This window comes from Dysidea avara, chromosome 8 (assembly GCF_963678975.1).
Source record: "Dysidea avara chromosome 8, odDysAvar1.4, whole genome shotgun sequence".
NCBI lineage: Eukaryota > Metazoa > Porifera > Demospongiae > Dictyoceratida > Dysideidae > Dysidea > Dysidea avara.
The window spans coordinates 5,952,264-6,080,581 of NC_089279.1; the positions used below are offsets into that span (position 1 = coordinate 5,952,264).

General features: G+C 38.0%; 17 protein-coding genes and 3 long non-coding RNA genes across 25 annotated transcripts; 9 read left to right on the plus strand and 11 right to left on the minus strand.

The window, feature by feature from the left end:
• The first annotated feature begins 2,738 nt into the window (after positions 1–2,738).
• Positions 2,739–8,812, plus strand: LOC136262860 (myosin ID heavy chain-like). Its single transcript, XM_066057286.1, has 6 exons — positions 2,739–3,014; positions 3,845–3,928; positions 4,704–4,854; positions 5,541–5,624; positions 5,684–5,742; positions 8,657–8,812. The coding sequence occupies exons 1-6, from the start codon at positions 2,804–2,806 to the stop codon at positions 8,695–8,697; spliced, it is 630 nt and encodes a 209-aa protein (XP_065913358.1). The 5' UTR covers positions 2,739–2,803; the 3' UTR covers positions 8,698–8,812.
• On the minus strand, positions 8,695–16,005 carry LOC136262841 (guanine nucleotide-binding protein G(o) subunit alpha-like). Its single transcript, XM_066057254.1, has 8 exons — positions 15,766–16,005; positions 15,316–15,358; positions 14,946–15,087; positions 14,659–14,819; positions 14,307–14,435; positions 13,993–14,122; positions 9,134–9,287; positions 8,695–9,083 (listed from the first exon to the last, which is right to left on the minus strand). Exons 1-8 carry the CDS (start codon positions 15,881–15,883, stop codon positions 8,893–8,895), a joined length of 1,068 nt encoding a protein of 355 aa, XP_065913326.1. The 5' UTR covers positions 15,884–16,005; the 3' UTR covers positions 8,695–8,892.
• LOC136262851 (deubiquitinase OTUD6B-like) lies at positions 15,978–21,877 on the plus strand. Its single transcript, XM_066057277.1, has 9 exons — positions 15,978–16,156; positions 16,205–16,338; positions 17,279–17,389; positions 17,550–17,707; positions 19,291–19,339; positions 19,396–19,504; positions 21,485–21,546; positions 21,611–21,720; positions 21,776–21,877. Exons 1-9 carry the CDS (start codon positions 16,048–16,050, stop codon positions 21,837–21,839), a joined length of 906 nt encoding a protein of 301 aa, XP_065913349.1. The 5' UTR covers positions 15,978–16,047; the 3' UTR covers positions 21,840–21,877.
• Positions 21,878–21,890: 13 nt separating this feature from the next.
• Positions 21,891–25,115, plus strand: LOC136262861 (ras-related protein Rab-22A-like). The gene is made up of 7 exons (XM_066057287.1): positions 21,891–22,020; positions 22,073–22,152; positions 22,199–22,280; positions 22,334–22,405; positions 22,462–22,572; positions 24,686–24,791; positions 24,847–25,115. The coding sequence occupies exons 1-7, from the start codon at positions 21,973–21,975 to the stop codon at positions 24,957–24,959; spliced, it is 612 nt and encodes a 203-aa protein (XP_065913359.1). The 5' UTR covers positions 21,891–21,972; the 3' UTR covers positions 24,960–25,115.
• Positions 25,008–28,517, minus strand: LOC136262862 (ras-related protein Rab-22A-like). Its single transcript, XM_066057288.1, has 7 exons — positions 28,409–28,517; positions 28,282–28,361; positions 28,148–28,229; positions 27,967–28,038; positions 27,805–27,915; positions 27,653–27,758; positions 25,008–25,218 (listed from the first exon to the last, which is right to left on the minus strand). Exons 1-7 carry the CDS (start codon positions 28,442–28,444, stop codon positions 25,112–25,114), a joined length of 594 nt encoding a protein of 197 aa, XP_065913360.1. The 5' UTR covers positions 28,445–28,517; the 3' UTR covers positions 25,008–25,111.
• On the plus strand, positions 28,505–32,064 carry LOC136262852 (mitochondrial amidoxime reducing component 2-like). The gene is made up of 2 exons (XM_066057278.1): positions 28,505–29,278; positions 31,731–32,064. The coding sequence occupies exons 1-2, from the start codon at positions 28,595–28,597 to the stop codon at positions 31,923–31,925; spliced, it is 879 nt and encodes a 292-aa protein (XP_065913350.1). The 5' UTR covers positions 28,505–28,594; the 3' UTR covers positions 31,926–32,064.
• Positions 32,065–37,037: 4,973 nt separating this feature from the next.
• Positions 37,038–40,849, plus strand: LOC136262867 (uncharacterized). Of its 2 annotated transcripts, XR_010704354.1 has the most exons (4): positions 37,038–37,269; positions 38,699–38,993; positions 40,251–40,398; positions 40,445–40,849. XR_010704354.1 is itself a non-coding variant. In XM_066057292.1 (3 exons), the coding sequence occupies exons 1-3, from the start codon at positions 37,134–37,136 to the stop codon at positions 40,686–40,688; spliced, it is 528 nt and encodes a 175-aa protein (XP_065913364.1). In that variant the 5' UTR covers positions 37,038–37,133; the 3' UTR covers positions 40,689–40,849. The 2 variants fall into 2 exon arrangements, 1 of the variants encoding a protein (XP_065913364.1); XM_066057292.1 differs by lacking the exon at positions 38,699–38,993.
• Positions 40,850–45,069: 4,220 nt separating this feature from the next.
• On the plus strand, positions 45,070–60,708 carry LOC136262868 (uncharacterized). The gene is made up of 3 exons (XM_066057294.1): positions 45,070–45,264; positions 60,105–60,243; positions 60,293–60,708. The coding sequence occupies exons 1-3, from the start codon at positions 45,123–45,125 to the stop codon at positions 60,519–60,521; spliced, it is 510 nt and encodes a 169-aa protein (XP_065913366.1). The 5' UTR covers positions 45,070–45,122; the 3' UTR covers positions 60,522–60,708.
• LOC136262883 (uncharacterized) lies at positions 55,011–57,377 on the minus strand. Of its 2 annotated transcripts, XR_010704371.1 has the most exons (6): positions 56,844–57,375; positions 56,610–56,795; positions 56,087–56,554; positions 55,845–56,027; positions 55,701–55,790; positions 55,011–55,302 (listed from the first exon to the last, which is right to left on the minus strand). It is a non-coding gene; the product is annotated as an uncharacterized lncRNA (long non-coding RNA). The 2 variants fall into 2 exon arrangements; XR_010704370.1 differs by having other exon boundaries at positions 56,087–56,795; positions 56,844–57,377.
• A 193-nt stretch (positions 60,709–60,901) lies between the features above and the next one.
• LOC136262869 (uncharacterized) lies at positions 60,902–77,865 on the plus strand. Of its 2 annotated transcripts, XM_066057296.1 has the most exons (6): positions 60,902–61,120; positions 70,105–70,240; positions 70,290–70,534; positions 76,731–76,792; positions 77,033–77,168; positions 77,498–77,865. In XM_066057296.1, the coding sequence occupies exons 1-3, from the start codon at positions 60,991–60,993 to the stop codon at positions 70,513–70,515; spliced, it is 492 nt and encodes a 163-aa protein (XP_065913368.1). In that variant the 5' UTR covers positions 60,902–60,990; the 3' UTR covers positions 70,516–70,534; positions 76,731–76,792; positions 77,033–77,168; positions 77,498–77,865. The 2 variants fall into 2 exon arrangements, with proteins under 2 accessions (XP_065913368.1, XP_065913367.1); XM_066057295.1 differs by lacking the exons at positions 60,902–61,120; positions 70,105–70,240; positions 70,290–70,534; positions 76,731–76,792 and adding an exon at positions 74,549–74,754.
• Positions 61,543–64,918, minus strand: LOC136262816 (uncharacterized). Of its 2 annotated transcripts, XM_066057227.1 has the most exons (16): positions 64,508–64,918; positions 64,336–64,449; positions 64,114–64,281; positions 63,891–64,061; positions 63,609–63,725; positions 63,410–63,554; positions 63,239–63,366; positions 62,961–63,173; positions 62,791–62,913; positions 62,609–62,734; positions 62,492–62,560; positions 62,354–62,439; positions 62,115–62,247; positions 61,952–62,060; positions 61,824–61,900; positions 61,543–61,763 (listed from the first exon to the last, which is right to left on the minus strand). In XM_066057227.1, the coding sequence occupies exons 1-15, from the start codon at positions 64,916–64,918 to the stop codon at positions 61,866–61,868; spliced, it is 2,148 nt and encodes a 715-aa protein (XP_065913299.1). In that variant the 3' UTR covers positions 61,543–61,763; positions 61,824–61,865. The 2 variants fall into 2 exon arrangements, 1 of the variants encoding a protein (XP_065913299.1); XR_010704343.1 differs by lacking the exons at positions 61,543–61,763; positions 61,824–61,900 and having other exon boundaries at positions 62,361–62,439.
• A 709-nt stretch (positions 77,866–78,574) lies between the features above and the next one.
• Positions 78,575–79,543, minus strand: LOC136262870 (uncharacterized). Its single transcript, XM_066057297.1, has 3 exons — positions 79,315–79,543; positions 79,035–79,170; positions 78,575–78,928 (listed from the first exon to the last, which is right to left on the minus strand). Exons 1-3 carry the CDS (start codon positions 79,448–79,450, stop codon positions 78,700–78,702), a joined length of 501 nt encoding a protein of 166 aa, XP_065913369.1. The 5' UTR covers positions 79,451–79,543; the 3' UTR covers positions 78,575–78,699.
• Positions 79,544–83,045: 3,502 nt separating this feature from the next.
• LOC136262880 (uncharacterized) lies at positions 83,046–83,960 on the minus strand. Its single transcript, XR_010704361.1, has 3 exons — positions 83,701–83,960; positions 83,489–83,627; positions 83,046–83,428 (listed from the first exon to the last, which is right to left on the minus strand). It is a non-coding gene; the product is annotated as an uncharacterized lncRNA (long non-coding RNA).
• A 1,899-nt stretch (positions 83,961–85,859) lies between these two features.
• LOC136262873 (uncharacterized) lies at positions 85,860–86,582 on the minus strand. Its single transcript, XM_066057299.1, has 3 exons — positions 86,424–86,582; positions 86,229–86,364; positions 85,860–86,164 (listed from the first exon to the last, which is right to left on the minus strand). Exons 1-3 carry the CDS (start codon positions 86,545–86,547, stop codon positions 85,939–85,941), a joined length of 486 nt encoding a protein of 161 aa, XP_065913371.1. The 5' UTR covers positions 86,548–86,582; the 3' UTR covers positions 85,860–85,938.
• Positions 86,583–86,688: 106 nt separating this feature from the next.
• Positions 86,689–87,628, plus strand: LOC136262878 (uncharacterized). 2 transcript variants are annotated; one of them, XR_010704357.1, is made up of 4 exons: positions 86,689–86,816; positions 86,864–87,040; positions 87,101–87,236; positions 87,289–87,628. It is a non-coding gene; the product is annotated as an uncharacterized lncRNA (long non-coding RNA). The 2 variants fall into 2 exon arrangements; XR_010704356.1 differs by having other exon boundaries at positions 86,730–87,040.
• A 648-nt stretch (positions 87,629–88,276) lies between these two features.
• On the minus strand, positions 88,277–89,047 carry LOC136262872 (uncharacterized). Its single transcript, XM_066057298.1, has 3 exons — positions 88,873–89,047; positions 88,667–88,802; positions 88,277–88,610 (listed from the first exon to the last, which is right to left on the minus strand). The coding sequence occupies exons 1-3, from the start codon at positions 89,003–89,005 to the stop codon at positions 88,385–88,387; spliced, it is 495 nt and encodes a 164-aa protein (XP_065913370.1). The 5' UTR covers positions 89,006–89,047; the 3' UTR covers positions 88,277–88,384.
• A 73-nt stretch (positions 89,048–89,120) lies between these two features.
• On the minus strand, positions 89,121–104,528 carry LOC136262810 (uncharacterized). Its single transcript, XM_066057216.1, has 10 exons — positions 104,395–104,528; positions 103,014–103,112; positions 92,949–93,010; positions 92,787–92,831; positions 90,929–92,690; positions 90,331–90,423; positions 90,211–90,278; positions 90,086–90,148; positions 89,499–89,564; positions 89,121–89,442 (listed from the first exon to the last, which is right to left on the minus strand). The coding sequence occupies exons 1-10, from the start codon at positions 104,399–104,401 to the stop codon at positions 89,284–89,286; spliced, it is 2,424 nt and encodes an 807-aa protein (XP_065913288.1). The 5' UTR covers positions 104,402–104,528; the 3' UTR covers positions 89,121–89,283.
• LOC136262830 (uncharacterized) lies at positions 104,508–107,331 on the plus strand. Its single transcript, XM_066057242.1, has 13 exons — positions 104,508–104,635; positions 104,701–105,162; positions 105,225–105,273; positions 105,339–105,404; positions 105,465–105,516; positions 105,588–105,610; positions 105,851–106,006; positions 106,351–106,485; positions 106,534–106,602; positions 106,650–106,673; positions 106,732–106,869; positions 106,919–107,155; positions 107,211–107,331. Exons 2-13 carry the CDS (start codon positions 104,732–104,734, stop codon positions 107,265–107,267), a joined length of 1,437 nt encoding a protein of 478 aa, XP_065913314.1. The 5' UTR covers positions 104,508–104,635; positions 104,701–104,731; the 3' UTR covers positions 107,268–107,331.
• Positions 107,332–107,953: 622 nt separating this feature from the next.
• On the minus strand, positions 107,954–109,280 carry LOC136262835 (xaa-Arg dipeptidase-like). Its single transcript, XM_066057246.1, has one exon. It carries the CDS (start codon positions 109,253–109,255, stop codon positions 108,071–108,073), a length of 1,185 nt encoding a protein of 394 aa, XP_065913318.1. The 5' UTR covers positions 109,256–109,280; the 3' UTR covers positions 107,954–108,070.
• Positions 109,281–111,502: 2,222 nt separating this feature from the next.
• Positions 111,503–112,718, minus strand: LOC136262834 (xaa-Arg dipeptidase-like). The gene has a single exon (XM_066057245.1). It carries the CDS (start codon positions 112,703–112,705, stop codon positions 111,512–111,514), a length of 1,194 nt encoding a protein of 397 aa, XP_065913317.1. The 5' UTR covers positions 112,706–112,718; the 3' UTR covers positions 111,503–111,511.
• Between the last annotated feature and the right edge of the window lie 15,600 nt (positions 112,719–128,318).

Sequence of the window (128,318 nt, forward strand, 5' to 3'; positions counted from 1 at the left end):
GCTGATTTCCATATAGTTACAGCCTAAATATTTACTGATTTCAAGATTTTGAAAAAAAAACAGCAAAAAAAATTTATTTAGATCAGCATAACTACAATTGCTTGCAAACTGCAAAATTTTGTCACCATTAAAAATACTACCCCTTGAAATATTTAGGGTATACAGTATTAGGACCAACAGCACCAGCTAGGGGTAGTCTATTAGCTACATCAGGTCATAAGGTGTTTATTTATAAAAAGATTCCCTGCTTGTAGGCTACTGAGTTGCTCAGACTACCCAGTTGGGGGTTTTTCATGGTAGCTACATTTACCAATGGATTTTCCTTGTGTAAATTATATGAAAACTTTTCATGTGCCATTAGACCCTCTCAGATGGAATCTGACAAATTTCAGCATGAGTTCATCACAATTTTTTATTCGACTGTTGTATTAGAGATGACTACTCTATTAGGATATCTCAATATTTGATACTTATGGTAAGCTTGCTAACAAAGTGACTATTGTCGAACTAAATACATGCCATCCAGGGAATTTTGATCCTCTGAAATTTTAGTTTAGTCATTACAAAACTCAATGAGCTCATTCACAAGAATCATATCTTCCAAGTTATAGCCTTAATTTAATAGCTGTACCACAATTATACAAGCTAGCTGCAGGGACGGATCCAGACTTTTGAAAAGAGGGGAGGGTCCAAAATGAAACGATACTATATACTAGCTATAGAGACACTTGTAATTAAATGTACAAAGCACATTAACATGCAAAGCATACCAACCTAGGGAGTCTGGGGGCATGCCCCAAGAAATATTAGACCCTCTGAGATGGAATCTGAGAGTGATTTCAGCATGGGTTGATTTGACTGTTGTATTAGATGTGACTGCTCTATTAGGGTATCTCGACATTTGATACTTACGGTAAGCTCTTGACTAACAAAGATGATATTGTCCAACAAAATACATGTCACCTAGGGAATTTGATATTAGACTCTGAAATTACCATAAATGTGTGGCTGACCTCAGCAGCCTGAATATTTTCCTGACCATAGATAATAGACACCACTACCTGGATTGGAAGTACACGTATAGCGCCCATACAAAACTACGTGACTATCGTGTTTCACGCCTGAAGTTTTGAAACACTCTTTTTCACTCGAAGATTCTGTTTTACTGTCTGGATACAGCTCGGTTGCTTCAACTAGTAAGTTCAGTAGATTGTTTCTTGGGTGGTGATTAGCCTACTACTGGTATAGGCACTTTCCATATAAAAGTATTTGCACATGTTTGTGAAAACGGCAGGGTGAACAAGTCTAGTTTAAGGCTGATGCTTATTACTAGCCTTACATGTGCTGGTATGTGTTTTATGGTATATTCGCTCCAGTTTATACTCAAGTTCACAAATCCTGCCCCTCGTGTCAACCTTTTGTACTTGTCAAACTTCTAGCTAATACACATCAGTACACCCACTATGAATAGGCCAAACCTTATTTTCCATAGTGGTAGGTTTACTACTCACCAGTAAGGAAAACATGTTCTTATAAAACCTACTCCTGGTACTGTGTACAGTATAAGGTGTGCAAAGCACGGATAGATTAGGTGGCGCTTAGAAACTTCCAATCCAGTATGGGATGTCTATTATCTATGGCCTGACAGTGCTATATATTTGATGACTAGAGTATCTCAATTTTGATGTTTATACAGTGTACAATTTGGTGATGGGCCAGGGTTTCTAGCTACCCTCCTGCTGAACTATTTTACACAGCCTGTACAGCAGTTCTGCACAGTACTACACACCTATGTGCACTCAAATATAATGGTAGTAACCAGACGACTGCAGTTCCCTTGAAAATGCTGACAAACTCTGAAGGTTTGAACATTTAACAGATTTTGGTGTGCAGCTGTATAGAAAACAATCAAAGGAAAGTTATTGTTTGAGCTATTTACAGCTAAGTCACAAATAGAAAGATAAAACATCACTGGATGAGATTTTCATGACATATACAGCACAATTGACATGTGTACTAAAAATTCTCAAGGGGGTCAAGAGCCCCACTTTATTCCCCCCCCTAAATCCGCCACTGATGTTCAATGTTTCATTGGTGCAAAATTTTCTATTAACTAAAAGTAAAATTTTACCACATTAACCTGCAGGTAAATAATGGCATAATGGCCAAACCCTCCTACCCTTGTCCGACTTTTAATCCAACAAGGACCAGAAACAGAAATACCACTTGGAATGGCTTGACGAAATCTTTGGTTGTGGTGGGGTTTTACTACATCGCAAGTTATTCTGTAAGGGATTCAGCTACAAACAATTAATCTGATAGACAATTCAGCAACAGGCAAGTCATCCTGTAGAGAGTTCACTTGGATACGCTTAGATAAGATAAACAAACCCTGGGTGTATGAATACCCATGAAAACTTTAGCTACTTCTTCAGCATGGGATTGAACACAAATTCCATACTTCATTTGGATTTTATTACTGAGCAAGACAGACATAAGTTAAGGCTGATACAGCTCGAGTGGGGGTGCAACTGGACAACTTCAAGTATTAATTACAAACATACATACAGTCCAGCCGTCAGTCATACATGGTAGTATTTTTCCATGGAGGCTGCCGCCCCTCTTCCTGCTGGAAATACCCTGCTACTCTCGCTGGCCTACTACGACAGTACGAGCTTGCTGGAGCTTCGTTTCGGTTCTAACAATTTCAAGCGCTTACAAATAATTCTAGAAATACATTTTAAATACGAAATACCCCGTCCAAGTTCGGGAGAAGATGTGAATTTTCACTTTCTGAAGCACAATGGCAGGGTTGTTGAGAGCGGTGTCGTCAGAAGACTATGATGATGATGATCAACGAAAGGGACAACTGCAGCGACAACGATCGGTCAATTGTCCTCCTCCCATCTCTGATCGAAAGCTACGGCGCAACTCCAGTTGCGAGAAACTGTTGGTAGGCGATAGTTTGAATGTTTCCAGAAGCGAAAAAGTCACTAGAATGATGACAAGAAACGGTGAGTGCCTAGTTATAGAATATTTTAATCCATGGAAATTGAGCAAATAAACAGCCAATGCCTATTCAAGTTGAATTTGTCATGCACTGTCTATTGGGGGTGTAAAGGACCTATGCTATTGGTGGATTAGTTTAATTTCACGTGCACTGAGACAACCGGGATTGTCCTGCAAACTACAATAACTGAAACTCGACATAATTTTGCATACAGAGCACTAATTTTCTTTTATGGTATCACAGGAAAAGGCCACACAACTGGGAGGCTATTGTTATGGGTTACCTATTGTGCTCCCAACTGATACAGTATAATGTTTGGGTGTGGTCTTACAATGTAACTTGTTTGTGTACTTACCATTATGTACCTACACTGATAAATTTCATGCACATTTAACATGTAACTGTTAGAAGCCAACGAATAGAAACCGAAATACCGCAAAAATGTAAGACTGCGTAGTACCTCATCAGTTTTCTGTAGTGACTTCGTATATTGCATACAAAATCTTTGAAACAGTAATCAATATATATATACCATGACGTTGTTTTGTAATGGTATCAAGGATACAGAGTTTCTCTTACAAGTTCTGATACAGGACGGACATCATTGGCCTTAAATTTATGGGACCACCAATGTAGCAGTGAGTTTAACAATGCTAGTGGCTACAGTTTGTCTCTTTTTCTCTCATCTATTTTGCATGAAATAGAATAATTTCTGAGAGTCGACAGTGTTGCCTTGGCTACCCATAATGAATTACCTAACATCTCTTGACCCTTTGTGATGTCAAAATTGTATAATTGATGATGTAACAATGATGGCAAAACATCTCATTACAGGAGAGAGTAGAGTCCTGTTCTCAGACAATCTTGTCAAAGTCAACCATCGTTATAAGCCACAGGATCGATGTCTTATCATCACCGGTATGTTATAACCAAGAGAATATTATTTTGATGGTGTTCGTACCTAATAATTGTGGTTATCAATTTATTGGTCAGCCATTCCTAAGGTTGATGTATAAGCAGCTGTTAGGTGGCTAAAATGTATTGCAGGCAATTTATATCACTTGTGTTTGTTTTGTTTGTCACTGTTGGATAATTCCAGTGATCACTATGAAAAAAACATGAAAGTTACGATTGGTATTTTTCATGGATAGCTTAGTCACAACGAAATACCCGTGATGTGCATGGAATAATGTACTGGCTCTTAAGTTAGTAAGTCTTTATGGGTTTGCATGAATGAACAATCCATGAAAATCATATGGTGACAAATACTTGGTAAACACATGTATATATTATTTCATAGGTTTTCCACACGTTTTGGATGGATTTGGCCTCCATCGGTTGTTCATTCATGAAAACTTCCTCATTCATTACCGCACACCAGGGGAGGTTGGAAAGTTGCTATAAGCACTACCTAAAATTGATTACGTCACGATCAATTACAGCTGAATGGTCATAATATACAGCTAGCTAATGGTTTGCTTACAAGGGGCTCGTTCCATAGATTTAAAAAAAAAATCAAAACCACTTTTGTTGGAAATAAATCCATGCTATTACCATGAATTACTCATGAAAACCCATGAATGTACCCATGAAAGTTGCAAGTGTTATTTTCATGGATAGCTTAGTTACAATGAAATACCCATGATGTGCATGAAATAATGTACCCTACATTACCTGTTTTGTCTCTCCTTAGAGGGTAGCTTGTACAACCTTGACCCCCTGACGATGAAATGCAAGAGGAGGATAGTCATTACTAATGTGACCCACGTCAGTGTCAGTCAACTAGCTGACAATTTCTTTGTAGTACATGTTCCAGCGGAGTATGATTACCTGTATGTGAGTAGGTGAGGTTTGTATTGTGGGTTTGGGTTATGTCATGGCTGTGTGGAAATAATAGTCAGCTATTTGCATTTTTTACAACCAATTTCATGGCCTAACTTTACTGTATTCTGGTAGGAAAATTTTCAATCGAGAATCTAATAGAGAAGTCACATTCATAGTAAATGTGCTTAACAACAGCACAATCAAAAATGCTATCTCAGAGCTTCTAAATTTTTCATGATGGAGAATAGCATTGTGTGTCACTTTAGCCCGCCCTACCACCCCTGCAATCTATACCTTGAATAGTGCATACATGTGGGCTGCGCCCTCAAATCGTTCAGTAAGAAGTACACAAGTTCTGAATTAGGGTCATTGGCTTGCTTAAGGTATATATATATATATATCAAAATCAAATGTCTCATGCCATGTCTGACACATTATTTATGACCAATTGAAGATTATGGACCTTCCCAAACTTGTAATGGAGCTAAATTGCACATGTCAGCTACCTTTACTGTCACCGCTATGGCTGAAATTCTATCTCTTGAGAAAAATCCACTTTTCTTTTTAAATTGTTTTCTGATAGGTTTTGGCTTGACATGTATACATGCTATACTCCTTATGGGAAGGGGGTGGGGGGGGGGCCTTTAGAATATAATGATGATCCACCACACAAAACATGGTGTAATACATGTTTTTGTTTTTGTAGAAGAAAGACAGAAATAATATCACATCTTAGAGACGCTTACTATGGCACAACAAAGATACAACTGGAAGTAGCTGTACAAAACGTGTGAGTACTGGCTAGGGGATTACCCTGTATCATTAGCTCACATTATTTCTTGCACACAGTGTGGACTATCAGGTTGACAAAGAGAATATTCGTCGGTTAGAGTTTATCAAAGGAGATGGTGAGCATCTGTGTAATGCATTACATGGTGTGGAGGTCAGCTACACACAGTATGCAGTATGGTAGTACTGTATAGTAGGGATCACGTTCAAGTCAAAAGTATCACCCTAAAACCAGCCCAATTTTACCTTCATGGCTAAAAATGTCTTCAGAGCAACCCTAAACCCTCCCAACAAGGTTTTACGAAATTTAAAAAAAAAAACTTATGTATTTTATCTGAATTTTCGCTAACTGACTGACTGACTGACTGACTGACTGACTGACTGACTGACTGACTGACTGACTGACTGACTGACTGACTGACTGACTGACTGACTGACTGACTGACTGACTGACTGACTGACTGACTGACTGACTGACTGACTGACTGACTGACTGACTGACTGATGCCTCCAGCCAAGCATAAATTCACAATGGCTACAAGCTTGATTTATTCACTGTTAGATGTCAGAGATGTGCCTTTTCACCAACCGCAGCAGATACTGTGTGTGCATGCATCGTGGACATACGTGCTCCTTTGTGTTCTATTTCTTTCTCCACTACCGCATAGTTGTTGATACGCAATAGCATTAAGTCGTGATGGCTTCAGTGCTATCACCGTAATTTCTGTAGTGGCTAGACTGATTGCAGAGTTGTTTCGCATACTGTTGTTCATATGTAACAAGTAACATACTTGGAAATGAAGCGGAACGGTCACATCAGTTTCCATTAATTAATAATATAGTCAGTTTAGTTACATTTTTCCATAGTAGCTGGATTGGTTGTAAAGACACTACTCGAACTCATCTTCATTAAAACGAAGCAGAATGGCTCTTTGTGTTCAGTGATTAATTATCAGTGCTCAATAATTTTATAATGGGTCGGTTGCCATTCCTTGATGTGGTATGTGATGGTTCACCAGAAATGAATTATGTGATTAAAAAATAAATGAAAAGCAATAGACATTTAATTCCTACTTCAGTCATACACATATACCTGTGTCAAGAGTTCATAATATCTCTATATGTGACCGGATTTCATATAACAAGGCTTCCACACACACAAAATCAAACTTACGATTTTACCAGAAATGGATTGCTGGTCTAATACACTATCATATTTCACACTGTACTTCCTTCAGCACTGGCAAGTCTGGTTTCTGTAGCAGCTTTCTTCCGACCCTGTCAAAGCCACGAGTGGGAGATTGGCGGCTTTGTGATGATGGTGTGTAGTGAGCTGGGACTTCACAGAGAGCTCGCCAATAGTGTTCTCAGTCAATTTGGAGTAATTTGAGAGCCATGGAGGGCCATGGAGAGCCCAAACTTGGCCTCTGGATTCCAATCGTCTTCTTACTTCATTTTATACCCGTATATTAAGACCACCGTCCACCCCCACCCTCTCACCCTATTACTACCACCTGTGATATTATTACCCGCTCGAAAAAAGCTGCCCAAAACAGGGCAAATGTTGGGTATCAGAAATGTATACACCGACTCAGTGATAGCTAGTGAACAGATGAACAATTGGTGCAAATTTTGTTTGCACAGCTGTAGGCACTGGGAAGTTATTACACAATGATTCCTTAAAATCGCCATATCTCCTAACAAAGCTTTGTGCGTCGAAGCCTTGTTTTGTCAAATTCAGTCACATATGAACTCTCTTGCCTGTGTATGACTGAAGTAGGGATTAAATGTTCACTAGTATAGGCTGCTGGTGTAGATGACCTCCCTTGTTTCATTGCTTTTATTTCTATGGTGATCCCTATTCAAAAGTAAACTCTCTTCACACTTATTAGTTTATACATAGTGGTTAGCTATTAAAGAGTTTGATCAGTATAAAAAAATGATTTTGATTATCTGCTTTTCTTATACTGTAGGTTGAGTTGCTGGGTAAAATTTTAATGGATTAGTTAAAGTGGCCAACCAAATTTGGATCCTCATATTTAGGTGCTGACATTGTGCAAACTGCCTGGAATTGATACTAAAACGTGAAAATTTTCTCACATTTATACAAAATGTGTATGGCTTGTGAAGACTTTGGACGTCTCAGAGAAATAAAGTAGAACAGGGGTGTAACTAATCACTGGCCTACTGGAATGACATATTTTTGGTTTTCACACATTCTGAGGTTGGTTTTATTGAAGCAAAAACTGACTTCAAGTGATTTCACTTCTATTTATTATGTTCTTCTACAGTACATATACCTATACTCCTTATCAGTATGCTGCAGGGAATGTGCTAGTCATGGCTAGCCAACGATAAAGTCTTGGAGATAGTAGCAAGCTTGTACAATGCTAATAAATTTGGTCACATATTATAGTATACCAACCAGCACATGTAAGAACTAATCATGATAGCAGAATAACCCTACAGCTGTGCAATGAGTTTGTATGTTACATGTAGGAACGAATTTAGCTACAATAGATTGTCCTAGGAAGGATAGGTCGTGTCCCAGGGGTCTGAGCTATGTAGTTCAAGGATGCATTGTATCATTGGTAGCACAAATGTAGAATAATTTTGGTTAGCTATTGCTATATATTACAATCTCCAAAACACAATACTGAGAAGTGTATAAATGCTGTAGAGCATAACAAGTAGTGAGAAGTCAGTTTTTGCTTACTCCACTCCTCACACTCATCATTTAGTAGCAGACTGCAAGTTTTCTGAAGGCCCTTGGCTAGCAAGACTCAATAAAACCAACCTCAGAATGTGTAAAAACCAAAAATGTCAGTCCAGTGATTAGTTACACCCGTACAGCAGTAAAACTGTCAATTATCAAAGCCAATTTGTCAATCAAGAATTTCAAGTAGAGTGGTAGATCTATCACTATTTAGGGAAGCCCCTGAGCACAATTATAATTTAATTGTGTATAGGTTGAACTTTTCTTTTAAGGTCAATGTTTAATGTGTATGTAATGAACACACCCCTTTTTTACAGGTGGAGTATATACTAAGATTTATGCCAAGAAATGCAAATGACATTACATATAATATTATATAATGTATAAAAACAAATAGTTTTGTACATACAAAATGTTGTACATTGTACGTACGTATAATATATTTGAATATATTGCTCTTTTTATTATTCAGAGTGTGCGTTGACTTGATGCCTAAGTTTTAGCACGATGAAAAGTTACAAAGATGTATAACAAATAAGGGGCAGGGGTGATACTACCATAGACTAATGCCTTGTAAGTGTTCTGCGATTATAATGTCTGTTACGGCATCAAAAACAAATTGTATATTGTCTGTGTCCGTTGCACAAGTGACATGAGTGTACACCATTTTTCTACTTGTATTCTGGTTCAATGAGACAAATTTGTCTCTGATGAAGTTTGTTGTATCTTGAAAAGTATTGGGTCCTGTGAAATGGTGAGCATTATTTAGAGTACACAATGAGCTATACGTTTACCTGTGTAGTCAGGGAAACAAACTGTGATGGGGTTTTCCCTTAGTTTCTCCTCAAAGAGATCCTTCTTGTTTAAAAACAGTATTACAGAGGTGTGGAGGAACCATCTGTTGTTTAAAATGGAGCCAAACAGTCTCAATGCTTCTTCCATCCGATTCTACACAAAGAAATTGCATAATAGAGTGTACCAGCATTTAAATACATTACACAAAGGTTAGTGTTAAAAGTTCAACTCCCTGCAGCTGCTATACTGCAGTTCTCACTGGCCCCTTAAGTCACTGATCAAGTTGTCACCTGGTCGGGAGTGTTATACAGCCCTTAACCATGGTAACTAATGCAAATCAAAGAGTTCCTGCCCATCACTTAGGTGTAAATACATACATACACACAGACACATTTACGTACAGTGTAGCTATGTTGACACAATAGTTCTACTAAGCTTAATTGACTAATGACAACTATCGTAACTTAATTCTGATGTGCTTCATTTTTAAACACCAGAACAGTTAACTACTCAGTAAACTATTAAACAATCACATTTACAGAGTTTTCCCAGCAAAGCTGCAGATAAACCACATTGCTATGGTGATATCTCACACCATTGTTAATATCAGAAAGAACAGGAAACCACACAAGGAAGTTATCTCACCATTCAGCTAGCTATTATTTCATCATCAGCTGTTGTTTATAGTAGGGACTAATCACAAGCTACCAAATTGTGATCAACAGAAGCACTGACAATTGGAAATATGAGAACACACAAACATGGCATCGGGGTGGCCAGGCAACTGAGAAACATAATATTATTACAAAGGTTTGCAGTAGAAATTTTAAACCAAGATAAAATTATTTTAAAGGGTACAAAACACATGGATTGTCTTGTGTAAAGTGTTTACTATTTTCGAACTACATACGTATGTAGATGGACTACTGTCTTCGAAGGGTACATGTACATTAACAGATGAGATGCAGATTCTAAAGGCATGTCCACACGACAAAAATAATGCGAATTGAATCCGCATTGATTCGAATTATTTGCGTCCACATGGAATGCGCATTAGGGTGATTCGAATTGATAGTGGAATACACGAATCCACCTCCACAGGTGGTTTGAATACGAATTGGCTGCGAATCGGGATTAGCTACGTCATAATAATGCAGCACGTGAGGGCTTGACACGTTTGCGCGTGACCTTTGTAAACAACACAGGATAGAAATACAGAAGCGCTCAGTGTGATAAAAGTGCGGGGACGTATGGAAGCAGTGTTTCATCATCGTATCTAGCCCTTAGAGTTTGAAAGAACAACGGTCCCATACCCATCACGCACCATCAGCAGTTTTTCGTATTCTATTCGCAGAAATCCTTCCGGTACGTTATAAACAAAAGTATAAGCGTTACTACGAGCTATTCCTTTCAGTCTATCGTTAAACTCACTGTTCTCTTGGTTGGCGCAAATGAGTGTTTTCTCAACCGTTTAATTATCCGTTTATCACACTAGTAAATTCAATAATGCGCATTACGCGATAGTGCGTGTGGACACGTTCAATTCGGATTCAATACGCATAGCCTAAATTCGTTTTGCATCCTGTTCCTAATTCGAATTCATGTGGACATGCCTTAAGCTAGCAAGGCTAGCAAACTACTTTGCTACTTATGTACGTAGTTATATTTCAAAGGCACTTTTTCATATTCAAACTGCTACAGAGGAAATTACAGTAAATAGTTTTACTAAATTTCACATTAGCAAAATTACCACAGAAGCCATCACTTTCAGGGACATTTGGATACCATGTACCAATCTGTGTCCTGATTTTTTATTGTACTAAGGGATACTTGTGTCTGGATTATGAAGGTGTCCTCTAGTGTCCACATACAGCCCAAAAATCACCATAGCACACACTTAACTACGCATAACATATTTGATCTATTACTGGTCAATAGTGTTTGGTCTGCTCATAAACTACCAATGAATAAACACTAATAAGGGGTCACCATGGATACAAGACAATTCACAATGTCATATCAAGTGAAGGCTTTCCTACTCACATTTCATATTGACTATTTCACAGTCTACATATACTAGCCAACATGGACAGCAGTAAGACATATCAAATGTCTCATGAATGAGCAAAGGGAGTTTTAGGTCATCGAGAAAACATCAGACAGTAATGTTTGTACAACTTGAGGTGTTACATATTTTTTCAGATGGCTAAACTTCAAACTTCTCGATTTTTAACTGCTTGTTGTTTTTCTAAGAGAGAAACTTTTACAAAAATTTTATGGGTATATATACCACTCAAATGCAACATTGTCTTGCGAGAGTGCAAGCAATTAAAAACTTGTTAATTAAAAGGCATGGAACCTGTTTTGCTGCTCGTGAGTATTCATCCCGTGTTACCGTAGTTACCAAATAATTGGTGGGAGGAAACTTTGGATTTGGACAAGAAATACAAATTTCTTGTTATTTAAAACTGTTGGGAAAGAACTGGTAGATTGAAGTTTTTGCTTATTCCTATATAATACAACAGATGGTCCAATTCATTTTATAAATTCTATACAATTCATCACAGAAATAATGTACCAAATTTTAGGTATTCACAAAATAAAACTTCTATTCACCTAATTCTCAACAAATTTTAGCTACGTATATTGCAATATTTAGAAAAGCCGTAAAATCTAATTAACATAAAACTAAAGCTACAACACATCATTAAAGTGCTTGTTATGATAAAATCTAGATCACAAGTGGCTTCTTCTTATTTCGTTTCCCAACATGTCTTAGAGACCAGCCCAGCATTAAGTTAATATTAAATATTCGTTCTTAAACTTTAGCCTACACGGCATACTTTCCTTGGCTCAGTGCTCAATGGTACCTCATGCATAAAGATTGCTTGGATAATCACAATCGAATCAATTTCATAAATATGAACAAATTTATCAAATAAATTTACAAATTGATCAATTAAATCCACTGACTGTGAAATCAATCGATTGTAAAATTGATGGAACAGTGTGATACAATTTGTGTATATCAAAACATGCTGTATGGTGGCACCCCTCTATAATGGTCATTAACAGACACCTTGGGACCAGAGGTTGTCCTCTTTCAGAGGTAAAACCTTTTGGGACAAATCTTCATCCTTACTACAGAAGCTTTTCTGCCCAAGTCCTAAACACATGCTTCACTGTGCTTAAGAAATGTCAGTGACATATGCTAGCTACTATACATAAGTTAGGAGATGTGCAAATGGAATAGTTGCAGTACAAATTCAAACATATATTCTATGTATAATCACACACCATTTTATTAGTACACCATGTATAACATAATCAGGTCACTGTATAATAAGGCTGTCTGTCTGTTTGTCTATCTTAATCAGCTAACTTATTCTGTCATTTATGTACAAAAGTGTCCTGCCTTATGTAGCTAAGTAAATAATTTGGTTTAAAAAATCTCTGACCCACAAGATTCGATTATAACAGGTGTCACTGCTACTAAGGTTCTTATATGGCACAGAGTTTAAATACTTGACAAGTACACAATGTCATGATCTAAACAAGATTTTTTTCCAATACATCTATGGCAGGGCTAAGAGTGCAAAAATTATATGGTGAATAAATTTTTCATAAGACAATCTGCCCTAGCAACCACAAAATATCATTAAGTAACTAGGCATCAATGCATGTCACTGGTTTTCAAAACCATACAAGCAATACGACATTATAAAACACAAAAATCTGACATCAAACATATAACACTTTAAATCTTTTGTAAAACACACTGTGTATGGGATGAAAAACCATCAATTAAGTTATCATAATTTCAACAAGTAGTGGTACAGCAACAATATACTGAACAATGTGTCATGTTGACCACAGGCATTCAAACTGGCCTCTAACCAATAGAAAATACAATAACAAGCAAATCATTTGGTTGGCTATGGATTTGTAACAGTTCTTCTGCGGTAGTTAATCTTCCTTTACAATTTTATTGAAAATAGTTAACGTAGTCAGACATAATTAAGGTGGGTAATTGTGGGAGAGAAAGAACATAACACACGAGTGGGCAAGACTAATACAACACGAGACGGACTTTATAATTATATAGTGCTGTAATATTCGTGAGACCACAGCTTTGTTTGCTTTGAGTAATTTACAACCAAGTAAACAATACTTGTTGTCTTGTTCAGTCGTGGTCTATAAATACAAGTATGCAATCTGATTTTAGTCATGGAACAAATTAATTTTCATGACTTTTCAATGTCTTGAACATGATTTTCCTTACTACTGTATGGAAAATGAAGCACACTGTGGCACTTTGACTCTCATCTCAAACAGAATACATACTTCATGCTACAGCAATAGAGGGCAAAACTGAATGAATAAAGTGACCAGCTAACAATATAATATTATCACTCATGACTGCAGATCTAAAAACTGATACAGAAGTTTCACCTCCAACCCATGCATGATTTTTATGTAACAAATAAAATGTATTTATGGTGAACCCACAGGTATTGGGTTAATCGAGTTTAAGGCTTCCAGCAAACACTAATGTTGATGACATAGTGATTCTCACTGACAGGATGTAGAAGACATGTACAAGCAACCAACCAACCACACACATGTGAAGGGGTTCTTTTACCAACTTATAAATGGATTTCTGTAGAAACAGCAATACAGGAAAGCTTTCAGAAGTGGAATCATAAAATACCTTCAGTCCACGATTCCATTTGTATTAGTGTACACACATTTAGACCCCCAAAATCAAGACACCTCACTAATAAGCATCATAGTCCAACAATATCAGAAACACAAAATAGCAGAGCTCCATTCTACTTTATACAAACACTTAACGTACCACTACTAAATCTTCCCTCAAGCCTAGGTCGTACGCTGACAATGCCACAAAGAACAAAATGGCTGTGACATCTTCAAAACAATGTATCCATTTTTTTCTTTCTGATCTCTGACCGCCAACATCAATACACCTACAAAAGACATTCACCATAATAATGCATTGCACATATGATGCAGCCATTTGATGGTTGAAATAACTGAATTAACTGAATTAAAACCAACCTAGAGTACCAAAACAAATCCTTATAACAAAGAACACTTATATATTTAGTGTCAAAGTAAACTAATACTAGACGCCACTGATGAGGAACTTACTGAACATCAAGTCCCTTGAACTGAAACTTTGTTTCTTGGATACCCGTGGATTTTACTCTCGTCCGAAGGATGTCCTGTTCTGTTGGAACGTACCTGCGTTGTCCAATTCTATCTAAACTATCTAAATAACTGTAAGAAAAGGAAACAATTTTAATAACAATGCAGTCGTGAGTGTTATACTATAATGAAGGGAAAATGATTCCCCAAAGGAAATTTTGAATGAAAAATGTGATAATTTTTAATATGGCAATTATAGGAGGGAATGTATGTTTCAAAAAGTATTGTCAGCCTATTTCTGACTATTTGGGACAATAAGGACTATTACAATTCTAATTATTTCACTTTTACTTACTATTTAGCTGAATCATTTAGTTGATATTCTCGTGATAAACAAAATGACTGTTGGACACCTCGGTCAATCCACAGTCTCTTCAATGATCCCAGTAGTTCTGGAGAGAATGGTTCAATGTCTTTTCTCTCTTTAATAATGCGGAACAGTATTGCAGCATCATCCTGTTGGATTAAATGTTATAATATAATTAAGCACTTCGTTTATGCATACACACACCACAGACATGTAAACTACACATGCACACACACACGCGCATGTGTACACGCACACATACACACACAACGCACCCTCCTATTATCATCACCAAATAGGATATTAAGTGTATCCATTCCTTTGATGATAGCAGCCATCGATTGAATTGTGTTGCTATAGACAACCGGCCGGAACTGCTTACACTCATCTCTAGTAAACCCATTCTCATGTATAATCCTGTAAAACAACAGCCACAGTAAACAAGTGGGACTGGCTGCAGGTGCAGTCAACTATAATAACCATGAGATAGGAGGGTCTAGTGACAATGGCTCTTATATGATGACATAAGTAATTAATAGTATGAGTAATTAATTACTAAAATAACCAGTGTCCAAAGTGGGCAGCCAGACATGTAAACACCCCCACATTTTACAATACATACACATGTTGAAGACATTGTCTTACTTCATTTGCTTCACAAATGTGCTCTTTCCTGATTCACCAGCTCCTGCAGAGGATGGATAAAATAACGCTAGACACAAATACATAACCGCCACTACAACGCCTACACAACGACACTAACAATAATTACGAAGCAGTCAATGACACTAACAATAATTACGAAGCAGTCAATGTATGTTGCTCCCTGTAAACAGCTTAATATTACAGAAGCCAGAAAAATTCGCTCACAAAAAAAATATGCTACCGTATTATCTATTTCCTAGACATTTCGCCTCTAAGGCAAACTTGTCTCACCTTAAATGAACACGTTGATAAGTGAAAACTATGTTGCAATGATGTGTTAAATGAATATTCATCAAGCAAACTATTTATATTTCATATGACGTTTATAGACTCAATAAATGTATCGGCGTTTATAGACTCAATAAATGTATCGGTGTAGTCATAACTTACCTAATAGAAGTAATTTCACTTCGTTCGCTCTTCTCCGCGAATCATTTCTCAGCGTGCGATCGATTTCTTTGCTGCGCGAAACAGCATCTTTTTCCGCCTGGCTTACAGTACAGCCCATGACAAGTTAATGATTAATACGACGAGCCAGTTCGCTTTAATTCATAAAAGCCACAAATAGACATTAATAAAAATAGGCGGGGTGGGTTGTTAAATCATCAAACGGGACCGGATGTTTCATTGATAAGGCGCGTTATGTGGAATATTAAAACAGGAAGTTAGTGTATGGCTGGAGCGAGCAGCGAGGAAGATACGAAAGAAATATCAGACGATGATGGAGACGAAGAAGGACAGCTAAAGAGTAGACATATACAAGAGATCAAAGAATTACGAGGTTGGTCTCATTCTTCATATCACGTGATCACCATTCAGTATTAATTAGCAAGAATTCAGGCGCTTAAGAAGAGTGTGCCTAAAGGGGACAAGAAAAAGAAGAAAGATGTGACAGCACAAATTGCACAACTGGAACAGGAAATTAAAGAGAGACATGAATCAGAATTAGATGAATATAACAAGGTAATTTATTAGTACCCAGGAATTACATTATGAACACTTATTAACATCTGTCTGAATAGTCTGTTAGATAACTTCTATTCAGACAAGTTGTATTTGCTCAACACCAATGCAGTTAAAGGACTCCTAATCAGGAAGCCTCCATAAAGAGGTCAATAGATTTTAGTCCCAACAAGCTTGGCTGCAGGAAAACTTTTGCAAATGTTCCCAAACTGCTTCTATGGAAAATGTCCCCAATTACATAAAAGACCAATAATTGAGCTTACTTTTGTTTGACATTTGTATATTATAGCAGGTGTTAACTACAGATGTCATATGCTTTGTGTTTGATAATTGTGATGTCATCATAGCATATGCTGATGAAGTGAACTGTTGAGTGTTCTATGATGTAATTACTAGATACCAAATTCATTTCAAAGGAAAATTTATTTGTGACTCAAATTAAGCAACACGATCATTGAGTAACAATACTACAGCCTCAGCATTCCTCATATTACCAACACATTTGGGAGCTGCCTTTTCTCTGGCAAGGTTGAATGTCACATTCGGTAAGGACCTGGTTTGGCGAGAAGCAGTGGCTACACTAGTAGATAGGTAGATATGGGCTTGTACAGCTGGCCGATTTGTGTTGATTTTAGCCTTTAAGGAGTCCTATAAATTTTGACTCTAGCATTCAACTGTTGCCTGTTACGAGGCAATACTAGACTAATTGTACACTTTAATAAATTGCAAAAATTTCATGCACACACTCCATACTACTTGAATTCTTTAAAACCATTTGTCTTGGGGTTGCATGCTGATGTGCTTGAAATTATTTCATTTTAGTGACAGTATCAATTTTTACTGTGGTGACTGAGGTTAACTGATTGATTGAAATCATAAGTGTTAATAGTTACTGGTATTTACTAATTGTTAGGTAGTTATTGTACTTGTATGGCTATAGAAATGCTCCACTGACCATCATCCAACCAGTGATGGTGATGGTGGTCATCAGCTACAGCAGGAAGAAGCCTCTATGGCTGCTAAAGTTTCCAGCAAGTCACAACGCAAGAAGGTTTGTTGGTTGTTATATATTACTGTATAATGTCATAAGTAGGACCACCTTTTTGGGCCTTTATAATGAAGAGGCCATATTAAAGAGGTCATGAAAATACAACTTAATTACCATATTTGGGATCTACTGGACTACACATATCCAGTTTTTGTTTGTGTAGGATAAGAGAGAGAAGAAGAGACGGGACTTTGAAGAGAAGATCTCCAGGGAGCCAGTTTCCAATGAGCCAAGTGCTGCTAGTATAGAGAGAGAACAGCTTCTGACTCAACTAAAACTTGTCGGACTACAGATTAAAGAAATCAATCCAGACGGACACTGGTTAGTTAGAACACAATGGAACTTGTTGTTATGGACACCATGAGACCAACCAAGGTGTCCTAATTTTCCAGAAATACTTTGTACTTCTATAGGTATCCATGATATTTTGAGGGTCAGTTCAACAGGTTTCACTGAAACTGCAATTCTATATTAGGAAGTTGTATGCTAATGCTATTTTTATGGTTTTACGTGTTGCCATATGTCCCAGGCACAAAATATGTGGTCTGAAATGACCACTGCTTGTAATATAAGAAGTCTTTGTGTGTAGATCATTAGCATTACATGAGTGTTGTTTCAACATAGTTGTCAGCTGTTCAAAAGATGACTGTGAAATCCTCCGATCACCTTTTCAGACTAATTTAGAGCTTATATACACCTAAAGATAGCTGTATACTGCCCACATAAAGAGAATACATTAAACTGAAACACAAAGACATTTCAATTTGTAGCAAAATTTGTAAGGTTAGTTCTGCCACTGTGCCATTTAAAATTGTTGTAATCCGGCTAATCCCATGCAAAGTTCAAAACCACCAAGTATATTATTGTATGAGCTCAACGAGTCTTATAAAACTGTACTTGTAGAGGGAAACTATTATTACAGTTGAAGGCACATACAGTACGTACCTACCTGCATACCTGCATAATCTAGACAGTTAGGTACCAAAGTATCCCTAAACTGACCAGGGAAATGAGGTTCTAATATGCAAAATCATTGTGCAACCGAAGTGTTCTTTATGTGCCCATAACTACTTGTAGTCTCTCCCTATACCACGAGACTAAGCTACCATTTGCCTACCGTATACGACCGAATTATTAGAATCACAATATACAGGCTCGCCCCTTATTGTTGGCTAGTGATTGCTATCACATACCCTGTTGCATTTCTGTATACAGGGGTAAGGAGTGTTCACTTAAGGCCCTTAGCTACAAGATCAACTATAGCATGTGGCAGTCCAGTAGTCTAGTCCACTGAATAGTGACACCCGAAATCAGGACATCTTAATCGTGATACTATTTGTTGGATCCAAGGTGTCAAATGTACACAATACTTGAGGACGCCTAGACACTTGTTCAGGGTTCCAAGGTGTCCCTTGACCTACAGTACTGTAGATAATGGCCACTATGGGTTGGTCCCAGTGTGCCCATATTATGTAGACTTCATGTATACGTTATCATAAGCCAGAGGAGATGGTTACATGTCATTACCCCATGATGTATTGGCGGGAAACATAGTGCCTTATAGTGATACTGATATTTGGTAGGAATCACGTATGTGTGGGTACTAAGTTGGGATACCAAATACTGGTATTGATACTGAGGTGCTGGGGTTGAACCTTTCTTTGATATTGCAAAATTTTCTATGATGGATGACCTACCTATTCTTTTCCTATGTCTCCCCTACACAATATATAGTGAAACTTCGGACAAAAACATGGCCTGATATATTGAGGTTGTGAAGTATACCTTAGCTATGTTTGGGACCTGCTAGACATGGCCACTGTAATGAGGTAATCTTGTTAATGAAGTGGCCGCTTTGAGAGGTGTATTTGTTTATTGCTGACTGGACTTGTTATCCTCCACAGCATGTTTGCTGCTGTTAGTGACCAACTTCTGCAGAGGGATGGGATAAAAGTTAGTGGGAGTGGCTTTGTAGGGGGTGTGGCTGGTGTTAACTTGCAGTCCTGCAGGTGGAGGTGGAGTTACTGAGGTCACAATGTGCAGACTATATCAAACAACACCACATGGAGTTGATGCCATTCCTGCTTGATCTGGAGACGGGTGATACCCTTAGTGATGGTGAGCACCATTTAGGGTTGTTATATATAATGGATAACAAGTTTAGGCAGCAACTACTGTATACATACAAATTTTCAATGTACTTATTTTTCACAGATCAAGTTTTATTTTTGACATTTTTCACTGAGAAAGTATAGAGCTAACCCTGATAATTGCTTATTTTTGAGGATGAAAATTTTGTGGACAGCCAAGTTACTGCAAAATCCACAAAAAAAAACCACATCTCTCAAAAGATTTTATGTACAAATTTTTACTGAATTAGCAAAAAAAATTATTTGTAGAGTGTAGCTACTGTTTAAACGAGTATCATTATTACATTATTTGTAATAGTGGTGTATGATATAGGATATTTTCTAGTGTTGTTTTAGTTCTAAGGAACTAGAACTAAATCTAGTTTTAGTACAGCAATTTAATTCTAGTTCTAGTACACTAGAACTAAACTAAAATTGTGGTCTATTTTAGTTCTAAAACTAAAACTAAACTAAAATTCTTTCAAGTTTTGGTTCAAAAACTAGAACTAAACCAAAACCTTTAAAACTTTTAGTTCAAGAACTAGAGCTAACTAAAAGGTTTCTCAAGCAATCCTACATAAAAGGGTGTTGTACACTATAACTACTTAACACTTTTCTTTGAAGATGGTGATGCCTGAAAATGCCTGCAAATGCCTGCAAATGCTAACATAAACATTGTCAGAGGAGGTTGGACATGCACACATGAGTGCATACATTTTGTATTGAAAGTTTAACCAAGCGTCCATGAAAGTTTTCACAAATACCATTCGAGAGTGCACTTCAAGTTTAGTCTATTCAGCTGGTCAACCCCATTCAACCCCACTACTCCAGGCACGTAAATTTCTCTTGAAATCTACAGGATCATGTGTGTAAGCATTCGCTGGGTGGAATCCATGTATAATACTATAGGAACGCCTTATGTACGTGTATTTAAACACAATGATTGTCGAAGAAAGCAATGTGCATGCTAACAAAGCCTCTCAGAGTATTGAAAAAGAAGAGCGGACGCCGTTAGTTTGGCCTTACAGAGAATTGAAAAGAGAATTAGAAACTCACACACCCGCCTTGCAATAAGAATTTGCTGTTCATCTTAAGAAGCACAAGGTAACATGATGTGGATATTGCTAAACATTTCTTCTATCACTTACTCCTTGTCATATATAAGAATTACGCAATTAACAGAAATAAATTTCAGAAGTGCTTGTATCGTGTCCAACCTCCTCTGAAACATTGCTATTCAGCATTAATTCTGCCTATTTAGGTTATTTAAGCTCAGTTCTATTAGAGCATTTGTTCATTTGTGCACAATGGTAAGTGGAAATAGTGCTGAACATCAAAACACCAAATCTAAAGTTTCTGTAAGTTTAGGGGGTGCTACCAAGGTTAGTATATGTGAAGATATCTAACACTAAAACTAACACTAACTAAAATGAAACTAATACTAACTAAATTACAGAAATATGGGGTACCAGAACTAATACTAACTAAAACTTTAGTGGAATTGGGGCACTAGAACTAAAACTAACTAAAACTATGACAGAATTGGAGTACTAGAACTAAAACTAACTAAAACTATGACAGAATTGGAGTACTAGAACTAGAACTAAACTAAAATGAATTTGCTGTACTAAAACAACACTAATATTTTCCTATCACAATTATTGCACACAACATATCATGGTATGATATATATCACAATATACAACTCATCACTCAGCTAGTGTATTTACACTGATGACACTTACTAGAAGTACAATACAACATGGTTCATCACCAGCATACAACATTGCAAGCTCTTTTATCAAAAAGTACAGTGTACAATGACATCATGGGGTACATTTTTCTCTAGTATCTGTACCTAGGCTTATATCACGATTATATCATGATAATGATATTAAAAAGTTATCATGATATTTTGATATATCACATATCGCACATCACTAATTTGAAATTCCCTTTTTTTTTCCAGACAAATTAGTGAAATATTTGTCAGACTTAAGGGACACTGCATTGTGGGGAGGACAGCTGGAGGTGAGCCAAGCCCCACCCACTTTAGGTACTGCAGATCACATGCTTCCTCTTTTCTCCATACCAGCTCAGAGCACTATCACACATACACCAAACTCAACTACACATCTACCAAGCTGACTGCCCAATACTCACTATAGGAGAAGAATACAAGCATACCAAGCCTCTTTATCTCGTGTAAGTTAACCTGAATGTTATTGTATGTAGTCACATGTCTTCTCTGTCTCCATAGCTACCACAAACACTTATATGGTTTAGGAGAGCATTACAATTCAGCTGTACCAATTACCACTTAAAACACCTTATTATTTCTAATAGAATTTTATATCTTCAATTCTTCAACTAAACAAATAAGCGCATTAAAATGTAATTAGTAAGCGCGGTAAAATACAATTTCATATATGGTGCTACTGCGGCAGCGATAAATTGATGACAAGCCAGTCACAATACCAGGAGGCTAAAATATGCCTTCTAGGGGTGAGATATAATTCGGTGTTGGTTAGATGTAAACTTCGTGACGCTTCGTTAGGACATGGGCGTGGGCAAGAGCAGCCTAGTAGGGAGATTTGTACACGATAAATTTGACACTTCACTCACAACTACACTAGGGTAAGCTAGCTATTGTTACAACCACATAATGTTAATGCCATTTTAGCGCCTCATTCATGTCCAAAACTGTATCAATTAACGACAAGACGTACCGTTTTCAAATATGGGACACAGCGGGTCAAGAAAGAGTAAGAAATATTGTTAAAGTGTCCATGCAATTCACTGTTACTATACCATACAGTATCGTTCATTATTACCAATGTACTATCGCAATGCAGCTGCTGCTATTGTAGTTTATGACATCACCAATCAGGTGAGACACGTGAGGTTTATACGCCACACCCACTATTCCAGCCACTCTCCTCACAGGCAACTTTCAACGTACTAAGAGACTGGATACGAGAACTGCAGAAACTTGGACCTCCTAATATAGTGCTGGCCATTGCTGGAAACAAATCTGATTTAACTGAAAACCGAGAGGTAATAAGTGTTGTGTTGTACAAAGAAACTTTGACAAATTTGATCAGAATCAGTTCACTGTTAAAGCTCGTGACGTTATGGCAGCAAATTTGATTCTTCTAAACAACTTCTGACGAAATAAATTGTAGATATACATTACATTCGAAGCTTTTTGAGTGGTTAGTAAGCACCTTTAAGGTTGAATATTTAGAGCTATGATTTCTTGATTTTTGTCAACATTTCACGGACTTGTCAAGTTTTCTTTCTGTCCTAGTATGCCTACCAAGAAGACAAAGCTATACTGTAGCCGCATTATAACATGACCTGCTTGCTGGTGATCACAAACCTTAGCACATCTCTTATATATAATAAATGTACAATTTTTGAGTAGCAAATAATGCATTTCAGTTACGTACAGTAGGCATATCTCAATATTTTTTGCAAGTAAAATCTGAGCATTTTTGTATCCTTGAAATACTCTTGTGGAAATTTAATAATCAGCATAAATCTGTATCAAATACATTGTGATGTAAGAGGAGCACTAGACTTAAATGTTTATAGTACGTGGAACCAGACAAATTAAATATGGCACCTTGGACACCTCGCCACTTCCAACATGGTCCCCAAACGTGTAAATGTGGTCCATTTGACTGTACAACTAAACATCATCCAAGCCTATATTTGGCCATACTCTCTGTTTAATTTAGTTCAGTCATGCAATACAACACATTCTTTTAATGTGTGTGATTTAACAGGCCATTAAATGATAAATGGTTAATGTATTGGCTCAATTAACCACATGTCAGCTTCACAGAAAATATTTTAAAGACCCTAACCTGAGCCATACTTCTACCCCTCTATGAATTTGGTAATCACTGACATCTGTTTTGATGTCTATGTCATCATGTGATCTTAGTTGAGCTGTTGGGGATTCCCTTGGGGGGTTAAATTTCTCCCTTTAATAGGAAATCCCATTGTGAGAAGTTCCATCCTGCCTCTTGCGCTCAAACTATTCAACTCCAATACCTTCGTCAGCAAGCATTAGTATTTCTAGATCAATTCCAAGTCTTTCACCCATTCTAGCTTCCTATACTATGTTCACGTTGAGCTGAATCCTGAAAAACAGCTAAAAATTAAAAGTGAATGTTTTCTCAACAGAGTTAACATTTCAGCTAACCAGATGATTATTGGTAACAGCAAAGGTGTCAACAACAGACATGTAGGGTTTGGCTCCATTAAAAGTTCAGGAAAGGACTGTAATGGACACTGTACTTGTATGGCTTCCCCATAGGAAATGTACTTTGAAACTTTTAATTGGCCGTAAATATTATGTCAAACGTTTGAACAAAAATATTTCAAAATATTTTTTGCGGGTCAAGCTGTACTACAAATGAGCCAAATTTCACACAATAGCATTACCATATGACAGGAAATTTGACAAATCCACACTTCTTTAGTATTGATGAATTAAATATTGACAAAAATATTCAAGAAAGTGTTAGATCTAAACATGTACTTTTAGGGGCACTTATGGACGTACAGGGGTATGATGAATTAAAATTTACATAAATGTTTTGTCAAATTCATCAACTTTTTCTTTCATCAAATTTCCTGTCTCACACTAGTGAATAGCCATACATGCTCATGTGATAAAATCATCACCTTCACATCATTGTTAGGAGGAACACATACTCTCTTGGTTAAACCTCCCAATTGTTATTTTATTACACATTTATTATTGTGACTACAGAGTATACTAAAGGTGGAGTATATGATTTTTTTCTTGAAGACAACTTGTATTTGCATCCAGCAACCTTTTGTACACCATGAAATTTGCCCAATTTGTACATACATGTGCAGTATTGAAGCCATCACCAGTGTGAGCTGTGTTGTAATAGTTGTTAAAGTAGTCAAGTTTGTTGTCCCAGCCAACCAATGATGTGTGTGACACATGTTAGTGATGTTTCACTATACTTCCTGTTTGTGTGTGGTCTATTTTGTAGTGTGTATGAGTGTGTGTGTGTAGTACTGTGTATGCATCGGTTACTATAAGTATACATATGTTGTGTAATGCACGTGTAGTGTATTGGTTTTGTGTGTACAAATATCACTCAACTTCATGTTCACTGTACAGATCTCTACAGAGGAGGGAAAAGGTTTTGCCGAAGAAATCGGAGCAGTATTCTCAGAAACAAGTGCTCTAACTGCTACTAATGTAGCAGAACTGTTTGTAGAAATTGGTAAGCTTTGTAAATCTTGTTCTATCATACAGTAAGACATCTCCCTATTTGTTAGGAAAAAGACTTCCCACAGAAGCACCTCCAACTCTCAGAACGAGCCAAGCATCACACACAGTTACATTAAATAAAACATCTAAGGGTGGACACAGTTGCTGCTCACAAAACTAATCTTCAGGTTATTGTTTATGATAGATGTATCGAGTATGTAAGTAGCTATCAATAGAACCCTAACTTTTTTTGTAAAATAATCTGTTAAAAAATTTTGTGATATAATTCTATTATGTCTTCTGTACATGTTAAAAACAAAGACAATCTTTTCATCAACATGGACATGGTTTCTTTTCTTGCGTTGTTTCAGTATAAGTGTTTAGTTTTACAGTATTTGTTTTGGCGATGCTTTGGATGATGTCTAATGGTAACTTGCGACCTGCAACAATAAATATTTAATAGAAATCACATCCATCACTTCAGTGGGTTAGCTTTTGGTCCCAGTGAGTTTAAGTCTATCAATTATTTTGAACCCAGCATTTAAACATGGGATCTATTCTGCTCCCTGGTACGTATATGTGACTGGCTGAGCAAAAACCGGCACATTCCTCGATTTCCATTTTATTGTTTCTCTGTTATCTATAGTGACAAAGGAGTGACAGACTGACAGCCACAGTTTAAACCTTTTATGATGAATAGTCTTGGAGTTATGTTATAGTTAAAGCACTGCTACATGTGTGTATGGAAAATAAAGCACGGGGGTGTGTGTCTGGAGGCTAATACAGCATCAGGCGAAGCCAAGTGCTGTGTTTTTCATACACACAAGCATCGGCGGTGCTTTAACTGTTATATTATACTTCCTGGTCATCTGGCTTGGAGCGATTTTCTCTAGTACTCAAACCACTGCGACTTTCGGTGATCAGGATATCAGTAAGTGTTTAAATAATCTATTTCTAGTCGTAGAACGAGCTAATAGGATTAGTTTGGCTAGTTGTAGCGATTTACAGTGTGTTGTTTTATGTAACATTCCTTAAATAAATTCTCCACATAACTGTACTGTATTTGCCAAATTAGCTGCATAACTGTACTGTACGACTGATACAGTACAGTTATGCAGTTGATTAGTACTGTATGGATAATATGATACGCGGCATCGCTTTGATCCTCCCACGCAAAGTACAATATAGTGCTAGATAGTCAGACCAGCAATCAATTTGATTTGTACAACAAAATAAAATAAATCACTGGTGCTCATTTTATTGATCATAACTTACGATTGAAACAAGCTACAAAGATGGGACTTGGCTTGATCTGTTCACCATTGATCAAGGTATAGTGCTTTCCCTGTACTTCTCTGTGTGGGCAAAGAAGAAGGCCACTCCAGAAAAGAAACAACTATGGTAAACTTTATTTCTACTGTATCATGAGTAAGCATCCATAACTCACTAGCATTTTGTTGTACCAACACGAAGCAAAGATTTTCTTATTCCCCATGAATAGGCAAATCTAATGGTGTATAAGATTTGTTGATTAGAGCTTTGTTTCAGTGCATACCAAAGGCATTAAAACGTGTGTAAATTTTATGTAGCGCACATATTTGTGACCGAATTTTGGAAAACCGTCGATATACGCACAACAGTACTTTTGTAATAAAACGCATTTAAAAACTATGGGTAAAAAACACAAGCTCTAGAAAAAAAAATTACGCAAGTTTTTATCGCCTCGCTGGTGGGCGAATTAAGCCGCCAATCGATAAATCCTGAGCATCATCGTGTTCGCCTGTCCATGGGGAGTACAAACATCTTTATTTTATCTCCATACACGAAAAGATTCCAAAGTTACAGACGTTTGTTTACGTTGCAGTGACGAAAGAATTTACCGACGATCGTTTTTCAGTGAATTTGCCTTCCTTGTTGGACAAAGAAGCATGCCTGGGGAAAAAACTATACCTTGCTGGATGCATAAATTCATGGCGAACGCAATGAGCCAAGCTTCAATTCCATACGTCGTTGTATCAGTAAGTTATGATGGTTTATGTAAGCGCCTGTAGATTCTTTTCTCGATAGCTTCTGTACATATCAAATTATTTGCTCGTCCGGCTGTATTTCCAATGCTGCTTAACTTAGGAAGCTGAAATTTGGCTAGTCCATTCCTCTGTCCCTGTAGAAAACAAAGAACAAATAAAATGCATTTTGAAAATTGTGCGGATATCGACGGTTTTCTAAAATTAGGTCACATTTTTAGTTTTTAACCCAGATACATTTTCATGACAAAATAAAAGTTTGCAAAATTGGCTGGTTTTTGCTCAGCGGGTCACACATATTTCAGTGTGTACAGCAGGCATTGGTGGAAATGGTCAAAGTGGTGGCGAGAGTGTTTATAACTTAAAGGTAGAAATCTTTATGAAATACAAACGATTAGACTTGCACAAAACTCCAGTTATGTAAGCCTTCATTTTTAGCACCTCAGTGCTTAAACAGAACTGGGTGTGTATTCTGTAGGTACAATGGGACACAAAGTACCCAGTGAAGCTGGCTTTAATAATGGATAAAATCAGTACATAAAATAAACAAGTTATATAAACTTTCCTTCCTTTGATAACATGCAGTACATTATGACACCTGAAATATGGACACCACTCTTATAAAGACACTTCACTATGGTTCCATAAATACAATAGCTATACCACAAAAGTATATCAAGAAGTAAAACAATGGTTATGTAGCAATAGCAAAACCTGAAACTAAAAGTTTCTATTCAATATATGGTAAGCACTGCACACAAAAGCATCACCTCTACATATTATCTTTAACTTACAACGTGGCGGTGTAGACACCTTTACAGTTCATCACATGTACACAAATGTTACTAACCTAATTGTGTGAACAGTTCACTGATGTTTGTGCCACTTAATGCAGATGTCTCTAAGAATATCGCATCAACTTTATCAGCAAAATCTTGTCCTTCTTGAAAGGAGACCTGACAAGAGACGTAATTTTTGAAGGTGTTATGGCATCTACTGTACCTCCCGTTCTTTTTCTTTGTCACATTTAGTGCCTGTTATTGCCATAGTGAGATTATCAGGACCCAGTTTATGTAGCTCATCAATCCATGATTGCATTGATCTAAATGTTCTCTAATTAATTAGCACCATACACCTGTTTCATGTTACTATCACCACGGTTACCTCGTCCGTTATGTCGTAAGCAACTATTACAGCTGCAGCTCCTCTGTAGTACATAGGGGCCAGACCACGATACTGGAACAAATTGTGGTAATCAAACACATATATTTATTATTATATATTTATTGTTAATCAGCAGGACCCTCCAGGGGTATAATGCTGATATAGACACTCCCAGACACACCTTTTCCTGTCCTGCTGTGTCCCAAATGTGAAATAACAAGTTTCTGTCGCCAATTGTGACTCTCTTAGACATAAACGCCGCTCTAGATATAAAGTACGTTAATATGACATTCCCAATGATTCGTGTTGGCTTACCCAACGGTGGGAATTGATCTCTCGTCGAATTTCTCAGTGACGAAGCGATGCACAAGGCATGTCTTGCCAACGCCAGCTTCCTGTTACATTAGGACACGTCTAGTGGTAACGCAGATAAGCCACTCACCCCTAGCACGCATAGCTTTATTTCTACTAGTGCCATCCGCGAAGAAAATTTGAAAAGTGAGGTGCAAATTTCATTTTTGAGTAAATATATTTTAAAGATTTACAAGTACCTTAATTAATTCACGAAATCACTTGAAACTGGAAAGACTCGTTTTCATCCTACTTATTTTGTACTGGCTGTGCTAGGATGAAAGTTGTCTCTCTAAATGTATTTCCGGTAAAATCTTGTCAGGCTGTAAATCCAGAGGAGATTACAATTGACGAATACGGAGTGGTAGGAGACAGACGGTTCATGCTGATAGATGGAGGCAGTCGGTTCATCAGTCAGAGAAGGTGTCCAAAATTGGCCACAATCACCGCCAAATTTATTGACGAGAGTGGAACCCAGCTATTGCATTTGTCCAGTCCTGGAATGAAAGATTACAAACATCTACCTATCTATTCCAATGTCAGAGTGAATGCGGGGCTTTGGGAGGGCACAGTAGGCGTGGTTGACCAGGGTGATGACGTAGCTAAATGGTTCGCCACTTTGTTGGGCCCAGGATATGAACACGTGAGATTAACCTGCGCTGCTGAAAAGCAAGATGGTTACAAAAATCAAGTTCAAGAACGTTATCTTCCTGAGGCTTTGAAGGGAAAGCTTCCCTCCATTAGTGTTGGGTTAACTGATGGTGCTCCAGTGTCGCTAGCCTCTGTTGAGTCACTGGCTGATTTGAACAGTCGGCTACAACCAGTTACTGGAGGTTGTGTGGGTTTGAATAGATTCCGTATGAACATTGAAATATCTGGTTGTAGTAAACCATTTGAAGAAGATGATTGGCTGGTGGTTAAGATTGGCAGTATACCATTTTTGCTTTATCGAGACTCAGAGGTATGTAACTGTTCTAGTAAAACGATTCTCTGTACTGTATGCAAATTGCAAAATTTGGGTATTTTAGTGCATTCATTGAAAATAAGTAAACTTTTGTCCCCACAAAATTTCTTAATTAGAACCATACAATATATGGTGACTGTTTTGCTAGACTATTTTGATACCAACAGGACTGTTCAGTTAAGAGTGTGCGTGCGCATGTGTGTGCGTGCGCATGTGTGTGCGTGCGCATGTGTGTGCGTGTGTACAGCAAACTTGGTATAGGAAACTTAACAGAATCCTCTATGAAAAGTTAATTGAATTCATGATCAACTATGAGCACATTTGTATGGAGGGTACAACCCATCTGCCTGCTTTATTGTATATATGTACTGTATATTAGAATACAGAGGTTTGCACTTTCTCACAAAAAAATATTTTGACCAGAAATCAGCCTCACAATACCTTCATGGTGCCTTGGCAGTATTAGTGAGGCATACTGAGCCCAAAATTGCCTTCAGTATGACCCGAAAAGCTTCCAATAGCTTGCTACAATTTTTTTAAGTTTTGTGCACTGGATTTTTCTACTGACTGACTATGCCTTCAGAAAGTGTAATTCAATAATGGCTAAGGCTACAGGCTTGATTTTTTACTGTTCAACCAGACAGGTTTTGGCATGCCAGAGTACGTACAATGCAAATATCATGGACTTACCTTTGGGTCTCATTTCTCTTCACTGATAGCTCACGGTGCCGATTCACGGTGGCACCGCATAATGGCTTCCCTACTTTGTAACAGGAACCGTCTGAGTTTTCTGTTGTGACTGGATTGATTGCAGAGGTCCTTCTCGTAGTGTTCTTCATTTGCAACACTGTGCAATGGGCTTAAACATAGCAGAAAATGGAGCATAATGGCCACTTCACTATTTGAGTAATTGATAGTTAGGGCACATATTCAGACGAAAACAATAAGTCTGGCTCCATTCTTCTAATGTGGTATGTGCAGGTTCACTGGTCAGTCATAATAAAAAGTAAACAAGGAAAAATTAGGAATTTAAGTTCAATTAGGGATCATAGAAATAAAAAGTAGTGGAGGTTGCCTATACCTGAAGATATACTAGTGGACAGGTATAGACTGAAGTAGGGATTAAATGTCCACTAACCTATCTGCAGGTGTAGTAGGCAACCTCCCTTGTTCCACTACTTTTTATTTCTATATGATCCCATTTATATATATCAAACACAGTACAGTAGTACCATCTAAGTAGGGATCACCCTGACAATTCCACCTTTAAAATCATCCTAGAGACATTTTACATGACAAAAATCACCTTTACGAAATAGTACTAGTCCATATAATATATAATACAACATTAAATATAGCAAAACACTTACAGGTGGCCAGATATAGAATTTTTAAAATCACCAAAGCTCATCTCACACCTCACTGACCACAGTCGCAAGGCTAGAGGCCAAATGAAGCAGTGCACGGCCACCATTTTATACCACAATAACAAACTCGCCAGTGAGATGTGCCTTTGGGGTTCTGATGAGTGTAGGCCCTCTGCACCTAGTCTTTTCTTTATCTTCAATCAGGCTGCTTGTCTTCTTCATCCAACAAGACCATATCGAGGCATTCATTTTCCATATCAACACGTTCTTTCAGCAGCATATATGTAGACGCCACAGAATTATTTCAGAGCTGGATTTCAGAAGCGCTTCAGTCCCGGCGCTATTATAAGAGATATACTAGCTAGATATCTGCAAGTTCGCGATTGGGATCCCGTTTGTGATAGGTTTGCGACCACGCCCATCAATTAAAGATCTAGGTGGACCAATAGTGATAGAATATGGAGACCATACCTCTTAACAATCTAGCTGTTTACTTAACAGTAAACAAGATGACCGCACCCCTAAGCTAGCTGCACACCCCTTGGCTGATATACTCTAATACAACAGTCATGTATGATATTCTAATAGAACAGTCACAAGTTACATTGTAGCTAGCTGTGCTACAACAAAAAACTTTAAAAACTATTAAAATTGTTAATTTAAAAATGAAGTAGGGATCTATGAGTGAAACAAGAGATGAATGGTGACAACATAGCTCAGTGGGAAAGTCCCTACTTTGGCACATTAGCTATAACAATTATTTTGCTCAATGCCAAAGTAGGGACTTTCCCACTGAGCTATGCTGTAATACCATCATTCATCTCTTGTTTCACTACTTTTCATTGCATAGATCCCTACTTCATTTTTAACAATTTTTAAAGAATACAATATAGACACTTGGCTAAAATGAAACCATTCAGTTTTAGTCAGGTGAGCTGCTGCAAATGATAAGTGGGTGTGACTGTTAAGTGTGATACTGCAGAGTGACATGCCAGCAATCAAGAGACATATGGTGCTAGAATTACTAGAGAAGTTTTCATTGACTGCTTTATTACAGTATTTGTGTACTGTCTTGTCTACAGCGCTGCAAGCTCACAGCAGTGGACCAGTCAACAGGAGAAGTAGACAAGTTTGGTCCACTAGAGATCCTACGGTCATACAGGGCACCATTGGGACCAGCACATGCTTGTTTCGGACAACTACTGATTCCACTCCAATTGGGAGGGGTTGTCAGAGTAGGTGATGAAGTTACTGTGCTACAAACTAAAAAGAAGTGAAAATCTTTTTATATAAGGCGACTCATTTATTTTTTCTAATTGTCAAGCAGTGAAATGTTGTAAGCCAAAAGAATACTTCGGCATGTGTACGCACTGTTGTACCATCACATTAAGCAAGACATTGATGGAGTATACTGAAGTTCTTGAAACTATTGTAGTACCACTTGACCTGCTTAAGTCTAAATTACTGTATGACCAATCAAAGTTTTAATGTTATTTCTCTTGAAAATAAACACTTCTATTTTAGACAATGCTGATATTCTAAATTGTGGGCTTCCCCTTGTTTCTGCTTCAAACTTCTGACACATCCTATCACTGGTTCTTACCTGAACAAGCAGAACCTAGTGCAGATAGTCTGACACAGCAGTTTTTTATAAAATTCCTTACAAGAGTCCTCTGATGCAGCTGACTTTAAGACACCTGTAAGTGTCTAAAGGAGTTGTGCCAGACTACATAGCTTGCTTTTTATAATTTTACAGGTGACAAAGCATCTAAAATTTAATACATTTTTATCCAGGTTGTATGGGAATAAGATATTGTACCTTAAAAATGCTTTATTCTATTCCTTGTACCAGATATGAATCATTCTGCATATGTGGTCTGTGACTTTTTTAATATCCATGCATAGTGTAGAGTATAAGAGCTAGCTAAAACAGTGTTAAGGGCAAGTGCATGCACTGCTGTAAGTTATTAGATTACAGTACAAATAACCGCATGACCTCATAACTGAGTGTTATATAGTACACATAGCTATACATGTTGTCATAGCTACAATAATCTGAATAATGTGAGCTGGGACATCAAATGAATTATGTACTCTGAAATGGCAATGCCATGTAATCATATAGGTGGCAAGTTACACAGAAGGGTTTCAGAGTTTCTAGAAACTAGCTAGTCAAGCAAGCTTAAGATCAAGATATTCTAATAAAGAAGTCACCCTGTGTATGTGTTTTGGGGACCACCTTGTACAGGCTATAAGCCTTTTGTGTACCCTTTCTTTAGATAAAATTGATAATAATAATACAACAGTCAACTGTATACAAGTAGTAATTTGATGATTAAATTTAACTGCTAGCTAGTCCCATTGTTAGCTACAGTTTAAGCAAATACAAGTACACCTATAGGTAACATGGACAGCTCCAGATATTTTGATGGCTGGTTTCCACTGCATGAGTATGAGTCTATAATATTTTGATGTCAGGCTATAGCTACATAGTGCATCACTAGCTAAAACTATGCATATACCATTACAAGCAGACTAACATGTAGTGTATGTCACTTAAAGAGGTCTGAGTGCATGCCTCCAGCCCATGCACACTACACTATAACACTGTTCCATTTGCTGTACTGGTGTACTGTAATAATAGTAATGGAGTTCAACATACATGCTTAGTGCTGAAACGATTATTCGGTTATTTGCAAGGTTATTTGACTATTTGGTCAGTATGACACCATTCAATTCACTAACACACTATTTGAATAATCGTTAGCATATTGTACACTGTATTCAGCTGGAAAAGCCAGCCTTGAAACTCAAGATTGTGAATGAAGTGATGTATCTACGCTGTAAAAATTCTATTTTAGAAAAGATATAGAAATATAGCTCTTAGGTTTTACCTTGCTCCCAAACAAAAGGGAAGTATAAATGTAAAGAATAATCGAATATTCGGTTGTTTTGTTCACAATTATTCGAATAGTAGGGACCCGCCGATTATGCTCATAATTTTACCTATTATGCTATGCTGCACTGCTCAAAAATTCACATATTATGCTTAAATTAATGCTCAATATTTACCTATTATGCTCGATTATGCTCAATATTCATGCCTTAGTTCATATGCTTTGCTATTAGTTTAACACTGTATAGAAAGAAAAAATGGGTGGCTGGAACACAAATAATAAATTCTTGCTGCATGTAAGAGAAAAGATCGATATACTCTAATAGAACAGTCATTGTGATGATTGTTCTATTAGAGTTACTGACTGCTCTATTAGAGTATATCGATCTTACTTTGCAATTGTCATTTTTCCAGCAAGAATTTATACTGTCGTATAAATATTTAACCTATTATGCTGGCATTATGCTCAATGCTTTTAGGTACCTATTACGCTCAAAATTATGCCAGCATAATCGGCGGGTCCCTATCGAATAGTAAAAGTAGCCTATTCGTTTCTGCACTAGTAGTAATGGCTATCGACCAGGTGTTGTCTTGCATCCTGCAGCTGATGTCAAGGTCTGAGATGCTACTGTGCATCATCCATTGAATCTATTGGGTCAGTCAGTCTGCAGTCTTGGCTGATGTGCTTACTTAAAGTGAAGTATATAGATATTAAAGGAGTGGTCTGCTGAAGTTGACTTATCCCTGGTAAGTTCTGGCTGCCCTGACTTGCAGAATATGGCTGTAAGGCAGCCAACAGGAGTGGTATCTGTTAATTGTGATCATCATTTTTAAATCATCAACTCAGCAGTAAATTTAATCTATACCAAAGCATGCAGTCAAACTGTGAAAAAGGGTGCAGCCTTTCAAAAACAAGGTGAAAAATTGTGAAATCAAAGGTGTTGACCAAAAATGGCTGCAACAATGCTAATTTTTGAATCAATGTCATGTGGCCACAAGAATAATTATGTTTTAACTATTGGGCAGAATGAAGCAGTTACATTATTGGGCAGAATGAAGCAACATTTAAAAAGGCTAGGTAGCTAGTGTCATGCAGCTTTTGATGGGTTTACAGCAGACTCAGCTCAATTCATTATCTTGCATGGCAGTGATGGCACTGTTACCAAGCATTACAATGGAAGTTGATGATACAATGTCTTGTGTATAGTATTTGTAGCCTGGATATTTTATGACTGGGTCTTAAGAGGTTGTGAGAACACTGAACTAGATTATATAACCCGTTACATTTAGCATACAAGGTTTTGCAGCTATTTTTTCCAGGTAAAACAAAACAAAAAAACACTATGCTATTAAGCACTGTTGACTCACCTCTTACAATCATGTATGTGAATCTCTGAGCACACCAGCTGCAGCAGGGCAAACTGCTCAGTAGACACATAAATAAATAAATAAATACTATAAGCATGAAGGGTGAGCATGATGATAAAACTTTGTTAATTATGAATGCAGCAAATTAGCTAATTACTCGTCTTTTTACCCTCAACACAAGCTGTCAGCCAGAATATCAAGTGACCCAGTAGAAGTGAATGTTCCTAGAGCATGAAAGAAAATGCTACTGAATCAGTCTTGCCGGTGAATGAAAAATAAGGCAGAAGCATGCAACAAAGTGTACCACCATTTGCTCTGATTCTGTATACCATATGCTCCAACACCTTGATGTTCGTAACTCTACTGGACCAGATGGTCGTTTTTAAAGGAAGTTTCAATTGAGATTACTGATCCCCTAACTAAACTATATAATGCATCCTTACGCTGTGGCCATGGGTCTATCCCTAGTGATTGGAAAAAGAGTAATGTTACTGCTGTTCATAAATCTGGTTGTAAGGATGATGCTTCGAACTTTAAGCCAATTTCTGTTGTCCCTATTCTTGTTAAGATACTAGAGAAGCTGATTGCCTTGCAACTAAGCATTTATTTTGAGCAACACCAACTCCTGAGTCAACATCAGGGAGCTTATCATACAGGTAGATCTACTGAGCAGATTCTCTTATTTGCCACGGACTCAATCACACAAGCCTTGGATGCTGGTCAAGTTGTATGTACTGTTTTTCTGGATCTCAGAAAGGCATTTGATTCACTGGATTATGTTATACTCTTGAAGCGGTTGTGCACATTAGGTATTCATGACATCGAGCTGACCTGGTTCACCAACTATCTTTCGCACTGTATACAACGTGTCCGACATAAGAACATGATGTCATCTTGTTCTTCTGTAAAGGATGGCATCCCACAGGGTAGTGGTGCACTTGGCCCATTGCTATTTCTTGTTTATATTAATGAGATTCCCTCCTTGGTCATGCACAGTAAATTACCATACAGTTTGCTGATGATACTACATTGATATGCTCTGGTGAAAGTCATGAAGTTGTTAAGGAAAGATTGTGTTTTGATCTACAGAGAATCTAGGCATGGATTGCGTCAAGCAGAATGAAGCTAAATGTCAAGGAGTCTAGTGTCATGTGGTTTGTTCGGAAATGTACATCTAATGTGGTTCCTCCTGCAATCCTTGTAGATGATCACCAGCTTAAGGAAGTGGATAAACAAACGTATTTAGGGATTATTTTTGATAGACATTTACAATGGGGTCCTCGGTTGAGTAGCGTGTGTAGTTCAGTATCATACTACTTATATTTACTTAGCCCCCATCAAAAATCTTTATCATTTGACGTTCTTAAGATGTTGACTGAATAACTAGATTTTTCTAGGATTGACTATGCTCTACCTGTGTGGGGTCTTCCTCTTAACCAGTCCCAATTAGCATGTCTACAATGATTGCAGAACAGGAGCATTCGGGTTACTAAATGTTTAAGGAAATATGATCACGTTTCAGGACATTGTCAACAATTAAACTGGTTACCTGTGTGTGATCAAATTAAGTTTAAATCTACTTGTGCTATACTTCGTTACTATAACAATAACAGCAAGCCCTGCTTAGTCCTTGATCCACCAATCCTATTTGGTAACTTGATTACCACACACATTGCAAGGACAGCTTTTGCTAACCTACAAAACTTGTCATCTCTCCTCTACCAAAAAGTTTTTCCGCTTGTCAGCCACTGCTTGGTGGAATTCTCTTACTGTAGCCGGCCACACGGGCTACTTTTAATTATAATGAATTTACATCCCTCTGTTGAGGATTTTTTTACTTGTAGCTTATCTTGTATTATCAGTATGGTTATAGTTGTGTTTTGTAGTAGTTGTGTTTTGTATTGTGTTTATTGCTGTATGTGCTCTGGTAGGGAAGAATGGCTTTTGCTGACTACCATGAGGTTAAACAAATAATCAATCAATCAATGTGCAAGTACGGTGTGTTCTTTGTGATGCTGTAAAGTGGAACAAAGTTGAGAATGGCCACATTGTCTTCCAGCAATTGGACAGTCAAGGGGCACATCAATTAGCTCACCTGAGTCAATTGATATCACCAGCAAGTGCAGCGTGCGCCGCGAAATTTATCCGCTGCATAATTTGCATCCTCGAGTGTTCATCCTCGACTTCATCTCTTAGTCCATTTGATCAGATAACTTCAGCCATGCTCAAAGGAATTCTAGTTGCGTCGTGTCTGCTGTCGTATTATCTCGTGGTTTTAACTCGAGCTTCAACTCTGGACGTGGACGCCATGGCCAACAAAGTGTTGGAGAGCTACTACAAAACTGTGAACGTATCAGGTCAGTGAAAACAATGATGCATTAGCGATTGCTCACTGTTGAACTCACTATATGTGATTGGGCATGTAGCGAGTGAGATCATTGAGGCGTGTGCAAGCGCGATCTCTGATGTGGTCGGTCTTCTTTGCAAAAAAGGTGGGAGGGACCACACAGCATGCACAGTGAGTGATCTAATCACTTTCTGCCTGGTGGTATTTATTGGTCACAGCCAAGGAAAATATCTGTTACTGGCAGCAGGCTGTCAGGATGGTACGTCGATTTTGCAAGCAATCTATTGTGACTCTGAAAAAGTATGTGCAATAATCTAGTCAGACGGCTTGTGTGGGGTTGGCAATTAAACTGTCTGGTCACTATTGTGCACATGTCTAATTGTGTGTTCCTAGTGTTCACGAAAAGTGTGTAACAGTGACCAGATAATTTGTTTGCCGCTCACACACAAACCAAGACTACCTATTATCAGCCAGTCAACATAGTCAGGTCATAGGCTCACGTTGCAGCTGCAGCAAATTGTATGTTATTGTTATTGTTATTAGTGCTTTACAGTGACCAGCACTGAAGGTCTGGCAGTTTTGGTGAAGCTTGTCATATAGAAGTTAGATGTGTTAAAAAAGGAACATAGGGCTCTAGGAGTCACCAACAACTTGGGATTCTTGTACACTAATTGAGAAATCCAATTAGAAACATTTAGAAATCCTGAAATATATAAATTGGATATTTTCATTTTTGTCCACTGCATGCATGACATGCTTAGAGTTACAGTATTAATTATAATGGCTTGTTGCGACGTCAACTAAAATCATGATGAAATGGTGACTCAATAGCCACTGATGATCGACTGATCCATTTTGGTATAGAAATCTGTGCAACAACTGATCAAATAGGTATGGATCGCTTAAGGATCTACTGAGGGATTGCCACACCCCCAAAACCCAAAATTGAAGAGACAGGGACCACAGGAACCTCAACAGGAACACAAGTGTCTTTTGCACAGAAACATCTGGTAGTTATAACTCCAAATACTCCTCGTAGGAAGCATTTATACTGCATGTTTGTAGTGTCAAATTACTCTAGTTACATACAGATATAAACACAGCTAGTAGCTACGTATGTAGCTCAATGAGCTATAGACGGCACTGAAGTTTGGATATTCTTAGCTAGGGGAAGGACACCAGTTTTAAGGGATCTATATCTGTTCCCTTTTGAGATCTTTTACCCACTGACTGTTCTGTTGGAGTATTTCCATCATTTTGCAACAAAATCTGTGCAAAATTGGGTCAGTGATGTCCGAGAAGCACCTCTTCAAATAGGCATGGCCCAGCAGAAGGTCAGTAAATGCTGAGTTATCACACAATTTGAATCCGTCAGACTAGAATTCATGGGATAGGAGATACATTATGGAAAATAAAGCACACTTTCCCTTTTAACTTAGATGGTATCATACATCACTGTATGATAATTTCAGCCAGATCTCATTCTAAGGATGACTAAGTCCTTCCATTCCACCATTATCAGGAGGTGAAAGCTGATTTGATGGACAACCAGCATAGATTATGCACTATAGTCTAACCTGTCAACATTGCAAGGTACTCCTTTGAAGCCAAAAGATTTAACTACAATAGAATAAGTTTCAGGGGCGTAGGAAGGGGGGGTTCTGGAACCCCTCCTAGACTTCTGAGTTTACAGCAGGACCCTAGCACACCATTAAATGTGGAAGGACAAAATGAGTGAGTAATATAGTGTATGGCACAGCACAACAATTAATAAAGCTTGCATTCATCTTTCTAGGGAAAGATTTACAGAGGTAACATGAGCCCGCTCTTGTTAAAAAGATCGATATACTCTAATAGAGCAGTCAGCTATATAGCAGTCGCATATACTCTAATAGAACATGCATATGTTAAGCTTTATTAATGAAGTTTTTCAGACATTCTAACATTAACTGCATAACTGAGCATGACCTTATACTGCTATAGCTTTGGTGTGCAGTGTTTAAAGATATAGAATTCCAGTAATTTATCACTTGTGTTATGCAAAATGAATCCATGCTATGCATATTATTGTTATAATGTTTTGATTGTAAGTCACGACATTTGTATCAGTGGATTTATGATTCCTATATCAGTGAGATAACTATCACTTACAGATTACTATAATATGTATCTCTATGTGTTATGCTGTCTGTTTCCACTAGGTAGCTTTATCTAGTACTAGCTTCATCCCAGGGGCACTTATATGCATGTACTTTTTGTATAAAATATAACAATTTGCTGAGTTTTGATTCATTAAAATATTGAAAGTCTCTCACAGCCCCCAGCTTCTGGTAACTCAATTCTGCTGTTGGAACCCCCCTTCAAAAAATCCTGGCTACGCCCCTGAGTTTATATAGTATTCTAGTTAAATGACAGTGTGTGTCTCTATATAGACTTGGAAAGCTGTACAAGAAGTCACATGATGCATGGGGTATGCAGCAGCTGTAGTATGTTTGATATATGGCCTGGAGCAACTCCACTGACTGGTGGTAAATCTCTTTATTCTTATTAGTTTTTCTACAATGCTTATGGTTTCAAGGGAGTACTTTTATTTAGTGCATGTTGTCTATAGTCAATATACCTAATTATAATCTATCTCATCTTGTCCATCTAATTTACAGGCTATCAATAACTTGTCAGGTATCAATATATTTTTGATTGCTCTAATAGACTGTTTTAGCAGAAGGATCCAGCAATGAAGCATTTGATGTAAAATCCAACCTGAGCTCTTTTAGACATTTTCCATTGGTCATTCCTACTTTCCATTCCCATCCTGTTCTAGAATTCTACATACCCATGCAATGCTTACCAAGCAATGTTGGTAACCAAAATGCAGTGTCAGTATAGCTCTTTATATTGTTTCTAATTTCATACCTGGTGCTATTCTGTGGCATGTGCCACAATATGCACGTATGTATGTTATAGACTTGCTTTTTTCACATGTATATACAGGAATATTTCAGGCTGGTTGTAAGCCTGAGATCAGAAAAATGGGACCAGGTGCGTCAATGATTATGGCGACACCTGGGTGGGGAGCAAGTGTCCAACTTATTGTGGAGCCTGGTAACTGCAACATGGAAGATAAAGATCAAAAATACATGTTAGTGAACTTCAATATTCTACGATTATGACATTGTCTCTTTCAGGTGTTCTGTGGCCTGGGATGATTTATCTGAGCAATCCTACAAGCCACTTGACCACCTTTTACCATGCCATATAGTGCACCAATATAAAACCATTGATGATAAGTACACAATTCATGCCATGTACTGCTCTATACCGAAATCATCATCAACATTAGGTGATGAAGAGTGTATATTGATGAATTGTGACTGCTATATTGTTCCCATCTGGACTTCTTATGATCCTGGTCGCTCAATGGACCTCTGAGTTAGTTAGAAATGCTTTTAAATGAACACTAGTACTCAAGACAACTATAATGTTTAATTTCTTTTCTTTGTCACACATACACATTATTATAGTTGTAAGATTTTGTGTATAGTGCATGAGTACATTACAATGAAAAGAAAAGTTTACAATACAAAACTTTAGATGATTTAACTGATCCGTAAAAATAATGTCTATGTTGTCACTTAGCTATAATTTCTTCAGGTAAGTGAGTTGTTTCAAAGATGAATTGCTGCAGGGAAAGCTGAAAGCTATACTTATAAGGATTATCACAGTCATCAATTAAATCACTTGATGAAGTAAACTGAGGTTTTATAAATGATTTAGGTAAATTTGTTTCGGTATATTTCTGTGGTTACGTCTGGCCATACAAGGCAAAAACTAGAAAAGTTGGAGTCAAGTAGTCCAGTACAGTTAATTGAAACACTCACTGATGTGGAACAATATTATAAGCAAACCAACTATAACTATAAATCCTTCATGATAGCAAGAGTTACTGATCGTGAGTATTATAACTAGCGTTGAATGACTTGATCCCTAATCTAGGCAAGTGAACTACATTATCAGGACCTGGTATCCAATCTCTACACAGTATATGACTTCTCATATACCTCATAAACTTCTCATATACCCGTAGTGGCAAGGGTACGTACATATGCCACTAAAAGCTGACAGCCTGCACTTATAAACCATGATAGTCTGTATTGTGGTTTCTGTGCCTATATGTGACTGGGCCTGTGAAAATAGGACATCTGGCTGGACACAGACTACTCCCCATCACATAACTGGTCACTATAGGGACAGAATATTTTAATTCTGTGACTTGTATATATTACAAAGACAATTAAAGGTAGACTGAAAATTGCATGGCCATAGTATAAGTCATGGGTGATGAAAGTTTGATAAAAAAATATGTAGGCAATTTTTATATGTGCCTATACATGCCCTGTTTCGCAGACCCAGTCACATATGGTTTGGGTACATTTCTTTTTGCATCATCACTTGATTACAGTTATGATAATTGGAAGACAACACAATTACACTAGGCCTGCATCAAATATACCAGCATAGTGCTATGCCCATATTGGGTTGATATTTCAAACTATGGAGCTGAAAATAGATCAATACTCCCTAATGGAACAGTCAGTGGAACTGCATGCAAACTGCAATAGAGGTGGCATATTCCCTTCCTACTAGAAATTAACTTGTCCTATATTTGTCAATTATGCTAAATCTATAAGTAATTATGAGTGTTAAATTTGTATGTATCCTGCTTGTATTTATGTGTAGTGTAGTTATTTTTATTTTATAATTAATGTACTTTTTGTTCTGTGTTTTGTATTTTGTTTGTGCTTTGTTCTTTGTGTTGTTGTATATGTATTCAGTTGCTCTGGTAAGGAAGAATGGCTTATGTAGATTACCTAGAGGATATACAATAAATCCAATCCAATCAATATGTATACAAATGCTATATAAGGGTGTGATTTACCTTGCTGTTACATTTTCTATTTTCTCAGATTTAATTTTACAAAAGTTCATGCATCATTCTGGTGATTTTGTAGGTAATTCTGTTGATGCCCCTGTGCCTAAAAAATATATGGTCTGTGCCATGCAAGACTAGTATGAAAGTGTGTTATCAAGAAGCACCTCTAGTATAAATTAACTACTTAGCAAGTGATGCCTTGTAAATCTCATGCAGTAACACACACTTATTGTCATTAAAATTTACTTGCTACAGTGCCCATCTCATAGATTTCATCAACATCTTTTTGCAGTAGAGTTACATCCTCATCACTGGTGGTTCGATAAATGCATCATCTACAAAATCTAATTACCTTATTGATGATTGGATGTTATTTTTATATTGTATTCAGTAGCTAGTAAAAATGTGAGAGGCCCTAATACAGTATAATTGTACCTTATGCCGGGACACCAGATATAACTGAAAGAGTGTCAAATTTGTTTCCATTCACCACCACTCTTTGTGTTCATCTTGTTAGTCATTTAGAAATCCAGCAATGTACTGAGCTACCTTGTCAACGCCATACTATACTGTAACCTTTTAAGCAATTGGTAGGGTATAGCTATAGCTATGGTGTCAAATGCTTTATAACAGCAAAATCTAAGAAGAAGAACAGCACATCAATTTGTTTATGATTATCTATGCTTTTAGCTAATTCTTCTTCGAAGTCTTCAGTAGTTGGGTGGTGCACAAGTAGCCACTTGTCACTACTGGAGAACAAACCAGTGATATTACCATGATAATAATGAAAACCCCATGAACATACCCATGAAAAGTTGCAGTGGGTGTTTTTTATGTACAATGAAATATTCATGATATGCAAGAAATAAAATCAAGGCCCATGAACTAGTAAGTTTCATGGGAACTGGCAACCCATGAAAAATCCATGAAGTTGCGTAAAATCCTATAGAAAAACCTTTGAAATATATTCATGGGTTTTCCAAGTGTTTTCATGGGGTGCAACTTCTTGGATTATTTATGGGTTGTTCCCATGAAAACTAGCTAGTTCATGGGCCATAATTTTATTATTTCTTGCATATCATGGGTATTTCATTGTACATGAAAAACACCCTCTGCGACTTTTCATGGGTGTGTTCATGGGGTTTTCATTATTATCATTGGAATTTCATGGTAATATCACTGGTTTGTTCTCCAGTAGTGGAATCTACCTATATATATATCAAGACACACGGTAGTGTGTCGTGCGGCCAAGAAAGCCGGCGACCACACCGTGAGTATATTTACGGGAAGAAAGAAAACAGCTTTTTCACGCATGTATAGCTCCATGGCCTCTTCTCCAAAGCACACTATTTTTGCATTATAGCTGTCCCCCAGGTAGGGTACGCCACACAACAAATTAGATTAAATTCGCAACAGCTATTTGCGAGATATGGGCGTCCAAAATTTCGTTTTAATTTCTTCGTTTTTTTCTTCTTATGCCGTACCCCCGGGGGCTACGGGGGCTTCGATTTATTTTCGCACACTTTGCAAAAATTGCTATAAAATGCAAACGTGTAACTCGATTGCCTCGATCTTTGGCACAAATTAAGAACGTGTAACGGTGGATTCACGTACCAAGTTTGTTGTAAGTCTGAGTAGTATTCAAGGAGTTATTGACGTTTATTCACGTAAAAACAGATCAAACTTCTGTCACGGCTACAGGGTAAACCAAGCATAGAAATAACTTGAAAATTGGTGGGTAGATAGGCTGATCATCGTAGCAGTGCCTTTTGATAGTTTGAATAGCAATAGAGTTACAGCGACAAAGTTATAAAGCAAAAACTAAGCAAGTGTAAAATCGCGGGATCGAGATACTCTAATAAAGCAGTCACCACGGGGTAAAAAACTGAGGTGTGCAAAAAATGTCGAAAAAAACAAAACTTACCAGAGTTCGAACCAGGGACCTCCATACCTAACACCTGCATCCTTAACCACTGAACCACTGCTACCTTGACTGATCACCTCACTTAATTTCTGCTTTATAAATGAAATTTCTAGTTGAAATCTGCTTATAGTCAAACGTTTGTAATTTCATAGATCTACCAATAGAAGTTCTAGACTGTTCTAGAACATTCTATGTATGTTCTATTAGAAGCCCTCAAAAAATGTGCACTCTATTAGAGTATTACAATAATATTATCAAATATTGAATTAAATCATGCAATGAAATACATTTATAAGTCTGTCTTCAATAATCATCATTGTATCTACATAGAAAAGAAGAAATGTGAGTAAAGACAAACCTCAAAGTCAGCCATAGGCTGGTTTTGGGGCCTTGTAAAGTACAAAAAGGAGTGAAATCCACACAAAAACAGCCAAGCTGTGAAAAAATGGTGCGGCCTTTAAAAGCCTGGGTGAAAAAAGTTGTGAAATCAAAGGTGGCGGCCAAGAAATGGCTGCAATGATGTTAATGCTAAAAATTTTAATAATGGCTGTGTGCATTGTTAAAATTTATTAGCATTAACATCATTGCAGCCATTTCTTGGCCGCCACCTTTGATTTCACAACTTTTTTCACCCATGCAGGCTTTTAAAGGCCTGGGTGAAAATTTTTTCACAGCTTGGCTGTTTTTGTGTGGATATATATTGACACTATAGAATCTCAATCTCTGGAAGTGTTAATCTTATATGATCTGTTGTAACCTCTAGTTATCATGATAGCTATCTATACTTTTTAGTATTTGTAGCTGATCACAATCGGCATAATCAGAATCCTGCATGATGAAGCAATTTTTTTTTTTTTGATTAAGCTAAATTGGTTTACATGCAGGTTACTTGATGAGAGTAATAGCATGCCACTATACACTGACCTCATTATAAGTCATTAGCACCTGACCATAGCAAAAATGCAGGTGTTGAAATGCATCACGTGATCTGGTGTGGGGAACACTGAACATGCTCAAGACAGCTCTGGTCATACTGTTCGTGATGTCGTGTGGTTGTCCCGCGGAATCACGATGTGCAGCACCCACTCTAGACGCGGACGATATCTTTTATACGGCGATGGATAATTATTACTCAGTTGTAAACGCGTCAGGTCAGCCAATGTATGATGTGTGCCGTGTGTATAGTTTTGACAAACGAAGTTTGTTGATTCCCGTGAGGTAGCTGCAGGGCTCTGGTTAGTGCAAACAATTCCCCGAATTATTATGTATATTTTTTTTGTAAATAGAATTTAAAGATTTTAATCTACTTATGATTTCACCTCAGTAGCCCGCAGTAAGGGAAAGTAAAGTTCAGTGAAACCGTAAATTTATATATGGACCAATTCTACCCAATAGTGAACTGACATGTCCACACCCACCATTGGTACCATGGATAACCCTTGTCAGTCCCAGGAAAAGTAAAAAAAGAAAGAAAGAAGCTAAGATATACAGTTTAGCTAAAATGTAGTTTGAACGGCATGGGAATTTTGAAGCCTTACACATGAATAAGAAAGGACCAATTCTACCCAATAGTGAACTGACATGTTCAGACTCACCATTGGTACCATGGATACCGTACGGAGGGAAACTTTGGAGGGGGGAAAATTTGGCGAATCAAGCAAAATATCACTGTAGACGAAATAAAATTTGGCGAATTGTTAGCAAAGCGCACGCCGTATTGAATTAATTAGATCACTAATCACTGTGCTTGAAGTGAGAACTGGAGTGCCACGCCTCTCAGCAATTCAACGCCTGGAGTCAGCTACCAACAAAAAAGATAATACTATATAGACAGTAGATCTACACCCTCTGGAATAGTGAATATCGTACTTAACATGGTAGGACCCGCTATACTTTCATGCCCATTTCAAGGTGAAGTTTGAGGATACCACGTGCACAGTAACTAGCTACCTAGTGAGGTAGTCGAGGCAGGCTTGGCTCTAGCATAATGCCTGGCCCACTATCCCTTGGTCAAGTAGAAAATCGATTAGCTAGAGGCTTGGTTTGCTATTTTCTTCACCACCAAAATATTTGGATGGGGAAAATTTGGCGAATTCATAGTCAATCGCCAAATTCGCCAAATTTTAACGGCGCCAAAGTTTCCCTCCATACGGTAACCTTTGTCAGTCCCAGAAAAAGTTTAAAAAAAAGAAAAAAAGCTAAGATATACAGTTTAGCTAAAATGTATAGTTTGAACGGAATGGGAATTTTGAAGCCTTACACATGAATATGAAAGGACCAATTCTACCCAATAGTGAACTGACATGTCCACACTCACCATTGGTACCATGGATAACCCTTGTCAGTCCCAGGAAAAGTAAAAAAAAAAAAAAAAAAGCTAAGATATACAGTTTAGCTAAAATGTAATTTGAACGGCATGGGAATTTTGAAGCCTTACACACGAATATGAAAGGACCAATTCTACCCAATAGTGAACTGACATGTTCAGACTCACCATTGGTACCATGGATAACCTTTGTCAGTCCCAGGAAAAGTTTTTTTTTAAAAAGAAGCTAAGATATACAGTTTAGCTAAAATGTATAGTTTGAACGGCATTGGAATTTTGAAGCCTTACACATGAATATGAAAGGTCCAATTCTACCCAATAGTGAACTGACATGTCCACACTCACCGTTGGTACCATTGGATAACCCTTGTCAGTCCCAGGAAAAGTAAAAAAAGAAGAAAAATCTAAAATATACAGTTTAGCTAAAATGTACAGTTTGAACGGAATGGGAATTTTGAAGCCTTACACGTGAATATGAAAGGACTAGTTCTACCCAATAGTGAACTGACATGTTCAGACTCACCATTGGTACTGTTGGTTAACCCCTTACTCTTTGTTATTCACAGAGAAAAATTATACCGGCAGGCCAGAGATGGGTGGGCCGTCAGTAGGGTTGAGAGGTATTTAGGTATTAGTAGTTAAAAAGGTATTTTTCAGATACCAAAGTGGTTTTCTAAAAATACCGAATACCGAATTTGATGTAGTAATTAATTTTTGGTGGTTTAGTGGTGACCATATGTACATGAAGTCAAGCCTCATACAACCATGATGGCTGCAGGTTCGAGGCTACCTGGGTCCAGTCATGAATTTTTTCTCCTTTCTGCAACTTTTCAAATACACCTTATGTAGCTAAAGTCTTTGAGCAGGCTGTAGGACCAGGTGTCCTACAGACCTTTAGCACTTGTGCTGTAAAGTATTAATAAATAAAAAATAATAAAAAATAAATAAACCAGCACAGAGCTGTGAGTACATGTTGAAGTATTCACAATGGTTTTTACTTTTTGGGATACTTCAAAACTTACTTTGTGGCACAATATTATTGTTGTTGTTTCATTTGTTTCTTTTATGGGTATAAGTGCAAATCATAGCTTACCCATGTTTAAAAGGTATTTAGTGATACCGAGGTATTTTTCCTAATACCGTACCGTTCTTCAAAAATGCAATACCGCCCATCCCTAGCCATCAGTCATTGGTATTCGATCAACCCATGCAGCTAGCTAGTACAAAATACGAGCCAGTCCATCTTTAGTGGACTCTAGCTCGCTTCTATTTGCTGTCAGCACTAACATATTCCATCACGCCGTATTTTCTTCCATTATATTTTATAGTTTTTCTTCAGCCTTGATTTTGTAAACTTACAGCTCACGTCTCAGTGTGCTAGTTGAGCCAGCACAAATAAATTTACAGTTTTGTTATACCTGCTGTTCAAAAGATGAAGATACAAGCTTAAGTATGCTTTTATGCAGTTTGTTATGGCTGTGCTCAGTCTCGTGTGCTAGATGGTTGTGTGGGGCGACAAATAGACCATCTGGTCACTGTTGCACACATTCTATACCACTGCTGGAATGTTAATTGGCAGAGCCAATCAGATTGCTTCACAGACTGTACACAAAACAAACACTAATTATTCAAATTCTTAGTGTTATGAAGGGCTGAGTCTAAATTACAGACTGTTTTCATGAAAGGTTAACAACACTTGGGCTTAGGATTTTTGTTCCCCTAGTACAGGGATATCTTGGTAAATGAATATGGTTTACTACGGATTTTTGAAACGGCAGAATTGTTGAGGATTCAACAATGTTTCAAATATCACCAAAATGTTAACAGTACAATTTTCACCTCAGTCCTCTCACAGAGGTGATTATAATATCATCCTTGGTGCAAAGCAATACTGTGATGTGATCTAATTGCATTCTAGTGTGTTCATGGAAAGTGTGCAACAGTGACCAGATGATTTATTTGCCACCCCCACACAAACCATCTGACTGTTCAGGTATTAACTTGAAAAGCTGGCAATTTTATAATGGACTGCCCAGCCGCATGGCAATATGCCCATGTACAGGATGGGAAACAGATAATTTAGGCCTTCAGGACTATATGGTGTACACTGTTTAATATGCTACTGCTTGGATATACAATGCTAGTCACCGTCACGCTGTCTTGCAGCCATATAGGATCAAACATTTTGATTGTCTAAGTTTGTCTTGACTGCTTGATTTTGCTGTGATTGCTTGATAAAAAGCCTTGATTTCTTGATTGTCAACTGTGATAATTGATCGATTAATTAACAATTTAAACTCAAGCCAGACAGCATAGCCACTCTTACCTGGCCAAGGAATCTTTTTTCTGTTACTCTTACAACCATAGAAAATACACACAAAAGGTGGAGGAGAAATCTTTGCCATCAACAGATCCCATAAAAGCCTAGCAAATTCTTGTAGTGCTAAAAGGTAGCCTTTGAAGGTGTTTAATTGCTTATTCTTGCTTCATTGCAGAATAACCTCTTGGCTGCTTGATTGGATTTGATCCTGGTTGCAGACAGCATATAGCCAATATAGGTGGCTGTTATATAGAAGCTAGAAAAGAACATTAAGTGCTGAAAACTAACTTAGTTCCTTATCAGCTGTACACTTCCTTAATTTGTACATTTATACAGCAGTAGCCTGAGTCCTGATAAACCATGTTTACTTGGTTAAACACTGCAGAAGTTATTGGCTTAGTTCAAAAAATTGATATGGCTACAAATCAAACTTGACTACTGGAAAATGATGCTTAAGCTCTTATTTTCATAATCGATTGTGTTATCACTCAAGTGTGACTACTACTGAAGGTGTAGTGTTGAACAAAGGAAATACAGTATGTTTTAATTCAGCATCCAAATCACCCAACACTACATGGCATCACATGATCAGTTATTGAGGGGAAGGAGACAGCTTTGAGAAGATGATACCACATAATCAACAGCATGTGCTTTTAGTGATGGTTGAAAGTGATGTTAAAACTACATCGCTTCACAAGTTGATAAACTACGTAGATTTTCTGGATCACTTGATGCACTGGTTTAACCTTTCTGAACAAACTTCTGTAGTTCTATGAACAAAAATATACTGGCAGAGGAACTGCAAATTGCAGGCCAATATATATATATATATAGTTATAGAGCAGTTCTGAAGTTCTCCATTTGTTAGAGCGCATAGTATTACAAAGAAACTGTACTAGATTTCACTCAATTTCAGTGCTATTGTGCTTGAACCCCCTTAATGAGTCAAGTACAGTGCTCTATTGATTATCCGGCCCCCTTGGGACCAAGACATGTTTAGATGAAAAGTTCAGATAATTAAAGCCCATTCATTTATATACAGAACCCTATTCAAATACTCTAATAGAACATACATCTTAAACAAAATACTCTAATATAGCAGTCATTTATACCATCTGTATAACCGAGTGTTCGGATAAGTGGTTTGGATAATAGAGGGAGCACTGTAGTACTACAAATGAGCCAAGTATTTGAAGTTCTTGTGAGGTATTAAATGGTTTTGAGGTATCAGTTAAACGTGAACACATTTTAGCACACAAGAATGCTCAATTAGAGTAGCTACTTGTCTGACTGTTCTATTAGAGTATGTAAATAGCAAGGGTTTGAATAGACAGATAACTGTTAACCAGATGTTGATGACAAGACTGGAATAAATTTTTCTAACAGAATTGTTGAAACCATATTTCTGCAAAAGAGTCTCATACATAGTTACTATGGCAACGCTTTAGTTATTCACCAGTTCTATGTCTCTGAAGGATTTTGATGGTTGTCATTAAATTAAATCATAGTCAAGTGTATTTGTGTACAACAACAGCTCTGCTAGCCTCATGTAGTAAGACTACAGTACTTATGAAATGTAACATCATACTCGCTCGCATTGCTCAATTGTGAATGATTAAAAAACTTGCTAATTAAAGGGTGTGACACCTGTTTCCTTCGCGAGTATTCATCCCATACAACACAGGATGAATACTCGCGAAGGAAACGGGTGCCACGCCCTTTAATTAGCAAGTTTTTTAAGGTGGCGCTGAAGTAATTATGTGAAGCCGTACAATGCCCATTTGTCACTATTAAAATTAGCCCACGCACTTAATTAGTTATTTTAGGGTGGTGGAGAACTCCGCTTGTGAACCATGTAGTCTACGTTTAAAGGGTTCTTATGATAGCCTGTAATGTTGTAGCCTAGCATGCCAAGTTTCGTGAAATCAACCGCTTTAATTTCGTGGTTATTAAACTCTGAACTTACAAGCCGATTTTAAAAATAACTCACCCCAGAAATAACCTAGCGCTAAGCCGACTTGGCTCTTATGGTTTCTCACCTTGTAGAACAACTCTATGGAATCCTTTTTAACGATAACAACGTGGAAACTGGTTAAAACGCAGACCCGCATTTTTCAACATGTGATATCACGCCTGTTAACAGCGAATCGCGAAAAATCGTTCCATAGCCCTGTAAAGAACCGCTTCACCAGTGCCTCTGCCAAATTTTGAGGGTCTGTGGTACATAAATATGGAGTTTTTTCACGAAATGTGAGACAGTGTAACTGGCCAGAGCGCGCTCCGTAATACAGTAATCACGCGATGACAGCTGGTGTTGTTCGCTGTGAAGTTACCAGAGTTTTGACAAGGTGATGAAGTTAGTACGTGAATATCGTTACTTGTATCAGCAATAGTAGCCTGACAGTCTGATAGAGCTGGTTCTTTCAATATTTCGAAGCACTTCACGTTGTTCTATTAGTTTTCCGTGTTTTTTTTGCGCATGGCCACAAACATGATGTTCCATTGGCCTTGTAAGGCTTCATTTGATTACTTCAGCGCCACCTTAATGACTCGCAATCGAGCGGTGCAAGCGAGTGCGACGTTATGTTTGAACGGTACCGTATATACATATGTGCCAGGTTTCTACAGATCATAAGCACCAGCCAACATGTATAATCTAGTCTGGCCGTGTAACATTATAGCTACAAGTAGAAGGAAAAATAAGTTCAATTAGGGATCATGGAAATATGAAGTAAAGAAACAAGGGAGGTCACCTACACCTGCAAATATACTAGTGGACATTTAACCACTAATTCAATCTATCTGTAGCTAAGCAGCCATGACTTGGCCATGACTGAATTAGGTACTAAATCCCCACTAGTATATCTGCAGGTATAGGTGACCTCCCTTATTTCTTTACTTTTTTCCTATGATCCCTAATCAAACTTAAAATTCCTTCTAGTTGTTACTTTTTACGACTTTAATCCCGCACATACCACATAAAAATACTGGGGGGGAGCATGTGCAACTATCAAGTAGTGAAAAGGACCATGCGCGCACGCACACACGCACGCACACACACACGCACTATTGAAGTTAACTTTTCACCATGAATGAATGAATAGCTACACTACATGTTTGCGCCACAGCCACATGCATGCTGCACTAGAATTTGTGACCATGACACTCGTGCATGATCAATACGTAAATTGAAACCAATATAGCTTGACAAGGCTAAGTTTGAAATTTTCAATCATCCATAGAGTTTTACTCACTGTAGTCCATAATAGGCTAGCTACTGATAATTTTGAGCAATATTTTTATCACAGCTGTATCTATCACAAACACACAACCGTGGGTAAATGGAATATCATCAGAAAAAGGAATAAATGGAATATCATCAGAAAAAGGAATAAATGGAATAAATGGAAAAGGAATAAATGGAATATCATCAGAAAAAGGAATAAATGAAAAAATGAAAAAGGAATAAATGAAAAAGGAATAAATGAAAAAGGAATAAATGGAAATGGAATAAATGGAATAATGGAATAAATGGAATAAATGGAATAAATGAAAAATGGAATAAATGGAATAAATAAAAAAATGAATAAATAAATGGAATGGAATAAATGGAATAAAATGAATAAATGGAATAAATGAAAAAGGAATAAATGGAATATCATCAGAAAAAGGAATAAATGGAACCGTGGGTAAATGGAATATCATCAAACACACAACCGTGGGCAAATGGAATATCATCAGAAAATGGCTGAGCAGGTCAATATGGAGTCTCTAGCCCTAACATACGTAGAGTTCTCAAGGCCACTTGACCTACTCACACTGAAAGAAACTTGTAGTTGACAGCTGTTCAAGGGTGTTCATGTGTCTAGCCTAGTGTTCCAGCTGGCCAGTGTCATTGTTAAGACAAGAAGACTGATGTGATTTACTACATATACAAAGTGTGCATCCCCTCCAGCCCTCGATCCCACCGTCCAAAGGTAAATAAATAGAGCTTTCTTCCTACCCCAAAAATACATGCATTATGTAGTCATGTGTTGGTCACACTGACACTTGGCCAATTCTTGTTAATAATAAACAGAAATTACTTTGTCTAGGTTAAAACTTCCAAAATTATTCATTCAAATGTATGATAGTCCCACCAAAGTAATTTTGTACGGTAAGCAATAAAGTGGGAGCTTCAGTAATGTCACACATGCCAGGGGTAGCTCCAGCATGTGATTAGTGTACATTTAGATCAGATGTGTACAGAAAGCATTGTATGGGGGGGGGGGGGGGGGGGGGGGGGGGCTGTTAGCTACTGCAAATAAGACCATGGAGTCATCTTTATGGTATATTCACATGTTGTAAATTTAAGAGACAAATGACAGCTACAGACTCTACAGAGTGCAGTGCATGCTTATGGACCTGATACAGTGTATGTGACATATTGAATATAAGTGGCAGTGGTATAGGGTACACATGCAATATCTTATGTGATTTCATTGTCAATCTTTGCATACAACAGTGAAGTAATGCCTGCACATATATGACTTTTATATAGAACATTATCTGTAATATTATGAGTGGGTAGTGGAAGATAGTCTAATTATCTTCGATCACTCCAATAGATTAGTCTTTCTTTGTCAAAACCATAGGTCCGGTGTTGGAAATGGGGGAGGAGGCTACACTAATGCCATCCACACACACTTGCTCACTTGTCAATGCTTGTAACAAAAGATCAAGATACTCTAATAGAGCAGTTGGTCACTCTAATAGTACAGTCACATTTTGTAACTCCTAACTATGTACTTGTAGGAACACAATTAAAATACTACAGTGGAACCTCAGTTATCCGAACCCTTGGGACCAGGGGTGGTACAAAAGTCTGAAAAGTCCATATCTCTGAAACTGTATAAATCAACTACTCTAATAGAGCAGTCATTTCCGTAGTTCGGTTAACTGAGAATCTGGATAAGGTTACACTGTATCTCAGAGCTTAGGGGCATGCCCTCCAAAGATCCTCCAAAATTTCATCCATTTCTGTAGTAGCTCCACTCATTGCTAAAGTTGGCCACCTCACTCTTTGGCCATCTCCACCACCCCTTTTCAAAACTACTAGTATCCTACTTAATTTACTTGCAGGGTTTGGTGAAGGGGAGTGTTCCAGTGTGAGGGTACCCCCTAGAATCTAAAGATATTTTAAGAACCTAAAGTAAAAAATTTTCATAAGAATGGTATACAAAGAACAATTCATGTTTTGCTTTTAAAAAAATGTAGCAGGCTATATAGGCATGCCCATAAGTTACTTATGCATGTGGTGACTGTTCTATTAGAGTATTTTACCAACTGTTCTATTAGAGTACCTTAATCTATGAAATTCTGTTGCATTTTTTCTGGGGAAGGAGAGGGGAGGGTTGTGCACCCCCTGCCACTGCTCAGAACTTCTAAATTTCCCACCCATGTATGATTCCAATTGCATTGTGTAACATTGATTGCAAAGTCCCCCTAATTGTTTAACAAAATTTATTAGATCACAGGAAACTATTTTCTTTGAACCTCATTTCTGTCCACTTTTGTCTGTCCACTTTAGTCAAAAGTAGAATATTATCCATAAGTCAAACAAATGGTAGGGTCCGCAACGTGAAATTTCGACCTCCGAGAATCAACTACCAAACCACCCACAAATGCTAGGCTAGGTACTACTTAGAAAATGCCAGACTGGCACTATTTTCCATTAATGTCTTGTCGTGCAAATCAGCGAATATGCTTACAAGTTACAAGATTTTTTGCTATATCTACAAAGAACTGTCTTTTCAAGCTACAATACACACTCTCAACCTTTCTTACTAATTGTACTCTAAACTAAAACCATCAGTGGCTCCATTGTCTGGAGCAATTTCCAGCTGCAGCATCACGAAAACGAAATTTCAGCCTGGACTAAAAAAAAGTTTCAATGCCACTGGAGCACACAGCAGCAATGCCAAAGTAACCTCCCAGGTCAAACTAGTCTGGCATGTGTCCAACTACTACCACACCAAATATCATCGAATTTCAAAATTGTTTGCCATCTGCACAGTTAAAAAAAGGTTCTTTATTAAACACCCTTTGGGGTGTTTTATCTACAATTGTTGTCAGGCTCCCCCTTAGGGTGTCCCAGTACACCCTTAAAGGAGTTTCAGTAACACTCACCAACGGTGTTCCAATAAACTTTAAGGTGGTATACATAACACCCCTAGGTGTTTCAATAACGTCTTTAGCAGTGTTCAGTAGTCTTACAATTTTATTAGGGTGATATTAAAAGTACAAGCATTGAAAACTGCTATACATAATGTATAAACTTAATTTCATAAGAGTTTATTGTTCTATGCACATTTTCTCCAGATTGGAATAACAGTCTCCAGTTGCAACAGCTACTCATCTTTGAGATTAAACACTTAGTGCTGGAATGGAACTAGTGATGGAAGACTCAGCTACCCTCATCTTCAGGATCGCGTCCAGTAATAACCAGAAATGGTTCTGACTGACAATTCGAAACTGCACAGAGTCTACATCGACATCACGTCACTGCAAATGAAAGAATAAAAATATATAACATAATAACAAGCATGACAATAGGTACATATTTCAAGGAACTATAGTCTTGGCTGAATACCGCACAATACAAAATTTTGGTGATTTTACTCGAGAAGGAATTTGGTGGATAATATATTGGCGAATAGTTGTGTCATATTGCATTTTTGGCGAATCAAAATCATTTTGCCAAATTAGCCAAAATTTCTCCCACCGTACAGTAGGTAGTACTGGACTATTATTGATTTTGGATGCCAAGAAGCACTACAGCCTATCTAGAGTTGTGAATTTATATGCTAATACGTAATTAATGCTTCATGCAGTGAAACTATTAGAGGTTTTATATGTCAACCAAACATAACTTTGTGAATGTACACTACAGGTAAACATACCTCAAAATTCTTAAGTAAAACACTATCCTTGCAAACCATCTTGGATGTAACAGATGACAAATCAGCTTCCAAGTACACAATCAGTAACATCTGAGAAAAATAAGACCTTGTTACATACATTCAGTATTCTTAATTGTTATTTACCATCTGGGTGGACAAAAATCATTAGCTACATTCACCAAGAAGTCCCAATAGCTTCTTAAATTATGGCCTGGTCTTACACTAAAATGTTGACACCAATTTTGTTCTCCACATAGGCCAGTTGATAAAAATGAAGTCCTTTATATTGTCGTCAATTGGAACAGTTGCTTTAAGCTTGTTTTGTATCTATATACCAAAAGAAAACATAATTTTCAAACTATAACAAACTATTATGGTACACTTACCCAAGTACTTGAGTGCAAAGAGGGAAATTTTGATCAATGACCTCTGACAAAAGTGGACATTCAGTCACTATTAAAGCCAGGCGTTCAGTAGGGTTAAATCCACTTATCTTCAAATTGTACAGTTCCTTTGCCACCCTCTTTTAATAGTTACCCTTCATGGACTGAATAGTGTCATCATACTCAGCCATCAGAAATTTCCAATCCATTGTCGTTGGACTCCATTCTCAAGTTTTTTAGTTGGTTCATTACTGATACTTTGATCAATTTGTTTGCTACACCCTCCTCTGAATTCTTAATTTCCAGTATATCAAGGTTTTACACTGAACAACATACTGACACAAGTCCACTGTCCATTGTCATCCAGGATCTAGCTGGGTGCCGCTTTTGAACCAGCTTCTGGCACACCACATTGTAAGCCTCTGACTTTGGATTATGATTATGATTATATACTGGGTCGAGACAGCACAGCTGATAATTGACCCAGGTAATTACAGACAAAAAAAAACATTTAACATATACATACTTGGATGTGCAATGATGCATGTTCTTGGCATCTGAGCTATCTCCTGTCTGCCCTGCCAGTTGTCAAACCAGTGGAAATGGCCTCTAACATTGTCACGAGAATGTATAAAGTTCTACTGAAGATACCAGTCTCATTACGCTGTTCAGAAGTGAACACTTCTAATCGTCGCCAGTTCTTTCTTCACAGCTATAGATCATGTATTATTCACGTCAAAGTTGCCAGGCCGTTACTCACCTTTTCCCACTCTGGGCGCCCAAGCACTGACAGCCGCTGCAGCCGGGTACAAATCGTCTTCCACATTCCCGCCGTCGGTGCTGTTAAATTTTGGTACATTTCTTTACTATCGAAAGCTGCTCGCACGTTATCGTCTCAACTGCTTCTTTCAGTGGCCATATTACTGATATTGTGCACCTGGTCTCGCACCTGGTACACGCTATATAGTGCGCACTGCCGTTCAAAAGCTGGGCATTCAATGGAACACAATTGGATCGTCAAGTCATCACTTATTTCTTGGTATATTTTGACGTTCTGGAAGGTATGCGTGCCAACACACGGGCCTAGGACTGCAGGGAGTGTAGCTCAGTATCCGCTTGAATTGTCCATTGGCCTTGTCACAAACAACTTTCATTAGTGAACATGTGTTGACATCCATGAGTTCTTGCAATTTTAAAGGTCGGATCAAATGTATGAAAAATCTCGATAGCTGAGCTTGATGTATAAATTGAACTCACAAACTGGCATTTTGAATCACGTCACAGTGTATGATGATGACCACAAGGCTACCCGCCGGCATCACAAAGGAAAATTGCCTTCCATTTTGTATAAATTGAACTCACAAACTGGCATTTTGAATCACGTCACAGTGTATGATGATGACCACAAGGCTACCCGCCGGCATCACAAAGGAAAATAGCCTTCCATTTTGAACATGATATGGAGTCTCTTAATGATATTATTACATGCCCAGCTGACGACTGGAGTGATTGAAAATCTGATTATGAAGTAGCATTTAATGTGTAGCCTTGTATCAACACTGACATTACCATGCTTATATAATGGATTGCAATCGTATGGCTGACAAATTAGTACAGCACACAGAATTATTTACTTTATCAACTGCACGTACATTCATGTTCATATCTGTGACCTCTGCCTTTTGCACAGTGTACAATTTATATTTTAGATGTCTATAATTGTACGGAATTGAATTATTATTAATGCACACTAAAATCAAATATACAGAATGTACAAACACTATTAGTACTTGTAAAAGCAGTTACTGAAATGCACAATCTAGCAAGCTACAGTACGTTGATGGATTGAGTGTGGATAGTATTGCTGATCTGTTTGTCTGCATGCTGAGCTCAGTGTAACATTGTTTGGGCTTCACTGTTGCACTTAACTAAATCAGCAACACTGCATGAGCTTATAATCCTATAGCATCACTGTATGGTGTGTAGACTCATTCCTACATAAAAAGAAATTCATTTCAAATGTATCAGTATAAAGTGCACAATAACACCTTTAACACACCCCAAAGGTGCTTCACTACACCTATTACAATCCAATAACATTATAGGCGTAATATAACACTCCTGGGTGTATATGTACACTTTTAAAGGTGTAGGTGTTCCATAAACACCTTTGTCAGGGTGTAACTGAACACCTCTGTTTTAACTGTGTGGCTGAGCTTAACAGCTGTCTAAAATTCGTCAAAAATACCAATTTTATCAAGTACAGGAACTTTTGCTAGCCAGTTGTGCTAGTTTACTTCTCAAAAGCTTGCTAGACCCATAGCCAGTAGCTTTCATTTATAGGATTGGTCTGGCAGCTCTTCTAGTGCTGATATAAATGAATTTAGCCGATATCAACCAATCAAAACCGCGTTGAAAAAATCTTGTATGCAGCTTTGCCTCTCTAAAGTCATGCTGCATCCTTGTTTAGTTATATTCATCCATAGGGTGGCACTGTTGGCTCTCTTATCGAGGCCAAAATCCATCAAAAATGCCGATCTCACCATTTGTCACCAGTTTTAGGAAGTTTTACAAGTCAAACGTGTTGGCTTGTCTCTCTACATCCTTGCTGAATCCTTCAATTGTCTTTGTCTGTGTAGGCAGCTTTTGTAGTCTTTTGGTAATGTCAGAGCATGCCAATTGGGTGCAACCATCAATACCACTCACTGTTTATTTTATTTCATAGATTTCATGCAAGAATGACGAAGAGAAACCAGCAGAAATATTACACAACCCAAATGGAGTTAGTCTGTAGTTCTAAATATCCGCACTCCACATGAATGAAATTTCAATTGTGGTTTCGCTAATCATTTGCGTTTTGGTATTCACTTGTATAAACATGTAGAGTTCAATATTTAAAGCTAGATTAGTTTCCTTCGTCATTCTTGCATGGAATCAATGAAATAAGATAAGCAGTAAGTGGTATCGATGGTTGCACCCAATTGGCGTGCTCTGATGTTTCCAAAAGACTGAAGAAAGCTGCCTACACAGACGAAGGCAATTGAAGGGTCCAGCAAGGATGTAGAGAGACAAACCAGCATGTTTGACTTGTAAAACTTTCTAAAATTGGTGACAAATGGTGAGATCGGCATTTTGGATGGATTTTGGGCTTGATAAGAGAGCCAACAGTGCCACCCTATGGATGAATACAACTAAACAAGGATGCAGCATGACTTTAGAGAACCAAAGCATCACAATTGGTGTGCAAGATTTCTTTAACGATGTGTAAATTGGTCAATATTGGCAATATTCGTCTATATCGGCATTTGGCAGATTTTGAGGTCACTAGAAGAGCTGCCAGACCAATCCTATGAATGAAGGCTACTGGCTATGGGTCTAGCAAGCTTTTGAGAAGTAAACTAGCACATCTGGCTATATAGCAAAAGTTCCTGTAACTTGATAAAATCGGCATTTTTGACGAATTTTTGACAGCCGTTGAGCTTAGCCAAATGGCAAACAATTTTGGAATTTGATGACATTTGGTGTGGTATTAGTTGGGCCCATGCCAGACTAGTTTGACTTGGGAGGGTTACTTTGGCATCGCTGCTTTGTGCTCCAGCGGCATCGAAACTTTTTTCTAGTCCGAAATTTCATTTTTGCGATGCTGCAGCTGGAAATTGTTCCAAACAATGGAGCCACTGATGGTTTTAGTTTAGAGCACAGTTAGTAAGAAAGGTTGAGAGTGTGTATTGTAGCTTGAAAAGACATTTTCTTGAAGATATAGCAAAAAATCTTGTAACTTGTAAACATATTCGCCAATTTGCACGACAAGACATTGATGAAAAATAGGCATTTTCTAAGTGGTACCTAGCCTAGCATTTGTGAGTGGTTTGGTAGTTGATTCTCGGAGGTCGGAATTTCACGTTGCGGACCCTTTAAATGGTTAGCAATGTTTTTAAAACTTTTACATGTATTTATAATTAATTTTTAATGTATTTTTCTGAAGACAACCACACTGTTGCCACATTCTTTATACTTACAGGTATGCTGGTTGGCTGCATGCCTAACATTGTGTCAGAAGGACCTGGTGCGTCAATGATCGTAGCAACACCCGAGTGGAGAGCAAATATCAGACTTATTGTATCTTATGGTACCTGCACTCCTGAACACCGTGGATATATGTTAGTAGATTTTCAATATAGTATGCTTATGTGATATTGTCTCTTATAGGTGTGTTGTAAACTGGGGAGATGGATCAGAACAAGCTTATGAACATTTTGACAGTCTCACACCGTATCACATGGAGCACCAGTATGACCATCAAGACAGACAGTACGTGGTTCATGCCATGTATTGTTCAACATCAGGGCCAGCACAAACAACAGCTGCAGTTATTTGTGATCATTGTATATTGTCCATCCAAACTTCATATGATCCTAGCCGTCCACTAGACCTTTAGCTCACTTATTAAGCTAATTTACAATTATTATAATTTAGTGCATAAAATGCTAAAGCACCTGTAACTTGCTAAGTACTAAAGCAATTACTGTAATTAATTATATCTGTTTGTAATCACCTGGGTGATCTCAGTCTAGCTGTCTTGACCCAGTACCCAAATCATAATCATGATCAAACACTCTAATAGAGCAATGATTGTATTTTAGGTGCCACCACAAAGAGAGAACCATCATTAGTAATATGATACATACAATACATTATTAGTCCTCGGTTTCATGTGACCACAGTCAGATCAAGCAAAATGAGATCTTGTGGGCACGGCAAGGAGTGTGTACATGTAAACTTTAAATAATATTATGACGTAATTAAGGTATTATACCTCCACGTGCACTATGAACTCTGCTGGTTTCTCAGTTACAGCATAGATTATTACCGTTGCAGAGACTGCCGGAGTAGCTGTTGAAGCGATTATGCCGAAGAATAGTTCAATCACGTTATGTTCGTTGTTCTGCCTAGCGTCAGCTGCAGTAGCATTGGACCGTACAAACGCCATCGTTGAACTCACTATAGATAACTACTACAAAGCTGCAAATGAGTCAGGTAAGTTGGGTACTGTCATGCGACAATTGGTCCCCCCAAAATCAGTCCCCCCGGACTAGTTAAAGCCGCGCTATATGGTCCCCCCGGACCACTTGAGACACTTCAACTTGTCCCCCCCGGACAACCTAGAGCGCCACGGTTGGTCCCCCTCTGCTACAAGTGGTCCCCCACGCTGAATATGATCCAGGCGCGGCAAGCAACACGGCCGGATCAGTTTCTTCGTACAGCTTGTTTTTAAACTATAAAGCTACAGTGCCAGTGATCGGGTATGAGGCTACAGGCTGTGCCTTGTATGCTCGGCTAGGCCTGTGCTTCGTGGATTCTCAGCCATGATGCCGGTGATCAGTCTATGTTGTCAATTCACTACTAATGTATTCACTGACATGCGTCATGCCAGGCTATATAGCTAGCCATAAAAGCGATGCAGCTAGCATAATTAATGTATGCCATGAAATAGCTAACTAGTTAGCAAAGTTTGCCAATATACATCAACAATTGTTACAGTCATTAGCTAATGTGTAAAGTCTTTACGTTGTTTGACACAATCAATACAGTTAAATTCATAAGAGGGTGCTGAAGGGTCATCCACAGTTACTCCTGAGCAGATTACATGCACCCACGCATTACAGTTACCACACTGGATCTACATACACAATAAATATACATAAAGTTCTCACATGAATAATATATGTGTATAGCATACCCAGCGATCAGTATAATCTTCATGCTGAAAACTTTCTTCAGATCATCCACACATGATGCAGCGCTCAGTCATGTCAACTGAATTTGAAACACACGTATATATGCACACTTTAACGCAGAGCAAATTACTTGAATTGGTGAGGAGTGCTGTGCCTATATCTATTCTGGCTTTCTTCATATTCATTTGCAAAATGGTGTCTTCGTCGATACGGTTAAAATTTAACAATTGTTCAGCAATCTGTGTATAATACACAAACTTTATAGCCTTAGCTACAAAAGCGAGATGTTATACATTTAAACTCAAAACACCACAGTTGAAGCTGTCTCCTGGCTTTTGCACACCTTTCTTGAGCTGAATGAGCTCAAAATTGTCCAATGAGACGTTGTCTTGACCAACGCAGTTATATCTCATAGCAAAGAACCTTCTATGGAGCATATAAAACTAGGTGTAAAAGTGCATTGCATCAATTTAGTTCACAGTGATGCACTGTATAATTATGTTAACAGTCAATGTTACAGTATTGAACATACTTCAAACCTGTGTATGCTCCACGTATGGCTCGCGATGGTCCAAGAGGATCGATGTAGTAAAACTTTTTTTCTTCCATGTTGATTGCCTACAGAGCAGCACAACAAGTGTATTGGTATCACCCTATGCAAATTGCTTACAATCAATATCCAGTGGTTTTCTCCACGATTGTACATTCCAACAATAAACACTTTGGTGCTTAGCGTCTCCTATAGTATGAATAAACTAACTCCTCCACGTAGCATTTGTGATCTTACCTTGCTTAAAAGGTGCGATGATTTCCCAGATTTTGAGCGATTAACCCGGGCAGTGATGGTTTGTGACAAGACAGCAAAACTGTCATTCCTCAATTCAACTAGCATGCGTAAATATCCATTCACTATCTATAATATTAATTTTAGTGCATCAAATTTAGAGGTATATAATACAATGCACTGACCTCATCATTTAACCAGTTATTTCCTTTCAAGTTGTGAAAGCTACCTTGATGTATAGCCAAATGTCCAAACCTAGCTTTAATTACATAGCACGGCTTTCTTTTCCAGATAGCTTTTAGCTGATCCTGTATGTATATATATGAGTCATATGTACCACAGCACAAAAACATACATAGGCTGTAAGTGGTATGATGCTTCCATTGTTGGCTCCGGCTGTATTAATCATTCCTGTTACTGCTGTAGACATTGTAGCTGTTACGTTAGGTGTGGCTGTTATCTTGGATTCCACTGTCTCTGTTGTTGTCGCAATCATAGGTGCTACCACTGATGGTTCCGCTATTGTAGGAGGCTTTGTTACGGTGTTTTTCTGAAACTCCTCACATCTCTGTGTAATGGTAAGCACACAATAATTACAATAGCTGTCAAGGAATTATCACAACAAAATACAACCTTTATAAGCTTGCGACGTCGTCTCAATGGCTTAACTGAATTCGTATCAGGACTATCAGAGAAATTCAGCTTTCTCTTGGTAACAATGTGCTTTGGTGGTGAGAATATCATATCAACAACCCTCTTTCCTATTGGAACTGTTGTGATGTTTTTCCAGCTATCACAATTTACCTTTATCAGATGTAGGCTTTATTTTAAATTCATTGTGTTCCAGTTTTTGGCTGTAAATAGGTGATAGCGCAGGTGCACTAAAACTGCCAAACTCTGGGAAGTAGCCTCCTGCTTGTTTGGGGGAACTGTAAACCAATGGGCAATTCTGAAAATAGACATTAGTAAGATATGTGAAGAACGAATTGGAGGAACCTCTAACCACATTAATAGCAACTGATACATTGTACCCTTGCTCCTTATTCATTCGTACTAGATCTTTACAGTGAGTGATATCTTCCTCATCCCATCGTGATATCAAACTGGGATAGCTGGGTTCCTATTACATGTACTCATATAGAATTCCACGTGGGTGTATATAGTATGCTACAGTAGCTATGTAACCAGCAAATCAGTGAGCTTATTAAAACTACTCAAAGTATGTATGCTGGCTGCACTACAACCATAGTTACCATGCTTGGCAATAAGCCTATACATTACTTACTTTGTCACTCATGATGCTGCTAGGATCATAAGAAATGGACGTTCTTGAAGAAGAGTCACTCTGATCATGAGATGTACGAGCATGTAGGAGCACTGATATGTTGCCATCATCCATTTGGTCCAAAATTTTGGTCTTAGTATCTTCATCACACTGAGATGTCAAGATGGGATCCTATAACATGTACATGATATAAATATTACAGTATAGTATCAAATAATCTTACTTTATCACTTTTGGTGGCACTAGGTTCATGTGAGATAATGGACACTGTTGGGTTGTGAGATTTTGAAGTATGTGTACAAGTATTGTGAGTAACAACTGATGTGTTGTCCTCCTCTATTTGGTCAGTCTTGATATTGTCATCATACTGGGATATCGAGTTGCATGGTTCCTATGTATTGCAAGATAATATTACATCAATTAACATGCAGTTATAAGTTCTTACTTTGTCGCTCACACTGGCACTAGGATCATGTGAAATGGATCCTTTTCCACTTCTGACAGATGTGTTGCTACTATTATCACTTTCGTCATGAGATGTTGAGATACAACCAGTTGCCTATACAATTATAACTTACATAAACACACACCTGTGTGCCACACATACATGCATGTACCTTCTTGGGTGGATAGAACAATTTCAAATGTGTACCATGGACTTTTAAAGTCTGTTTAATGTCATTGGTGTTTAGGATCTGAAAAATTCCTTTACCAACAGACTTCACAACTTTATAAGGACCCTGCCACTTATAATCCATTTTTCCACCAGCCCGCTTTTTCCTCTTCATATCTTTTCTAAGAACCAATGCTCCAACTTTGAATGTAGCTGGGTTATGGTGCTTCCTGTCATACACTTGTTTTTGACGCTTTTGAGCGGTGAGTATGTTCTCCTTCACAATTTGTGCTACTTTTGTTTGATGAATGAAATGTTGTTCTATAACTTCATCATTATGATCCAAGTGCTGTACGATATCTTCTTCTTTGGGAGATTGAATTTCAACAGGTAACAGAGCTTGTCGTCCAAACATCACAGCAAAAGGGCAATATTTTGATGACTCGTGTTTAGAAGTATTGTAAGCAAAAACACAGGTGTCTAAATAATCTTCCCAGAGTTCCTTTTCTCATTAACAAACTTTACCAGCATATTCTGGATGGTCTGGTTAAAACGCTCAACCAAGCCGTTTGCCTACAACAGACACATAATACAGTTGTATCTACTTAAAGTGCATAAGGTAAATATGCATATTATAGCACTATGCATTTCTTTACCATGCAACTATTAATGTTGATTAGTTACAACATAGCATATAATATAGGATAGTAGAGTAGTAGTTACCTGAGGATGGTAAGGGGTAGTCAAACGGTGGTCAATTTTCATCATCTTCATCAATTTCTTGTCAAGGCGATTGTTAAATTCACTTCCTTGATCAGAAGTAATTACTCTTGGTAATCCAAACTGCATGAATAACTGTAAAGTATGTAATATGCAAGTAAATAACATGGTACACTTTGAATTGCATGGTTCTAGTGGCTGCTTGGGTTATAATGACTACTTCATTCTGTTAGTATTTAATTACATTTTTGCAGCACACTATAATACATTGCTTTGTCTTGGGTGTGTGTGTGTGTGTGTGTGTGTGTGTGTGTGTGTGTGTGTGTGCGTGTGTGTGTTCATGTATATGTGTGAACTTTTCCGAATGTATTAGTAGATTTTATTTTGCATTGTTTTATTGTTACTGCATGGAAACAGAATTAGATGCAACATACAAAAGTATTCTTTAAGTCAATTTGGACACCTGTGAATGTTATTAACTGCATGCACAGTTTCACATTAATGACAAACATTCAAAGTACATGTATTACTTCTGCACGGTTATTCTGTATTCCGTAATCTCCCAAATATTGTGCAGTTGTTTTACATACTCCTACATACAATAAGCAATCAAGTTGAAATTTTCAGCACCTAGCTGCTTCTCTACCATCTCTATCTAGCTACTTTTCTACCATCCAGTAACCAAGTCAAAATATTTTGGTGATCATAGCATAGGATTGTGATAGGCTTAATTATAAAGGATCCTTTATGATGAAGCTATGACAAAATTAATAAGTTTCAGCAGCCGCGTGAAAGGATAGGAATACTAAAGCTAATCTATTGACATCCAAGTAAGCAAGATTCACATCTTGCTAAGATAAGTGATTTAGCCAAAGGTTTTCATACAGCTATACAAAATGTTTCAATTAGACGTAGAAAATGAATACTGGAATTGGTATGCTGGGAGAATACGGGTTAAACGGCCCACATAACTGGCTATACAACTCTTTTCCGACCCATATTATATAGCTGCTTTAACAAACATATACTGTAGTTCTGTATTAGTCTATACGTCCAAGTGTTTGCAAACTTTAAGTAAATATGTGTATTATACACACAACATATATATATATATATACCTTAAACAAAGCACTAAACACGGTTGAGGATTCCTTATTGCTGCAAGCAAATGCCTGCACAAACTTGCTAAAGTAGTCTGCTACTGTCAGAATATAGCAATTTCCTTGAGTGGACTTGTGCTTTAGTGGTCCGACAAAGTCTATTCCAATGTGGTACCAAGTTGCTACAACTGGAATAGGGTTAAGTTCTGGTACCCCTGTGTCCATTTTCTTTGTCATCCGTTGGCACACATCACATTCCTTCACCTTAGATGTATAGAAAAATGTGATGATGCACGTTTATTACTGATGAAATATTTTGCATCTTGTGCAAAGGCATTATGTATACGTGCATGGTAAACCATTGTTCTTTACAACCTGAAAGCATATAAAATTAATAGAGTTTTGCAGTACAGTTCTATAGCAACTCCAACATGTTGATTGATATAATTGGGTCATTTTTCATTTATGTAGCTATTTAGAAAACAGAATACTGCAGTTGCAAGTGGTATAGAAGCATGCAAGCAGGGTAAATTTTCAACATAATCATAATTATTATATATGTCTACAACATTATCATAAAGTAAAACTGACAAGACCAAAAAGATGTAACAGGGGTATCATACTGTAATAAGCAACCAAATTACATAGCTTTTTGGTATACGTATGGTGAAAGCTGAGTATTAGTCTGCTATTCTAAATTGCAAGGCATCAACTGCATGATATACTTCCGCATATATGTATACCCCCAAGGTATAGCTGTATAGGTATGTACTTACAAATGCTTTTACATCCTTTCCTACTCCTTGCCACATGTAGCGTTCTGTAATCCTTGCCTGTGTCTTCTTTGTCCCCATGTGACCTGATGTAGGGTGTACATGACAACCTCGCAATATCCGCTCTTTCTCTTTCGGGTCTAGTATGTATCTGACCTATACAAACCATACACTTGTATTACCAGTCACATACACTGCATTATAGTATGCTGAGTCAGCAGCTATATATGGCCCTACAGCTCTATACAACTTAGAATTAGAGAGTCAATAGGATCTTGAACTAAAAGAGAAATTATCACACCAAGCAATTTGTCCATGTAGACAACAGCAGGCCATGCAAACTAGGTGGCTACCAAGTACCGGAACCATAACATCCTGAACGAAAAGAACTTCTTATTTCAGTGGAAACTGAATCAGTTCTGTTTCATTTACCAGAGGTTGCACTATATGTATGTTTTGCATTGATTTTGCAAAAGTTCAGAAATACTCTATAGCAGCCAGCCACTCCAACAGAACAGTGACAATTTTGTTTATTCAGCTGTGCATAGCAATTCACTAAAATGGTCCAAAACTTTATTTCAGTTGACCCACCCTGTTTAAGTGAAAAGTTTGGAAGCCATATAGTCACTGCTGCAAAATTTTATTCCTGACTCATAAGTTTGCTTTCTGTACTCAGGGTTACTGTGATTAAACAAATAATAAATATGGCAGGGAGACAGAAACATAACTATATGTTTAAGTTTTCATAGTACAATTATCTGGAAGCTAGCCAGATGTAATAAATAACAGAAAGGAACCATGGGACACGTGGTAGACTGTAAATACAATGGCTTATACGTTGGCAGCTGCATTCGCAGTTTCTAAGTGTGACTGCTCTATTAGAGCAACTGACTGTTCTATTAGAGTAAGTGGCTGAGCCACTTTCTTTCTACAATTATAGAAAGTAAGCCCGACTCGGGGAGTCTATGCCACGGCCTCCTAATGCTGGCTTCTCCACCTCCGTCCTATGCATACATGATGCATTATAATAGTAAATCTTTACCTTGGTCTTGTCCTGTTTGGTGTACAGAAGCGCTCCATCTTCTAAAGTGTACCTCATTGCCTTTCTTCTAATACACCTCTTCTCGTTCTTTGTACACTCTTGTCTGTACCTCTGCTCTTGAAGATACAGTAAAATATCCTCGTGCAGTTGTCTCTCAATCTCTCCACGACTATCTTCCGACTCCGTACATTGGCTGCTGCTACTGTGACCAGCAGGGTTAGCGGAGCCATCCGCCATCATCCTTAAACTGAACTGTTACAAATACTGCTCTAAGCGTCCTTAAAGTGCGAGTTAAAGTGACGAGCCCTCAGCCGAATCAGTACAGCTATAAACTTGAATCAAGTAAAGTCACGCCAACAGTCGAGGCCAACAGTCGCTGTTCAGCAACTGACACGTGTTTAGACTGTAGATCAACCGTATCAATATAAAATATGGCTGAGTCGACAGCTGCCAGTCACCTTTGAACTCCTTTCGACACGATCATCAAAGGCAGCGGTGTGCCGGAAAGCTACTGATAACATCCACATAACTGAGTTTTCCGGTAACGAACAAGTAACCCATATCTAACCGGCCTCTATACAGCTGTTTCATTGGGGGGACCAATTGAAGCAGGGCGGACCACTTGACGCAACTTCACATGGTCCGGCCGGACAGCCTGAAGTGCGCTAGTTGGTCCGGCCGGACCACTTGGGGCGGGGGACCATCTGTAGCGTGACAGTACACGCGCTACTAGCCTCTGTAATGATTACGGCTATGGTTAGCTAGATCGAGGAGCTAACTACCTCTGAACGTTCTGTAGCTTGCTACCTAGCTGCTGTGACAACTCAAGAGAACTAGTGCTGTTAGCTAAGCCTTAATAAACAAATAAACTGCATGCATAACCGAATGTACGAGCCGTTTCAGTATCATTGCTCCATTAATTGTGTGCATTCGAGTATATAGCTAGGCCCGTGCTAATTTTTTTATTGTAGCTATACGAGGTTTGGTTTTATTTTTTCTTTTGTGTGTGTTTAGGGCAAGCGACCAGTAGAAGTTGGTAACAAAAATAAAATTGCCCAGTCCGTCACAGTGTAACGTATTGATTGCCCACTGGCCTCAGAAAATATATTATGGTAAAAATGGCACAATTGAATTAGGAAGCCATCTAGCAACCTGGACTGTCTTGAAACTGCAATTGCTTCTACTCAGTAATGAGAGTAACTTCAGGATTTTGGATCTATAGGCAATCTTTGTATGCTGCATGCATGCTTGCAATGGTGTATACCCATAGGCAAAGTAGTTATAAGGTTTTTAAAGATTAATTGTAATGTGTATGATAAAACTAAGATTTCCATGATGATCAGCATATGGACGAACCCCATAGCACTTTTCATCCCCAGATGACAGTGCAATACCAACTTAAGGCCATGACATATGTTTCACAGATGCAGTGGGTCAATCACCCAATAAATGTAAATTACACGATCTCTTAACAAGAGTGCTGGTAGACTCTTTAATATTGTACCAGCAGTAACAGGTGTAGTAGCCAAGGGGAAGGAAATGGAGCTACATCACTTTATTTTGGAAGGACTTTAGCATTGCACCTGCCAAGATTGTAACAGAGCAGTCATATGAACTCTAACAAAACAATCAGTTAAAACAGAAATGATTTACATTTTTTTGCTTATTTTTTGGCCTCCCAGGTCACTAAACATACCGGTATGTATAATTAATTTGGTATGGCCTAAACGCATGTCATTATTTTTGTGCCAGGTTCTACTTCAAATTTAAAAATCTGAGATACTGGAATGCCTAAAGTGATATAATGATGGCATGCAGCTAATTATAAGAATTTGCATCAGTGTATATCATCTAGATATGTTCATGTAATCATAGATAATATGATGTAATAATTATCGTTGCACATCATGTAGCTACCATACATGAATGCTGCATGCAATTCCAACTGTCTTTGTGTTTTGTATAGGGGCAGTTGGGTGTAAACCCTGCATTATCAAGGCAGGACCTAGTGCCTCTAGAATTCAACCTACTTCTGGTTGGAAAGGAAGTGTCAACCTTAAAGTGGAATATGGGTCTTGCACTCCACAGGATCGTGATTATTCGTTAGTAAATCCAATTGCAAATGTGTGATACTTCATGCATTTATTGTAGGTGTATGGTTAACTGGGGAGACGGATCTGAGATTCAAGTTCTACCTGTTAACCACCTTCTACCATGTCAGATGATATGGCAGTATCCACGTGTTAACCATTCCTATAATGTGCATGCAATGTACTGCGGTCCTTCGTCATCACCACCTCATGAAATGACAGCTCCAGCTTGTGATAATTATGTTATCACAATTGATGTCTCCTCTAGTGACCTTAATATGCCTTAGTTGATACATGGACTGTGACGTAAGATAATATGTACTGGACTGTATGTATGCACATACTGTATTCCCTAACAAAACATTCAGGTATTGTAAATACATATCATTTCCACAAGAGATATCACTTACATGTGGTAACTGCGTTAATTGACATGATAACACACTAGCTGTACCATTAAATTTTAGACTAGATGCATGATCTGACATGATTTAGTTGCTATGGTATTCTGCATGATGTAGATAATTAATTAAAGTTGGGTAGCCATAATGTTAACACAGTCAAGCTGGTGCAGCCTTACAAAGCCTGGGTGAAAAAGTTATGAAATCAAAGGTAGCAGCCAAGAAATGACTGCAATGATGTTAATGCTAACGATTTATACTACGTAGCTTACCTCGGTACGTGTACATTTTTATGTGTTTTTTTAATGTGCAGTTTTAACTACAGACTATGTGTGTAGAACAATTTGCCAGGAGAGGTGTACAGTAAATTCATGGGCTTTAACCCTTTAATGATTCAGATATACGTAGCATTATTTGGTGCTAGTATTATACTAATTTATTTAATAAAGGAGGAGAGGCAGTAAAACTTATAAATCCTTTTCAAATATGAAAACAATTTATATAATGGGTAAGTCAAATCCAGTCATTTGAAATCATCTGATAAAGCCTTGAGCTTTTCATAGACTATGCTACAGCTCCAAACATCCACTGTTCTGATTGAGAAAAATAGATCTTATGGTGCATGGTATGGGATTGAATATGTGCCCTCTTCATACGTAGTAGAGATAATGGAGGAAAAATGGTAAAAGAAGTCAGTTACCAACATCATTGTTAACAAGACAGTGCAGTAATAATTTACATGAGCACTCTGTTAATAATAAACAGAGTTTCACCTATTAGGCTATTACTCCACTATATACATAGGCAGATCTGAGGGGGGCTCCCTGGCCTTTCTCTTGCCCCCCTTGGACTTACAGGACTATATTGGCACCAGAAATAGGAATCACGCATTCACTTGTACGCTGTATTCAGAAGTACAGAAAGCTAATAGGCAAATAGAAGACAACAGTTATAAATGCATTTTTCAGTTATAAACTGTACACTGTGAAGAAAATGAGACAATAAGTTTGAATTTTGAAGTATAAATGTACAAATTAAGGAAGTGTACAGCTGACAAGGAACTAAATTAGTTTTCAGCCCTTAATGTTTTTCTAGCTTCTATATAGCAAGGAACAGCCACCTATATTGGCTATATGCTGTCTGCAATGGACTACAGTGAGTGAAACTCTATGGATGATTGAAAATTTCAAACTTAGCCTTGTCAAGCTATATTGGTTTCAATTTACGTATTGATCATGCACGAGTGTCATGGTTACAAATTCTAGTGCAGCATGCATATGTCTGTGGTGCAAACATGTAGTGTGGCTATTCATTCATTCATGGTGAAAAGTTAACTTCAATAGTGTGTGTGTTGTGTGTGTGTGTACTGTGCATGGTCCTTTTCACTATTTGATAGTTGCACGTGCTCATCCCCCCCCCCCATTTTTATGTGGTATGCGGGTTCAAAGTCATAAAAAGTAACAAGTAGTAAGTTCGATAGGGATCATAGTAATAAAAAGTAAAGAAACAAGGGAGGTCACCTATACCAGAAGATATACTAGTGGACATTTAGTACCTAATTCAGTCATGGCTGTTTAGCTACAGATAGATTGAATTAGGGGTTAAATGTCCACTAGTATATTTTCAGGTGTAGGTGACCTCCCTTGTTTCTCTACTTTTTATTTTTATGATCCCTAATTGAACTTATTTTCCTTCTACTTATAGCTATTAGTCCAGTGCTTAAGCCACAAAACTGTTCATGATCACTTTTTGATAAAAGCACCAAATTTCTTATGGGGTTTGTAACACGTGTACTAAGTGATTTTAGAAGGGGAGGCACGTAAAAAGTCCTTTGGAACCCTATTTTTTAGACCATGTCAAAAATACTATTTGCTTACATGGAAAACAATCAATATCTTATTAGCTGGATATAGTATTAGACCAGTACAAAGCCTACAGCTGCAACAAATGGCTCATTAAAATGCCACATGAAACAAATTGTTTTCTCAGCCTGGCAGTAAACAAAATGACTAAAATGCTATTTTCAAGGGGTTTTATTAAAGTTTTGCATTTCCAATGCACACAGTTCTGTAGTATCATGTACAAGGATCATCCTGATGTGCATCATTTATTTATTGAAGGTGTATAACAAAAGTTATCGAATGATGAAGTTTAATTGGTTACAGGTGGGCATAGTAAAATTATTGAAATCCCTCTGTATATACATAAATTAAGCAATTATCCTCGCAATCTTGATCAAATCTAATTATTATTGTAGAGATAACTTGTTGTTTGCTATGATATTCCAATGATTTTATGTCCACCTGTAACCAATTAAAACTTCATCATTCAATAACTTTTGTTATGCACTTTTGATAAAGAAATGATACACATCAGGATGATCCTTGTACATGATACTACAGAACTATGTGCATTGGAAATGCAAAACTTCAGCAAATCCCCTTGAAAATAGCATTTTCAGTCATTTTGTTTACTGCTAGGCTGAGAAAACATTTTGTTTTATGTGGCATTTTAATGGGTCATTTGTTGCAGATGCAGGCTTTGTACTGGTCTAATACTAGATCAAGCCTTTAAACTAATAGGATATTGATTGTTTTCCATGTAAACAAATAATTTTTTTGACAAGGTCTAAAAAGTAGGGTTCCAAAGGACTTTTTACGTGCCTCCCCTTCTAAAATCACTTAGTACACATGCTACAAACCCCATAAGAAATTTGGTGCTTTTATCAGAAAGTGAACGATTATCTCAATTAGAGGGTCTTAGGTGCTGCACTATATGGTGTTACATGGCCAGACTAGATTATGCATGTTGGCTGCTTATGATCTGTAAAAGCCTGGCACATATAAAATTATGTATATAGTCTCACTACATGAGGCTAGCAGAGCTGTTGTTATACAAAAATACACTTGATTATGATAAAAAATGTAATGGGTAAGTCAAATCCAGTCGTTTGAAATCATATGTTAGAGTCTTGAGCTCAGACCAGGTATTTTCACTGCAAGCATTCGTAGTGACTTAGCTATATATGCACATGCAATATTGTATCCTTATACATTTGATAACCACCTAAAATTCTACGACCTTATTGTTACTGCAGAGGTTAATCGTCTCCTGCATGGTGATTATTAAGAAATCTTTTGAATGCTAGCTTAGAGCCTGACATGTTGCATGGGACATCAATTTTTAAGTTGTGTCTGATTAGGCCACTCCAATTGGTAATTATGTTTCTGGTCCTTTGAAAGTCAGCTTTAGGTGCGGGCGGGTGGAATTCAGCAACGGCAAAGCAACAATGAAGTGACTGCTCAATTAGAGTGTATTTTGTGTGATTTACTGACTATTCTATTAGAGTATATCGATCCGTACTACGCACTCTGCCCATTTCTTGCAGGTTTTCACTGATACACAAATTATGACACTTGGATAGTTAGATTTAGCATACTTGTTGCAGCCCAATATTTGTTTCTATAATCCAGGTTTTTCAAAAAGCTGATGCGGGCATTTTACCCATGTATTTCTGAAATTTCACATTCTCCAAAAAGGATGCCAGTAGTATGCAGGCTGTGGACCAGAAACATAATTACCTTATATAGATCTGATTATTCAGAATTCTTTAATGACTGGAATAGATATGTATAGCTACCTGACTTTTAGAGTTTTTTTGTTTTTTTTTTCAAATTAAATCTTTTTTTTTTCACATTCAAACAGTGGGCAGAGAGGCAAACTCTGCCCAATCCTGTGATGAAGGAATTGTTGCCATCACAGAAGCAGCAATGACTATGTATTAATCCTTTAAGATGTATAGCAGTTTTGCAAATTTCCGCAGTGCCTAAGGTTTCTCACGTGATAGGTATTTATGATCGTGACGTAATTGCTTGTGTACTAACTTCGCCAAACGGAAGTTGCAATCGATTATAAAATCAAATCGATTATAATAGTAAAATAATACGCCTCAGATCGAAATCACTATACTCTAAGCCGGTTGCGTCATGTTCAAGATAATTCTAGTCACGTTGTGTTTGATTTCGCAGTATTACTCTGCGTCATCTGTTGTGGTGGACACCAATAACGCCATTGCTGAGTTGGTCATGATGAATTACTATAAAGCTCTGAACTCCTCAACTTCAGGTTAGTTCCATACACGTAACAGCAATATCGACTCGACCATGTATATTACTAGCTGTAAGCTGCATATAGATACGCCGGCCGGCTCGGTTCACAGTTTGGCTAGGCGGTGCCGGCTTGTCCGGAACTAAAAATGTTGCTTTAATTTTTAGCTCTCGTTCAAACGAAATTCATTTCAAAATGAACTAGCTAACAACCGATTCCATTAAATTTTTGCCGTTGGATGGTAGCTACGGAATACGCAAGCTAACCAGCATGCATGCGTACTGACATGCGTGCAATAGCTATACATAGGTTACTTTTTAAAATTTATTCATTGCTTTACAACACCAGATGCAAGATTACGGAATTAAAATGGTTGTACAAAAATAGTGTGGCGGTGTTGAGGGCCAGATGGCAACATGTCTGCCAACTGCCCAAACTAATTATAACACTGTCGGTTAGCTAATTATACTTAACTACTGTACGTGTAGACAACATGCATACAAAAACATGTACTTAGCTACACTTTAATGAGTAAATACTGTCAGAATGCATAGCATACAGCTCATCGAAGCTGTTCAGAGGATAGTGCCTATAGGTTTGATGTTTGATATATAAACTGCTACCAGAGTGTGGCAAGCATGTTACAACAACTCGATTGGCCCACTCAGGCTCTGGCATGCAAGAAACCAGCTAAAACTGGTGTTGATGTAGCTAGGTAGCTACAAAATAATTCATGGACTTGTCATAGTTTATTCCCTAACCTAATGCACTGTCAATGTCATGCCCCACCCCCGGTAGGGTGGTGAAATACAGGAGATTTGACAAAGTTCAGTGTCAAAATCCCCATGCAGTACATGGGCCCAACTCGGTTGACTGGGGGTAAGAACCCCCCACCTCAAAAAAGCTAAGGTTTCTATAGGGGATTTCATTTATGTATGGAAGTATCTTTTGGTTCAGCAAACTGTCTCCATCAAAAGCCCCAGGGGCAGTGTTGGGAGTAACGCATTTATGTGTAACACGTTACATAATGTTATTACTTTTGTGGTAACTAAGTAATATAACGAAATACGCTATAAAAACAGGTAATATAACTCAAGTTACTTTACTTACAAATGTAACGGGTTACCTAAGTCATATAGTCACTGTAACGAATCTAATATTATATAATATTATTACTACAAGTAACAAAGTTACTAATCTCGTTAGTAATCCTCTCTAGCCAAAACGAAGTAATGAAGCCTACTGAATGAGGCTTATTCACCAGCTTCTTACTTATAATCAAGATTTGCACATTGTCCAACAACGCAATCGTGTCACGTGATAAGGTGGTAGTTTCACACGTGACAGCTTAAGGCTGTGGACACAAAGTAATATAATATGTAATATTATTACAGTTACTTTATTTTATGGGTAATATGTAACTGTAACTAAATAGTTCAGCTGCAAGTAATATGTAACTAGTTACTTTTAAAGTAACTTGCCCAACACTTTCCAGGGGTGGGAAAGATGTAGATGTCAAATCCCCATGATGTTTGGTGACCCCCAGGGTGGGGCTTGACATGGATAGGTGCATAAACAACATCTTCCGAGGCCACTCCTATAACTTTATACAACCAACAACCATGCAGAGTTGACTCCTATAAATTAAGCACTCAACAATCAGTAGGTGTGGAACAGACTACCAACATTAATAAAGGATGTTTTAACCAATGTAAGAGCTATCTTACTTCTAGTTAATTTGCATGTTATACTCATTGAGTTCTGTACTTTACCAACTAAGAATAATATAGTCTGTTACATGTCCCATTCCGGCATTCATTACGTGACTAGACTATGATATGTGATATAGACACAACTATGGATGTTTACAAAGCAATCACTTGTTCTCAATGGATCTTTTCGGCACATGATTGGAACATTTAGTTTGTCGTTTTCTTGTTTGTTTGTTTGTTTGTTTGTGTGTGTTGTACTATAACTTTATTTTATTTTTATAGCTTCCTCCTTGCCATGCCTATGCTGTGTTTTTTGCACATCAGTACAGTCGCATGTGTCCGAGGTATATGTAATTGTATGTGTTTTTGACATCTTTAATGATGGTTTACTCACTTTCTTCCCTGCTATTTTCAATTTGAATATGAAGCAATCTACCTATAGAGATAAGCAACAATATATTAAGGACTGGCATTTAAACCCCATTAAATTTTAAATTTTATATAACTTATACTCATGCATGCACTGTGAGTACACCATGAATCTGATAATAAAGTGTCGCATTATACGCATATCTATAATGTAGGAGTACAGGCTGGCTGCCTACCTACAATAGTAACAGGACCTAACGGCTCTAAGATTCAGCCAGTTACAGGATACAGAGGAAGTGTAGCAATTATTGTTGATTATGGTTCCTGTCATACAGATCATCGGGGATACGAGTAAGTGAATATAGTTATTATGTGAACGGACCTGGGCACATAATTTTTCTCTGTATTTTTCACAACTTACTTGATCTGCATACCCCTTCATTTCATTATAAAATACCCACAAAGTTGTACTTATGATCAACATTAATATTTTTTCGTAATTAATGCAACACACGTTCTATTCCATATGACCTAGTTATGTTGTGGGATGTTTTTCGTAATAAATGTAACATACAGAATGCAGATGTTCTATTAGTTATGTTGTGGGATATAGTCTGTGCCCACATGATCAGGCCCAGTCATGTGTGGTGACTGTTTAAAGAGTACCATGTTTTTCACAGATGCCGGGTGGATTGGGGTGATGGAAGTGAGCAGCAATCCATGCATTATGATATCCTTACACCATGTCAAATGTTGCATACTTATCCTCAAGAAAATTGCCAATATACTGTCATTGTACATTACTGTTCACAATCCATCAGTGGCTCATCAAAAACAGCCTTGACATGTGCTCCCTACACCGGAAACATTGACGTGTCATATGATCCTGGCCGTCTTGTTGAACTCTGAACTGTCAATATATGCATTATATTTGTGCATAGAGTTAGAGTTATAGCTGTATCTTTGCCAGTATAAAATGTCATCATCATGACATATATGTTCTGTATATGAATTAGTATTTAGTTTCAAATATACATATTTTCATATACTCATATGCATGCTTGAAACTGCATGAAGAAGCGCTTTTGTATGCGGCAGATATTTATGTGTTACGCACACACAGAGAATTCTATATTTTAAGCAAAGAAGTTATTGAATACGTATACAATATATGCATGCATCCCTACCTTTTTCTATGATCCATAATCGAACTAATTCTATTATTATAAATTCTTTTATTATACTTTGTATAATCATTTCTCCTTATATAGCAGTTTTGCTAAGCAGTACACATACATGACAATGTACTTTGGTGTCACTGTCGCAATATGTCCACTTAATGGGACATGTCCACTACATTTTATTTGAGTAAGTGCCCTCAAGGTGGTCTTGTGTGACTAGATCACTTCCTTTTCATTTGCTTGTGGGTAGGAGAAAAAAGGATCTCGTGAACATATAGCATTTTAGGGATTCTATATTGTGTGGCTTCTGATTGGTGCAGCAGGAGATACTATATAGGCTCACTGCTTTATAGATGACATAATAGTTTAAATTAGTGGAATAGCTCGCATCATGTTCTCACTCATCTCTGCTGTAGCTAGCAATCAGACCACACAGCTGTTAGTTGCAGAACAACAGTGCCATGCTGTGTTCACCAGACTACTACTTTTCCTGCCCACAGGAAAAAGAAAATAAACTGGTGTAACCACATGAGATGTGACTTCAAAATTTCTACACACATGCCAACTATGCACGACTACAGTTTAAGACATAAACCAAATATGCAGTATAACTGATTACATCATGTTCCTAGATTATATAAGCTGCATGCAGATTGTATTTACACACATACGAATGTAAATTTAACCTTCCAGGTAAACACTTAAAGGTTCAGCTCTCCTATTCCTCCTATGTTCTTTGATGTGTCAATTGTACGTACATAACTCTTGCAGCAGCTGGTACCCCCTTGACCGTCTGACGGCCCACAGTAATATGCTGTCACTGTGTATTGTGCATCGACTTGGGGATATTGGTGGATCATGTTGCATGGTCCGATCTTGTCAAGCTTCTTTGTGTCTTGTTTCGTACCATCTCCCCAATCCACACCACACCTACAAAGTATGATATGCCAACATTTCATGCATTTAGCGGCACATTACATTGGTTAACGTTTAGGCAGGTGACTCATGCCAGTGCGTGTATGGGTGCTGTCCTTACATAAATCCTTGGTCATGAACACTACAGGAACCATAGTCCACTATAAGAGCAACACCTGCTCTCCGACCAGAAATTGGTTGGATTAGAGATCCTTGAGGTCCCACGACGATCGCTGGGCAGCAGCCAACTGTTGTGCCTATACAGTTACATAAGCAAAACCGCCAGTAAGACAAGTGTTTAGCTACTAACTGCAGGCCTGTAGCTAGCTACTATATGCTGTAACTAAAAGGCCACTGTAGCCTATGGAGCGTAATATAGCCGGAATATGCTAATTCAATACCTGTAGCATTCATGATGTTGAAATAGTTCATTAATACTAAATCTGCAATAGCGTTGTCGTCCACTGGTGACGAGACTGTAGGGTGGTAGAGCAGTACTAAGATTGTACACAAGAAAGTAATCATCTTTAGCTCCATGTCACTAGGAACATCCACTTTTGATTCGTCTAGCTCGTGTCCTCCCACAGTAGCTTATACCGTCGCACCGGCTCAAGCTCGTTGTAAGAAAAAAATGACATCGAGTCTCTATTTATAGCTACGTCTTGTAAAGAAGCAGGTAGTCTCCCGGCCAGTCTCTCCCACTCATCGCATATCAACACATGACTCTGGTCTCATGACCTCGTGAACTGATCTAAGTTTTAGTTATTTACCGCAACCTGTAAGTGCAGGCCATAGCTAAACACACTTTATGTAACAACTTTAAACAGGCTGTAGGAACAGGTGTCCTACAAATCTTCAGCACTTGTGTTGTAAAGCCTTAATAAATAAAATTAAACATGAAGTGCCATTCAGTGTCAGCTACTACTCATGCCGGCATGCTCCTCATTTATCTATTCACAATCCTTACACTGTGAAGTTCATATTCACGTATTATTTAGCTATATAACACTTGACTATAGCTATAGCTATAGCTATAGACATACATGGTCTAGTTCTGCATTGTCAGTCTTGGGCATGCAGAGTTACATACCAATAATACCAATGATACCATGCATCCTGCATGCATGTTTATGCTGGCATGACCCTGTTGACAGTATGAGAGCCGCCAGTGAATTTCCCCAGGCAAACATTGGGATTCACATGCATATACACATGCAGTGAGTTTAGTGAGCAATGCTGTGTGTGGCTCTGCTTTGTTCTTTGGGTTCTAATCTCTATCAAACATCTGGAGTCTGCAAGAGATCAAAACTGAGCAGACAAAGAAAGAACTTATCTAAAAATCTAATTGGCCCAGGCCGTTTGGGCCCCGGGCATCTTATTCTATGTATATGACAGTTGCTATGTCACCATCAAACTAATTGTTCTTATTGAGACATGATGTTTACATGATCTTCATCATTAATGTTGATGTTTCTCTCGTGTAATTAGCTATATACACTATAAAGCTCAGAGAGCGGCCTGAGGAGAGAGAGAGACAGACAAAGACAGAGTGTCAGAAAGAGACACACAGAGGGAGACAGAGTCAGACAGACAGACAGACAGACAGAGCCTATAAAGCTTGCGCATTAATTGGCGATTGGCTGGCTTGTTTGACTAGTTATACTCATTATACACCACATAGACCAGTAAGATCAGTTATAGCTAGAGTATTAACTTTGTGCAATCAGATTTGCACACAAGAATAGAGAGAAGAACAATCTGACGTGCACAAATGATCACTATGATGAAGTGGTCTTATTAATTCGGAGGTCATATAATACCCTTAGCTATGTTTGGTGCCTACTTGACATGGTCACTATATGAGGTGGTCTTATTAATGAGGTCATGAAGTACACCTTAGCTGTGTTTGGGACCTACTTGACATGGTCACTATATGAGATGGTCTTATTAATCATGAAGTACACCTTAGCTATGTTTGGGACCTACTTGACATGGTCACTATATGAGGTGGTCTTATTAATGAGGTCATGAAGTACACCTTAGCTGTGTTTGGGACCTACTTAACATGGTCACTATATGAGGTGGTCTTATTAATGAGGTCATGAAGTACACCTTAGCTGTGTTTGGGACCTACTTGACATGGTCACTATATGAGGTGGTCTTATTAATGAGGTCATGAAGTACACCTTAGCTATGTTTGGGACCTACTTGACATGGTCACTATATGAGGTGGTCTTATTAATGAGGTCATGAAGTACACCTTAGCTGTGTTTGGGACCTACTTGACATGGTCACTATATGAGGTGGTCTTATTAATGAGGTCATGAAGTACACCTTAGCTGTGTTTGGGACCTACTTGACATGGTCACTATAATGAGGTGGTCTTATTAATGAGGTCATGAAGTACACCTTAGTTATGTTTGGGACCTACTTGACATGGTCGACAATAATGAGGTGGTCTTGTAAGACTTACTGTATAGACATATCATGCAGACACAATTCTGACCTCATAGGAATAAAACTGATGACATGAGCAAAAAAATAGGTACGTATATAAGGATACTCGATCTATCAAGCCAATAAAACCATATATATATACATAAAGGAGCTAATTAAAACTATAAAACTGAAATAGTTAGCAATCACATTAGTGTTCCAGCATCAAAAAAATGCCAGTTGCTAGCTACGCATATAGCTAATAGTTGCTGTAACATCTGTTAGGTTAGTGACCTAGTCTAGGCAAAGTTATCAGAATATTTTGCATCTTTTTGGCCGTCACCCCAGCTTACTCCACACCTACATAGCTATGTACATGAATGTCATAGCTAGCTATGTAAATTTATGGCTAGCTTTGCTGGCATTTATAAAAATCATTAATGGTGCATGCTCTACGATAAGAGCATCACTTCCTCTCCAACCAGGAAAAGGTTGGATGGATGACTCAGTTGTTGGGTCCGCCTAACAGGATTGTTGGACAGATATACATAACAGTCAGTCACAGTCTACTCCACAATTGGAGCTAGTGCAGCACTGCTGTGCAGCACCAAGTGCAGCACTGCTGTGTATAAACTATATACTTGATATTAACGATAATTCAATCTATAATCGTATTGTTATTGACTGTTGCCATGCACTGCATTGCATATTGCATGGAAAACTGCCAGTAAGCACAAAAGAGCAAGTGTTTTCTCTTGAGGAGCATGTATGTTGAATGTTGCAACTCTATACAATGCAAAAACTGTTTACTGATACTGAAAATGTGCATACTTAATTTTAGGAGAATTACTCTACAAACAGCTGCTTTTATAGAAATGCAATTACTATACAGCTCACATTACCTAAATAAAGAGCAGCAATTGAAGTAATACATGAACTAGCTTCATAGCTATCATGCACTGTTGACAAACATGATTATCGGGCAGTGCTGGATATATGTGCAAGCTTAATTGTTTCTCCTGCAGTACGTATAGCTATATATAGCTATAGATGTGCCCACACAGCATAGCCAGCACTTTGCAAAAGGTATGGCCTAAATTAATTTTTGGAGACTTGCACTGGTGTGCAGCCATGCATATGTGTATATTTATAGAAGTTACATGCATGAATTATTACTAGAAAGCATATAACATACAGATATATGAGTTTGTATTAGTGTAGATGCTGTATCTGCATTTTGCCTGATACAATGATATCAGGTACCATAGCTATATATGCTCGGCGGTTGGTTCTGTGCAATAGCAGACATTTATTGATAGTACTCTTCCCTCTTAAGTTAGCTATACTAATTTCCCTTTGAGCTTATATATAGAACTTGATAGCTAGTGTCATCTTATTTCTTACAACCAATTATTTATGTCTGCATGTATTGTCTGCATGATGGAGAATATCAATATAGCTAGCTATAAGCATACGCACAGAAGCATGCTATAGAATGTGTCACTTTTCCAGTGTGTATTTATCATACAATACTAGCAGGATGCTAAGTCATTCACATCCATGCAACTTTTGTGTCTTAATCAGCCGTAACTAGCTAGTTAAGTGCATGTGCATTTAGTGTTGTCTGCATGCATACATGGTTTATACACGTGCCTGATTTCATTTTGTAGTCAGTCCAGCTGTATATTTCACAAAATTTATGAATTGATTTCAATAATCAGTAATCAAGAACACAGCACACAATGCCTATATGCATGCATGCACAATTACACAGGAACACACAATTATAAGCTTCCCATGCAGTTCAGTATAGAGTAGCTATCTACATTATACAGAGCTACAATATAGTGAACAAGTTAAAGCTCAAAGCTGATTTTTCCAGGGTCAAATGAGACATCAATTGTGCGCACAAGAGTCCTGCAGCATCTGCTAGCCTGTTGTTGTGCTGGACCACAGTAAAATGCTGTCACTGTGTACGATGCATCAACTTTGGGATATTGATGAACAATCTGACATGGCCCAAAATCTTGAAGGTACTTGATATCACCATGACCACCATCTCCCCAATTTACTCCACATCTGTAAAGATGCATTGTTTACTTGCATACACAGTTGCATGCTCATGCTGTATATCCTTACAAAAATCCTTTATCATCAATGGTGCAAGTACCCCAGTCAACTATGAGAGCAACGTTTCCTCTCCACCCACTAAACGGTTGGATGACGGACCCTTTGGGTCCTGGACGAACAATTCTTGGGCAGCATCCAACTGGCGTGCCTAAAGAGTCCAAGAAAATAATATAGGTTTGCAATTACTTTTTGCAGTTCCTGAGATATACTGCATAGACTACCTGATGCATTCAACATCGCGAAATAATTCTCCATCGTCAAATCAACGATCGCATTGTCGTCGACTGCGGCGGCATTTGCATATTGGTAAGCCGCCAGCAAGCACCAAAGGCAAAGAGCAAACGTTATCTTGAGATACATTTTGAAAGATATTGCAATTAGCAAGCTATACGTACAATTAACGAGCTATACGTACAATTAGCTACAATAATTAGCTATATACGTGCGTTAGCAAATTATATCTATGATTAAAACTAAAGCAAGTCGCAACAGACAACTGCTTTTATACTCGCGGAAATGAATATTAGCTCACGTGATCGTAAGCTAGCTCTAATTTTTCAGTGTAGTGGTGTGATACATGAATTAGTGCAGCCATCATTTATATATATGGCTTAGCTATACCCTCTTACTGTACAAAGTTAGTTTGCATGCATCAGTCAAGCACATTTATCCATAGATATTCTACTTATATAGAGTCCAAAGGTAGCAACACATAGGAGACTTATGCATGCATGCATACAGGCACGGTGCACCATTGCGCATGCATGCATGCATTTTTACTAGAAAGTGTGTATACAACATATGTGAATTTCTAGTGTAACACTACACCTCCATCTTGCATATAGCTAGTGTGAATGTGTTTGGCAATTATTAAGCATTTCTGTGAAACCTTAACCCTCCTCTAAGTTTGCACTGAGTGCTCTAGTAGGAGACAATAAAGTTATATATAGCTAGTGCTGGTACTCTGTTGTTGGTTAGCTAAATGCTTGTACATACATGTACAGTTGTGCCTTTGAGCTTAAAACTTATGATCACACATGTACATGTACAGTGTTTGGGAGTATATAGCTATATAACTGATAGCTATATAGCTAAAGAAGAGCTTATAATTACTGGATGCACATCCATTCTCACCCACATACCACAAGTGCATACATATGTACTCCGGAAATAAGTAGATTAGCAATTCCTTTCATACTCAGATCAGCATTATAATATAGAGGCTGTAGCTACTTAAATTAGGGTTCTTAAATTGCTGAATTCACCACTACACAAAACTTTCATTTCTCTAGCTATATATTATTGTTTGTAGTGGTCAACACCATCAATGTAGGTTGCACTGTATGATATTGCACTCCCCATACTGATGGAATCAATTGTGACTCTGCAGAGTATAATTATAGACTGTGGAATCAAAGATTGTCATTTAATATAAAAGTTATATACGTACATTGGACAGAATATTGGGCGAAGGTGCTTGGCTTGCCCATGATAAAGATCAATAGTTGTGCATGCATAGCAGCAATCAGTGCAGGTCCACCTACTGCATGTGAGGTATCATTCTAGACATAAAGACTCTATGTGTTAGCAAGTAACAAGAGTTCAGTGACTATAATCATATTGATGCAGCATATATCTTGCAATGAAGAATAAATATTAATATGTTCCTTCACTGGTTTTACATGAAAATATCATTGAGACCATGATTTGGGCATGGTATGCCGGCCAATGGGTGCTTTAAGCCATGACTTGGTGACAACCCAGCCCTTGATGCACTTTAAATCAGCACACACATGCACACCATTTAGAAAACTCTTCAGCTGCTATATAATAGAATCTACTCAGTAGACTTCATAATTAAATTGCAAGTCAGAGGATCGGAGGCAAATCCTCCTGGGGTAGGAAGTATACCTTGACTCATGTCTCACAGGCAAAGGTGGGGACCCCCTTACCTGTTGTGTGAGATATGAACAACAGTACTGATTTGCTTATTGATGTAGCCACGCACCCTGGGAGGCTTTATCCCAGTTACCGCACGCACGCACGCACGCACGCACGCACGCACGCACGCACGCACGCACGCACGCACGCACGCACGCACGCACGCACGCACACACACATGCACGCAATTTTAGAAACAAGAGCAGATGCACCAGCAGTAACATTAGCAGCAGCAGCAACATGTAGAATGATCAGACATTTTGATTGCCATGCGTGTACACCCCCACACATCCATTAATGATATTGCAGCTAAATGGTTTCAGCAATTACACGTATGCTTCAAATAATTCTATAGTTTTATAAATTATGCTGTTGCAATGGGCTATATCATCAACCCAAAAGTGCAGCACTCCTACATGTAAGTGATCTGTACTCTATATATAGTTGATTATATTACATATTATATGCATGATGATATACACGCAGTTAAAAAGTAGCTAAATTTATGTGTCTTCCAGTCAGAGAGTGAAGTTAGGATTGCCAGGGTCATATGAGGTATCAATTGTGCGCACATAACTCCTACAACATTTTGTAGCACATTTGCCAGACGGTGCTGAGCAGTAGAACGCAGTTACTGTGTATTGAGCATCAACTTTCTCATATTGGTGAGCAATCTGACATGGACCAAAATCATCAAGTAACTTGACGTCTTTACGAGAGCCATCACCCCAGTCTACACCACAACTGCAGGTAAAAACCAGTAACTAGCTATACCTATTTTCTTATTATGGAATTTTTATCTGCTTACATAAATCCATGGTCGCCAACGGTGCATGTTCCCCAATCTACGATAAGAGCAACGTTTCCTCTCCAGCCAGTAAACGGTTGAATAACGGAGCCTTTTGGTCCCCGGACGATCACCGGGCAACAGCCAACCTCTCCACCTGTGAGGCAAGAAAATTATAATGCACCCAACAGGTCAGCATGCAGCTGCAGAACGTACCCGAAGCGTTCACAATGCCGAAGTAGTTATCCAACGCCAAGTCTACGATGTCATTGTCGTCTACCGTAGCTGCTGTTGCAGCCACCACCAGTAACAGAACAGCAAATGTCACTTTCAGCAACATTCTTCCACAAATAATGATATAATGCAGGTGTTGCAGTCACTCGTTTTATAGTCGGCGTAATCTGCAACTGTTCGCGACCGCACTAGCACACGTGATCGATTACATAACTAGTTACGCAAGGATTTTAGTTTCGGATTTTCCCTTGAGCTAATAATTTAATTTGGTCAAGGTCACCAAGGTGTCAAAACAGTCAAATTAGGCTACCTAGAGTACTGGCCACATCACCGGTAGGGAAACGAAACCTTATACATGCATGTCACTACTATCACGTGAGTGCGCGTTACTGTAGTCTACGATTGTCATCTATAAAAAGCAGGGAGTCAGTAGCTTAGCTGTTTCACAATAAGTGTAGATCTATAGCTGTTGAAGATGTTACTGAAAATAACGTTTGGTCTTCTCTGTCTGGTGCTGTTTGCAGCTGCTTCACCAGTGGACGACAACGCCATGGCAGATTTGGTGTTGCAGAACTATTTCAGCGCCATGAATGTTTCAGGTAATCATACCCACTCAAACGTACCAAAATCACGCAAAACACGTTGCTGGGTTTATACAGGGAGGTCGATTGGATGTCTCCCAAAAATTGTCCATGGGCCTAAGGGGTCTGTGATCCAGCCGTTCAGCGGGTGGAGAGGAAATGTCGCTCTTATTGTGGACTATGGCACGTGTGCTCCAGGTGATCAAGGATTTATGTAAGTTTCTTGAATGGTATGGTATAACAAACAAACTGCTTTTAACTTGCAGATGTGCTGTGCATTGGGGTGATGGCTCCCCACCAGAAGTCAAGAGACTTAAAGATTTTGGACCATGTCAAATTGCCCACCAATATCCGAAAGAAAACAACCACTATTTGGTGATGGCATTCTATTGCTCATCACCAGTGCGTTGTGATTGTTATGTACGATCAATCGACACCTCCTATGATCCTGGAAATATTGGCATATCTGTTTAACTAAATAATTTGACTGGAAGGCAACTATACTTCAAAATGTGTGCTGTATAATCACTTGTATATTATTGTGTATAAGACATACATGTATTTTCTCAATTCTATAATTATACCAAATCGATCATCATTTTCAAATATGTACAAAATATAATATAGTTTGTACTTGGTTGATGCATGCAAGTTACAGCTACTATATATAGTTTAAAATTTCTGGCACCCAGAACAAAATAGCAAAAATAACGTGAGTCCATAAGTGCGCATGCCACAAGGCACAAAATAACGTAGTATTCATGGGCTCCTGCCAATAAAATATAGTCTAAATGGTAGTGGCTAGCTCACAGGCTGTGGAAACAGTCACCACAATACACCACCAGTTTATTGCAAGGCATACTCGGACTTCGATGTGTGTGTGTGTGGCCGGGGGAGGGGGGTATATGGTTTTTTAAAAAATTATGGATGATGATGAACACTTAATTATATGATTAGCTATATAAGGTCAAACCTTGAGACATTTAGTAAAAATGCAGACTCCTTGACTTAATGTCTCAGTACATGACAAGGGTATTTTTATAGCAATAAGATAGCCAAATAATTTTTATAGAACTAAACTTCAAGTGAGCTATAGCTTGAGATATTTAATAGCATGACTGCACGTACATACACTATACTATATACAAGTTGCTCATACTATTAGCATGTATAAATAATTTAACACCTCAAAATACATGTATATGGACCATTGCACCATATATCATGCCACGCACACTCATGCATGTACATTCATTCCAGTTTCTAAGCTGAATTTTATTAAATACAACACAACATATACACACTTTAATATATTACACGTCATCAGCACACAATATGTAACAATAATGCCTCATAGTCAATTTAAAAAATTAACGTAGAATTTCCTGGATCATAGGAGGTGTCAATTGTACGGCAATATGTGGAACAGCTTGACACAGTATTTGCAGTTGGTGGTGATGAACAGTAGAACGCTGTCACTGAGTACTCAGCATTCACTTTGGGGTACTGGTGGGCAAGTTGACATGGTCCAAAATCATCAAGTCTCTTAATTTGTGGTGGGGTACCATCACCCCAATTCACAGCACATCTGAATTAGTTATACATTGCATTAATAATAGCAGTAGCTACCATCTTGCAACTTACATATATCCTTTACGACCAGGAGCACAGTCCCCATAGTCCACAATGAGAGCAACGTTTCCTCTCCAGCCACTGAATGGCTGGATACGTGATCCCTTTCGTCCAACGACAATTTTGGGGCGACAACCAACCATCCGTCCTACAAGCAATTATGATAATAATAATTTACCTTACCGTTCCATGAATGTATGGTCATCTAATGAACATACCTGAAGCTTTCACGACGCTGAAGTAGTTCTTCATCACCAATTCAGCCATGTCATTATCATCCACAGGCGTGGTAGCAGTGGGCTGGTAATACACAACCAGGCACAAGATGGCAAACGTTATTTTACACAACATCGTTTCACAGCTGATCCACAAAAAAATCCAGTGACGCTCATGCAAATACCTTAGATTTTATACGCGCGAAAATGTGACGAACAAACGCACGTGACGAACATATTGACGTCAGCTGATAGCATCATGGTTTTTTAATTATAAAAAAAAAAATCCCGTCACATTAACTTGGTTATTAAATATATGCTGTAACAGCAAAAATTCATATATACATATACACAGGTTGTCTAGGACAGCAATACAAAAATCATGTTAATAATATTCTAATGTATAGGGATTAGCTATAGCATTTCTGAACAGCCAGCTTGAATGGGCTGGGCAGTTCGCCTTATGGTGGGGGTAGTTTGTTGATACAACACAAGCAGATGACATTTAGTACAGACTGGTCTTCCTTCAAGTAATCGACTGTCTTCTTCACTTGCTAGTGATGTATAGCATTGCTGTTAGAAGCATAAAAGGTATAAGGTGTACATAATGGTACTACAAGGGTGCTTACCGTGCACTGGAAACATCGCCTGTGAAATGTCTTCTTATAAGCCTCAACTAAATCAGGTATACCACCCTACATGGGTAAATGGCACACAATAAAAACTCTCTATAGTTGCCAAAATACTTTCACTATGTTCTATAGACCTTTTTTGACCTGATGGAATATTTTGGCACCAATGAATGTCAGGTTATACAGGTTGAGCACACCTCAAAAGGAATTATAACTATGTAAACTGGGTGACCAATGGACACCTGTCATCAAAAACACTATATCAATCAAAAACCATATTTTAAGTATAAAGTTTAGAGTTTGCACTAATTCTAATACCCACACATCTAAAGAAATTAATATTTTCTGAATCTGCTACATGGCCATTTCTGCTGCAAATAAAATACATACTACATCAATACACTCCGTTCACCTTTCGTAAGGAATTGGAACTTTGGTTGTCACTTAAAAAATGATATAGTATTTTATATATGATGCAAATTTTGCTATCGAGCATATATCCAACCAAGTAAGCAAGGTTATTATTATGGTCCAAGACAAAGAATATTAATCTAAACAAGTTATATTTATTGACAACCTCTTACCTGTGATATAATGGGCATCTTGCAGTGATCACATGATCTCTGGTTTAACCTGAACCCACAATACTACATTATAAGAGAAATATTAATAACATCACAGACTTCTCAACAGTATAATATAGACTTACCAAGAAGTCTTCCTCACAATACAGCTGACCTTTTGCTTTGTAGACTTTCTTGCCTCTTAATGATCGACCTGTCAAGAGGAGATGAATCAAACAGACTAGCTAAATTGTTTGCTGACTTACCACAAGCAACACACACACAGCACAGAATATGGTATGCTACTCCATCCAACACCAGACCAGAGTCTACAACTGTTCTGTGGCATACACCACAACCTGTTGCAAAATAAAACCACACCATAAAAGGAATTGTGGTTGAAATGATATCCAGTTCTTGGAACAGGCTACCCACTCAGACCATTCAAAGAATACTTAGTGGGTAAAGGATAAACTTTATAATTCTTGGAAAGTGATTTGGCAACTCTGTGGCTTTCCCTGTTGTCACTGACCACCATTTTAATTAATGATAACATGTGACTTTCACATGACCATATGACAGCAGTAAAAATACCCTCACTGACCACTATATTACAAGCTATGCTATTCTAATATAACAAACAGACACTTAATCCATTAACATAAACATGTGACAGGTTGGGGTCCTTTAGCTGTGCTGTCCCTTACAAACCACACCTATTTTTGCAGAACTGGCACTCCATTGTGGAAAACATGTGACTTTTGGGGGGGAATAATATATAACCACTACTGTAGATAAGTAACCAAACTCCCTCCATCCCATTAGAGTACTAAACATGTACACTTAAAGTCATCCCTTACTAACCAATAAGGTTCTTTGTCTTTCTGCTGATATTGTTGTTGGTTTTGTGAGCTTCTTCTTGTTCCAGTTCATGCATGATAGCGTCTAGTCCTTTCTGAGCAATCAATGGCATTGTCCTAGATGATTGTGCAGTGTGTGTGGAGTGATTTCTGCTGTGTCTCCCTACTGAGGCTTTTATTGGTGTGATGGCTTCATCCAGCTTACTCAGTGGAGTATCGATATCATCACTGTCCGATCCCAGCGATGATGAGTTACTACTGCTAGTGGGCAGACTACTGACAGATTCTTTGCTTCTTCCACTCAGAGAGTTCTGGCTACTATGATGTGACTCCCTTGAACTGTCCTTAAACTTCTTACCACTAGACTGGTTTATCGTGTACGACGACAGGTTAACAGGTAGAGATGAGGTTGAGCCGGCTTTCATGTGTAAATGGTGATTCAGCCTACTGGTTATTGATGAGGGCGATGTTAAACTTGTCTCACTGGCTGCATGGTTAAAAGTTAAGTGACGTTGTTGTAATGGCATTGACTTTTTGTGCATTGGTGAAGCAGTTTTGACATGGTTTGGTGTATTGTTTGATAACTGTTCTGGAGATGCTGTTTTCGTTGGCCCCACAATGTTCTGGCCCATCTCATCTTTGTCTGGCTGTGACATAGTGCTGCTGTCGCCACTTTCACTGATCATACTGGGGAACTGGAATGGTCCTTGATCTGACTGACTTCTCATGCTGCTCTCTACCAGTTGACTTGTCTCGTTGATCTTCAAAACTGATGGCATTGAGGCTGTGTCTTCTAGTAGTGGCGACAGCTGTTGAACACCTGCCACCTTCTTTCCAACATTTGGAGAGCTTTCGCTGTTGAGATCAGGAAATTGAAATATATCTGGCTTGTAGTCATAAATACTGTCCTCTAACTCACACACCATGGAATCTCGTAATTTCAGTATGGGAGGCATGGAACTGGCATTTGTTCCATTCTTCCTTCTTAGTACAACTGGCGTAGAGGTGAGCATGTCATTCACTTGGGAGGGAGTGTCTGCTGCATACATTGGAGTGTCTATCAATTGGGTATGGTTATCTTCTTGAGATTGAGTTGGAGTGTCTTGTGATTGTGTATATCTAATATCACTATTAACCACTAAAGGTGTAGCATTGTTATCAGTCAATGGTGATGTAGTCAACTGGTGTTTTTCTACAACAGTTACTTGCAATGGTGGCATTGTCTTAGCAACATAGGTGTCATCAAAAGGCATGTCAATGTCTAGTTCATCTGGTGTAGCCGTGACGTTTCGTTGAAAGGTGGTTGCTTGAAAGGTGGTTGCTTCAGGGACATCTTTCCATTGTGGGTTCACTGTCCATTGCACTTTCCCTTGTTCATCACTATCCTTCCATCCCTGGCCAAACTTTGGGACCCTTGCCAGCCCCACATATGCATCACTTGAGTCTAGAGATGTATCATCTCCGTCATAGTGACTGTCAACAACCTCATCCAGCCGCCAGTGGACGTGCTTACTACGATGGGCCATCCTCTTTTCATGAGGTTGTTTTAAAATACGTTTCTTTGGCTTCTTGTTAGCATCATGGGTATATGAACTCTCAGAAGTATGACTGGTACCACTAAGGTCTGAAGAAAGAGAGTCAGTCCGATACATTCTGTTGACAGCTCCTGATGGTACAGGAGATGAGCCCATTGTGGGGACAAACAGAGGCTCGTCTGGTGACACCGACCTCGTCTGGTTTGGAGAATGTTCCACACTGGTAGATGCCTGCATGGGAATAGAAATCATTTTGGAATGGGAATGGAAATGAAATAGATCAATGTATGGGACAGGGAATCAAGTATGATGTAGTATGCAACTTACATGTTCGGATGTAGCATCACAGTTTAGTTCATAATTTTTGGCGCACTATAAAACATCAAAATAGTCTAATACAATGCACAGTAAACTATCCTAACAGTTACACTATCAAACAAAATATTATAACAGACAAAAGGTGACTATCAATGCAATGAATATACTTACCTCATCATTACAAAATATTTTATCATCACTGGTCAAGAAAGGTTTGCCAATCAACTTCCCTTCTAAGAATAGGAAAAGAAAACCCCATTAAGTAACATTACCCACACAAGACCCACAAACCCCAACACCACAGAGAAAACTATAACAGGAGGGAAAAGTGTTGACAGACACTGAAGGCTGTCCCACCTAAGTGGATGAATGTCATTAAAGTCAGTGGGATATGCTTCCTAAACTAACAATGTCATTACAATAGTCACTACTGGTCATTATTGGTTAGTGGATGAATATGATTTCTTAATGGCATACACAGGTACTCAAGAAACAGACACATAAAAATATTTATGGTAGAAGTCTAGATAGTACATGTGAAGTGTCAAACATAGTCGAGGACCTCATTAACAAGACCACCTCAGATCCCAGACATAGCTAAGGTATGCTTCACAACCTCACCTCATTATAAAACATTGTCTAAATTTGTACTACTTATTAAATAAGAAAGCAGGTGAGTCAAGGGAATATGATAGGAAACAGCATATAACTGGTTTTCTGAAACTGTTTTGTTGTGTGTGTTGTGTGTGTTGTGTGTGTGTGTGTGTGTGTGTGTGTGTGTGTGTGTGTGTGTGAGTGAGTATGCGTGCGTACTCTTCTGTAGAAGTGGTTTCTACTTTCTGGAGGTCTACAGTACTGGGATATACAGGCACAAACTTTCTATGAGCTCTTGATTACAATAACTAAATTGGCTGGTAAAGTTGTGTGTGGTAATTACCATATATGGTACACTTAGAGAGTGATAGTTAGTATAAACTGGACAACTGGTTTTTAGAAGTAATAATTTCATATTATTTCTGCTTTGTTTTAACAGTACTAACCAGACAAAAAGAACAAACTCATTTATTATCCACCTCTTTCATAAAACCATACTCTTATTTGTGACCATGTCAAGTAGGTCCCAACATGGTCTCCTCCTCAGTAAGGTCATATTTTGGTTAGAAAAGTAGTGAGGTCACACTGGGTGACTTGACAATACAACCATCAATACTAGAATACTAACAATTGAGGAACACCAAATACACTATCCAAACAGGCTGGGAATATTTTTTTTACCAGTTACCTTGACAACAGGTGGGCAACAAAGGTTACAAACTCTTACAAGGTTACTAGTTCAGTTACTAAACCAGTTAAAATGGTTTGTTATGCCACTTACTAAACTTTGTAGTCAATTACATGAACCAAAAAGGAGGTACAGTTTTCTGTGCTAGCTTAAAGAAAATGATATTTTCTACACTGCAGAAGACCACACCAGATTACTGTAAGTAATTTATCTCTATATACATATGGAGAGTGTAACACAACTCTTCAACTAATACCATAATATACCTTATATTTGCTATGGCAAATTGAACTCAAAATTCTACACTCCGAGTTGTTCACAAGGAGGGCTAATCTGACTGTTAGCTCCACGGAGTTGTGCCACCATTTATTCAAAAATGAAATGTATTTTTTGAGAGCTGGACAAAGTTGCAAAAGCAACTTATTATGTGATAGCAAGAGTCCAAAAACAGAGAGGAGAGTGTCTCTCAAAAATGAGCCCAGTAAGTACATAGTGGTAATTGTCCTGTGTGACCATATTTTAGCCGTATCCATTTTAAAGAAACCTATTGAGTTTTGACAGAAGCCCTTTATTGACACCCCTACTAAACAGGAACAATTACCAAGATGTACAGTATTTGTGGGCTCATTTTTTATGAACTGATACTGAGTTAGACACTCTTCTCTATTATGGACACTTGGTGATAGTAGTTCCCTGTAAAAGTGAGTGACTACACCGTAAAAATAATAAATCCTAAAGGTTTCATTTTGTCAAGCACGCAATTTGCAAAAGCTTGCCTACATGTGAGGAGATTACTTTCGGGGTAAACAGACTGGACTGAAGTGCCTACAGATTAAATCATTTACATGTGAAATGCAAAAGAACAACATAGAACCTGAAAGGAGTCAACCATCTATAGCCAAACCATTCTGCTGCTATTGTGAATCATCAGACACATAGTGACAAGGGCGACTGTTCTATTAGAGTATTTTGTCACCAGTGTATGTTCTATTAGAGTAAGTGCATGTTAGAATATTACAGCCAGTCCTGTATAAATGCTTGGTCCCACTGTAGTTGCCAGAGTATAGAGCATAACAGAAATAATTTCTAATGAATGTCTAGTGCAGTCATAATTTCTAACAATTCCATGCAGTGTCTTAACGATGATGTGAAGAACATTTTATACATGTAGACTTCCTTTTAAGTTGTATCTGTGAAATACAGTGAGGAAAACATCACTAGGAGAGTACAACACTGAGTTATGAAGTTGATTCTAAGAAATATGTAAATGCATATATACTCCAGTCTTGTAGTCACCAGTCTCATTTACTAGTTGGGGTGAAAAGCTGCTTAAAAGCCTGGGCCATGGTTCAAGACAATACAGTAACTCAGCAGAGTTCTGTATGTAAATGAATGGGCATTACAAACTAATTTATCTTAACACTTTTGTCAAGTTCTAGGAACAATGGTCTTCAGCATTTATACTTGACAAGAGCAGCGACTCAAGTTTGTGCACTTCATACAGAGCTACTTTATAATGGATAGCCATTTAGATTTAATAACAGACCAATCGTATGGGTGACTGCTTAATTAGAATATTTAGAAGCGTGTGTTCTATTAGAGTAATTTGGTACATATCACAGATAACTGCTACACAGTACCCTGGAATTAGCCAGCCTATTAGCCACAAGACTGCAGTGCAGGGGCAACTGTGCTATTGGCTGACTGACCATTACACATGCCAGACCAACCACCAGGCAGACCTCACAATTGGCTGGCTACTTCTTGGAAACTTATTGTTTTTTCATCACTGCATTGTAGAAAAGAATATTTGCTAAGTAGAACACTAGACCAATGAATAGGTTAGAACTACATGTACCACCATCACTACTCCCTTGCTCACACTTCACATCATTGAAATATCTTCCTACCATAAGTGAAGTAGATGGTTTGTTAGAACGACATTTTTGCATCAAACTAAGCAAAAGCTAAAACATTTGCGCTATGAAATTGGGGCTGTAGCTTAGCCTTTAGTTGGGGGTGGCTGCACCTAAGCAAGTAAACATCGTATTCCAATAATGTACAAATTACTCTAATACAACAATCACACTTGTGGCTGTTTTATTAGTTTCTTTACACTGCATAATTCCTTTCCACCGTTTCCTTGTGAAGTCTATTAAGAGACATATAAAGAGAAATGCAACATTGTAAAATGCCAGCTGGTTGTTTCTATGTGTAAACAATAGCAAAGTACAAGTGTCATCCCTATAAACAACTCTACACCTAAATATAGACATTGGATGTCTATCAACAGGATTCAAATATTTTGGATTTTACATTTGAACAAACAAAGTATCAAATGTATACTTATCAGTGGTGGATCTCCCCCCCTCCCCCACAAAAAATACTAACAAAAAATTCATACAGAGATCAAGTAACTCTAATAGAGCAGTCAGTCAAATACTCTAATAGAACAGTCACCATATGTAACACCCAAAGAATCTTCTTGCTGAGAATGAAAACTTGCATCTGCCAGTATACTGACGTATCCCAGATAGCTCATGGTAACCTCGCCCTTGGATACTTAAACTATCCCTTGAGCTGCCATGACTATCGATCGCTTAGGCTTTCAGGCGCAATCACTAAAATTCTTGAATATGTGGTGTATGCATGATTAGCTGCGAGCAGAGGAACCATCAAATTTAAATTCATCAAATAGACATGTTGCTCAATTCACCAAATATTTTCTGTCATATTTTTACAGTAGTGCATAGGGAAGCACAGGGTTTGAGTTTGGCAAGCATGATATATGGAGCAGTGAGACACAGCTCCATAGAAGCTAAGGGATAATTGTATGCATAAAAGAAACGTCCAAAACAATTTCATTTCTAAAACAAAATTTTCAGTCATCACTTGGAAGGAGAATGCCTTGCAGATGCTTCTGGCTGTATGAAAAATCAAAAAGTTTCAGAGAACTGTTTCATGCTCAGTAGCTACACTGTAGCTAACTTCCAACATTTGTTAGATCTTTGTCAGAACAAGCTGCGTAGGTTCATTGGTCGTCCCTTGGATTTCAATCTTTTAGCTAGGATATTTGGCATATTTAATTGATTGATTTCAGCGTAAATTTGCCAACCACCAAATTCAATTCTGTCAATTTTCTGCTTATGTGGTCATTTATTTGAACATCAATCTGCTATGACTGCTCTATTAGAGTAGTTAAGCAGTATATTACCCAATTATATAATGTTGTTAGCACTGTCTGTTCCATTCACAGCGGTTATAGTATTTCAGTTACAGTCTCTCCCAGGGGCGAGGTACCCACTGTAGCAAAATATGTACTTTCTGTACATGAACAGTTCTTGCAGAAATATAGATTACATGTAAAATAGTTTTGATGACAACAAAAACTTATCATCACCACAAACTATCACAGAGCAGAGAAATATCTTATATAACAATTTTTGTGTGCATACTCAAACTTGGTAGTCAGGTTAAAGAGGCTGACACACTGTATATACAGGTGTAGTAGCCTAGCAACAAATCTAAAGACACAGCGTATTAAGGAAATTATTGAAGTTAGTTTGGGATAAATGATTTAGGCTGCCCTTTTATACTTACTTAACAAAAACAGGGGTAAAATGTGAACATTGTCTACCATAAGCCTACATTTAGGCTTTTGCGCATGCCTCTGAATAAAGTTTCATAATTGCATAAACCAGAAAGATTTTACTATCATTACAGTACTTGTATGAAATTCCCGATAAAATGGTATCAAGCATCACCACACCTAGCAACAGTGCCCTCCATTGCGCCACACAGAGAAACAACAATCACTGGTTATCACCTTACACGGCCTCAAACTTTGTCCCCAATGGTATTACGATACTAAAGTAAAAACCATTTTGATCTTCACATGTTACTGAGTCCATGGGTATACAATATATCACGTGATCACACAATGGCGGAACGTACTATCAAAAATGGCATCAAACTTTGGTGAAGATGTCCGCAGTTCACCGCTTCACGTCAAAGTATTCTTAAGTATTGTGTAAAACTGTCAACATATTATTGTACTGCATTAAACAAGCTGTCATAATAATAACTCATTGTAGAACAGCAGAAGGATAGCGCTACGTTTATACTACGCATCATTGTACACAAAATTAATTCAGTTTTTAATACCCAAAACTAGGAATTTAGAAGAGTTAAATTAACACAATAAACTTAGTGTGACTTTAACCTTTGCCCCAGAAGCATTTCTGCAACATCAGTAACTCAATCTCAACATGGCAAAGAGTCCCTTATGAGAAGGCTTCACAGAATTCGACTCCTTGTTTAGTATTTAGCACTTGTTTGTAGCCAAAAAATGTGACATTTAATCAACTACACAATACAGCAACATTAGTGTATACATTTCAGTGGCTTTTGATATACATTACACATTATGAAATGTGCCACTTCATAAGATACTTTCAAGTATTTCCTATCAGGTAGTTTCAGTTCCAACTTTATCTTGTGAACATTCAGAGGTAACATACTTTGTGAGATGAGCTAGTGATTTGGTGTTAATAACACCCAAACATATGATACAGTACAAACACCGTTCATTAATTAAGCATGTGTGCTTAATATAGAGTAACTGCCAAACACACACACACACACACACACACACACACACACACACACACACACACACACACATGTACACACACACATGTACACACACACACACACACACACACACATGTACACACACATGTACACACACACACACACACACACACACACACACGTACACACGCACACACACCACACTCTACACACACTTTGTGCTCATAGTACAACATGTGTGACAAGTGTGGGTGTTTACATTTCTAATTACTACCTGAAGGCTGAAAGTCTGTACAACAAGGAATCACAATGTTGACAATGAAATTGTATGGGAACGACTTACAAGTTCTTCACTACACAACAAAATGTCTGTCATCTTTGCTATTTACCAGCACAGCCATTGTAAGTTTTCACTCGTACACCAGAGGAGGAGGGAGGTCACATGAAGTTACACAGCCAAGCATGTCACCAGGTGTTAAGGCTTGTCGGGGAATGATGCTCTATGCTGAGCAATTCTGAGGTGTCATGTTGAACAACCAACATTTTGTTGAGATCATGACATGACATATGACCAACCTGGCCTACTCCAACCTCATATATAAAATGGCACATCCTACGCTATAAATCCCACTACATTCCAAGAAAATTTAGCCAAAAAATAATGAGCATGAATAGCTGTAAAGGAACAGATGTTCAGACAAGATCGATACTACATGGTCGTAAGGCAAATTATATTCAGTGAACAATAATAGCATGAGAAACTGATCAGCTGGCATTGTTCATTTTATCTGTAAAGTGTGTGCTCAAGTAATGAAAGTTAACAGCTACGGTCTTTCATCTTGTAAATGGCTTCCCTAATCAAGGCAGAAAGCAGGGGCCCTGACAACCACAAGGAGAGGGCACTGTTGCTGTTGTGAAGTGCACAACATTTGTAATTGTGGTGCAACACCATCACGACAAACAGCAAACTTGTTAGCCGCTCTATTTTGAGAGAACAGTAAGACCACCTTACTATAGTGGCCGCATGTCAAGTAGATCCCAAAGGTGTCCCTATTAACAAGGTTTACATTAGACATACAAGAACATAGAGAGTGTTGCACAATACCAAATGCAATTATCCCAGCACCAGATATTCTAATTAGTTTTTAATGCTTGAGTGGTGACAAAGCTGTTAATATTGCTACCCTTACCAACAACAAAGTTTTGAATTGAGTTTGTTTATATGATAGGCCTACAGACCCAACACTCTAAACATTATGAGTTAGCCAACCACCCAGAACCAGTTTCCATTCAAGAAACGTGTTAAAAAGGTTTGTCGTCTCTCTGCACTCATAGCTGGTACGCTAATTAAATTCCTTTTGCAGCAAACAAATGATTATTAAATGTGATAAAGAGATTGTCACTTGTTAACGGAATTGGGCGTGATAGCATTTACAAATTACCACGACCACGTATCAATGTGACAAAGTACATTATCAACAATTGAAGGGATGAATTGCAAAGCAATAAAACCACATGGCAAATCTTTGGTCACCTTTGGAGGTTTCCAGATAGTACAGTGTGAGATGGTCTTGTTGCTATAAGTAGGTTAGTAATTACTTTACTGTAAAACAGAAAATAGAAGGAGAACGACAAGCCAAAGAAATGAAGACTGCTAAAGTACCAACAGGCTGACAACAACTTGTAGACAGCCTAACCTAAACAAAAACAGATGGGGGTTTGAGCAACCATTACTTCTCTAGTCGATCTTATACACAGGACGCAAGACAGGCATTGAAATCCATTACAGATACTAGAAATAAAATAAATCCAAATTATAATGAAATATGCCATGATACAGATACCTCAGGACCAACCACACCTGATTATCAGGTCAGTTTATGTACTAAGGGATACTTTGGGACCTAACTACGTAAGTGACTGACTGGATCAGCCTGGTCTGGATTATGTAGGTGTCTTCAAATGTCCACATTAAGTATAGTCCATTCAGCTACAACACTCAGTGTTCAGCACTTCAAGCTAAAGGGCAGCAGGTAGGTGGCTACCTACCATATGCTTTGACCTGGTGTCAAGGGCCATCACCATCTGGTGCTGACTGGGTGGACCAGTACTACACAGACAACACACCTGCTGTTGTGTACATGAACCAGTTTGACCTGTTTTTGTTTTTTTTTAAAACTAGAGTGACCTGTTTGTGAGCCTGTTATTCCAATTTAATTGTACCTATTAAGCATGTTTACAAGAAGATGTAAGGCTTTGGGTGTTCTGTTTTAAAGTCATTAATTATGAAATGAGTATTTTACGAGATTACCAAGGTTATTAACCCATTTAAAATAGAAGCCATACAACTATATGTAGTGTAATGAACCAGACAATAACTCAATTGTGTGGTGAGTGCGTGTCTGTGTGTGTGTGTGCATGTGTGTGTGCAGTGATGATGAAGATACTTTGTAGTGTAGTGTAGTGTATCCCTTTGCATGTTTTCAATGCCTACACATGTCACTACAGAAACAAACTAGAGAACATAAGGAGACAAGAAGGTACATGTAGGTACTCTACATGTAGCACAGGTGTACAAAACACATCAAAATTCCATTCAACAAAAACAAAAACAGTTTGACAATTTACATTCTCATGTAGAAATATTATCACAATTCTACAGGTCATGTAGTAAAATTATATTTATAGGCACACGATACTCACATAGCAGACATTCATGTGTATAGCAGCTAATGTAGGAGACCCCAATGAATCTACTCCACAACCAAGCAGGCATAAAAATTACTAAACACTGAGCAATTACATTTAAACTTTTCAGAGTAAATTCTCCACTGTGAATTCAAAAAGCCCCTCCATAATAAGGACAAACATTTGGTCCCAACAGGTCTGGCTCTTCACATATTTGTGTTGAGGTTGTTTATCATAACAAAATTCTTGGTCCCAAACAGGAAGGTTCCACAGTATTATCAATGAAAAATGAAAACTTTGCCAAGCAAGGAAGAGACGATTACGATTGTTTTTAAAAACCCATTACTTTTCAGTCATCATTGTCAGGTGTCAGGCACGCCTATGGGATGCCATGAAGCACAAAAGATAGTGAAGAAGACAGCCTCAGAATGTTAGCAGATAATGTTAGCCTAAACACAGACAATGTTTATTTTTACCAAGTAACTCTATGCCATCTAATGCCTGATACCTGAGAAGCTGACGCCAAATTGAAATCAACGATTATCGAGAAACTCTTAACAGGAAAAAACAGATATATAATGTTAGCATATATGCAGGCCCACCAATTATTAGTTTTAATTGGCCAATATGCACACCCTGATACCTTATATGGAAATTGATTAGCTTACTGTAGATGATGATGAAACTTCACTTAGCAGTCAACTTTTTAATAAGACCACCTTGTTATAGTGGCCATATAAGGTATACTTCATCACCTCAATAATAAGGCCACACCCATTCAAGTATTGTGTTATCCACGTTCACATTCCTGGCAAAGCCTCCATTACAAATCGAGCATACAACAAGTGCTGTGGGACTAACAGATTTTGAATGTCTCTCCGCAACATTAAACTTACAGGATTAAGCATACTTTTTGTTTAAGGGATTCACAATACACATTAAGTGTAAGAAGGATAATATAGTCATCTGTCAGCCAACACTATGATCACAACACTACCGGTTTGTGTTGAATAACTTCTCTACAGACTATTAATAAAACATGTAATAATGTATATAAATAATCAAAGATTTAGAGGATTCCGTGATTCAATAATAACAAACAAACGATTCGATTACTTTGTAAACTGTCTTAAGAGTCACGCATACTTAAAGAAAAAGTTTACAACACATTCCAATACAGGTTCACAATGTAGCATCATAGCATACACACTAAACACACACTAAACACACTTGCAACTTATTGTATTCGTTGGTTATTTTGTATTCGTTGGTTAAATTAACGTACATGTGATATCAACACAAATGCTATCTGGTATACACAAATATTATGATTTAATATATTCTCTCTCAAAGGAGAGACCAAAATCAACAGCCATATGGCCTAACCACACCAACACATGGTTACAATAACAAGTATGTGGTACATACACAATGACACCAGATTTGAATGCCTTGGTAACAGACAAGCACACAGCCTCCTGAACACCATCTCAACAGCACAACACAGACAATACGATTACACACAACATCAAGCACAGCTGTCAGAACTTGACACAAATCATTGACAATTAACTGTTAACATATCACACTACTTCACAAAATGGTGACAACAAGTAATCAATATAGTGGAGATACAATCTGGTTACCATGGATATAATAATATACATACTCACCACATGTGCAGCAGCGAAGACATCTAGCATGGAAACTGTTGCCAAGGTAATAGTAACCACACCCCTCCAACACCCCTTTCTTACACTTGAAACACAGTTCTGAAAAGACATATACTTTGTTACAATGTAACCAGATATAAGGAAAATAAATTTAAAAACAGCAAATGAATATGTTACAGTACATTTAATGTTTCCTGCTGTCCAACATGGTCAACACATTCATAACAACAACAATTTGTGACAAGCTTATCAACCCCTGGGGTAAATAAGTAACACTGGCCTTGTGTATACAATGTACTTACACTACAAACAAACAATACACAACAAACTACACCGCTAAGTTGAAACATTTTCTTACACTAATGCAATTCATTACTGATAGACAGAAGCCATACCAACACCTAGTATCTTATGGTCTGTTAGTTTGCTAGACCATGTGTGTGTGTGGTAATGTGGGCATAGCATTAACATGTTTCATGAGGTGCCACAGGATATTGCTATCTGACTATCACTTGCTAGGCATGCATGCTTTACAACATGGTTTAAGTCTTATACATGCACAAAAGTAGTCAAGTACCTACATACACACATACACAAGCACACACACACACACACACACACACACACACACACACACACACACACACACACACACACACACACACACACACACACACACACACACACACACACACACACACACACACACACACACACACACTATTACAAGATCTAACATTGTTTCTATTGGGAAAGTACACTACACAGACTATTAAAATAAATTTGAACAATTAAACAACACCTGGCATAACGTAGTAACCAATCAATGTCTAATAGGTTTTAATCAAACACTATTTCTTCCATACATTGTATGTACTAAGAAGACCTCTCTATACCAACAACAGCTAATAAAGAACCACTTACAGGTAATAATGATATTCACGAGCCTGCAGCTAGGTGCAAAATGCTGTTTGTATATTATCAACGTTATCGTACGGCTTCAGTTGTAATAGCCTTCATGCCCGCCAACAAAACAAATATTATCCAAGGCATTTTAGTTACGCTGTACCACCAATAACACATTCACATCAATCAATACCTATAAATTGAAGCTAGTGGGTTTCTACTGGACGTGCGATCAACAAACCACTTGCACGTTTGCGTGCTACAAACTTCTAAAATCTTAAACATCAATGTAAAAAACAATTTAATATCAATTCGTGGCCTATTAACGTGCACAACGCATCAATGTACCACACAATAAAATACTGACCCACCCTGCATTCCCTTAAGCGTTTCCATTTGAGTACAACCGAGTTACCAAAATTACAACCGTTGGGCAAACATCCGCCCACCCTATGCCCTGCTAGCCACAACTCACCCGTCATGTCCTATCAGTAGAAATGTTAAGGCTTAACTGACTCCAATTGAGCGCTGTCTTCAACCACCGACCAAACACGACATAATCATTTTTGAAAAGAAAGTAACAATTATGTGTATATACGCACACGGAGAAAACCGGATTAACCGCCACCTCTTGATGGGCGTGGCATTTCCCTAATGTTTTTCCTACTGTCGTGTTGACCGTCGCAAGCGAATACATACATCTAAAGTATCACCAGGTATGTGTTTTATTTGCACTAATGTTAACTGTGAAGTGTCATCCAAAAATACTGATTTTCAACAGTGTTTTTGAAAGGGGTGGGCGTGGTCACATTATGTCTGACACAAATGCAGTGGTGATTCTGGTACCAGCAGTGTTGGGCGTGACCCTAGTTGTGCTGGGTGTGTCACTGGCACTGTTCTTAGTATGGTTTGCACGTCGGAAGAAACTCTGGTGCTTTGCACGTACCGAAAGAGGCACCCAACCCCTTCAGATACAGACTGCAGCAGAAATGGAGGCAAAGATTCAACACAAAAAACGCCTACGTGGCTTTAAAGGAAGCAGAAAAATTAAAGGATTCAATATACTGGATCGTAAACAAAGCTTAAAGAGGTCACTACTTCATGATCAGGATGACGGACTACAGAACCCTTTAGTGGGCAATGATGAGTTTGATGGTGACTTCTCTAACCCCCTCTTTGATGTGGAAGCTGCCAGAACACGTGATGCAGCAACCACCATTCAGTCATGGTGGAGAATGCACAGGTGCTAAAACATTACATCCTCACAAAAACTATTTTGATATATGCATGCTGCATTGTACGTAGGCACCGCATACCGTATCTTCAATTGAGGGAAGCAACAGTGTTAGCCCAGGTGTGTAATTGTTTTTCATTTCAATGTTTTTTCAGGCTCATACCCATGTTGTTGTTATCTTATAGGCACTCTGGAGAGGTAAAGTTTGTCGTAGAACTTTTCCAGAGCTGAAGAAAAGACGGATACAAGATGTTAGTAACACTTAATGCATGTTATTGCTACTTAATGTCTTTGATGTCAATTCAATATAGCAACAAAGGAAAAAGGCAACCGGCTTGTTTAATAAGAGAGGAAGACTTGCAGGTAAGTCTTGTAGCCATATTGCTGTTGTTATTGACTTCTCAATTTTCAAACTTCTTTTGTTTGCCACTTAGTGATGAAGTTTTATGATGTCAAGGTAAGTCCTTAACAGTTCACATTGACTATACTGTAATAATGTGTCATATATTTATTACTATATGTGACAATGGTATTTTAATGAGATATGCAATCCAAATTATATAAACAACACCATCTGTTAAAATTACTTTGAAATGTAATGATCCATTGGTTACATAATTATGTTAATTATCTACATAATTTACACTCAGTACTTTGCAGGTGACATACGTTGAATGTTTTGTGTTCTCCCATTTAGGGATTTGGCTTTGCTGAAGTAGAGCAACTTTATGGTTTGGAGACCATCCGAGAGGCTACCAGCCAACTGAAAAAGATGTACGGTGGAAAGGGAAAGATGCGACTCAAAGTCTTAATTTCTATTAAAGGAATAAAATTATTTGATGCGTTCACACTGGTGAGTCATTATTCATTGATTCATACACATCACAATAGTAGCAAATTTTGTAAATATGCAATGAATCTTGCCGAGGTGGCCCTCAAGCATACAAAATGCAACACCCTACACTACTTGTCTTGTAGCTTCAGTGACTACCACAAACTAGTTTACCTTGTATGATGGTTATCAGCTTTCTACAAAGCCACTGAGGCTATCACTCACTTTTTTGTTATCGTCCTCACACTTAATTTGTATTTCTATCCATAGCAGTTAGGCAATTAAAAACACAAGTGCCACCACACTTCTGTGATTCAAGTAACAGTCTGAGGCACAACAAAATTAACCTGAATTTTTATTAACAGGGACACTATGCAACAGTGAAGATCTCCAGTATATCATTCTGTACAATGGATCCCAAGAATAAGCGAGTGTTCGCTTTCATCAACCGAAAGAAAAAGAGGAACTTCTGCCATGTGTTTCAGTGCCAGGAAGGGGATGTAAGTCTTATTAACGTATTCCCATGCTGATTTGATACATATGTGCAGGCACTTAAAATGGTAGAAACTATGGCAGAAGCATTTGAATTCACATTCAGGCAACAGGAAAAGTTACAGGTATGCAGTATACCACTAGTGACATATGTTAATGTGCATTTATGTAGGCATTAATGGGATCACAGCAAATGGTACGTGTGATGGTATACAATTTTGTGTAGTCTCTAATATCTGTGTCTGTGTTTATAGCTTGCTGGTGGTACTCCACTACTTGGAGGAAGGAGGCAGGTGGCTGAAATACCTCCTGGAATGGCAGGCTCTCGGCTGTCAATGCAGAGTGGCTCCTTGTTTGGATCTCGTGACACTCTTACTTCAGTTGGATCAAGAGTGAGTTAATATAAATGGTAACTCTGTAATGGAGAAAATATAATTTTAGTCAATCACAAAACAACCAAAAAACCCACTAGTAGATCGACCAACTAATATTACTAGCAGAAGCAGTAGTATAACTAGGCCTGCACATGGCACTCCTGAAAACTTGCGGGCCAAGAAACACAGTGGACAGTTTAGTGGTCTCACTCAAGCTAAACCAGCACAAGCTGAACAGCAAAAATCAACAGCAGCACCCAATCAAGCAACACCAGCACCCAATCAAGCAACACCAGAACAGCATGTGAGTTACTATAACACATGTGCATGGAGATGTTTATCAATGAGAATACTTGCAGGATTTCTTGGGTGATCTGCAGAAAGCAATGGACGATTTACGTACACTCAGTAGTTAGCTTACCTCACATACACACACACACTTCAATGTATAAATATTTATCGAGTCCCTTTCAGTCTGCAGATCTGTTTGATTAAGGCCACACTGTATACATGGGTGTAAATGTGCTGGTTACACATCAACGTATACCAGCTGATGGAGGGATTACAGTAAAATTAATCTCATTAATATGGTTAATGATGACAAAGTGAAATGCCAAGCCTTTCCCATTAGGATTAACTGTGGTAGGAAGGTAGCATGTGCTGTAGCTTTTCCAATTACATGGGAGGAAGTGAATGTACTAGGTGCTGAGACAGCAGATGAAACCAAATTGGTACATACATGACGAAGCCTAACATTCAATCCTGGCATTATGTAGAAGTTTTGACCAAGGAATAAATGAACCAACGAATTTGGGTAAGTGATGGATTGCTACAAGCCTAAGTGGTGATAAACCCAAATCATTTTCCTGTGTAATACCAATTAGCTAATCCCACTTTGTAAACTTTTTTGTGTGTATATAAACTTATTATAGCTATAGTTTTGGGAAATGCAATCATGCCATTTGCATGTATCTTGTTTGTCCCATCCATCCAGATAGTGTGTAAAAACTGGTGTCCACCCATATTTCCCTGGCTATATAATTTATTATGAAGTAACTTGCTTTGTTTGTTAGTTACTTGGGACTATTAAATATCAACTGTGTTTACATCCACTGTACTGGGACATTGTATATCCGTAGTCTTTAGTAACAGAATATGTACGTTTATGTAAATATAAAAACTATCCATTCATTCTCAAAATACCAGTTCTATATTACGCCTACACTGCAGTTGCAAACTCTTTTTTGATTTGTTCCAACACAGCTGGATTAGTCAGTACATCGACCACAGTCATGGACATTGCTTTAGCAACAGTCAGCGTATTCTGGTGAGCTTCTGGTGTATTACTTACAGCAGTGAACTCTCTTGTATGATTCACTTGTGAGCCATCACCAATTTTGTATACTGGATGAATGGACGGAACAACATAAGATACATTTCCCATGTCAGTTGAGCCAAGTGGTACTTCTGGTAAGTCTTCATATACTACTCCCAAATGAGTAGAATTAGTTTTATACAGGTCAGACAGTGTTGGATTCGAAACCACGTCTTCATAAAATACAGTTTCGGTCATTTCAAAAGTGCAACCTGTAGCCTTAGCAGCAGCTTCATAGCAAGCCATTACTTTACCATACAAGTCCTTAACTTCATTTCTTGTTGGAGCTCGCAAGTAATACTCCATTTTGGTCAACTCAGGAATGATATTAGGTTTGGCCCCTCCATTGCTAATAATACCGTGTACCCTCCAAGTTGGTTTCATTTGCTGTCTCAACACAGAGATATTATTGTAGGTCATCACTGCAGCATCTAGTGCATTTATTCCCTCCCATGGGAAAGCAGCTGCATGCGCTGCCTTTCCATGAAATTTCACTTCTAAGCTCACTAAAGCTAGGGTTTTGCACCTCACTATATTCCCAGGAGAAGGATGAACCATCATGGCCACATCAATGTTCTCAAATGCACCTTTATCAATAAGTTTAATTTTGCCACCACCTCCTTCTTCAGCTGGTGTACCCATAACAGTTAACAACCCTTTGGGAGCTCCATGTGTCTCCAATGCGGCTTTTATGCCTAGGGCGGCCGCTATCCCCGCCTCCGAAATTAAGTTGTGGCCGCACGCGTGACCAATGTCTGGTAAAGCATCATATTCACAGATCACACAGACGTTAGGTCCTGTATTGTCACCAAACGTAGCCTTAAACGCTGTCTGTATTCCCAGGTATGACCTCTCCACGTGGAATCCTTTACCCTCCAAGAAATTCGCCAAAAGTGCGTGAGCTTTGTGTTCATCATAGTTCAGTTCAGGATTGTTCCATATTTCCTCACTGATTTTCTTGAAGTCCTGAGAATATTTTTCAATTTCTGTAGTAGCTCTAGCTTTCAAATCTTGTGAGAAATCTGCCATTTTGTGTCGGTTCCGTATACTACCAGTAAACTACGTTAATGACCATTTGAGGTCGCCCGCCCCTTCACTTCTAATGCGATACAAAAAATAATATTGAACGCCAGGTGGTTTACTACAAGCTTTTCATTCATTAACTTGATATTCAAAAGCATGCATGGCCTGGATGCAATTGCCCAGTTAGCTACATGGCATGCACACATAAGCATCGGCTCTACCCTGTAAAAATTTCAGAGGTCAAACAGAATCACCGCGTGACTGAGTTTAGAACAATGATTTTCAGCCTGTGACGCATGGCCAGTCTCTATTTACCAGAACACACATACACACGCACGCACGCACACCACGTACACCACACACACACACACACACACACACAAACACACACCACGCATACATACGTATGTACATACACACATCACATATACATTCACTAGCTACACTGCATGCAGCAGATTGAACAGTATACTCTTTATAAATAAATTATGTTCCCTATAAGTAAGGTATTTCCAAATATATTCAGCTACCCAGCACTAGTGCATAAGGAATCAAGAATAATGCTCGTAACAATCTGAGTTCCTCTCACACTAGTTACTGGAATACCAAACTTCAATCTCCTGTCTGTTCAAAACTAAATTCTTGTGCTGAAGCAAGATTGTCCAATATGGAGGAAGCTGATGTATGGACTTTCTGAGAAACAAATGTCTTTCCCATTGTGTGCTGGTTGTGACATGTTGCCAACTCCAATGACTCTGGCAAGATGGGATATCATTATTAATCCAAAATGTGTCCTTTGTCACTTGTCCCACCTACATCTAATCATATTTTAACTGGTTGCTCCACTGAACTAGATCAAGGGAGATACACATGGTGCCACGACTCTGTTCTTCAGGTCTTTGTTAGCGGGTTTAAGCTCGGGTTTAAGAGGGCTCTACCATCTTACAAGCTTTATGCTGACCTCCCTGGCTATCTCACCAGTTGCAAGTGTTAGTCCGTTAAGTACTATTCCACCTAACCTCTCTTCATCTCTCAGTAGACCATGGTTCTAATGATGCTATCATTTTGTTTGAACTGTCAATTGTTACCAACACTAAGCACCATCTGTCAGCTGCTAACAGCAGAAAAGTAGATCGCTAATACTCATTATTATTGGACCTTCAATGTATTGGCCTGTATGTCTAGCTTGTTACAATTGAGGTTGGTTGCTTAGGACACTTTACACCTGCAACAGTGACCAACATATACATATCTTGTGCATACAAGTTACCATCCAAAGCTATTAAGCCATTGTTTGATCAAGCTGCCAGAGTTGCAATATCCTGCTCATACAGAATCTTCAATGCTCACTCCTCAGAACTGTGGGATCTGACAGATCTGTTATAAACTAATTAATTTAACTAATAATTAATGTGTGTGTGTGTTTTATTTCTTTTTTGTGTGTGTGTTTGCCTTGCCAGGGCTCCAGCTACTTTTAAACTTCTTGGTACCCCTGCGTCTAGGCCCCTTATTTTGTCTTAAACCATAAGACGTATAAATCAACTATAATTATGAAATAGTCAATAAGTGTTCATGATCAGCTATAATGCCACAACTATTTATTTAACTCAGTGTTAACCACAAAATTGGTGTTTTGGTATCACTGTTGCTGCACATTTTCAGAGCTCAATTATAGTATTGTGGCTTTGTTAATATCTAGATACGTACATGCAGAACCCTATAATTCAGGAACAATGTGTGCAATTAAGCTGACCTGCACAGAAATGTTTGTAAAATTGGTTGCATATAATACGGTACTTTTCATTACGTAAACACCCTTTGCTCACACGCATTTACAGAATATCATCATGCTACTAGACAGTTAGTAATTTCATCTGGTAGCAAATGATGGCAAAATATGGACTAATAATAATAATAATACATGAATCATTTAATAGTACATGGGCCTTATCTTCCTCACACACAAACTATTAAAATGCCTTGAATAGTATGTCTTAGGCATAAGCCAAAATTTTTGCATGTAACTAACTGTATAAGGCAGTAATATCGACTGCTGTATTGGGTAGCATGTCTGCTCTTTCGATCTTTGTAAACAGTAGTTAGATTCTCCTCATCCTTACCACTGCAATGGTAGCTACAATATTGTATATTGCATGCCCATATCCTGCTGACCTGTTCCAGCATTATGGGAATTGCAACATTCAACTGCTTACAATATTTATATACTTGCACAGAACAATAATAAAACTCCACTAATTATAGCTATAGCAAACTAATATCACTTGCAAACTCTTTTTTGATTTGTTCCAACACAGCTGGATTAGTCAAGACATCGACCACAGTCATGGACATTGCTTTAGCAGCAATCAGCGTGTGCTGGTGAGCTTCTGATGTATTAGTTATAGCAGTGAACTCTCTTGTGTGATTAACTTGTGAGCCATCGCCAATTTTGTACATGGGATGGATGGATGGAACAACATAAGATACATTTCCCATGTCAGTTGAGCCAAATGGCACATCTTTCTTTGCAAAAACAATACCTAAATGTTTAGCATTAGTTTCATACAAGTTAGATAGTGTGAGATTGCTGGCAAGGTCTTCATAAAAAGGAGCTGTTTCACTCACTTCAACAGTACAACCAGTAGCCTTAGCAGCAGCTTCATAACAAGCCATTACTTTGCTATACAAGTCCTTGACTTCACTTCTGGTTGGAGCTCGCAAGTAATACTCCATTTTGGTCAACTCAGGGATGATGTTAGGTTTGGCCCCTCCATTAGTAATAATACCGTGTACCCTCCAAGTTGGTTTCATCTGCTGTCTTAACATGGAGATGCTATTGTAGGTTATCACTGCAGCATCTAGCGCATTTACTCCCTCCCATGGAAAAGCTGCTGCATGTGCTGCCTTCCCATGAAATATTATTTCCAATGTCATGATAGCCAGGGCTGTGGGCATTGCATGGTTAGAGGGGCAAGGATGAACCATCATGGCCACATCGATACTCTCAAATGCACCTTTTTCAATAAGGTTGATTTTACCACCACCTCCTTCTTCGGCTGGTGTTCCCATAATAGTTAACAACCCTTTGGGAGCGCCATGTGTCTTCAATACGGCTTTTATGCCTAGGGCGGCCGCTATCCCCGCCTCCGCAATTAAGTTGTGGCCGCACGCGTGACCAATCTCTGGCAAAGCATCATATTCACAAATCACACAGACGTTAGGTCCTGTACTGTCACCAAATGTAGCCCTAAATGCTGTCTGTATTCCCAGGTATGATCTCTCCACGTGGAACCCTTTGCCCTCCAAGAAATTCGTCAAAAGTGCGTGAGCTTTGTGCTCCTTGAAGTCTAGCTCAGGATTATTCCATATTTCCTCACTGACTTTCCTTAACTCCTCGGAATATGTTTCGATTTCTGCAATAGCTCTAGCTTTCAAATTCGAATGCAACTCTTCCATGTGACTGTCTGTCATGCCAAGTGCCGGTGCCAATCAGTGATATATATATAGTACTTGTTTTGTTAGAGGGTGTGTCCACTTTTTCAAGTGGTCTGGTGGCGTTTGAGTGGTGGGATAGAGTGTGACATACCTACATGTTAACAAATATCAACACCTCACAGGATCATAGCTATTTGGTGCCTATAAGGAGTCACACATGCATGGCATTAGAATACTGATATACTCTAAAACGGTACTATGATGTTTGATCTTGATCTTTGACTTTGACCAGTGTCTGGAAATATCTAAAATAGATCTGCCTCTGTAAGGCTTTCATATGACAGAACAATTATTTATTTAACCAATGCATAATTGCATATGGATGCTGGTAGCTAGCTGTTGAAATTGAATAATGAATGCTGTAAGCTTAATAGTTTGTATGCTTACCTTGTGGTTGTGGTGAGATATTCCCTGCAGTCTTACAGTAGTCATGCAGGAGAGGCAAATATCTATAGGATGTACATAGTCAATTAAGTGGGGGCTAAAAAGGGGCTAGTTGTGGATAGCTGTAAATGACTTTTGGCTAGCTGTAAATGTTGATTGGGCTAGTTGTAAAATTTACACAAAAAAGCCAGCTGCTCCACACAAACTGAAAGTATAAACCCAAAGTTGTATATGCTTTACATGTTCTACATCTTAACTCTTTACTACAGGGATTTGACCTCAAGATCCAATCTTGAGATAGCCTTTTTTTTAAATTTTCTATTCTGTGGTCTATACTCTTTGATTAAAAATTACCTGTCTAATATAAAAATCCATTAAAACAATGACTACATGTACATAATTATATGCAGTACATAGTTTTAAAAATAATAATTTTGTCCCTGCCATCAGTTTGCTGATTTATACTTTCAGATTTCCCAATATTTCTCTGAAATTGCTTCCATATTCAGTCTTGACATGCTTGCATTTCAAAAATTTCCCTGGAGATTGGAACATGCCCCAAACCCCACTAGTTAGTCAGAAATCCCTACAGTTTTCCTCTTTATACTGGCACTTTGTCACACTTACTTTAACTGTTTGGACAATCATGACAATATACAGCACAAAAAGTAATTACATCTAATTACTATGTGTACCCTCCCCCAGGTTCAGTGGGGCTATAGTTGTAAAAATAGTATTTTTAGCCACTGCAATTAAGTAAGTTTGAATCAACTAAATTAAGTGTAGAACAATATATACATGAACATGTACGGCACTTCACCATGTAGAACTATACAGGTGGTATGATGGATTGTTATAAGCAAGAGTTAATAATAGGCAAGAGTTTAACTCTTGGTATAAGGGACTGGATTTGTGGAAAACATCAGAGAAATGAACTTCAATACCATCTTACGTGCATATTTTATCCCAGTCTGCATTCTACTGTTGCTTCCAGACTTGGAGTGTATGACTGTTGTGTTTGTTCTTGTTAGCAGACTGAAACCACAAAACAAAATTTTAACATACCAAAAGGACCAAATTATAAGCTAAAAGTTAGTAAGAAAGTTTTTCTTAGAGTTTCAATGTGAAGATTCTGACTAAAACTCAAATTCGATCGTAAAATATCCGTGGAGTCATAATTCCATCTAATTTATCGTGATCATTGTATGATATTGTTTCTGCTACTGCATGTGCTAAAGCTAAACAATCATTTAGCTATCTGCATCATTTATAGTTTGTGAGGAGCTAGCTACATACCACAGATACAAAATCTGTAGCTTACAATGTTTTTATAGTGAGACCATTGCTCAGCAGTTGATCATGAGAACGCCTGTCAAGTGTGGAGTCCTCAGACTGTCATACTGCTTTTGACTGTTTTAGAGGCTGGACATGCAATGTCATGCTGCTATGTAGGTGCATATGGAGAGTAAATCATCTTGACAAAGTTGAAGTTGTAACGTCTGTAATTGTTGTAACTATCTGTCTGTGTCTGTGTCATTATCATCTTTTATGACTAGTAACCATCCATCCTGTGCAAGAATGAACTTATGAACTGACCGACTATTCTTCCACCGATTCTCTTTTACGTGATTACTGTCTTTTTGTGGAGCAATGTGTCAATTGATATACTTACTATCAAATCTGTGCACATGATTTCTTTTTGTCATGCCACTTATCGTCTGTTTTGTACGTGTGTATGTAACTGTACTACCCATTGTGTTTTGTTTTGTACCTAGTTTGTACTGTGTCTGCCTTTTGGTTTGTTGGGAGCCAGTCAGTGCCCTTGCAAAGGTTATGTCATTTGGTGCACCCAGTCTTTGATAAAGAGCTGCTTAATAAATAAATTAGCTACCTCACAAATGTGACCCTATGGACTTCTACAGTATGGGAAGTGCAGTTGTAACTGAAGTTGTGCATGTATACACTTTCATAGAATGTGTTAACATCACTACTATTTTTATTCTTTAACTTGTAGCTCACCCCTATTGCAGACATTGTATTATCATGATGGTGGCAATCAATCAAGTTTGTCAGCCAGCATTGTTATGCATTCATAATAGCTATCTATCCCTCTACTACAAGCTTGCTGGCTGTACATTAGACAAGGTGGGGAACTGAACTTATCCCTGTCACTTATACCTTAGTTTCTGAAGGCAACATAGCAAAGTGGATAGAGCATCGATCAACTGATGTTCCCTGATGTCTGGTTCCTAATATCCACTTTACCTACCATTGGCCTGGTAAATTCCCAATTGTATACTCATCTCGCTTAGTGACATTGGAATCATTCAATGCAAGACAAAACCGACCCTTCCTGTTTACAATTTATGAGCATTGCCTGCCATAGTATCATAGCAATTGTTGTTAAGCAACAGAAATGTACAAAATGGCTACTGCAGAGACTAATCACACTTAGAAACTGTTGCCTAGAAACTATTACTACGGTGCCAAAGTGATGTTAATCTTAGCAATGGAGTAACCATTCTAAACAATCAGACTGTTGCTATGCTATGAGGCATCTATCACTATGGTAAATTGGTAGTGATCATGCCAGGCTTAAGGTGTGTGCTATATTAGGGTGTATTATGTCCCTGTAATAATGAGCTATCTAGCTTTCTGCTGTTAGCAGATGACATATGGTGCTTAGAGTTGGTAACAACTGACAGTTCAAACAAAATGATTAGAAACCAATACCAAATCTACTCTACTGAGAGGTTAGCTAGGTGAAATAGTATAACAAACTAACACTTGCATAATAACTGGGGAGATCAGCATAAAGCGTGTAAGATGGTAGATCTATCTTAAATCCATTAACAAAGACCTGAAGAACAGAATTGTGGAGCCATGTGTATCTCCCCTAGTGATCTAGTGCAGTGGAGCAACCTGTTAGAATATGATTAAATGTAGGCTAGGATGGGTGGCAAAGTGTACATTTCAGACTAACAATGATATTCCATCTTGCCAGATTCTTTGGAGTTGGCAACATATCACACCAGCACGTAATAGGAAAGACAATTGTTTCTCAGGAAGTCCATACATTAGCTTCCTCTATATTAGACAACTTGTTCCAGGGCAACTATATCCAAGAATCTATTTTGACCAGACAGGAGATTCAAGTTTGGTATTCCAGTAACTAGTGTGAGTGGAACACAAATTGTTATCCTTAAATGTGGCAGAGTACTAGTGAATGTTGGCTACAGATAACTTAACAGCAGACAAAGAATCAAAAGCATCATAAGATACATCTTGCCGGGCTGAATAGAGTGATGTAATTTAACAATCATCAGATCCACAGAATGTTCCATTTCCAAAATGTATGACAGCTTTGCTGAGTGCTGGAAGAAAGTTAAAAAGGCAGATCTAACACATCTGGATGGAAAACAGTTTCAGCTGTACAATTGTGAGGGAGATTCAGCCATTGTAACTTTAGCATCAAAGATTGAGCTGAGGCAATGGATGACACAGAAAGCCTCTCCACGGCTACATGAAAATGGAGAATGGAGGTCAAAAAGTTCTTAAGAATCCTCACTTTACATTCAGAATCTCCTCTAATAGAACAGTTCTCAATATTTCGTAGGTATAACAAAATTTGCTGTTTCAGATTGTTGGAGGCTAATTACGGGTGGCTATGAATGAAGTACCAATGGTTTTGTCCAGAATTAATATTGCAGGTGTTGATAGTAAGTCCATCAAACATTGAAAACTGAGTGGACGATACGATATGGCATTCATTAAAAGTATATGAGACACAAACTTGGCAGGCTGAAATTCAAAACAAAGGTGTCCTGCTTTTAACACCAATAATGCAAGAGCCTGTTGATGAGAGTTAACACAGAGTTGTACTTCTGTGTCAGGGTATACTGTCTTCCATTTAAATGTCTGCCGGCATGTATACCTTGGTGAAATTGATCATTGCTGCTGCATGGCTTGCACTAGCACATGTAGACTTAAATTGAAATTGAACATAGCATAACATTGCTCCTTATTATTTTGAACATAAATTTAAGTAGACAACTACCTACAGTTTCTAAAACAATGTATGAGACATTGAGTATCTTTTATCTGAAAATTTTAAAAAATGATAAAAAGAGTATATAGCTAGCATCTGTCTTTATGCAGACTGGTATACATGCATACAGTTCATTGGTAAAGTGTATATTTTTAATTTAGTCACATGCAGGGAATGAAAAAGTGAAAATTTAATTACCTATCTGTTGGGCAGTATGTGTGGTACCATACATTTTATGCATATAATGGAGCATTCTAATTACACTGCTTGGTCTAAGCCATCACATCTTTTTTTTATTAAGACTTTACAGCACAAGTGCTGCCAAGGTCTGTAGGACACCTGGTCCTACAGTCTGTTTAAAGTTGTTACATAAGTACTAGTGTGTTTGTAAAGGTGAAGAAAGGAGAAAAAATCCATGACTGGACCTGGGAAGCTTCGAACCTGCAGCCATCCGATTAACACTCTAATGCTTACAGGAGTCCGCCAGGTGGTCAGGATGTTTTCTCCTTGTCAATTTCAAGTATATATTTCCATAGGAACTCTAGAGAGTGACTTATTATCTCAAAGTACCCCTTGTGAAACCAAATGTACTATGTTAATTGCTTCAAATTACAAAATTTCCATGAGTCATCCGCACTGGCATTGCATTGCATTGGGCTAATTGATCATGCATCCGGTCATGCATTACCACATTTTTACTATCACAATTGCTTCTATACACGCATGTATCTCAAAGAACTAAACTCGCTTTCAGAATAATTATCATGTAATTAACTACCTACTATTAGCTATAGATGAAATCAAATTGAATATAATTATGCCTAAAACTGCTTTGCATTAAAAAGTCCTGACAGCATGAAACATAAAAATACCTTTCAGCTCCATAATATGCCTACTACCTTGGTGCACCCCCTTTGCCAAAACCTCAGTCGATCTGCTCCTTAAACCTTATATATCATCTATGCAAACACTCATTTTGTTTAAACTGCATGGGTGTCATCAACGTGAAGATCTTTATCTAAGAAACAAGTTGCTACTTGTTGCAAGTTCATAGCTTATTCCATTCCAAAGTTATGGTAATGTGCTACAATTATAAATACAAATTTAACCATCCACGTAATTAATTAGATTGGCTTCATTATCTACATTCTTTGGTTTAGTAGAGCGGCTTAGCTAACAGAAATGGGCAAATTGTGCACTTTGTGCAGAAAGTATGAAACTTTGCACATAGTACCTACCTACCACGAAGTGTATTTTGAGATGTGGAGCCATCGCAGATTTGACCTTTCGTATCCTCTTCATTCATTTTATGCTAAAAAATAGTGACCTTTGTCTGTATATCATCCATACAACACTCAACTTGTTCAAACTAGGTGCCAAATTGAAGATCTTTATCCAAGAAATAAGTTGATACTTGTTGCAAGCTCATAGCATATTCCATTTCAAAGTTATGGTAATTTTTAGCAGCAGCAAATTCATATAAGTCCAACTGCCCACACAATTACACTCTTCATCTACATTCTTGTTTGCCACTCAATTTTTGTATATTTTTAAAGCTAATCATGAGCACTGCAGGTTGCATAAACAACCAAAAGTGGAGAGATATCCAGGGGTGGGGCATGTACCCTCCTCTCTTGTGTGTGGTAGTTAAATAAAAGTTCATAATTATATACATATGTTGCTCTAGATCTATCAGCAGTTTTAACTACAATGGGGGTTCTGTAATAGGTCATGTGGGGGTGCGTGCGTGCTTTATTACCCCCCCCCCCCCCCCCCCCCTCCTTTGAAAAAATGAACTCCTTAATCTATAGATCAAAATCTCAGTGAATACGTCAACAACAACTGTAATATTGCCAATACATTGCATGTGTATTTTGCCTGGTATATACGACAGCCCAGAACTATACCTGAGAATACAAGCATGAGATTACTTCTCCTCATTCTCAGGTACTGTAGGTCATTTTAGAGGTTGTAGCTGAGAATGCACCTGAGGTAGTCTAAAATGGTGTGCCTCTTTAGATGACATGTGTGTAAAGTAGCTGTGAACACAAAGATATTTTTACCATTATCTCCCATTACTCTCATTGTGACTCCATCTCCTAGATGAAGGTCTGACTGATAGTACCGTTTCTAAAACCTGTATGTTTAAATTTTTATTGCTGTAAAGCTTTGAAAAATACCTTTTTTGAAGTTACATATTAGCTTTTTAGCTATACTTGCAAACATGGAACACAGTTTGCTACAATGATATAACCAAACTGTGAAACACAAATTGTCTAGTTGGTTATGCCCTCAGGTTCCACCACATCTTGGGTGTATCTCTCTAAAGGTAAATATATATTTAAGGGGATACAAGATGTAGGCATAGTTCAGAACCATAATCTCCCTATAGTCAGTTCACAAAATTAGCTCTCGATATGGTACGTTAGATACGTATAAGGCTTTTAAGGCTTTTCAGCAAACGTGACTGATAGTAGCATGTATAACCTTAAGAGTTTTATGCATTAAAATATTATTGTTATATACAGAAGCAAATTATAGCCATAAACAACCACAAATTTGAGTTTAATCTGATGAAAAAACTACATAAGTTATGACGTTTGTTGATTTATCTCACAGCAGTATTGTACATAGCCCCTATGCCTCACTCCTGGATATCTCTCCATGTTTTGGTTGTACATGTAGCCTGCAGTGCTGATGGTTAGATTTAAAAATAAATAATTGAATGGCAAACAAAGAATGTAGATTAAGGGTGTAATTGAGTGGGTGGTTGACTTTATATGAATTTGCTGCTGGTAAAAATTACCATATAACTTTGAAACGGAATATGCTGTGAACTTGCAATAAGTATCAACTTGTTTCTTGGATGAAGATCTTCAATGTGACAACTAGTTTGAACAAATAGAATGTTGTATGGGTGATATATAGACAAAGGTCACTAATTTTGAGCACAAAATGAACTGTAGAGGACACCAAAGGTCAAATCTGCGATGGCTCCACATCTCAAAATACACTTCATGGTAGGTAGGTACTATGTGCAAAGTTTTATACTTTCTGCACAAAGTGCACAATATTTTGGCTAAGCCGCTCTACTAGTTTGTATTTTGTATATTTTCATTTAAAGCTTTACCATTTAGGATTTGCTGGGAACCATAGCTACAACCAGAGTGTGGAGCCAGAACAAAATCTGTGGTTACTATTGGGGTTCTATATAGACCAGTAATTGAGGTATAAATATATAAAGGAAACCAGGATGGGGATAGGGAAGAGGGGTAAAACTGGGATGGAGACGTTGAAAGCTGATTATGCTCCCAAACTCCCTACCCTTTACCTCTTGCAATTGCATATAAAGATTTGCCAAAAAGACAATAGGAGAGACACACCGTCAGCAAGGGAGTGCTGCAGATTTCGGAAAGCCTGAGGGCTTGACAATTTGTGCTTCACAACTCTTTGTCTCATTTTTGCTAATATATATCATTTATTAAGTCTTATATTATATATACAACCTATATCTCAATGTGGAAAAGGATTTTACAGCAACCTCGATCAGCTGAAAGAAGCTTATAAAGCATGAGGCCATTACAAATTGCAGAGTTTACACCTCATTAAGTCAAATATTAATGTTATAACTATAGACAACCACAGATTTCAGACAATAGAACAATGATGACCTTTGTCTTGACCTTTGTTAAATGACCTCAACAGAGGAAGGGGTACATATACCCCCTAGACCCCATATCTGGATTCTTTCCATATTCTGGTTGTATATGTTCCCTGCAAATCCTAAATGGTTATACCAAAGATTGTACAGAAATTGAATGCAATCTAATTAATTGCGTGGGTGGTTAAATTTATATGAATTTGTAGCACATATAAATTACCATAACTTTGAAATGGAATAAGCTATGAACTTGCAACAAGTAGCAACTTGATTCTTAGGTATAAAGATTTTTATTTTGGCACCCATTTTGAAGAAATTGAGTGCTAACTAATTGTATGGGTGCCTGACATAATAGATGAAGGTCACTCACTATATTTTTGGACATATAGCTAAAATGTAAATATCAAATGAGCAATGGTTCCACCTCTGAAATTTCATGTCATTAGGTGTATAACTATGTGGAAAGTTTCATGTTTTTAGCTACCACAAAGCACATAATTGCATGTTTGTGAGCATGCTGCATGCTCTTCCACGCAGGCAATCTTTTACAAATACTTTCAAAATTCAGAGCAGTATTAATCTGGAACAGTTAATACGTACCTTAGTTAATCTTGATCGCATGTTTGTCATTTTTAAATCTGTTAGTTAATATCTTTTATTGTCTTTGTAGCTATGCATGTAGCTAGCTACTCCTTGTTTGTTTTTTCAGTGTTGCTGGTACTTGTGTTGTTTTCGATTATTATTATTATTGATTTATTTATTTATTATTACTGGGCAGGCAGCTCTGCTGATGTGTCCAGGAAAAAAAATTACAAAGATTTACAAGTATTAGCTAGCTACAATGATTTAATTAGAGTCTATAGTAATGTTAGCAAGTTATTATTAAATAAGTTTAAATCATCATTAATGCAATGGGTAAGTTTTATTTATCTATTTATTTTATTATTGTTTTTCAGTACATAAAATTATACTGAAAGCCACTGGCAAGTGCTGCCAGTGACTCACTACATAAAACAAAATTAATTATATAAGTAATTAGTCACAATAGTACTTCATATATTGGCAATGGTGACGCTGTTGAACAATGGCAGCAAGGACAAAGGTAATGTAAACTATGAACATTACTATCATTAAATTGCTGTATGAAATGATCCCACGTGAAGTTGTAGAGTTTGTGTTTAATGGTGTTTGTAGATAGAGACAGATCCATTTTAAGTTGTTCCATTCATTAATTGTTTTTGAGTAGAAGCTCTGTTGATACGTTACAGTAGATGAATTTGGAATAATGAAGTGTTGGGGGTGATACTGTCTGGTGTGTCTTGTTTGGTGGAGATAGTGATGTGGGATTTCGAGTGCATATAGGCATTGTGTAATATTTTAAATAGTGTTTGTAGTCTTGTTATCATGCGTCTTTTTTTAAGAGTGTCCCATCCTAAATGTTCCAACATAGATGTAACTGAATTATATCGTCCATAATCATTGAGTGCCCATCTTGCAGCTCTGCGTTGTACCTTCTCCAAATGTTGGATATCCCCAGTATGGTGGGGATCCCAGACCGCTGCTGTGTATTCCATTGAGGGACGGACCATTGAAAGGTAAGCTGCAGCTTTTACATCTGTAGAACGGGTGCTTAAATTATGTTTTAGAAAGTTTAGAGTTCGTGTGGCCGGCTTTACTTGCAGTGTGAGATATATGTGGTGACCATGATAATTTCTTGTCCAGTAGTACAAGATAAAGATGTTGATCTGCATTGTTAGATAAGACTTGATTGTTGAGTTGATAATTAAATGTGAGTGGTGATGTAGACCTAGTGAATTGCATTATAGTACATTTGTCAGTTTATGTTGAATTTCAGTTGCCATGTTTCATCTGCCAAATTGGATAATAGGTCAAGGTCTTGTTGTAGTTGAAGGGTATCCTGTTCAGTATGTATTACTCTATAGAGAAGACAGTCATCAACAAAAAGATGTAATTGTGAGTGAATATTCTTGGAGATATCATTTATGCACAGAAGAAACATTAAAGGACCCGCAAGTACAGTTCCCTGTAGTATACACCAGATTGAACTGGAAGTGCATGAGGAAATCAGTACCATTCAGGACTACACATTGAGATCTTCTAGTAAGCCATGTTTCAGTATCCAATTATAACTGTTGTTGCTTATTCCATAATATTTAAGTTTCTTGAGAAGTCTTTGGTGAGGCACACTGTTAAATGCCTTGGCAAAGTCTAGCAGGATAACATCAACCTCAGTGCCTCTGATGGTCCATAGCCGCAGAGGATATAGGTCCTGGTTGTTGTATACACTAGTAGCTAGCTAATATTGTATGCTTTGAATTGCCTGGCACTGCTGAAAAACATTTCATAGAATTGATGCAGTTATAATAGCTAAACAACAGACGAAATTTCCATTCAGTGGTTTTTCGTGGCGGTGGACAGGTGGAATTCCACTTTTTTTTTTGTTTTGTTTGTTAAGTACGTACCCTAGTAGCCAATCAAACTCGCGTTAGCTACAGTGTGGTTACATTATGGGTGTGTATATTGTTTTAGCTATATATAATACGTCCTGTACGTTTTGTGACTGCGCATGCATGCGGCTTGTCAATACCGCGGTCGATCATTTCCGCATAGATTATAGAAAGCACCCACTTACGCGCCCCTCTATAATCTATGATTTCCGATTTCAGTCAAGATTTCCGTTTCAATTTTATTTTATTTTTTTCGTTTCAATAAGATTTCCGTTTCAATAAGTCTGCCGATTTGCAAGCATCTGCAGTATCGGCGCCGAAGACTATGGTAGTAGCTACACTCCGGGTTCCACTCAGGTGATGCACCTAAAGTAGGCATTCCAGTATCCGAGATTTTTTAATAAAAAAATTCTCCGTATATTCCCCAATAGAACCCTGGCACAAAATAACAACTCATGTTTAACTTGGGATTGCTCCGTCGTCCGAGCTCCAATCAGGATGAAAATCGCTGTGGGGTTTGTCCACACGCTGATCATCATGAAAATCTTAGTTTTATCGTGCGCGTTACATATAAGTAAGTTTTGTGTTGTTTTGTAATCTTTTCAAGCCTTGTAATGTATGTAGAATACTTTAAAACTTTTAAAAACGTATTGTTGGGTGGAAAGTAGTCACTGGTGCTTACTTTAAAGTGCGTAGTTACTTCGCTCAGTTTAGCGATTTTCAGCTCCAGAGCAATTTTCTGATGGCTGTGTCATCCGAGCTCAAAAGTATAAACCACTTCAAAGTCAGCATAACTATGCCATAATTGAAACCACAGCTCCACCTTAAGTATTGTTGCATCATTGTGGTACCTCCACTTTAGTTGTTTACCTTTATAAGTTGTTAACTTGATGTTTTTACTTACTTGAGATACTATTGGTATGCACCATTGTATTGAGAAGTGTGCAGTGGGTGAAACATATTTGCTCACCACAAAGCATACAAAGATCACTGAGATCCGATACGATCTGAAGTTACTCTCATTACATGTACAAACTTGCAGCTAGAAGCAATTGTAGTTTCAAGATAGTCCAGGTTGCTAGATGGCTTCCTGATTCAATTGTGCCATTTTTCCCTTTAAAATGTATGGGGAGCCCTGGAGAAAAAATGTACCTTTTTTCAGTTTTTAAGCACTGTGCATGCCAAAGTAGCTAATTCCAACCCAACAAACTATATATTTCTGAGATCAGCAATCACTACTCTATCTATTGAGCATATAAAAAGCCCATTTTTCCAAAATTAAAAATTGGGCTGGAATGCCTACCTAAAGTCACTAGGGTGACGGATAGTCTTGCGTGGCCAGACTGCTTTTTTCTCTTTGTCATTGGGTAGGGAGAAAAAGGGTCTGGAACAGTTCGAATCCCACACTCGTCTTGGCACTCCCTGGATAATTGGGGGGTGTTAACCAAAGAAACGTGATGTGTTTTCAAATAGTAGCCGCTTGTGTCAATCAATTACAAGCGCGTATTTATTTCATTTTATTAATTAGCAAAGCCCCTACTTATAAACCTACCAGCATCTAAAGCTGCCTGTGAGGCGATAATAGATTGAATCGATTGTTAGTTGTTTAGGTAAGTTAAGTCTTCGTTTATTGTTGTACTGTGGTATTCTTGTTACAATGGAGTTTAAGCGCATGGGTTGCATATTATGACGTAGCCTCGTGACGTGACAAGACGATTGTGGGATTCGAACTGTTCCAGACCCTTTTTTCTCCCTACCCAATGACAAAGAGAAAAAAAGCGGTCTGGCCACGCGAGTCTAGGTGACGGAGTGATCGGTAAAGGAGCATATGGACCTCGATATGGCCGGACAGCTCACTGTTAAAATGAAGAGTAACCGCAACTCTCAAAGAGTTCCCAGTGTAGGGAGGATTTAACACCCTTGGAGAGTAACCATTACTCTAAAGGAGTAACTGGGGAGTAACACTTGCTCTGAAGGTAGTGTCACTTACTCTTCAGAGTAATGGTTATTCTCTTCAGAGTGTTGGTTACTCTCCATGGGGTGTTAAATCCTCCCTACACTGGGAACTCTTCAGAGTGGTGGTTACTCTTTATTTTTAACAGTGAGGTGATTGAAGTGTACGGCTCGAAAGTGTATTGTACACGGAACGTCAGTTCATGTGTGCTGCCAAAGCCTTAATTAGCTACCTGCCTTTATCCAGAACAAGGAATTTACAGCATTGAAAGCTTCCATGGACTATTGTTTGACAATACCACTTAGCTAGTTCGAGCTTTCTTCATTGCTGAATTTCAATGCTGCGATGCAATGTAGTCAGTGATTATCGAAATTGGCCCCATTCAAAATGTCGTGGTTTTGGATTGTGTCTAATAATAGTCTCGCGGCGCCCGATCCTAAAAAGAGGGTCTAGTGGGGTAATGGTAAAACCAGGAACGGAGAAATAGGAAACGAGAAATGGATGGAAATGGAATTCCTTTGCTGCAGAACACTCTTCATTTGTAATTGAAGGGGTAGTAGAGCACAGATTTTCTCACGAATTTGGTGGCCGAAGTAGTAGCGACTGCTGTATTAGAGTGTTTTGCAACTCAATTACTAAAAAAAATCATAAGCATATAAGTGTACTAGGCAGTTGTATAATGTCTTGGGTCAAATTTGTGATGGTGGATCATAGTAATGCAGATCATCCTAGTGGTATAAGTGGCTAGATTATACACAGTAAATTCGGAAGTGTGAAATTCACACCACAAAGTATGATTATCTTTTATACCATAGGTATGAAAGCCATTTTCGTACCAAATCCCTAAGTATGATCTGGAGGAAGTATGAACCTCACACAAGCATCTGTTTTTATCCATATTTGCAGTTTGTTATAGCACGTGATGTTTATACCAAGTCCCATTCGAGTTACTGCCATGTACACGTTGCCGTTCAGTGCCATGGACTTTTATGACGTTTAATCTTCGTACAACTAGTATGACAGTGAGTTTAGCATGTTTATATACTGTTGAACTGCACGTCTTTTTGCTATAGCCACTTATTTGTTTGCGCAAGATGTGTTCAAGGCCCTAAAATTACATCACCCTCCATGCCCATGCATGTATAATGCAGCTAGCTAACTTTCTTAAGACAATATTACAGTATTTACCGTTAGAAATGCACCTACGCATGTATCCCATACTGGTAAACATACACGTGATGATTAATGGATAAACACACACAGAAATCAATTATTTTAACAATTACAAAATTCGTTGGAGGATTGAATTGGCTTTGTTTGAAATGTTAGAAATGCTTGATTCCAGGAGAGGTGCTGGTCTACAGTTACACCTAGAAGTGACATGAGGAACACACTGGATGGTATACTGAAAGGTGTGATAGGTTCTTCATATTAAATATTCGTATAAACTCACATTTTTGGGGTTAAAGCACATTTTCCCATTACTGAAGATAATCCAGGTCGTTTTACAATCTTCAGTAGCATATGGCTTCACCGTTGATCTAATATTTTGAGTTGTCATTGATATAACATAGGAACAGTAATGGGACTAACACAGTGCCCAGGAAACCCTACAGATGGTGCACTATAGTATGGCCATCTACTATCAATTGTAGGGTTCTATTGTTTCAGAAAGTCTTGTATCCAATGTTACCTCTGATTCCATAATTGTATAACTTACTACACAAAAGTTTGTGTGATACTTTATCAAATGCTTTGGTCTGGTCTAACCAATAATTTTGGTGAAAAGATTGAGAAACTCCAGGTAATATAAAGTTAAACTACTCTAATATAGCAGTCATAGTGCAACTATTTTTCAGCAAACATTCCTGCTGGACTTGGTTATGCCTATACACAGGGGTAGATCCAGGAGCTGGTAAGGGAAGGGGCACAAACAGACTAAGTTGTAGGTGGGAAGAATGGATTCTCTTATTTAGTTGCTTTAGTTTTTATGCAGGCATCTCTTAGCACATATTTTTCATAATTAATTTTGGCCTGACAAGGTTTAGTATTTTAATCAAAAGAGTATGGCTCCTTCACAAGGGAGGAGGGGACTAAGTGTCCCATGCTGGATCCACCATTGATACAGTTTTATTATATGCATCAATGTTATCCCGTGCAATTATAAAATTGACCATAAATATATATATGCAATATGCCCAGTATGGTCAATCAATGCTTAATAATGACATTAGAGCTATAGTGGCGCTCCCTGGTTATCAACCATCACAACTGCTCCGTGGAAATATGGTTGGTGCCATGATATGATATAAACGATATGATATGACACCCACGACATGATAAATTACACTATAAATTACTGATGCTATACTAATCTAATAGCTAACAAATTAAATTCATTTAACTTTTCCCAATATCTGCTGCAGCAAATCAGTTTACCAAAGTGTCCCCCTGCCAATGTTTTCCAATAATTTGTGTCTGAATGTATGTCCCTATACATTTATTATTAAGAAGTGAAGAGGCTATTATTCTTCATGCTAAACTTTGTTCAACCCGCTATACAGCACTTCAGATGAAGAGAAGCATCTCAAACAATCTAGTCACTATGGACAATACATACAATAACCGTGATAGTTAGTCAGCAAAGCCACAGGGAAGCCATAATGCACTACCTTAAATCAACATCTTGCACTATCAACTACAAGAAATGGGACACGAAGGAAGACAAAGGTAAGTTTGCGATGCCTGCATTGTATGTACAGCGGTATATATGCCAATTAAGACACCTGTTGGGCTGGAGCAACATCTAATCACAAGTGAAAAATCAAGCCCATAACCTTTATTCCCCTAGTATGTGAATCATTTGGTGTTTGGTCTCCTTTTGCTTTGTCCACGTGCACTCTTTTTACAATTGCTGACCACACTACAGTTAAAATGGTTTGTCTCAGAAGTTGGCTCGGAGACAATTGTTGCAAAGGTTATCAGTGACTCTATGGAAATACAATGCCAAAATGGTCCTCAGACACTATGCTCTTTGCTCGGAGGACACTATAGATTTT

Bases quoted from the DNA above. Each gene is read 5' to 3' on its own strand.
- LOC136262860 (XM_066057286.1), top strand. From the start codon at position 2,804: ATGGCAGGGTTGTTGAGAGCGGTGTCGTCAGAAGACTATGATGATGAT. The intron at 3,015-3,844 runs GTGAGTGCCTAG...ATCTCATTACAG, and splicing joins TAGAATGATGACAAGAAACG to GAGAGAGTAGAGTCCTGTTC. The intron at 3,929-4,703 runs GTATGTTATAAC...GTCTCTCCTTAG, and splicing joins TCGATGTCTTATCATCACCG to AGGGTAGCTTGTACAACCTT.
- LOC136262841 (XM_066057254.1), bottom strand. From the start codon at position 15,883: ATGGGCTGTACTGTAAGCCAGGCGGAAAAAGATGCTGTTTCGCGCAGC. The intron at 14,820-14,945 runs GTGCGTTGTGTG...TTAATCCAACAG, and splicing joins TTGGTGATGATAATAGGAGG to GATGATGCTGCAATACTGTT. The intron at 14,123-14,306 runs GTAAGTTCCTCA...TGTCTTTTGTAG, and splicing joins TTCAAGGGACTTGATGTTCA to GTGTATTGATGTTGGCGGTC.
- LOC136262851 (XM_066057277.1), top strand. From the start codon at position 16,048: ATGGCTGGAGCGAGCAGCGAGGAAGATACGAAAGAAATATCAGACGAT. The intron at 19,340-19,395 runs GTTAGTGGGAGT...GCAGTCCTGCAG, and splicing joins TGCAGAGGGATGGGATAAAA to GTGGAGGTGGAGTTACTGAG. The intron at 21,547-21,610 runs GTGAGCCAAGCC...TCTCCATACCAG, and splicing joins TGTGGGGAGGACAGCTGGAG to CTCAGAGCACTATCACACAT.
- LOC136262861 (XM_066057287.1), top strand. From the start codon at position 21,973: ATGACAAGCCAGTCACAATACCAGGAGGCTAAAATATGCCTTCTAGGG. The intron at 22,281-22,333 runs GTAAGAAATATT...TATACCATACAG, and splicing joins ACACAGCGGGTCAAGAAAGA to TATCGTTCATTATTACCAAT. The intron at 24,792-24,846 runs GTAAGCTTTGTA...CCTATTTGTTAG, and splicing joins AGAACTGTTTGTAGAAATTG to GAAAAAGACTTCCCACAGAA.
- LOC136262862 (XM_066057288.1), bottom strand. From the start codon at position 28,444: ATGGCACTAGTAGAAATAAAGCTATGCGTGCTAGGG. The intron at 28,230-28,281 runs GTAAGCCAACAC...CTTTATATCTAG, and splicing joins AGATCAATTCCCACCGTTGG to AGCGGCGTTTATGTCTAAGA. The intron at 27,759-27,804 runs GTACAGTAGATG...GTCTCTTGTCAG, and splicing joins ACAAAGAAAAAGAACGGGAG to GTCTCCTTTCAAGAAGGACA.
- LOC136262852 (XM_066057278.1), top strand. From the start codon at position 28,595: ATGAAAGTTGTCTCTCTAAATGTATTTCCGGTAAAATCTTGTCAGGCT. The intron at 29,279-31,730 runs GTATGTAACTGT...TCTTGTCTACAG, and splicing joins TGCTTTATCGAGACTCAGAG to CGCTGCAAGCTCACAGCAGT.
- LOC136262867 (XM_066057292.1), top strand. From the start codon at position 37,134: ATGCTCAAAGGAATTCTAGTTGCGTCGTGTCTGCTGTCGTATTATCTC. The intron at 37,270-40,250 runs GTCAGTGAAAAC...ATGTATATACAG, and splicing joins CAAAACTGTGAACGTATCAG to GAATATTTCAGGCTGGTTGT. The intron at 40,399-40,444 runs GTTAGTGAACTT...TGTCTCTTTCAG, and splicing joins GATAAAGATCAAAAATACAT to GTGTTCTGTGGCCTGGGATG.
- LOC136262868 (XM_066057294.1), top strand. From the start codon at position 45,123: ATGCTCAAGACAGCTCTGGTCATACTGTTCGTGATGTCGTGTGGTTGT. The intron at 45,265-60,104 runs GTCAGCCAATGT...TTATACTTACAG, and splicing joins CTCAGTTGTAAACGCGTCAG to GTATGCTGGTTGGCTGCATG. The intron at 60,244-60,292 runs GTTAGTAGATTT...TGTCTCTTATAG, and splicing joins CCTGAACACCGTGGATATAT to GTGTGTTGTAAACTGGGGAG.
- LOC136262816 (XM_066057227.1), bottom strand. From the start codon at position 64,918: ATGTTTGGACGACAAGCTCTGTTACCTGTTGAAATTCAATCTCCCAAA. The intron at 63,726-63,890 runs GTAAGTAATGTA...TACATGTAATAG, and splicing joins GCAGCATCATGAGTGACAAA to GAACCCAGCTATCCCAGTTT. The intron at 62,914-62,960 runs GTATGTTTTTGT...ATATACATACAG, and splicing joins TCATACCACTTACAGCCTAT to GATCAGCTAAAAGCTATCTG.
- LOC136262869 (XM_066057295.1), top strand. From the start codon at position 74,616: ATGTTCAAGATAATTCTAGTCACGTTGTGTTTGATTTCGCAGTATTAC. The intron at 74,755-77,032 runs GTTAGTTCCATA...TCTATAATGTAG, and splicing joins TCTGAACTCCTCAACTTCAG to GAGTACAGGCTGGCTGCCTA. The intron at 77,169-77,497 runs GTAAGTGAATAT...TGTTTTTCACAG, and splicing joins ACAGATCATCGGGGATACGA to ATGCCGGGTGGATTGGGGTG.
- LOC136262870 (XM_066057297.1), bottom strand. From the start codon at position 79,450: ATGGAGCTAAAGATGATTACTTTCTTGTGTACAATCTTAGTACTGCTC. The intron at 79,171-79,314 runs GTATTGAATTAG...GTAACTGTATAG, and splicing joins CAACATCATGAATGCTACAG to GCACAACAGTTGGCTGCTGC. The intron at 78,929-79,034 runs GTAAGGACAGCA...CATACTTTGTAG, and splicing joins GTTCATGACCAAGGATTTAT to GTGTGGTGTGGATTGGGGAG.
- LOC136262873 (XM_066057299.1), bottom strand. From the start codon at position 86,547: ATGTTGCTGAAAGTGACATTTGCTGTTCTGTTACTGGTGGTGGCTGCA. The intron at 86,365-86,423 runs GTACGTTCTGCA...CTTGCCTCACAG, and splicing joins CGGCATTGTGAACGCTTCGG to GTGGAGAGGTTGGCTGTTGC. The intron at 86,165-86,228 runs GTAAGCAGATAA...TTTTACCTGCAG, and splicing joins GTTGGCGACCATGGATTTAT to TTGTGGTGTAGACTGGGGTG.
- LOC136262872 (XM_066057298.1), bottom strand. From the start codon at position 89,005: ATGTTGTGTAAAATAACGTTTGCCATCTTGTGCCTGGTTGTGTATTAC. The intron at 88,803-88,872 runs GTATGTTCATTA...AATTGCTTGTAG, and splicing joins CAGCGTCGTGAAAGCTTCAG to GACGGATGGTTGGTTGTCGC. The intron at 88,611-88,666 runs GTAAGTTGCAAG...TAACTAATTCAG, and splicing joins CCTGGTCGTAAAGGATATAT to ATGTGCTGTGAATTGGGGTG.
- LOC136262810 (XM_066057216.1), bottom strand. The intron at 90,424-90,928 runs GTTAGTAAGGGA...ATTTTGCAACAG, and splicing joins AAAGACAAAGAACCTTATTG to GTTGTGGTGTATGCCACAGA. The intron at 90,279-90,330 runs GTAAGTCAGCAA...TCCTCTTGACAG, and splicing joins CTGTGTGTGTGTTGCTTGTG to GTCGATCATTAAGAGGCAAG.
- LOC136262830 (XM_066057242.1), top strand. From the start codon at position 104,732: ATGTCTGACACAAATGCAGTGGTGATTCTGGTACCAGCAGTGTTGGGC. The intron at 105,274-105,338 runs GTGTGTAATTGT...GTTATCTTATAG, and splicing joins AAGCAACAGTGTTAGCCCAG to GCACTCTGGAGAGGTAAAGT. The intron at 105,611-105,850 runs GTAAGTCCTTAA...TCTCCCATTTAG, and splicing joins TGAAGTTTTATGATGTCAAG to GGATTTGGCTTTGCTGAAGT.
- LOC136262835 (XM_066057246.1), bottom strand. From the start codon at position 109,255: ATGGCAGATTTCTCACAAGATTTGAAAGCTAGAGCTACTACAGAAATT.
- LOC136262834 (XM_066057245.1), bottom strand. From the start codon at position 112,705: ATGGAAGAGTTGCATTCGAATTTGAAAGCTAGAGCTATTGCAGAAATC.